At 37.8% G+C, this 144,179-nt stretch overlaps 4 protein-coding genes and 1 long non-coding RNA gene across 8 annotated transcripts in view; 2 read left to right on the top strand and 3 right to left on the bottom strand.

The window, feature by feature from the left end:
- LOC143860753 (E3 ubiquitin-protein ligase AIRP2-like) overlaps positions 1-8,160 on the top strand; it is an 8,693-nt gene extending 533 nt beyond the window's left edge. Inside the window, exons 2-5 of one of the 2 annotated variants that reach the window (XM_077371568.1) lie at positions 135-297; positions 454-520; positions 641-875; positions 7,779-8,160. In XM_077371568.1, coding sequence (XP_077227683.1) covers positions 135-297; positions 454-520; positions 641-875; positions 7,779-7,956 — 643 coding nt within the window. In that variant the 3' untranslated portion in view covers positions 7,957-8,160. Of the gene's footprint in view, positions 1-134; positions 298-453; positions 521-640; positions 876-7,745 lie in introns of both variants that reach the window. The other variant, XM_077371567.1, reaches the window with a different exon arrangement.
- A 9,287-nt stretch (positions 8,161-17,447) lies between these two features.
- LOC143862287 (GDSL-like Lipase/Acylhydrolase superfamily protein) lies at positions 17,448-20,334 on the bottom strand. Its single transcript, XM_077373307.1, has 2 exons — positions 19,647-20,334; positions 17,448-18,121 (listed from the first exon to the last, which is right to left on the bottom strand). Exons 1-2 carry the CDS (start codon positions 20,286-20,288, stop codon positions 17,612-17,614), a joined length of 1,152 nt encoding a protein of 383 aa, XP_077229422.1. The 5' UTR covers positions 20,289-20,334; the 3' UTR covers positions 17,448-17,611.
- Positions 20,335-22,415: 2,081 nt separating this feature from the next.
- LOC143860813 (uncharacterized) lies at positions 22,416-45,403 on the bottom strand. 2 transcript variants are annotated; one of them, XM_077371633.1, is made up of 6 exons: positions 45,185-45,401; positions 43,450-43,515; positions 35,636-35,788; positions 23,958-24,043; positions 23,775-23,883; positions 22,416-22,723 (listed from the first exon to the last, which is right to left on the bottom strand). In XM_077371633.1, exons 1-6 carry the CDS (start codon positions 45,338-45,340, stop codon positions 22,556-22,558), a joined length of 738 nt encoding a protein of 245 aa, XP_077227748.1. In that variant the 5' UTR covers positions 45,341-45,401; the 3' UTR covers positions 22,416-22,555. The 2 variants fall into 2 exon arrangements, with proteins under 2 accessions (XP_077227748.1, XP_077227749.1); XM_077371634.1 differs by having other exon boundaries at positions 22,562-22,723; positions 23,765-23,883; positions 45,185-45,403.
- A 30,531-nt stretch (positions 45,404-75,934) lies between these two features.
- Positions 75,935-104,279, bottom strand: LOC143860065 (uncharacterized). Of its 2 annotated transcripts, XR_013239570.1 has the most exons (3): positions 103,980-104,279; positions 76,347-76,451; positions 75,935-76,186 (listed from the first exon to the last, which is right to left on the bottom strand). It is a non-coding gene; the product is annotated as an uncharacterized LOC143860065 (long non-coding RNA). The 2 variants fall into 2 exon arrangements; XR_013239569.1 differs by lacking the exon at positions 103,980-104,279 and having other exon boundaries at positions 76,347-76,489.
- Positions 104,280-122,070: 17,791 nt separating this feature from the next.
- LOC143861543 (putative disease resistance protein At1g15890) lies at positions 122,071-122,946 on the top strand. Its single transcript, XM_077372456.1, has one exon. The coding sequence runs from the start codon at positions 122,071-122,073 to the stop codon at positions 122,944-122,946; it is 876 nt and encodes a 291-aa protein (XP_077228571.1).
- Positions 122,947-144,179: the final 21,233 nt, after the last annotated feature.

Genomic DNA, 144,179 nt, shown 5'->3' with positions numbered 1-144,179 from the left:
GATTCGTTTGTTCTTGTCTTTTTTGTTTCAATTGTTATCAAATTTTGATGGTTAGATGGGGCTGTGTTTTTTTTTTAACTGAATTGGGTGTTATGTGAGTTTAAATTTGGAATTTTGGGGAGTTGGGTTTGCAGGGCAGCTGCCATTCCAAGAGCTTATGGTGGAGCATGTCTTCAAATGAGATTATCCTACAGCCCTTTGGCACCTTTATTCCACTTCCTTATCCAATGGATGGATTGTAGCTGTACTTACACCCTTCCAAGTGATTTAGGCTTTCTCCAAATACTTATAAACAAGGTGGGTACTTTCCCCTTTTTTTGGTTGATTTTTGACATCTCTAATGCAAATTTTCAGAATAGATTGTTCCAAATGTGTGTGTATCCCAAATAATTTAATCAAAGTTCAAAATATGTTATGAAATGATAACCTGATGGCTTCTCTTGAATGATACAGGTGTATGTTGATGGGGAGACAACGATATCTTCCTACGAAAGGAAAGCCAGTCTTAGGGAATTCTATGGTCTATACTTCTGTTTCTCTCTCTTTTCCTTTTTCTAAATTTATGTATCAAAATCCTGGTTAGCCATTCATAATGGTGCTTATCTTAATTTTCTTCTTTGTACTTCCAAAATTTTTGCAGCTGTTATATATCCTTCTCTTCAACAACTCGAAGATGAGTTCACCAAGCTGGAAGATACTAAGCAGAGAGGTCGATATGTGGAGATATTTAGCAGGAAGAGGTTGGATGAGAGAAGAAAGCTCTCTGACAAGGATTTGGAGAGAGAAGATGAGTGTGGGATTTGTCTGGAAGCTTGCACCAAGATGGTCTTGCCTAATTGCACCCATGCTATGTGCATAAACTGCTACCATGACTGGTAATTACACCACTTCCCCCTTCCCTGTTATATATATGCTTATAATATATATATATATATATATATATATATATATATATATATATATATATATGAGAAAACTGTTGGTGCGCTTAAGCTCACCATTTTTTTGATGTGCTTAAGTTGTTATAACGCCTCCCATTCGTTTAAATGTTTGGGTCCCGTTGGGTCCCGCTTAAGAGCACCACTGGGAGGCATTATAACCAGTGTTTAAAAATGCGGATTTGACGCGGAACGCGGCTAAGAAAAATCCTTGTCGACTCGGCACGGATGCGGTAAAGAATGCGGTTGACACGGTTTACATGGTCATAACTCGGGAGAGTCAAAGGAGTTTATTGACTCTGTAGGGCAAAACGCGGAATGCGGATGTGGTGCAACGCGGAATGCGGCTGAGGTAAAAAGGAGTCGACTCGGGTGAGTTCCTTGCCGAGTCAAGGAGTTTTTAAACACTGATTATAACAACTTAAGCGCACCATTACGCTCACCAACAGTTTTCTCATATATATGCATGTAATCCTATAGCCCTTGGGATAAAGTGATAGTAGAAGGAGATTCACTTAATGTAATCCGATGGCTCAATGGCTTGCAAAAACACCCTTGGAGATTTGACCATCTTTTCGACGAAATGAAAGATTGGGTGGGATCATCTTCTATTGTTTTCCATCACATCTGCCGGTCCACCAATGGGGTGGCTGATAGACTAGCTAGGGAAGGGGCATCTAAGCGTGAGTTGGAGTTGTTTGATTCCCTTCCTCCTTTAGTTTTCTCTTCTGTATCTTATCCCGTCTTTTTTCCTTTTCTTTATTTTTAGATCATATGTATTGACCATCTCGGCCCTCTTTTTCCTGCAGTAAAATTGGCTACCATTCAAAAAATATATGCATGTATGAATGTATGTATGTATGCATGTATGCATGTATGCATGTATGTATCTCTATGTGTGGACGTATGGGGCAGACCATGATTGATCTATTAAATGGATCAATGCCCAAATACTATTAAAATAGGATGATTCTGACTATCCAATAAAAGATTCATAAAATAAAGAGTTGAATATACAAAAATGCAACAATCCAGATTCAGTGGCTAAAACAGCCGTGCGTGAGGATGTGGCATTGTATTACCGTGATTTTCTATATTGTAAACCCCAACTCGTGCATAAGAGTCTTCAACCACATCAACTCACATGCAGTATGTGTAGTTCTCCATATGCAGCTCCTGCTCTAGATCTATCCTCGCAGCCTTGGCTGCTTCTTACTCTTCCAAGTAACACGGTTATTATCAATAAATATACAATAACATGTAGTCGACCGCCTATCAGATTTATATTGTTCCCAATCTGCATCTGAATAGCCAACAATGTCAAGATTTTTCCATGGATGATACACAAATCTGTTGCCATCAGCATTCTTTAGGCACCTTAAAATTCAGTATCGTTAAGTCCCTATGATTTTGTTTGGGATGCGCAATCAACTGACTCACAAGTCCCCTCGAGCAACAAGCCTTGGTTATTGCTCCATGAACACACCCTCGCTAAAATCCCGATACACAAACGCATTTTTAATGTCGAGCTAATATGATAGACAATGCTCATTGAATGCAAATGATATAATTATTTGGACCTAGTTCAAGCAAGCAACTGAGGAGAATGTCTCAAGGAAATCCACACCATAGGTTTGGGTATATCGCTTTGCAATCAACCGTGCCTTCAACCTCTCTATAGTGCCATCAGGTTGATATTTGATTGCTAACACCCACCGGTAGCCGACAACTTATGTCCTCTTAGGTGGTGAAGTCAACTCCGAAGTATGAGGAGAGTACATCGGATCCATCTCTTTTTCCAAAGTGTTCTCCATGCTCGATGTGACAGAGCTTATCGATTGGTTTTAAGAACAAACAAAGAGAAAAGAGACTAGGCAAATTGGTGATACAATGAACAAAGGTAATCAAATGAATTAAACTGTGTGATTAGATGTTGGGTACATGAACGTTTACCTCTCGAAATAAGAATAAACAAATATAACTCTAAAATAATATAATGAGAAGTAGAATCTCCTTCAGAAGTCAGGAATAGGACAGAGGATTGAACTGCTAGATTTTGTGCCTCACCAGTTGAATTCCTGTGTTTATACAGTTTAAAAGGCTTGTCGGTACTGGTAGGAGGAATGTGTGGTACAGGATATGAGGATGCGGATGAGGAAGAAAACAACTCAACATCAAGAATATCACCTTCACCAGAAAAATAGCATGTATTTTCAAAGAAGTGACATCAACACTAATTTACAAGTTATGAAAAATTGGATCAATGCACTTTTAACCTTTCAGTGTACATGAATACCCAAGAAAAACACATTTGATAACACAATGAGACAATTTATCTAGACCTGAACTCGACACTTGAGCAAAACAACTCATCCAAAGATATGATGAGGATCATGAAACAATGATGAGGTAGAAATATGGCAGTGATAAGGAATTTGACCATCCGAGACAGTTGAAGGAATGCAATTAGCATAATACCCCCACCCCACCCCTCGACACACTTTTGGAACACCCGTATGAAACATTATGGAACGAGCAATTTCTTGGAAATGTCTATTTTTTGTTCAACTAACCTACTTTGTTGAGTATGAATACACAAAGTTAGATGAATAATACCATTCCCAATACAAAAAGTAGAAAGATCATTTTTTACATATTCTAATGCATTGTCAGAATGAAAGACAGAAATTTCTTGGCCACATTGAACTTTTATTTCTTTCAACAAGTATAACAATGTCATTCTAGAATAATCATCCACAAAGGCAAACAAATACTTAAAGCCAAAAAATGCTAGACACAAGATAAGGATCTCAAATATCGAAGTGGACTAAAACTCCTCTTATTGGCTTGAGACCTAAATACTAACTTGTGATTTTACCAAATTCACAGGCTTCATTTTCAAAACTAGACACTGACTGAATAGATGATACCACTTGATCTTCTAAGGAGAGGGATGACCAAGTCAAAAATGCTACTGAATTGTAAAAATGCTAAAATGAGGGACAACACCAGTCTTGGTCGGCTGTTAAGGTAGTATAGGCTAGTAGATTCACGGCCTCCACCAATCATCTTCTTCGTTTGGAAATCTGGAAGGATGCATGGAATAGGATAAAAGGTTATGGAACAATGTAAGGCTTTTGTTTCTTGATCAATTGAAAGTAGCTAATTAGAAATTTAGGAACACGTCGGACAGACGGTAGGGACATAAAAGAGGTGGCAGGAACAATTCTCTCTCTCAGTAGTAGTATAAGCGATTCAATGGAAAATGAGTTACAAACTTATGCAGGCAAGAAAAGATTGAGCAATGAAGACCAGTAACTCGCTAAAGTTGGGATTAGACATTGAGCAATGAAGATATAGTATCACTGGTGATAATCTTCCCCCGTACTGCATGATTATTATATATATATATATTTTAAATTGACGTATTTCATTAATATTAAGCTGGCATTTGGGACTAGGAGTCCCATCCTGCGATACAATATGTTAAATAGAGAGTGCTGGCATGGGCATACCCGAGACCAACTAGTAAGCACAAAGTAGCAATACAAAAAGCAATTACCCATAACCTCCTCCTTTCTTCCTTTCATCAGCTAACAATGATTATTAGAAATTTAACCACTTAAAGTTCTTCTTTGTATTTCTGTGGGACCTCAAGTCAGCTGTGAGGGGCCGCTAGACATTGAGTTCTTCTCATATCCCTTTAAGAGTGCTATAATAATCACCGAGACCTTTATTTCCTAACTGAAAATTTAAAATTCCCATACAACTGATAACTGCTGGAAATGTTTTTCTCATGAGAATACATCTAATGCACAGCGTCCCAAATACCATTCACACTTTCGCAGTATTCTAGAACATAACACTAGCACTTATGAGGGGTTCCATGTTGTTTAACAGCCACGGCATTACTACCATCCTCACTTTCGCAGTACTCTAGAACATAACATTAGCATTATGAGCCATTCCATGTTGTTTAACAGCCATGCCATTACTAAATAATTTTCTCTCATCCAATTATCGCGGCTAGAATCTTTTTAAGTACTTTAGTTTACCTTGTGCACCAATAAATACTGTGAAAGTCTGGGCCTAAAGGAGATAATTCATACCATTTCAGATGTGATCTACATCCTAATGCCATCATGTGGTCCTTGAAGGGTTGGATTCATTTTATTAGACTTTTGTGAGGCACTTGAGTGAGTCATGATTAGTGACAATCGACTGGAATCTTAGTTCTTTGTCCCCTGGCCGAAAAAAGGATTCTATGGAGAGTGATGCTACTGGCTACTATATGGGTGATACGGTAGAAAAGGACTGTAATGATCTTTGGAAGTTTGATAGAAGGTTTGCTTTTCATTTGTATAAAAGTGATCGCGCTAACCATCACTCGGATGAAGACCCCTGCTTTTTAAATTTATCTCTAGTTATGACATGTGGCAAGGATGGAGAGAGATTTGTGCTCGCAGAGAGCAGATAGAGAGACCCTTATTGCTAATTGTGCCCATCCTGGTACATGGATAGTAAGATCAAGCTTGGGTAATCCAATGCTAGCAGGAGTTGGGGGAGTTCTTAGGGATGAGAGAGGAGTGACCACGTGAGCTTTCTTGTGCCCTATTGGGATTACTGACTCCAATGAATCTGAAGCTAGGGCGGTTTTACAAGGCATAAGGATGGTAGAGCGTGGAGACCTTAGCAGCCTTATGGTGGAGAGTGACTTGCTCAAGGTTATCTGTTGGTTGGATGGGAGACATCCTTATCCGTGGCAATTTGCGAAGACATTTGACGAGATTTTTGTTCGAGTAGCAGATTTCCTGATTATACTCTCAGCATGTGCGGAGAACGGTAAATAGCGATGCCGATCGGTTGGCTAGTGATAGCTTGACTATTTCTGATTTCCTTCCCCCTAAATGGATGGTATTTTGATGTGTCTTTGTTCACTTTCTTTTCCTTTCGCGTTTTTTTGGCTATCACTATATTGATCATCTCAGTCACTTCTTTCTTTTGCTTACTGAAATGATATATCATTCAAAACAAAGGACAATCAACTTACAGATGTAGCACAGAGAACTTTTGCTCCTTACTAAACATTGCATATAATCACCACAAACACCGATCAGTGGTGCTATTTTCTCACTAGCAATCCTCCTTTTTAATTTTACGTAACGATCGTGGGATTCAGGCCTTTTTTCCCACCATTCTCTTACGCTTCAATGAGCAAACTTTCCTCTTGTGAACCAAATTACAAGTTTACGAATTGTTCGTGAACGCACTTAATCAGGGTTGTACGCTGATACAACAAGGGGCCATCACAAAATGTTATACACTATCATGTGGATGCAACACAAAGAATATGATCCAACACTTGGGAATTTATGTAAGAAATGATTGAAAAGAGGATTCTGAATAGGTTTTGGGTTGCTGAACCAAGGAAAAAATGGGTTTAAGGGTTGAGCATGAGAGATGGTTAGGATTTTGAATAAGAAAAATAATTATTTGGGCTAATTTAGGATTTGCACAAGAGTGAATGATAAAAGAGGGCTTAGGGAGATTTTGTGGTTTTAGGGTTTCAAGCAAGGAAAAAAGGGTTTTGGATTTGCGAATGAGAAAAGAAATATGGTTTAGGCATCACCAGTGGGAGAGGGAGATAATTGAGAGAACATTGAGTGAGGAGAGGGTGAGAAGTGGCTGAAAGATGGGGAAAAGAAAAACTCTACTCAAAAGAGGGTTTTTTAGTAGGTTAAGACAATTGTGTTAATGGAAGGTGGCTTTAATCTTAATCGAGAGGCTCTGATACTATATTGAAACAATGGTAATGTAGACAAGGAGGAGAAAGAAAAGAACGGGTTAATGAAGAATCCATGGAGTTTAGAGTACCCCATGAAAATCTAAAATATATTATATATGTCCTTATGCCCCAATATCACAAGCATTCCACTGATAAGTAACAGCATAAGGATATGGCCCATCATTGCATAATAAATCTGAGAGCAGTGTGAGCCATACGATGGGGCCTACTACACATGTCCACTTCAATAATATATATACTTTTCTCATATATATATATATATATATATATATATATATATATATATATATATATATATGAGGGCCAATCAAATGAATGGTTTGGATCACCCAAACAATGTGGGCCTCCACTGTATTTTAAGCTAGTGTGTAGATAACTTATCTACACTCGTGTGTAGAAACCGTTTTCTCATATATATAGATAGGGTGCCCACAAAAAATCAGCTCCATAGGATCATCCTAACCCTTCAAACCGTGGGGGTAAAAAATGGACAGATTTGTGAAGGTTTGTACACGTCCATTTTACCTCCACAAATCGTAGGGTTGGGATGATCCTATGGAGCTGATTTTTTGTGGACACCCTATATATGTGAGGGCCAATCAAATGAATGGTTTGGATCACCCAAACGATATGCCTGTCACTGTATTTTAAGCTAGTGTGTAGATAACTTATCTACACTTGTGTGTAGATTACCTCCACAAATCGTAGGGTTGGGATGATCCTATGGAGCTGATTTTTTGTGGACACCCTATATATGTGAGGGCCAATCAAATGAATGGTTTGGATCACCCAAACGATATGCCTGTCACTGTATTTTAAGCTAGTGTGTAGATAACTTATCTACACTTGTGTGTAGAAACCGTTCTCTCTCTCTCTCTCTCTCTCTATATATATATATATATATATATATATATATATATATATATATATATATATATATATATATTTTAACTGAAAACTCAAAGGTCTTTATTTATTTGCATTCTCTTTTTAAATGACAGGAATATGCGATCACAGTCCTGCCCCTTTTGCAGGGGTAGCCTAAAGAGAGTAAAATCCAGAGACCTGTGGGTTTTAACCAGTAATGGCGACGTGGTTGACACGGCAACTGTGGCTAAGGAGAACCTGAGGCGCTTCTATGTGTATGTAGATAACCTGCCTCTCATAATTCCAGACACCATTTTCTTCGTATACTATGATTACATAATCTGACCTGCGGAGATGAGAAGAATGGTGTACAGAACTAGCCAAAACCGACCATCCCTTGTAAATAAGAGTCTGGTAAAGAGAAATCTCATTGGTTTTACGTCAAATATTTTCATCTTAGTTGGGCAGTGATGTAAGTGTTTATAATTACTGTACATTGAAATTCTCATTCCAAAAATTTAAAATCTCAGCATGTTTTTACTTTTTATCTATTAAGATCCAAGAGAAAGCAGCAAAAAATTTCTTGAGCTGCCAACAGTCCTTGGTTTGAGTTACCTGTGAAGGATATATTATTTTTCGTTTTGACCCTCAAAATGGTAATAGAATATTAAAACATGTGAATGTAGTGTTCATTCTTTTACTACCAAATCTGGCAAGTTTGGAGATGAAGGTACCATGTAGTCTAAGTACAATCAACACTGCAAATCAACTCACTATAGTTCTTTTCCACCATTCATGTTAATCATTCCAATGAAGGTTGGGAAACCTATGTGTTTGAATTATAAATTTTCATTATGCATTTCAGGACTTATCTAAAGGTCATCTCAATCCATACTTTCTTTCTCATCGTCGTCTGATCCCAAACAGAGTGGCCGTCAAGCAACGTTAGGGCCTAATTGTCTACCCAGTGGTTTCCTGTACTGTCCTTTTAGATCGACTGTTTCATCTAAGAGTTGCTTGACATGAATTTCATGTTTTTTTTCCTTCTAGTCTCTTATAATTGGGATATTGGATGGATATATATCATTAATGATGCCACTCTTGTATCTCTTTCCAAATTCAATCCCAGGTGTAGTCAGCAGGTGGAGAATGAATAAATTGTGGACAATTTTTTTTTTCAAAAATTGTAGGAGTTAGGGACATGCAGAAAAATCTTTCTCTGCATTAATATAAATAACCTGAAGATTATGCAGAGGGATGTTGCATAGAAAGCAAACATATAGCATTTGATCACTTATGAAGAACCACATTATTCACTGCTCTTAAATGAGTGGATGAATGGCTTTCTCTTGGCTTTTTGGGGGGATTATTTGTCTCTTTTCATCTTGTAACTCATAATATTGAAGCGTTTCGAACAATATAACTACTTTTACTCTTCTCAGTTATCACACAAAACATAGCATCTTAAAGTACTTAGAACAAATCCTGTCGCAATCCTTTCCTGTACCAACTCAACTGTGGGAAGATTTTAACATATGTGACTTGGGGGAGAAGAGGAAATAAGGTTTTTCAGTGAGTGGAATTTGTGAGCTCTTGGTGATGGTGGAGGATATAACATGGTGATAGGGATGATGAGGTGGATGGATAAGTGAGCCAAACTGCATGTGCATATAACTGTGCAAGCAAGAACCAGTAACAGTCAGGAACAAGGCAGAGAATGTGGTTGGCGAGCAAGAGGCGTTAATCGGTATGGAGACAATGGATGTTGTGGATGGGTCATTGTTCAATTGTCCACTCTTGGAAGTTGGGACGCCAAATACCGTGGACTATTGACTTTAGCAATGTTTGTTTGCCACAATTGAATGTCCTTTAGGCAGCACAAAAGCAAGCACTGAGAAGGTTTGTGTTATTATGGAACCACTAGGACTCTGGGTTATCTGAACTGAATAAGAGATGTAAGAGGAAATCATCAATGCAGAATATCAATCAAAGAAGGCTGAACAAAGAGCAATACAAATACAGGTCCAAGCCAAGCGAATCTCTGCCGTATTGGAATATTGATTACTACAGTCAAAGAAACTGAATTCTGAATTGTTTTGGAATGAAAATTACACAAAATGAGCCTTGAAAGTCCATTTTTATCCCTAGCAACTTTGCTTGGGAATGGTTTTCTTAATTTTAAGTTCAACCACTGTGAAGTATTAATAGAATTGTGACTGATGGTCCCTTGTTCGATGCACCCAAAAGCCTTTTTTTCCCTATGCGCATCTTGTATATTTTCAGCTATCTTTGCATTGGCTCTGTGATTTTTTTCCCTATGCGCATCTTGGAATTCTTGTATGCTTTCATTAATCGGTAACTTTGTGCTTAAATAAGCACTTACAGATAAACATAGAAAGAGAAAAGATAAACATGGAAGGAGATAAACCTAATCTAAGATGTAAGCATAATCCAACTGATTGGCCTAATCTACCACAATCCAATCATATACAATCAGATCTGATATTCTTTAACTTGCCCCCTCAAATGTATGTGGATTGAAAATCAACATACGTTTGATTATAATGAAATTCTCCAATACAATTGAATTCCCCAAATGACAAATGTAATGAATATCTACCAAATTCAATGCACACTATCAGATGAAGATCCTTTGTTGATGGTGACTGAAGTTATTGCTGATGATGACTAATGTTGATTGCCAAAGAGAGGTGCCGCTTTGTTAATGTGTCGCGAAGAGCCTCGGGATTGGACAAATAACGGCTTTTGATGGCAAACTATCAGCGCTACTGAGACCACCCTCAAAACAAACAATTTTCGGGTGGTGTAAATATCAAATTTGGGGTGTTATATTTTGCATAAGAGAGGGATTAAAATAGTAGGGGTGTCAATAACAATTTTTGAGGTAGAATAATGAGGATGCACATAACAAAGAGGAGGAGTAAAAATGAAAAGGGATCACGTACCATTGACTATCGCAAGTTCGCAACCCACTGAGAAACAACCCCGTTTATAAATTACAATAAGACGAGGAAAGAGGGGTTGTGTGAAGTCAAATTAGTGGGTGTACTAATAAGAACATATGGGTTTTATTTTCCCCTTCTTCCTTTTTTACGCATGTTGTTGGGGCAGGTAAGAAACAGACACTGAATCTACGGCTTCCACAAGTGACAAAGATGGCGTGATGAAAAATTTTACAGAGAACTTTGCTGGTAGATGCAGAGCAACACCGAAAGAGGAAGAATAGGAAGATGCAGAGACTGTGCGCATCGAAAAATCTGAGAGTTGAGACATGGTGTAGATGGATTGGGCAACAAAACTAAGAAAAGGAAAAAAAAAAAAAACGACAAAGCATTCTTGAGAAAGATGATTGCCGGGCGAACGGCTGCTGAATCGCCGTCCGCCGGATGACGAGCTCCCTAAGGTTTTGCTCAAAGGCTAGGTCCGATCGACCTGCTTTGATACCATGATAAAATTTGGAATTCTTGTATGCTTTCATTAATCGGTAACTTTGTGCTTAAATAAGTACTTACAGATAAACATAGAAAGAGAAAAGATAAACATGGAAAGAGATAAACCTAATCTAAGATGTAATCCTAATCCAACTGATTGGCCTAATCTATCACAATCCAATCATATACAATCAGATCTGATATTCTTTAACAGTGATGTTTTCAGTAGTTGCAACTTAACCCCCTCCTTGAGGAAAATAAACCCAAGGGTAGTATTGTAACACCATAGTTTGCAATTCACTTGACACCATTTTTTCACCACTTTGTGAAATGAATGAACTGGTTGGTGCTCATTCTTTCTTGGCTAAGGTAGAGAGGTTCTATTACATTTGATATACGTTGTGTTCAGGCCCCAGTGGATTCTCAGGACACCTTAACATAGACTAAAGCATGTAAATTGACTTCTGGCATATAAGGTACTAGTACTGTGATACTTGCATACATGACAGACATGTCCATGTCCATATGGTTATGCAATAATATTAGGGATGCAACTTGGTCGGGCTCAACCTGAACCCGACGGGTTCTACCCGATTTTGGTTCGGGTTGGGTTGGGTTAGGGTTGGGGTTGGGAAAGGCCAACCCGATTTAAATTCGGGTTGGGGCAGGGTTGAGGCCTTGGCAACCCGACCCGACCCGAACCGAACCCGACCTCCGTCCTCTAATTTTATCATTATTTTCTCAGGATTATGTTTTTCTTTTATGTATTTTTTGGCCGTAGATGAACCTGATCCCAACCCGACTCAACCCGAACCCAACCTGACTCAACTCGACCCGATTTGGAGGCGGGTTGGGTTAGGGTTGACCATCCTCAATCTGAGGCTCGGGTTAGGGTTGAAGGAATACTATCTCGGGTTGGGTTAGGGTTACCCTCAACCCGACCTAACCCGACCTGAGTTGCACCCCTAAATAATATACGAAGTTGTGTTATTATTATTTTTGAATGGCATCAATTTTATTAAGATAGAAAAAAGGATGTAGATTGTCTGATACAAGCCAACAAAAAAGACCACCGGATGTTACAAAGGGAGAGCACCTAATGGTTCTAATCCCGGGCTGTTCACTCCTGGACTGGCCGATGATACTCTCTTATTCAGTTACATGGAGAACAGGAAGAAGAACCTTAAGGCTGTCATCTGGTGTTATTAGTTGATATCTGGGCAAAGGAAGTAATGTTATTATTTAAGTTCATATCTATATATTTATAGGATAATTTTTCTTTGATCCCACCCTGTGCACGTACATTATTTGTATTGAGAGTCGTAATGGATCAGTACAGATATACATTATTTCCAAGCACAACGCATGTTATGATGAATGGTGGTTGTTTATGGACGATCCTGTAATGAATACTGTGTTTTAGGCTTTTAGCTTCTCATAGTATGGGCACAACCCTAGTTGTGTACTTCGTTTCGTCGGATTACTAATTGTGAAAGGTTTAATTACTCGAATGCATCAACAGAATTCATTTGATTCTTTCGGTTAAAGATTCTAACCAAAAGCTATTTGTTGGGAACAACAAATATTTTGATTCTCAAATGACGTCGGATAAAACAATATGTCTCGTACAAGTAGTACAACTGCTCCCTAAAGCATAAACGAAACATACCGGTCAGAAATTTGTTCTATACCGCCGGTCCCTTTTGTCCATTTCTGACGAAAGATGGTGAAATGTCCTCTTATTATTATTATTATTATTATATATTTTTTTTAGATGAGTGCTGAATTCAAGGGCGCCCTTGCAAAAATCAGATGAAAGGGGCCCCACATTTGTTGCTATCACCGATATGCATTTATTGCTCGACTTTTATAACAGAACCAAAAAATGTAAAAGTCAGAGAGCAATGAATGCATATTGGTAGTGGCAACCAAAGGGGAGCCCTTTCATCTTATTTTTGGAAGCATTCCAATTTTTTAAATTAAGGTTTTTCAGTTTTTTTTTTTCTATTTTAGCATTTTTTTGGGGGAAAAGTTCTCAAACAAATGTGATTTTTAACTGAAAATCTCAAAAAAGGGTTGAGTTGGCTAAATTCTCAAAAAGGGGTGAAACGCATCCCAAGGCATGTTTTAAGACAAAAATGCCTTTGAGTTGCTTTTCCCTCGAAGAAGTGAAGAAACGGATTCCAATGCATTTCACCTACCTTTTCTACCTGTTTACCTTCTTCTTCCCTACGCCAACTGATGAAACTCCATTGCCTGTTGTAAAACTCCATTGAAATTCCATTGCAGACTGGTGAAACTCCCCTTGAGAACATCTAGATTTTATTGGATCTCTTTATTTTCTTTGGCTATGAAACCTAAGGTTCTCTGGTAGATCCATTGTCATACATTTGCTTAGGTTTAACATGTTCCTTACAATGTTATGGTGTATTGTCATCATCTTGTTTATTTGTTAGGGATTTGTTATGGTTTTGTTAGGCATTTGTTATTGTCATCATCCTCTTTACAATGCTATAATGTATTGTCATCATCTCTCTATCTCTCTATTGCCCTCTATGTTTCTAGTAAACCCAGATGAAACTCATGTCTATGCAATTAGAACCACTATTTAAATGTGTAGAAGCAATATTTTATTCTCAGAACCACTGTTGATATGTGGGAACCAGTATTTAATCCTCTCAACCACTAAGTAGTGGTTCCAATGGTTTGAATAGTGGTTCTGAATGTGGAAATACAATGAGGACCCTATGTAGAAGATCAGAACCACTATTTACACACTTAAGTAATTTATTTATACCGTCCTAACCACTATGTAGACCACCGAACCACTATATAGTTGTTCCTAGAGTATAAATAGTGAGAATAAAAGGTTATGCATCCAAAACCACTATAAAAAGTGAGAATCAGTATACAAATAGGGGATTAAACACTCAGAACCACTAATTATACCTAGGAACCACTATTTACATCTATGTAGTGGTTCTAAGGTATAAATAGTAGTTCTGAGGTATAAATAAAGGTTCACACATTCTACTCGTATTTCATTGGGTGTCAAAATTGTAATGAATTTATGAACAATGGGTCAAATATTTGTCTAAACACTCAGATCTTATAGTGATTGATACTTTAGATGGCCTAATACTTGTTCCGAGAATTTAAATTGTGAGATTGAAAAATTTATGCACTCAAAACCACTATAAAAAGTGAGAATAAGTGTATTTATAGGGTTTTAAACACTCAGAACCATTAATTATACCTAGGAACCACTATTTACCATTATGTAGTGGTTCCGAGGTATAAATAGTGGTTCCGGGGTATAAATATTGGTTCATACATTCTAATAGTATTTCATTGGGTCTCAAAGTTGTCATGAATTTATAAACAGTGGCTTAAACACTCAGAACCACATTTAGATGAAAGGAACAACAATTAAACCCTTACAACCACTAATTGTGGTTTTAAGATTCCTGAAACCACAATTACAGTCAAAACCACTATAAAAAGTGAGAATGAGTGTATACATAGTGGTTTAAACACTCAGAACCACTAATTATAAAGTGAGAATCACTATTTATACCTCGGAACCACTATTTACCACTATGTAGTGGTTCCGAGGTATAAATAGTGGTTCCAAGGTATTATTAGCGGTTCATACATTCTAATAGTATTTCATTAGATCCATTATCCTTTTTGGAGTGCTTTCCGGATCTTAGTTTCTGAGTCCGGGTCACAAGCTATTTTGAGTTGAGTGGGACCATCCATCAAAGTGTTGTAAGTACTACTTATATTGTACATAGTTAGCGCTTAGAGTTAAGGATCAAGAGAAAATGGAAAGAAACTCAAGAGGATAGAAAATTTTTATCCAAACAAAAATACAGAACATGAAATGTTGTTTGAAGTTTTGAGTATGTTTTTCATAGGCTGGTCCTCGCCCTTCAATCTACAAAGGTTTCCATAATCCGAATTTCCTCTATGGACTGGAGGGCTAGGATCACCCTACGGAAATGATTTTTTAGGAACAACCTATTTGCATTGTGGCCCATCTAATGGACGATTTGGATCATCCTATGGTGTGACCCGTACAATACTTTTTCTATATGGGTTTACACCATATAAAAACTCTTTCTCATGAAGAAACAATAGGTCTTCCCTACAACCAAGTCAAAAGCCAAGCGTATTTGTGTAATTGAACACAGTTTCTTGAAGGCTAGTGATAAATTCACCTCGTATTTGTCAAAATGGACTGTACACCCCACACCATAGGATGATCCAAATCGTCCAATCTATAGAAGTTTCCATAATATGAGTCCCTCTTTATATCAGATGGTTAGAATCATCCTATGGAATTGATTTATCAGGCAACATCTATTTACGTTGTGGCCCATCAATTGGGTGGTTTGGATCATCCTATGGTATAGGCTGTGCCATTTTGAAATATATGGGCTGAATTCATCCTAGAAGGGGGCTGTACAATGGAGTTTTACCAAAGGCAATGGACTTTCAACACTTGGCGTGGGAAGAAGAAGTTAAAAAAGGTGAATATGGTTTGTGAAAAGCATTGGGATTCGTTTCTCAAAAAGGTAGAGGGAAAAGCAACTCTAGGGCATTCTTGTCTTAAAACATGCCCTGGGATGTGTTTCACCCCTTTCTGAGAATTTAGCCAACTCAACCCTTTTTACTCAACCCTTTTTGAGATTTTCAGTTAAAAATCCCAATTTGTTTAGAATTTTCCCTTTTTTTTCAACCTGAATTATAGCTTTTCGAAGGGCATTTATGTCTTTTGACCCCCCTCACACTTATGGAAGAGTTAAAAATACTATATTTGAAAGAGGTACCATAGTTTAGATTTTAGTTGTCTTCTTAAGTTTTCTTTTGTTGTATTTTCATTTTTATTTGTAATATTTATAGTTAGCATTTGTTATGATAAATGATTAGTTTCATTATTTTTACACTAAATTTGATATTAATTAGGCCTAGAGCCTATATAATACAGGTAGATGTTTTAACTGGTAGGATGTGTCTTTTTGTTATTTGGTTAATATAATGATTTTTTATATTTTCTAACAATTTCCCATTTTTTGGAATTTTTTCCAAATTTTAACTATTAAAAATTTCTCTAGATTGCGTCTTGGCCAAAATGAAACACACAGATGAAACACTGAAATTTCTCCATCCTAATGACCAAAATGAAACGGTGAACAATACTAAATTGACAACTATGATTACAACATAACTGATCTTTTTATTGATCCTTCCCCTTTCATAAGTCAGGGAAAAATAAGAAAGGAAAAAGTTCAGTCTTCTGCCCTTCTCATTGATCATGTGATCAAATAAGAAACTACCACTAGTAGGTCATTAGCATGTTGAAGTGGGTGTTTCTATCTTTTTGTTGGAAGCAGAACAACCCAGCTTTTCTGAACTTTGAATTCCTGGGCCTCGCGTTTTACTGTTTTTGGTGCCTTGGAAATTCAGAAGACTCACAGTATGAACTCCTTGGAGTTTATTTTGAACTTACTAAAGTTGAATGAAAAGGGGAGTCCCAATGGTTCTGTGCTTCAGATTTGGATTTCTAGGATTTGATAAATCTGTTTATAAATAAAGCTTCCTGGGAAGCCATATTTGATGTTTTATATGGTGCATTACACCTTAGCAGTTGGTCGAGGGGAACTTTGGAAGGATATCTTGTGGAGAAAAGTCTCTTTGTTTCTAGTCTTCTAATTTGCAGCAAGCGGATTGGAAGATATTCAGTTTCAGACACAATCCCTTAGAATGAACTTGAAGGTTGGTGAAAGTTTCTCTATATTTGGGATTACTTTAATCAACATGTCCTACAAATTACTATGTACTCTGGTCCTTGATTAAGAACTGAGTACCGCATGAGTGGATATATAGGAATCCAAATCTGCGGAATCACTGATGTTATGATCTTATATATTCTAGGTCTCTTCATTCCGTCATCTGGCTATTTAGTTCATTTTTTAGGTTTATTGTTGTAGATTTCGAATGAACAAGCATGGATTTATTGATTTGAATAGACACACTATCGATAAATTGGCAAATGAGGAGGGATTTTAAATCCTTAAGCTGTAGCTGTTCCTGTTGAATGAAGCTTCTTAGCAACTGGGAGGAGTATATTATCTGAAACATAGCTATATGAGGAAAGACTGACCTGCTTGTTTTCTTTCCTTCTTTCAGCATAATTCTCTCCACTTGTTAGAACATATCAGATTTGTGAGATTAGATTTGATGAGATCATTAGGATGCTTGATTAGGCAACTAAGCTAAATGGGGTAGTTGGGTTAGAATTGTATTCCTGCCCTTAATCACCTCCTATGGTTAAGCTAATCTCTTTCTATGTTTATCCCATTCAGTGTTGGAAAAGAGTTCAAAACAAAGAGCATATTCGGCATAAAACAGATCAAAGAACTACAGAACTATATTCCTCATTCTAATGTTATTTATAGTACAATCCCCAAACAAGTGCAGGAATGGATCAAACAAGTGAAGACTAAGACTTCTATCTCTTCTTATGTTTTGAAGCTCTTAACTCATCCTCCATGGATTTTACTCCGTAGCAGGACATCAAATGAAGGTCGACTGTAGCCACGGTGGAGAAGCAAGTCAGCAACTGCCCGATACATCGCTTCGGTGAGGTGGACCCCATCCCAGTTCACGAATTTGCTGGGGTCCGCGCAAGGTGTTGACGCGGTTGGTGAGCCACACGTGGCAAATATGTCAAAATTATAAGGCCCGCCACCGGACCCACAACACGTCTTGAATGTCTCAGTGAGCCCATACTTGGCAGGGTTCTGCATAATAGTGCGATGGGCGTTCCAGTAATCGGCGTAAGAGATTATGGCATTGGGGTACTGAGTCCTTAGTTGTTGAATCTTGGCTTGGAGGAGCCTATTGTGGGTATTGCTCTGCTTGTTCGCGCTCGCCACACACCCAAGTGCATCTCGGTCATCGGGGGAAGCAAGGTATAGTGCTAATGGCAGACACCCTGTTAATGGCAATCCTTGGACCACCACATACTTTGCACCCTTCTCTAACAATGCCTGAAAGAGAACACAACAAAAGCCTCATTTCCATTGCTCAAAACGCGGGCGAAGAAAATCCTAGTCAACTCAGTGCGGTGCGGTCTGAGTACTCAGTTGACACAGTCATTACTGGGAGAGTTCGAGGAGAGTTAGAGGAGTTTTTATTGATTATGTAGGGCAAAATGCGGAATGTGGCCAAGAGAAAAGGGAATCATCTCCGGGGAGTCCATGGGGAGTTTTAAAACTATGCTCATTTCACTCACTATTTGAAAATTCCCCAAGTCAATTATCGACTCGGACAACCGACTCGGTTTTACCTTAGCTGAGTTCTCATCCCAGTCAAGTTTTGCCTTATCAAGTCAATTAAAAATTCTTTTGACTAACTCGTTTTTACCTTGGCTGAGTTCTCATCCCAGTCGAGGTTTGCCTTATCTCGTCAGTCAAAAACTTTTGACTCACTCGATTCAACTCGGTTTTACCTTGAATGAGTTCTCATACGAGTCGATCGAGTTTTGCCCTACCAAAGCAATAAAAACTCCTCTGACTCGCTCAAGTTAATTCTTTTTCCATAAAAAGAGGAATGCTAAACTCAGGAGCGCACATGCATAAATAAGATGAAAGGGCACCCTCATTGGTTGAACGTCACCGAATTGCATTTATAATAATAGCACCTAAAAAATGTAAAAGTCATAGACATTAAATGCACATTAGTGACATTCAACCAATGGGGGCGCCCTTGAGTTTAGCATTCCTCACTTAAAAAAATACCCAAAAAAAAAGTCTGTTTAGGTTGTGTATTTTTAACCAGAAACCAGCCTGAATTAAAATCGAACTGGGTCATGCAGATTCTGATTTCAGATCTTTATTTAAGAGTTGTTCACTTCATTTATGTGTCTTACCCACTTCCAAATTCGACTTACCAAGTCATTATTAGATGTTACAATTCCCACCCAACTTCTAATCTATTCATTAAGGGCCTGTTCTAATTGCAAGAATTTTCAAAAGAAGTTTGGAAAAAGAAAAACTTTTCCAGAATTGCTTGATTTTCAATTGTCTGACCACACAATAAAATTCCTTATATGAAAAGGCTCCATTGCTTTAGAAATATTTTTCCCAAAGGGCCTAAATGTCTTGCACTTTGTTTGCCCAAAATTTTCTTTAATCTCGTTTATGGAAAACCACCATCCTATACATGACTCCACATTAGGAAGATCTAAACCGTCCATCTTGGTGATCATTCAATGGATTGGCTAGAGATCAGAGGATCTGATTGTCTGATAGGTGGGCTTTCAAATAGAGACATCTGTAAGGTATGCAAAAAGATACATAGAAAATTACTTGTAAAAGATAGACCTTTTGAAAAATATGATATACAATTTGAAGACTAATTGGGATTTGTTTTAAAGATTATGGATTAATTGGGAAAAAAATCCCACTATATTTTTTTCTTTTAAACCATATATTATATCAGAATCAAATGACTATATTTCATTGATTTTTATATTTTTCATATTTTCAATTCAATTTAAACTCATGGACATACCTGTAAAAACGCGTTTACGTTCTTGATGGCTAGTTCTTGAACAGTGCTACTCGGTACATTGGACGCAAAACTATAAGCATAGTCATTAGCTCCAATCTCGCCGACCCAAAAGAGTGCATCATTCACATCTAAATTGCATTTGGGCGATCTCTTCGCCCCACACCCCTTACTCTCCAAATAGTTATTGAACCATTTGAGCTGAGTTTGTAAGGATTGGGGGGTGATATCGACTGTAATATTGTTCTTAACAAAAAATTCATGATCAAGGGCAGTTGATCCAGCTACTGCAAAATCAACTCCATGGGAGAAATCGGAGGCGCGTTTGAGGTATGGTGGTAAGAATGGTAGTGAGAGAGTGGTGGTGAGAAAGTCTATCACAAGTCGACCATCGGAGTATCGATTGGTAGGGTGGTGGAAGTATGTGTTTCCATAGGGAGGATTTGATACATGAATAAAAGCATTAGGCCCCGAATTGGAACCTGTATTGCCCGTATCTGTAAATGAGTCTCCAAAGGCATAAATCTTCGAAAAATGATTGGTATACTTAGAGTGAGTAGTAGAAGCAGCAGCAGCAGCAGCAGCAACAACTAAGGAGATAGTGAGGATACTAAGTAGGGGAGAAAAAGAAGTGTAACATTCCATTTTCAGCTACTTTAGTGGAGACTCTTGTAGGTGTTGTTCATATGCTGGGGAGGGCTATATATTTCTATCTTTTCTGGAAATGACAGATGTGTCCTTACTGTTTTGTGTAAAGGATGACTTTGTTTTAGGATCCTAGGTAAAACCAACCATATGTATGGGCAGTTTTAAATGGTGTTAGTTCATTATTCCTCATTGGTAAAACCAACCATGCATGGGCTGTTTTAAATATTAGTCGGCTCAACCTTTCTCCTCTCTTCTTTGTACTACAGAAAAAAATAGAAGGGGCTACTAATGGGTAATTTTGTCATTTGGGGTTTGAGTTCTAATGGGTGGGTTTGAATTACACATGAGATTTTTACTTACATGCTTTGCTGAATTATGAAAATGCCCCTACTTAGTCTTGGAATTACAATTATTATCATGGTATATCATTTGGTTCAAGTATGTCAAGTAGTTTTGGAAAGAACAGTTCATTTTGGGGATTGGAAGTCAAGGATTTACACCGAACTTGGTGTATAGCCACCTCAACAATCCAAACTTAAGGCCGTGTCTATGCTCCAATCAGACGATATAGGTTGTTTATACACCCAACTTTGATGCATTGTTTATTTGCTATTAAGAAATTAAGTTTAAGGTTTTGCCTTCATTGCTTAAAATTCTTCAAAATTAATCAATTATGTGTAATTTTTCATGTTGGGCTTCGCCAGCATTTGAGATTCTGGTATGAGTGCAATAGTGAAAGGCCAACCCAAAACATTGACGTAAAATGGGCGTAAAACAAATTTTGCACTCATTTAGAGTGTAAAATTTGTGAAATAGAAATATTTACACCCCTTTTTCTAGTATTTTGACCCTCTTTTGCTTCTCTTTTCATAGTCATTTTAGTAGTAAGACAAATAAAAGGAGATGAAAGTAGCCTCATTTTCAGGAAAAGAGAAAATAAATGGGTTGACAAGATCCACCAAAAGTGAATGGAGGAGAGGCGGTGGTGGCTGTAAATGCAGTTAGTTGGCTTGCTGAGGCTTTTAAGACTTCATTGAACCACCAAACTATTCGGTTTATTAATGAAAGGGAGACATGACGTGCACTTCACTCTAGCATAAAATAAATGGAAAATTCCATGTTCTCCATGTTTGGTGTAAAGTGTTTTTCATTCTGTATACATTTTTCTTTTTAACACTACAATCAATATGGTCAGAACAACTTCGTAGTTGATCCATGGCCCAAGAAATTCTCAAATCGAGCAATCTAGCCGTTGCAATCCTAACCGTTAGATATGAAAATTTTTAAATGGTCAATAAAGAACAACAATTAGATTATGGTTTACATTCAATGAGTAAAAGCCCTTTGAACAACCTTAAAAGCCAACAAGTGGATGATCCTGTCCATCCAATTGGCACACTTTTTCTAGTTAAATATGGACCATTGATCTTAATCCTTTTGTTTAAAATTAAGCAACATCTGTTTGTAGCATTTATCAAATAGATCTGTATAACAGAGTGCCTTGTTCATTTTGGTTGTTGTTGATGGGGAATTCATAACAGAGATATGAGATAGTTTCAGGTTCCTATTGTTGCTCTGTTTCCATATACCATTCATTTTAACCTCCACAAATTGAAGGACTCTAGGATCAGGATGATCCTATGGAGCTGCTTTTTTCAGCACACCCTATCTATGTGAGGGCCGATCAAATGAATGGTTTGCATCACCCAAACAATATGGGACCCACTATATTTTAAGCCGACGGAGTAGATAAGTCATACTCGATTGAGTAGATACACTTTTCCCACACTTTTTTCTCCGTTGACAAAGAAACATAATGATTATGTATGTACAGGAATGATAAGGCAAAGCTAATCTGGAAGGGCCATGAAAAGTTAGCACCCTGTAGGATCACATTAAAAAGCCTTAATGCCTGCCACATATCCTCCTTTAAAGGGGTGCGAATTTATCATTGCCCAAGAAAAACAGATGGCAATTGACTGGCTTCTTACAGCAAGTGTCCACAGTCCACATGGCATCAACTATTTGGGTAGGCCCACTGTGTATGAACTAATAGATGGGATCCTAATTTTTTTCAATCAGTCGTATTATATCATGTCCCAAGATGAAAGGTTCTCTAGCATCTCTTCAAATTCATGCCATTATCTTCTCTTTGTTTCCACCAATATATGCTCAGTTGTTACAGTAGTGTTTGATGATTCTTCAGAAAATATTTTAGATAACTTATCATAAAATGTTAGTTCCTAAAGAGGATAGAATTAATTTCAGCTTTGTATACCCAACAAGCTCATGAAAATCTTACCATCAGCAAGATCTGGAAGAATAACTGCATTTCCACAACTTGCTTGTTCCAACTCCTCTTTAGTAAAGATACCAGTGCAAACTCCCACTGCTAAAGCTCCCCCAAACTCAGCAGCTCGGATATCGTTTGGCTGCAATGGATTGGACGAAACAAAAGTTAAATAGCGGGACGGAAATGACTCACATTTTGTACCAAACAGACAGAAAGAAACATCGTATGGGTCTTGGACAGAGACGTGTCAGATGCCGATATGATGTGTTGCCTACAAAAACTCTGGAAAACCTGATACCCAACACCAGTGAGCGTAATTATGAGATGAGATATATCCAAGGTTTTAAATGTTTCGGCCACCGCTGAAACTGAAATATTTCGGTTTCGGTGGAAAATTCGGCGGAAATCATGTAAAACTTTGAAAAAAAATTTGGTTTTTTTTTTTTTTAAATTTCACCGAAATGTATAAAATTACGGTTGAAATTCCTACCATTTCCAAGGAAATTTCAGTAATTTTGGAGGAAATCTTTAAATTTCGGTGGAAATCTTTAACAATTCAGTAGAAATTTTGTAAGGGAGATGATATTTTCACTCCCCTTGCATTACGCATGTGCTCCCCTTATAACGTGATTTGACGTGAAAAGAGGCAACTTCAACGCTTTTTGGCGTCAAATCACAGCATAAGGGGGGCGCATGCGTAATGCGGGGAGGGGTGAAAATATCATCGCCCTTCTATAAATAATGGTGAAAAACAAAATTTCGTATTTCAGCGAAATTTGGGGGAAATCATGTAAAAATCCGATTCAATGTATTTCCAGTTTTGGTCAAACCGAAAATGAAATATTTCGGCCGAAATTTAAAACTGTGTAATATCAAAATGAAAAAAGTGATCCAGTGTAAGCACTTCCCCCCAGATGTTTGAATGAAAGTGATTTTCATTAAACAGAAAAATTTCCCATTAAAAGAGAGATACAAGGACAAGCATTTGAGGAATGATATATAATGTATATGGATGTGCAGTAATTTATTTGAATTGGGTAGTTGAATGCTTAACACTATAAATATGAAAATTGGGGTTTCCTGATTGCGTTCTCGACATGCGAATCTCACATGGATGTTTCCTTTTAAGAGATGAAGTTTCCTGGTTACATATAAACATATGATGGGACAACAAGCGGACCTTCACATACCGTATCTCCAACATGTACTCGGAGGTCAAATCCTCCAGGAAATAGCTTCTCAGCTCTATCGGCTGCGATCTTAACCAGTTGCCCTCGATCGCTGTGATCACTTCCAAATCTGATGAAAGTAACATTAGTAGCTATTCCTGAAACAAGATAGATGAGTTCTGAACTAGCATGTTATTAACTCACCCTCCTAAATTGGGAACTGTGAAATATTTCCTAATACCCAGGCCCTCCATCTTCAACCATGCAATCTCTTCTAAATTACCTGTAACCTAGAAACATAACAGAGTGGGGCCAAATAAGTCTTGCAGCTGCTAGTGATAAATAGATGACATAAGTTTGTAAAGGCATGCCATGAAGCTTGAGTAGTATCCACAAACAGAAATAAGGGAGTGGCAGAAGAGAGAAATATAGTGGCCAGTCAAGTTAACAGCATAATAAGCAAATAATAGATTTTGTAAAGAACGAAAATATATCTTCATGACCTAGCTAGACAAGTCAACTTACCAACTTCTCCAAAAGCTTAACCTGTTGGAGAAAGGCGTTATTTATCTTTTATACTTTAACACTCCCCTGCACGTGTGGCCCACTTGGCAAACACGTGGCACATGTTGTCCTAGGCCGACCATCGCATGTGGATTTTTGCTATCCAGGAGGTTTGAACTCAAGACCTTTGGCTCTGATACCATGTCAACTTACCAACTTCTCCAAAAGCTTAAGCCGTTGGAGAAAGGCGTTATTTATCTTTTATACTTTAACACATGTAAAATGATGAACATGATGCCTCAACTCAACTCAACTCAACAAAGCCTTTGTCCCAAACTAGTTGGGGTCGGCTAAATGAATCCTTTAGAAAAAAATTCATGAAGGACAAAGGAATCTACCCGGCTCTAATCCTGGTTCTAGTTGGGTTCTTCTACGTGGATCATTTTCTTCCATTCTATCCTATCCAAGGTCAAGTTCTCTATTATGTTCCTAGCTATTAAGTCTTTCCTCAATGTTTCTACCCAAGTTGTTTTCGGTCTGCCCCTACCTCTTTTTACTCCATCAATTTGGCACGAGTCGCCTCTTATCACCGGAGCATCCAAAGGCCTACGTTGGATATGTCCAAACAATCTTAAGCAGTGCTCTCTCATCTTCTCCTCAATTGGAGCCACCGCCACCCTTTTACGAACGTCTTCATTTTTAATTCTATCTAGCCTTGTGTGGCCGCACATTCATCTAAGCATTCGCATCTCCGCTACACTCATCTTATGCACATGTTGTTTCTTGGTGGCCCAACATTCTGAGCCGTACAGCATGCTGGCCTCACAGCTGTCTTATAAAACTTTCCCTTCAACTTGGTAGGGATTTTACGGTTGCACAGAACTCCTGAAGCAAGCTTCCACTTCAACCAACCTGCTCTTATTCTATGGTTAACATCCTCTTCAATCTCTCCTTCCTTATGTAGAATTGAACCAAGATAGCGAAAGATATCCCTCTTAGGTACCTCCTGTCCAGTCATATTTACTACATTCTCGTCCCTCCTCCTTACATTACTAAAGTTGCATTCCATATATTCTGTCTTAGTCCTACTCAGTCTAAAACCTTTAGATTCCAAAGTAGTTCTCCATAACTCTAATTTAGCATTTACTCCTGCTTTGGTTTCATCGATTAATACTATGTCATCTGCAAATAACATACACCACGGCACCTCATCCTGGATACCCTCCGTAAGCTCATCCATAACTAGCGTAAAAAGATAAGGGCTTAGAGCTGATCCTTGGTGCAGTCCTATTGTAATTGGAAACTCACTAGACGTGCCATCCGTGGTTCTGACAGTAGTTACTACTCCATCATACATATCCTTAATCACATCAACATATTTAGTAGGCACTTTTTTCCTTCCAAGGACCCACCACATAACACTCCTGGGAACTCTATCATACGCTTTCTCCAAATCAATGAAAACCATATGAAGGTCCTTTTTATTTTCTCTAAATCTCTCCATTAACCGCCTAATCAAGAAGATAGCTTCCTTAGTCAATCGTTCGGGCATAAAGCCAAACTGATTCTCTGACACCTTAGTCTCTTTTCTTAGTCTATGCTCAATTACCCTCTCCCAAAGCTTCATGGTGTGACTCATTAGCTTAATTCCCGGTAATTGGTGCAACTCTGAATATCCCCTTTATTCTTATAAATTGGTACTAATGTACTCTTCCTCCACTCATCAGGCATCTTCTTAGTCTTCAAAATATTGTTAAATAATCTAGCTAACCAAACCAAACCCACATCACCCAAGCATCTCCAAGTCTCAATAAGAATATCGTCAGGCCCCCTAGCCTTACCTAATTTCATATTTTTCATAGCTACTCTTACATCTGATGTTCGGATTCTACGAACAAACCTCCGATTTGTATCATCAAAAGCGTTATCAAGTTCTCCCAAATTCGCTACAGGTTCTCCATTAAACAACTTATCAAAGTAACTTCTCCACATCTCTTTAACCTCATTTTCTTTTACTAACAATTTATTTTTTTTTTTGAAAATTGACAATTTTATTGAATGAAGGGTGGGACAAGTTGTCCCTGCCAACATACAAAAGTGGACTGAGTCCAAGTACATTATAGATAAGGGTTATATATGAGATCCTCTTACAACTCCTAACTAACAATGCTATCTACGTAGATCTGTAGATTGTGGTCTCCTCCTTTAGCACTCCCGCTTTAGCAAGGACATCTGCCTCTTCATTGGCAGATCTTCTCCTGTGTTCAATTCTTGGTTGCAGAATCCTCATTAAATCAAGAACTTTCGCTATTATATTATGTAGATGCCAAGGTCCTGGTGAACTTCCAGAAGCCCATCCTACCGCATTTGTTGAATCTTCTTCCACTATCAACGGTCCCAAGTTCTTTTCAGAAACCCACCGCAGACCAAAGAGCAAAGCCTTGATTTCTGCCTCATTTGCATCACACTGTCCTGCTAGACCTGAGAAGGACATAATGACTGATTGATTGTTGTCTCTGATTAGACCTCCAATTCCTCCCTTGGCCGGGTTCCCCACCGAGCTTCCATCAAAGTTGAATTTAAACCATCCTTCCGGCAGAGCCATCCATTTAGGTTTGGGCTTAGTTCGGATAGTTCTTTCCCAAATGATTGCCCACCAATTCCTTATCAAGTCACTCAGGCCATATGACAGCTTTCTTTTATTCTTTGCCCATGAAATTAGCTCCATCTTGGTATCTGTGGTCACTCGCCCCAAAGATCTTTGCTGGTCTTTAAATATTCACCTATTACGCTCCTTCCAAATGTTCCAAACAATTGCATAAGGAATAGTGTCCCAGAGAATTTTGCCAATCTCTCCAAAGGGGCCTCCCCTCCAATTAATGAGCAGTACACTGATGGAATTCAGACAGACCCAGCAGACTCCAAAAGCTCCAATAGCCTGAGCCCAAATTTGATAAGTAAAAGGACAATGCATCATTAAATGGTCCAAAGTTTCCTCATGCTGATGGCAGAGGACACAAACACTGGCAAGACTAAAATGTCGCTTTTTCAGACGGTCGCAAGTATTAATCTTCCTGTGAACAAGTGTCCACCCAAAAGCTACAACCCGCGGAGGGGCCAAGGATTTCCATACACGCCTCTTGTCAGAACAGTGCCCTGAGTTCAATTCCGCAAAGAAAGATCTGGCCGTAAACATCCCCCTTGATTCCGGAGCCCATACTAAATCATCCTCAATCAAAGTAGAGCAGTACATTGATTGTAGTTGCAACAACAATCTTTCGAATTCACGAACAATGTTACCTGGAACGCGGTTCGTTCCGGTACGTGGTACGGGAACGGGTATGGGGTACGATGAGGGTATGCTATGTTGGTTCGCTATTCGGGGTCGCGAGTCAGTTTGAGTGCTAATTCGGGCTCTCTCCTCTCTCTTTCTCTCTCTCTCACACACACACACACATATATATATATACTATATAGCAGAAGAGAAAAGGAGAAAATTATTTGAATTTCTCCCAAAAGGAGAGAATTATTTGAATTTCTCCCAAAATTCTAATAGAATTACACATCACTTTTTTTGACTTTTTTTTTAACAAACGCACCCATTAAAGCCACATAATTTCAATCCTACCCCCCTGCTTTATGCTTTTTTAATAAAAAAAGTGGACAAAATCAACATAGTGACGTTTTTTCTTTGCAAAATTACAGATTGGGTGCATATGTTACATAATACTACGGATTTTTGTGAACATATTACATAATACTACGGATTCATGACACCTTTCAAAAATATTGACGAATTCCTAGCACCTTAAGAGGAACAACAATTATGGAAACCTCTATAGATTGGAGGGCTAGGATCAGCCTACGGAAATGATTTTACGGGCACAACCTATTTATGTTGTGTTCCATCACATGGACGATTTGGATCAACCGATGATGTGGGCCGTACAGTTCTTTGTCGGCCCGTGCATCGCACGGGGTTTTTTACTATATATATATATATATATAATTACATATAGTTTGACAAGAATATTATTCCATGGTACACACTATATACATTTAATACACAAAATATAAAAACCTCATGTTTGTCATACATATTTTTTCATATAAAAAGATCCCGTAGGAATATATGAATATCATTCCATAGTCCATACTATATCCATCTAATAAACAAAATAAAAAGAAAACCTCATGTATGCCATACATATTTTTTCAAAAAGAAGGCTCTAGTTCTAATCCAACCCAAAATATATAAAATTTGTAGCACTCTCTCCATCTCTCCCTTAGTCTATATGCATCTATCTCTCTTTCTCTCCCGCGGGTCGCTGCGGGTCGTCATTTTTGGGGATCCAGGTCGCTAGCGAACCACGTTTGGGATCGTGCGGACCCCGGATCGCGGGTCAGAGGGCGGATGACGAATCCGGTTATGTTCATGAATTTCCTCATCCTTAAGGTTTCTTCGAAGGCGAATATCCCAAAAGCCTCTGCCTGTGTCTCCTTCTCGAATAAGATATTCCGCCACCAAATTTTCTTGATTTATCGCCACCTGATATAAGCCTGGATAATCTTGCTTAAGAGGCATGTTTCCGCACCATAAGTCTTTTCAGAACCTGACCTTTTTGCCTCTACCTTCTTGTATCTTATCCGCTAGTAAAATTCAACACTAGCCGAAGAGATCAACCGCCATGAGCCCGATCCCTTCCCAGGATATAGACTCTTGGTAGTCCAGCCTACTTCCGTCATGCCATATTTGGAGTCAACCACAGATCGCCATATAGCCTTTTTCTCTTTGCCATATCTCCAGAGCCTTTTTCCTAGCAGAGATTTGTTGCGCAATCGAAGCTTCCCGATACGCAGGCCACCATCTCTTTTGGATTTGGTTACCGTGTCCCAATTAATCAGGTGGCGGGCCTTTTTAGATTCCCCGCTGCCATCCCAAAGGGAGTCTCTTTGAAGCTTTTCAATTCTTAAGGCCACCTTTACTGGGATCTTAAAAAGTGACATGAAATATACATGCATGTTGCTTAAGGCCACCTTGATTAATGTTATTATTCCTCCTAAAGACATATTTTCGCTTCCAGGTTGCCAACTTCCTTTCTACTCTTTCAATAACCGGGTCCCATTGTGAAGCCGACGGAATTCCAAACCCCAAGGGTAGCCCTAAATATGATGTTGGAAAGGTCCTTGCATTGCAGCTTACAGATTCCGCCAAGCTTTGTACCTGCCTCTAATCCATATTGATACCCAGTAGCAGGCTTTTTGCCAGATTAATTTTGAGGCCCGATATAGCTTCAAACCATTTAAAGACTCTTACAACATTGGGGATGGCCTGAGGTGTGAATTGGAAAAAAATCAGAGTATCATCGGCAAATTGCAGATGGGATATCGAATTACCTCGTGGTCCAAGTGTTTAGCCATGGAAAAGTCCAAACGGCTCCGCCTTGGTTAGCATTAGACTGAGAGCCTCTACCACCATGATAAAGAGATAGCATTGGTCTGAGACACCTCCGCCTTGAAAATGGGAGATTATATTACCCATGCAGGTTTTAACCCTACAAGCAAGTAATTTGAGAATCTTCAGGATACTATGGATCAGGCTAATAGGTCTGAAGTCCTTAGTCCCTAAAACCCCTTCTTTCTTAGGAATTAAGACTATAAATGTTGCACGAGCTGCTTCACTAATAATTCCTTTCTCCTGAAATTCGAAAAATAACACCATGATGTCTTCCTTCAGAATGTCCCAAAACCTTTGAAAAATGGCCATTGGGAAGCCATCTGGCCGCTGTGCCTTGTTGCCTGCCATTGAGAATATTGCCTTTTCCACCTCAGCCTCTGAGAAATCCCCATCCAAGGAAATCTTTGTCGGAGATTTATTGTTTTGAATTGGATTCCACAGATTTCTAGGCGCCACTGTGTAGGTTTCGAGTATAAAGACTGGTAGAATTCAACTATCGCCTTCTTAATTAGCCCCATGTCCTCAATCAGCGAGGTCCCCTCCTTCAAACTCGATATTGTATTAATACGCCGTCTTGAAATCGCCATCTTGTGAAAAAATTTAGTCTTCCGATCCCCTTCCTTGAGCCAACTGATCCATGATTTCTGGCGCCATCTAATCTCCTCTTTGCAGAATTTCCTCGTATTTTTCCAAAAGTATTAGTCTTTCTATTTTTTCCTCAGACGATAAGAAACTACTGTCTTAAGTTTCCACCTTTGTTCGCTCAGTCTCCTCATCATTCGATTTTTACCATTCTTTGATCCTGAATTTCAGTGCCTTGATTTTCTTACAAAGAATATACCCCTTCCAGCCCTGTATCAAGATCTCCCCCCACCAATTTTACGCCGTCTTGAAATTGCCATCTTGTGAAAAAATTTAGTCTTCCGATCCCCTTCCTTGAGCCAACTGATCCATGATTTCTGGCGCCATCTAATCTCCTCTTTGCAGAATTTCCTCATATTTTTCCAAAAGTATTAGTCTTTCTATTTTTTCCTCAGACGATAAGGAACTACTGTCTTCCTTACCATCCAGAATTTCCAAAGCAGTCAAAGTTTCCACCTTGGCTCGCTCAGTCTCCTCATCATTCGATTTTTACCATTCTTTGATCCTGAATTTCAGTGCCTTGATTTTCTTACAAAGAATATACCCCTTCCAGCCCTGTATCAAGATCTCCCCCCACCAATTTCAGATTAGATCATCTATTCCAGGAATCTCAAGAATGTCTAAGCTAAAACGGAACGGACGGGGACCTCCTGAATATTCCGAAATTTCCAAGACGATTGAATTATGATCAGAGAGCAGTTTTGGATAGGATTTCTGAGTGATCATAGGGAACCGGTCCTCCCAGGTTGAGGTTAAGAGCACTCGATCTAATTGACACATAACCAATCATTCCTGGTTATTCATCGGTGTGAAAAGTGACCCCTCCAAGGGTAGATCAACCAGTTCCATATCATGTATAAACTGTGAGAACTTCCTCATACTAGTTGAAATTCTAGATGGGGGACTCTTTTCCTATGGAAATCGAGCTGTGTTGAAGTCCCCTCCAATAATCCATTCACCCTGGTAATCATTCCGGACCGAGCACAATTCCTCCCATAAATTGCTCCTTTCACGGGGTCGAACTGGGCCATATACGGCTGTAAATTGCCATTGTTCATCCCATTCTATTGAAACAAAAACCAACGTAATTGAATACCTACCAATCCTGGTTCCCCTGTTCACAAATCTTCCTTCCTTCCAAATCACAATAATTCCCCCAGCGGTTCCTACTGACAACAATGTAACCCATTCTCTGTGATTCCGTCCCCATAACTTATTGATTAATTGATCTGTAACCCCCATTATCTTCGATTCCGTGACTGCCACCAAATCTAACTTTCGCTGGTAAACAAAATCTTTGACAAGTCGACTCTTTTTATCTTCCCCCAATCCCCTTATATTCCAAAAACCCATCGTCATTGGGAGCGAGGATTAAACTCCTAATAGGAAATGGGATTGATTATTTAGATGAGGCAGTCGGTTGCAGCGAGAGGTTCAAAGGATGAACCCTTACTGCGTTCCGGGATGAGAGTTTAACAAGGGGGTCTTGAATTTTTTGATAATTTGAATTGTGCTCCTTTAATGGGACAGACGAGGGTGACTCACTTTTCTGTATCCATGCCTGTTTAGGTGGAGACTTTTCCTTAGAAGTCTTTTTCTTGAAAACGGACCCACCAGCACTACTTCTAAGGATTCCAAGCGCCCGCTTAACTTTTTCAGCAAACTCGTTCGAATATTTTCCTTGTCTTCGCTTCTCTCCAACTATCATCTCATTGGAATACCCGGTTGGTGGGGGCTTTTGAATTTAAAATTTGAATTTGGAGAGGTCCACCCTTCTGTCATTATTGGGGACTGTGTCCTTGTCAGTGGGCCAGACTCTACATTCCCCATCCCAATGCTTGGGCCCACTTTGACACCTGTCGGTGAGAAATTAACCGTTGAGACGGGAAGTTGAGACCCCTAACAATCTTTGATTCTCGTCTTTGATGCATTTTATATGATTCAAGTCCCTACTCTTCCTTTCTCTCATCTTAGCAAGCTTGTAGACATCTTTTTCACCCTCTTTCATCCCTAACCTGTGGTACAAATCCTCATATGCCTTGCCTCTAGCTTCCCTTACTGCTTTCTTAGCTTCTTTTCTACCCAATTTATACTTCTCAATGTTCTCCTCATTTCTACACTTATGCAAACATTTATAACACTCTCTTTTAGACCTAATCGCCTTTTGGACCTCCTCATTCCACCACCATGTGTCTTTAGACGGCGGCCCACTTCCTCTAGATTCTCCAAGTACCTCCCTAGCCACTTTCCTGATATAACTAGGCATCCTGTTCCACATAATATTAGTCCCCTCATCAAGACTCCAAGGTCCTTCTTTAAGCAGCCTATCCTTAAACATCTTTAGTTATTCCACTTTGAGATCCCACCACCTAGTCCTCGGATGTCTAACATCTCTATCTTTTCTCCTCCAATGTTTGATGCATATATCCAACACCACTAGCCTATGTTGTGTGACTAAACACTCCCCGGGTATGACTTTACAACCTTTACACGCAGCTATGTCCTCTCTCCTGGTGACGATAAAATCTATCTGGCTACAGTTTTTGCCACTGCTAAAGGTTATCAAGTGTGAATCTCTTTTCTTAAAAGAAAGTATTTGTTAACATCAAATCATATGCGACTGCAAACCCTAAAATATCTTCTCTTGCCTCATTCCTATTGCCAAAACCCAATCCTCCATGAACCCTCTCAAAACCTCCACTAGTTCTTCCCACATGACCATTTAAATCTCCTCCTATAAATAACTTATCTCCATGTGGTATTCCTTGGACTACTTCATCCATAACGTCCCAAAATTGCCTCTTGACAGAATCATTTAATCCTATTTGAGGGGCATACGCACTAATAACGTTAATCCCCTCTTCACCTAATACTAATTTAATTAGAATAATTCTATCACCCTTCCTTTTAACATCTACAACCTCATCTCTTAGGCTCTTATCTATTATGATCCCTACACCATTTTAATTCCTCTCCTTCCCTGTATACCATAACTTGAAACTTTCTCCTACGTATTTAGTCTCCTAAAGACAAGCTATATTAACTCTCCTTCTACTCAGTGTATCAACTAATTCCCTCAGCTTACCTGTTAGTGAACCTATGTTCCAACTGGCTAAACGAATCCTACTCTCTTGGACTAGCTTACCTGTTAGTGAACCTATGAACATGATGCCTAATAAGGTAAAAATTGAAAGATACAAAACAAAAAGCAGGGAGAATCTTTTTTGTAATGGATAACTGCTCTTCCAGAAACAGGCCAATAAGAGGATTAACAGGGAGTTGGCGACTTGGCAACATAAATGATACAACATCCTGAAATAATAGAACAATTTCACTCACAATTCACAACGGATGTAACATATACAATCTCATCATTAAATGCAGCACATTGATGCTACTTCTAGGTCTGGTTTTAAATTTCCACAGAAACCAACATCAAACGATTGAAATGTTTCTGTTTTCATCTCATATCCATTGTTCAATAAAGGTATTTTATGTTGCTTTGTTGCAGGTAAGTTTAATCCTGTTTGGGTTTGAAGGCTATATCATATTTGATATCAGAACATACTTCAACATGCTAAAATGGATGACGAAACCGTCAATTAAGTAGTAAAGAACTTCAGTGAAGGTTTGCCTACCAAGAAAAGAGATAGAGGCAATTATATATAGTCATAAAGGGAGCTGTTTTTAGATCAGTATAAGAATTGTATATATTTTACGGTTGATAGGTCACTATAAGAATTGTAAATTTTTTATCGTTGAAGCTAGGAAAAACTGGATAATGTATTAAGCTTGTAGATCAACCTTGAGACCAAGGAGGACAAGGAAAGAGGCAATTCTTATTGGGCTTCATGCCTTTCATAACAAGTTAGGTGCGAAGTTTGGACGCAGGCTGATTCTTCTAATTTCATTGCACGGCAATTTCACTTACTAATTCTTGTAGAAAATTTATCATGTCATTGATGAGATGTGTACCATCTTTCATATATTGAAAGCATCCTACCCCAACAACCCCTTGACTTGGCTCTAGAAATTGAGGCTTTTATGTACCGATATTTCAAATATTGAAAGTGCCCGGGTGTCCAGGGTACCTTTCACCTCTAAGTAAGTACAATGGAAGATCAAGATCCCACACAACAGGAGTCCCATTCTTGCCCAGGGGGGCGTAAAAGGAAACTGATCATGGAAATCATGACATTGGAAAAGGTTCTTCATGGGATAAGAAGGATGGTCTATGACGAAGAGAGAGCTTCTATCAATGACCCTACTCATCAAGAGATTTCTGGAAAACAACTAGAAAATCAGTGGAAATCCTTTAAACAGGAAGCTAGGGATTGTCCTCTTACGTTCTTCAATCTCTGTGGGGATGCCGATGTGAAAGATACCCATTCACCCCTGCACAAGCACTCCTTTTTTAACTTAATCTTGACCGAGGAAAGGGGTAGGCGGAAGAGACTATGGGAAATCTCGAGGGAGATTAGAATCTCTTATCTGGAGGAAGCAATTGAAATCCAAAAAAGCCCTGGCTTCTTGGAAAGGAATCCGAACGCTGCCTCCATGGGTTTGCCGACCAACCACCTTCAAAGCCTCCTGGACGAGCTTGGAAAATATTCCTTCTAGTCGAGTCCTGCGGGGTGATGATGGTAATGAGCTTCGGAGAAATCAAGGCTTCATATGATCTGATGAAGGGAAGGGATTGTAAGGTTACTGTTTCTGTTGTTTCTTAATTCGGACCTAGGATCTCCCGGGTCATAAGGAATGGTTTTTTTGTAAGCAAGACGGGACTACTGGTCCCTAATGCTAATTTACCATTAATGGAATTTGTCGCTTTTCAAAAAAAAAATATTGAAAGTGCCCCTGCCCCTACAACCACTTAAACTGGCTCTATTTCTAGAGGTGTTATAAGGCCAGCTATTGGGCGAGCTTTGCCCTTGCTGTATATCTTGCATCCATTACACACACACATGCACACACATATACATGCATAAATATATGCATACATACATGCATACATGCATGCAAGAATACATATGTACATACAATACAAATCTTAATTCATTGAATGCTATGGACAAGGATATCCATATAACGTTCATTGAGCCAAGACAATCGGAGGTATGGATTCATACAACTAGATAAGGAATGTTGAGGATCAATCCTTGCTAATACAAAATACAAAAGAATACGCACGCCATTTTAAATGCATTAATCCTACATGAATAAAATGTTTAAATGAATCCAATTTTCCAATAAAAATAAAAAGGATTGCTAAACATACCAACCCGATGACCACATTTTCCTTTGAACACAAATCATGTAGGAGAGAATCAACTCCAGGAAGCACCTCCAGGCCCTCACCTATATCTTTAGCATGTTCCCTTACATATTCAATCATTCTTGACTTCAGCTCTGGCAATTTTTCTGTAGCCATCTAGAAAACAAAAGGAGATAGAAAGTCAGACTTTCAAAATCTAATCAATTTTAAACACTAAATATGTTTATGGCACATTGAAACAATTGGAACCAGTAAGAAGATTCACAATGCATGAAACAGAAAGCTAACAGCGGTTTCTCTACTGTAAGAAGATTGCCAATACATGGACCCAAGACCAAGGCTTCTGTTTTTTTTTTCAATCAGATTGAACAGGCATTGAATTTCTCCATCTAATCATACTGCTGATGCAAACAGCTGTATGGTCAGAACCCAACCTAGGTGTTTGTTATATAAAGTGAAAGAAATGATTTGAGGGATCTAGTGGTAATTTAAAAAGATTTTTTTTTTAATTTTTAAGGGAAGGTATGATTAAATATTCATTTTATTCCTGAAAAAAAAAGATCTGTGAAATCTGATCATATGATTGGTGATAGTTTGTACTTAGTATATCGTGATGTTGGCTCGTACCACTTTAATTGGTTCAATTTTCTGAAGAGGATAAAAGTAAATTCATAACGTTTGAAGAAGTATTACAATTCAAAAAAAAAAAACGGTTGGAGAAGTATTGAGTGGTTGGCATCAACTTTTCCTGTGTTTAGGTCCCAAGATATATTTTACACCTTCAAAATATTAGTATTGGGGAGCATTCTCCTTGGTGTAGCGTCTCAAGGGTCTCTATGGGACTTGTCGTTGCCTTAAAATGTCAATAACCAACCAAAGCACGAATACATGTTCTGTAGAAGTAATCCGGGTATCCATAGTGATATCCCAAGTTTACAGATTACTACTGTTAAGCTTGATGAGATTAATTACCTAGAGTGGGCTCAATCCACCAAGCATTATATTGTTGGTCGGAATAAGATATGATATCTAAAAGGAAAAGTTAAGCAACTTAACTGTTGTAAGAAGACCTATGATCAATGGGAGTCTGAGAACACCAAAATAGCTTGGCCATTGCACAGCATCAGATCATTAGGGGATATTTGTTCTTGAAGATGGCCAAATAAATTTCGGATTCTGGTGCCCAAACTTATTCACACCAGAAAAATGGTGCAATCCAGCTTCCGTAAGACTATCTCTCATTTAACTCAGGAGAAGACTTGGTCAACTACTTCGCTGTCCTGACTCCTGAGAAGTATGTGGTAGGAATTAGTCCACTATAAGTCGTTCGAGTGGGGAAGTGCTAAAAATGGAGTGTAGTCGATGGTGTATATTGAACACCAGTGTATTTTTCACTACTTGGCGGGTTGAATCCTAAGTTTGAGTTAGGATGAGCAGTGTTTCAAAATGTGGATGAGGATTAAAATGCTGCAAAAGCAAATCCTAGTCAATTCGGCATGACGTGGTCGTACTCGGTTGATGCGGCTTTGTAGGGCAAAATGCGGGCTCGAACGCAGCCAAGGTAAAAGGGAGTTGACTCACGGGAGTTTTGAAAATATGAGGACTAATCGAGATGAGCTTCCTACTCTCAATACTACTGTTCGTATTTTGAGATACCTCAAGGTAAGCGCTAGTCGAGGGATTTTGTACAAGTCTGATGAACATATGGATGTTGACGGCTATACAGACACAGATTGGGATGGTTCACTTTAAAAAGAAGGTCGATTACATGGTATTGAACATTTGCTGCAGGAAACCTAGTCATATGAAAAAAGTAAAAAATAACATGTAATAGCCCAATCGAGCACAAAAGCAAAGTATAGAGGAATGGCACAAGCCACATGCAAGTCAGTATGGTTACATTCCTGTTTAGAAGAACTAAGTTTCCACTGAAGTTATATTGAAATAACTAAGCAGTTATTCGTAATGCGAATAATCTTGTGTTTCATGAGATGATTTTTTTTCAACTCAACTCAACTCAACTAAGCCTTTGTTTCAAACTAGTTGGGGTCGGCTAATTAATCCCTTAGAAAATTTTCATGAAGAAGGTGAGAGGATCTACCCAGCTTAAATTGACTAAGTCTAATCCTAACACTAGTTGGGTTCGTCTACATGGATCATTTTCTTCCATTCTCTCCTATCCAAAGTCATGTTCTCTGTCATGTTCTCTTTCCTCGCAGTTTCTACCCAAGTTGTTTTCGGTCTGCCCCTACCTCTTTTTACTCCATCAACTTGGCACGAGTCAATTCTCACTAGAGTATCCAAAGGCCTATGTTGGATATGCCCAAACCATCTTAAGCGGTGCTCTCTCATCTTCTCCTCAATTGGTGCCACCCCCACCTTTCTACGGATGTCTTCATTTTTTATTCGATCTAACCTTGTGTGGCCGCATATCCATCTAAGCATTTGCATCTCCGCTACACTCATATTATGCACATGCTGCTTCTTGGTGGCCCAACATTCTGAGCAGTACAGCATGGATGGCCTCACAGTTATCTTATAAAACTTTCCCTTCAACTAAGTAGGTATTTTACGGTCGCACGGAATTCCTGAAGCATGCTTCCACTTCAACCAACCTGCTCTTATTATGTGGTTAACATCCTCTTCAATCTCTCCTTCCGTGTGTAGGATTCAACCCAGATAGCGAAAGATATCCCTCTTAGGTACCTCTTGTCCAGTCATTTTTTTTTTTTAAAATTGACAAATATATTCATACCGGTAAATTTTAAAATGGGGACCAGTAGTCCCACCAGATTTACACAGTATGAATTGCCTAGGAGCATTCTCCTTGGCCCAAAAGAAAACCCATTACCCCTTACAATACCCAATAGCCTTAATTGAACCAAATCCAACAGAAATGCCATATTGTGGGCCCCCCCAAATCAAGATCATGACCTGCCACGTCACACCGACTTCTCCACCACATCCCGAATTCGATTTTCAAAAATCCCGCTGAAAAACCCAGAGTAGTTCACCACATCCCGAATCCGTCACACCGACTTCTCCGCATGTCTAGTCATATTTTACTACATCCTCGCCCTGCCTCCTTACATTACTAAAGTTGCACTTCATATAGTCTGTTTTAGTCCTACTCAGTCTAAAGCCTTTGGATTCCAAAGTAGTTCTCCATAACTCTAACTTAGCATTAACTCCTACTTTGGTTTCGTCAATTAATACTATGTTATCTGCAAATAACATACACCACGGCACCTCGTCCTGGATACCCTCCGTAAGTTCATCCATAACTAGAGTAAAAAGATAAAGGCTTAGAGCTGATCCTTGGTGCATTCCTATTGTAATTGGAAACTCACTAGACGTGTCATCCGTAGTTCTGACACTAACTACTGCTCCATCGTAAATATCCTTAATCATATCAACATATTTATTAGACACTTTTATTCTTTCGAGGACCCACCACATAACACTCCTGAGAACCCTATCATACGCTCGCTCCAAATCAATGAAAACCATATGAAGGTCCTTTTTATTTTCTCTAAATCTCTCCATTAACCGCCTAATCAAGAAGATAGCTTCCATAGTCGATCGTCCGGGCATGAAGTCAAACTGATTCTCTGACACCTTAGTCTCTTTTCTTAGTCTATGCTCAATTACCCTCTCCCAAAGCTTCATGATGTGACTTCGCCTGTGTTTTTCACAGCGTGTCCCAAAGCCAGGATAAAGGAGGAGGGTTGGCGTCAAGTTGGCAGCCGACCGTAAACTTTGCCACTATTCTATGAAATGAATCCATCTTTTTTCAATGGCTGGAAAATTCATTAGAGAGAGAGAGAGAGAGAGAGACCGAGATCGTTAGATCCAAGCTACGAGAAAGGAAAACAAGAAGAATACCCAACCAAGCTCAGTATAAAGAAGAGCAAAGGGTTGGAAAAGTCACAAGACGGTAGAAAATCAAACTACTCAAATGCTTCCAGGCTAACCCCTACTCTCGCGAGCCTATCCGCCTCCCCATTTGCGGATCTTCAGATATGGTGAAAAGATATTCCGGAATTGCCCACAATGTCTCTAATCCCATTAAAAAGCTCTGCAAACCTCCAAGGGAAAATGTGGAATCCATTCAACCACTTGATCACATTGAGAGAATCCCCGTTCTACCATCACTTTGTCTAAATCTTCCCCCACTAGAAGCTTAAGGCCTTGGTGAACAGCAGATCTATAGGCACCTCCGCCTAGCTAGAATTGGCCACTCAAATGGGACTTGTAAATGCCCACTTCACCGATCCCCCATCATCTCCCTATACCTACCGGCCCGGGATTCCCAAGACTAGACCCATCAAAATTAAGCTTCAAGAAGCCTTGAGCTGGAGGCTCACATGACTGCACAATCGTAGGTCTCAACTTCGAGCTATAGCAAACAACCCTTCACCCATTCCATAGGTCGAAAGCAGATACCAACTTAAAACTTGGGAGAAACTTTACCCAAGAAATTGATGGCGATGATCTTGGAGGAAAGATACAAAATGCTCTTAGCATGCCCCTCGAATATTCTAGCATTCCTTTCTTTCCAAATAACCCAAATTACTGCAAGGAAGGATATGTTCGACAAGATCTTACCTTTTTTTCCTCCAAGGAACCAATTGCCAACTATCCAGTAGATCAATGAGATGCTTTGGGAACACCCGTGATATACCAAATCTATGCAAGATGCCACTCCAAATTTTCGGAGCAAGCTTCCAGTGAATGAATAAATGATCCACCTATTCTCCATCTTCAATACATAGAGTGCAATGATCTATGATCAACATCATCCACTTGCACAAAAAACCCACTGTCTAAATCCACTCGCGAAGAGCAGCCCATCCAAACACGCATACCCTAGGAGGGGCTTGGATAGACCAAACCCTTGCTACTTTGGAAGCAACAAGCAAGACACAAGGTGGTGATAGAATGATTTGATGGAGAACTTCCCCTAAGTGTTCCATACTCGTACCCATACCCTTATATTTGATCCATCCCACTTTATGTAGAACCTCTCTAGTAATTTGGAAAGCTTGGTCACTGACTGTGATCCACTGTCAAAGAAGTTTCTCCTAAAAGAAGGCATCCACACAACCCTTTCCTCTCTCCTCTCAAACAAGTCCTTAACTAAAGCTTCCTTTGATGCAAATACCACAAAAAATCCGAAAAAATAACAGCTCGAAAAAGGCGTATATATCTCATGATATCTCTCCACACAGTAATACCAATCTGTCTAAAGCAATCCTCGGGCTCCCAGTGCCCCACAAGAGATCCATACTTGCTATCTATCACTTTGACCCAAAGTTGTGTCTCCTCCTACCCATACCTCCTCCACAACTGTTTGCCCAGTAGCGATTGATTAACTTCTCTTATCCTTCTGATTCCTAGCCTTCCAGATGCACGGAGTTTGCACACCCCTCTCAGCTGAGTAAAGAAATGCCCAACTTCTCTTCTGACACCCCCCCAAAGGGAAATCTTCTTTGAATTTATATGTTTCATGAGATGATGAAGCATATAAAAATTTACTGTCTTTTTTATGGCGAAAAAGTGATCAACAAGAAAGTTTCTACCCCCATTATTCGATCTCATAACCAGTTAGCCAATGTTTTTACCATGGGTATAGCCTTTAGTAGGTTGAATTTTGTTTGCACCAAGCTAGGCATTCATGGCATCTATGCTCCCGCTTGAGGGGGAGTGTCGACAGCCTGGTATTATTTTGTATGGTACATAGTGCATACACATGATAGGCCCTGTCTTTTATATCACTAGTGGCATACTTGTAATTTTGCAAGTTTATATTATATATAATTGTTAGAAGTGTGTGTATTGTGCCTCAAGGGCATAGTGGTCATTTTGTATGTTATCTTTTATATAAATACATTAGTGAGGGGGAGGATCCCTAACTCACTTTCTTCCTCTTCACTCCTCTCTAACATGGTATCATAGCCCTAGGGTGTTGATCCCCTAGGGACCACCATCGACACTTCTATCACCTCTCGGCCCTCCACCTCCCCTCACCTCACTCTCTCCCATCCCACTCTTCCTCTCAGCCATAACCATTAGGCCCAACCCTCAGCCCCCAACCCTCGGCCCCCGGTCCCCGGCCCCCAACCCTCGGCCCAATCCCTCTCTTCCTCTTGGCCATAACCCTCGGCCCTCGACTCCCAACCCTCTTCCTCTCGGTCACAACCCTCACCCCCAACCCTCGGCCCTCGGCCCTCAGCTCCCAAAGCGTTTTCAACCAAAAACCTGGGCCATCTTGGGTACTTTCTTGGCATTGAGGTTGCCTATTCCACTAGAGGCATCTCTCTTTTACAGAGAAATTATGTGCTGGACCTTCTTGAGAAGAAAGGTCATCTCGGAGTGAAACCTGCTTCTATTCCTATGGACGCAAATGTGAAACTTCTTCCAGAAGGAGATTTATTAGACGATCCTGGCAAATACAGGGGGCTGGTGGGTAAGCTCATATATCTTACAGTCACTCGTCCGGATATATCATTTGATATTGGTGTTGTCAGCCAACATATGAGCTCACCCCGTACTCCACACTGGGCAGCAGTGATTCAGATTCTTTGCTACTTGAAAGGGGTCCAGGTAAAGGCCTCATATTCAAGAAGCATGAGCATATCAGGTTGGAAGGCTTCTGTGATGCAGATTGAGCAGGATCTCCAGCAGATAGGAGATCCACTACTGGATATTATACCTTTGTTGGTGGAAATTTAGTGTCGCGGAAGAGTAAGAAACAGTTTCCAAGTCCATTGCCGAAGCAGAGTACCGAGCCATGTCCCATACCAGTGGAGAGCTTATTTGGCTACGTTCTCTCCTATCAGAGATTGGTTTTCTTTCATCGCCTCCAGCTCAGCTTTATTGTGACAATAAAGTTGTGATTCATATAGCCACCAATTCTATCTTCCATGAGAGAACCGAGCACATAGAGGTTAACTGTCACTTCATTCGCCGGAGAATACATAGAGGCGAGATTCATGTTTCCTTCACTCGATCAGTGGACCAGCTTGCAGATGTTTTAACTACGCCCTTGAGTAATGCAAAATTAAATGACATTTGTAGCAAGCTTGATATTTATAATATATACATTCCAGCTTGAGGGGGAGCGTTAGAAGTGTGCGTACTGTAGCATTAAGGGCATAGTGATCATTTTGTATATTCTCTTTTATATAAATACATTAGTGAGGGGGAGGATCCCTAACTCACTTTCTTCCTCTTCATCCCTTCTCTCTAACAATAATAAAGTGAGTGAAGTCAGGGAGTTTGTTCACTTAACCATACGAACTTGTCTTTAGTAGCCAAAAAAGAAATTAGCTTCTTGTAGTGAATTTTAAAAAAATATGGTGCAAATTTGTAGTGAGTTATTTTTCTTGCAAAAAGTACGGTGGGCTTGCAATAATCTGTTCACAGGGATGCACACCATGATACCATCCAACTCCTCCAAAAAATATTGAAAATGATCATACTTTTTCTTTATAAGCACAGCCAATTGCATGGTTTTCCTAAGAGCCCCAAATAAAGAATATAAATAAACAATTTATAGTAGAAAAGCAAAAATTCCGAAGTACCAAATAAAGAATATACTTTTTCTTTATTTGGTACGGTAGGCTTGCAGTAATCTGTTCACAGGGATGCACACCATGATACCATCCAACTCCTCCAAAAAATATTGAAAATGATCATACTTTTTCTTTATAAACACAGCCAATTGCAGGGTTTTCCTAAGAGCCCCAAATAAGAATATAAATAAACAATTTATAGTAGAAACGCAAAAATTCCGAAGTACCGAAGATACCAACTTCTGAAGTTATGCCGTAGTGCACAAGTGTATTCACAATCACTAATGGATCTGTTTGCCCATGATGCTGCAAAAAATAAATTAAAGAACATGTCAATGAAACCATAATCGATTATGGTGCTTGGATTTACTGAAAATATATATATATATATATATATATATATATATATATATATATATATATATACTTGTAGCATTAGCTTGTTTATTATTTAAAAGTAAGCAAAAAAAAAGTATATTTATTATTTAAAAGTAAGCAAGGCCTTAGTTAGATTCATCTAGCCATGTGAAGCAGTGCCAAAATGGCAGCCATGTCATGCTTAGGTGATTTTGGTGGAGTTCCAAGTTGCACTCCCGTAATAATGTTGCTGCCCATTTTTTAACCTGATGTGTGGACTTCTAAATGGTAGAATCATGGAAAGTGGTAAACTACAAAGTTGTAGGTATTTTTGAGTTGTTTCCAACAAGTATTTGTGCTTGAAAATTGGTCAAGTGGTTAGAAAGTTATGGCAGTTTTAGTAGACTGTTTCTGTGGGTTCCCAAACCAGTCAAAGTTAGTGAGTTCCAATGCAATTAATGTTATGTTAGTCCCTAAGTTGGCATGTGGAGAAAGTTGAACGAATTTCTTGTCTTTGATTGTCTTTTATTTAAGGGGTTAGAAACCATGTTTAGGGGCGATTTTGGATTTCGATAAACTTATTTAATTGATAGAATATCAATTGGGTTGAGCATTGCTCCCATTTTGGTTCTTCTTCTCTTGTTATGTTCTTAAGTTCTATTTTTCTTCTTCTTCCCTCTTAAGCACCCGCATCACCATGTCAAAACATCGAAACTAGGCTACTGGTGACATTACAAGGGAACATAGGGGCCTACATATATAAAACATTAATTGGGTCTTTTCCTCTTTGTTTAAAATCTCCAAGAGTGAATCATGGATTCACCTGAGTCGACTCAGTTTTACCTTGGCCAAGTTCTCATCTGAGTCCAAGTTTTTACCTACCGTAATCAAAACTTCTTTGGCTTGTTCGAATTAATGAAAAATTGGATGTGCCGGTCGTCCGAGATTTTAAACATTACTTTCGCTTATTGCAATAAACACTAATTCAATGCAGAATAGCAAATCTACAACAAAATAAATCCATAGTATTTAAAAACACATGTGATCAATTCAACATGATCAACTGAAAGGATTCCAAGGCAACCGGCAGTTGTAGAACCAGAAGGGGCTTTGGTTTTGAAAGAGTAAGCTACAATTCTTATGCCTTATCTCTTTCAGATTATGATAACCGATTGTAAGTCAAAAACCTATTATTATTGGACTCAAAATTACATATTTTGAGTCCAATAATAGGTTTAGGGCTGACAGTTGGTTGGCATAATATGTGTTGGGGAAGGTTGCCTTATTCCCACCACCATGGGATGTCAGTGGAGACAAAACAGAAACTTCTATTTTAGGTTTTTTAGGAAAACCTAGTGTATAAAGCTCTTGAGAGCCACAAACAGAAAGTGTGTGTGACGGCAAGAGTGGCGTGGGTTTCTCCTCGGTGAGTCGGCTGCCAAAGGAAGAGAGAGAAGAAGAAGAAGAATGGAGGGTTTTCTCTTTGGGTTTTCTTCTTGGGTTATTCTCTTGGGTTTCTCAGTTTTGTAAACAAGACCTTTTGTAAAACAATGCAAGCATCCAAAAATAGAAATGCAAAGTGATATACAGAGAGAGAGAGAGAGAGAGAGAGAGAGACCTGAATGGCATCAATGGTGCCTTCAATGCCGAAAACTTGGAGGAATGCGTGGGAGAAAGCTCGGCGGTGGAGTTTGTTGGATGATGGGCCGCTGCTATGAATTAGGGTTCCGTCCACATCAAATGTCACCACTATTTTCTTATGAATCTCTTCCATCTCTCTCTCTCTCTCTCTCTCTCTCTCAATTGAATGGAGTTTTGCTGTCTTTCCCAAGATGATAGCTAATAAGATGGGCTGAATGCGTATTAAGCACGCAGTGATTGATCTAAACCGTTCATTGGATAACTCTTGCTTTGGATCTCTTATCACACTCAAAATTCACACTTAACAAGCAATCACAGCATCTAATAATGTGGGATGTTTTACCATCTATATTCAACCAAAAAATTAGGGATTTGCTAGGGACAAGGGATTTTGCGGACTGGTTGCATCATAGAGCAGCCACATGGGATGAATTAAATGAATAAGACAAAAGCGAGCCTATGTGGCTGCTCTATGATGCAACAGCCAGTCCGTGAAATGCCTTCTACGATGGTCCCTAACAAATGTCAAAAAAAAATATTGGCTAGATACTGGCGCTTTCATGTTTTGATAATTGCACTAACTCGTCTTATCTTTTTTTTTTTTCTTTTGAAAGGGAAAATGATATGGTGACCGAGAGTACCACCTAGCTGGGATGGTGGTACCTGCAATGAGAACATGCCATGTGTTAAAAAAAAAATTACTTTTCCAAGTTTTCCCTTAAATTAAGTGATGCTCACTGTCACTTTGTGATGTTGTGGCGTGAAATTATTTGTTTGGCCCCTTTTAGGTCCTGCTCTTGGTTTCCCTGACATTACTCTTAAAAAAGTTGCTGGGTTATTACAATTCCCGAAAGATAAACTCTAGAGAGATCGAAAGTAAGTCCATGTAGGAGACTATAGTAGTGGCAGTATCAGTAGCCAAAATATTACATATTGTTGGGGTTTGAGATTTCATTATGCTACTGATATTCGCATTACAATGTTTCATTAATTGCAAAAATCAGCTTGTCTTTTATTTTTAATTGGCTTGTGAGAGTTTTTTGGGAACTGTAATAACCTTTGACAGCTATATAAATAATAAATGAAGAGATTAGAGAGTGTAATTACCAAAAAATGGGAGTTGCCCATTTTGATATGATGAGAGACTGAAATAATCCAACAGCCTAATTTTGATCTGATGATCTAAAATTGTTCGTGGGATCCGGTATTGATGGAGATCTAAGATCATTACGCAGTGATGCTTCAAGGTGCTTAATCGCTTTCCTTAAGACAAATTTCGCCCCCACCAGTAGTGTGCAAAGAGGATCCGCAAATTGCCTCCAAGATACAATGAAGCCTTGTAAGAATGTCTTACAAATGTTTGACGACGCTTTGCACAAGCGGAATCAAACCCAAAATGCCCTTTAAGAATTACAAGCCTTAGAGAAATTCACTAAAACTGTTTCTGCAGAAAAACAGTATTTAGTGCACTGTTTTATATAAAACTTAACCTTTAATAACAAGAAAGTAAGAGATTTCATGAGAGAAAAGATCCGGGGGGGTAAATAGAATGTTTATAAAACCTTTAACTTTTTAAAAACTTTTCCTAAGATTTCACCCAAGACTTATCCCTTGTTTAATTAAGTTTGAAATAGTTAAACTTAAACAATATTACAAATTAATATAAGTTCAAAACACTTGTTGATTAGCAAACTTAATTAGGTAATTTTAATAGCCTAGTTACCAGGGTTAAGATATTTAGATTGATTATCAATGCTAACTACTCATTCAATTCTATGCACAAATAATCAAATAAGAGAGTGAGAGGGAGTAAGAGAAATACCAATCACACAAGTGACACAGAGATTTATAGTGGTTCGGCAAACGGCCTACTCCACTCTTCTCAAGGTCGCACTTGAGGATTTCCACTATTGAGACCTCCACGACGCCCGGCTCCAAGGCTTTTACAATCCAAGGTAATTAGATAAGGATGCCCTTCCACCTTTACAATGACCCTCCTTCTCCGCCGAGTTCTAAGCGCTTCACCCAAGGGAATTAAAAACAACGGATGCCCTTGCCACCGATCGAATAAAGAAGAAGATAAAAGCTTTGCCTCTATGTAGGCTATAATGCAAGTTGAAGCTCCAAAGATGCTCTCAAGAATAAATAAGTTTAAACCTGACCAATCTCAATTGAATTTTCCCAAAGGCAAGGCACAATGAAGGATTTGTGAGAGATTAACCCAAAAATGATTCACAAATGGATTTCTAGGGTTTATTAGAGTTGGACAATGTTCCTCTAGTGTTTTGGACCCTTTGAATGGGTATATATGAAGTCTCAACTCCATGTGACCGTTTGGGGGCAAAACAGTTAAAACTGGGTCAAATAGTCAACTAGCCGTTGGACCACAACGACTATATTTTTTTGAACAAAAACATTTCTCGGAGTTCCGAGCAAATTCTCGGAGTTCCGAGAATTCAAACAGAGCTTTTAATTTTAGAACCTGGATCATTTCTCGGAGCTCCGAGAATGTTCTCGAAGTTCCGAGCTCGGAGCTCCGAGAATAATTCTCAGAGTTCCGAGACTAGATTTCCAGCAAACAGTGTCCCATTTGAAAAATTCATATCTCCTTCGTTTCTCATCGGATTTGGATGTTCTTATACTCTACGGATATGAGAAAATGAGAGCTATCTATTAAAAATATTTTTAAAAATATTTGAAAATGTTTTAAACAAGTTTTGATATGATTTAGTTGCTGGTCCAGGTTGTTGCTTCGGAACTCTGTTTTGTTAATTCTTGTGTTGAATGTCATATGGGTCCCAACATGTTGGTAAACCACCATGGCCATTCACTTATCCATTTAAGTCTTTAAAGGGTGTGTTAGTCTCTTTGAAAAATATATTTTTAGGGGTTTAAACAATGTGCCTTGACAAGAGAAAATGCAAGAGAGATAGGAATACATTCTACCCTTTCTATCACTCTCTTGAACTCTTCTCTTGAGCTGTGATCTTCTATTGTTGAGCTTCTATGCTTGACATCTTCAAGTTGTGGTACAAGCTCCTTGGTCCTCCAGCTTTGGCCTTCATGATCTTCTCTGTCTGTTCAATGCTTGATATGGATGATGTTGAGCTTCTCCTTGGTAGATCCTCTAAGGTGTGGTTTGTCCAAGAATGCTCTAGCTCCTTTATCCATTGGTTGGTTTATCTTCAAGCATAGGCCAACAAGGTGTGTGCTAGTATGATTTGACTTGTGTAGGACCTGTCTAAAGCACAACATTCAAGGCAAATGATCAGTCCATAAACGACTAATCAATTTGCGTTTGTTAATCGTCAAAACAAGATGATTGAATGAACTCATGGGGAACCCTTGGGCTTACACAATCAAAAGACAGATTTTCTACTCTTTTTATAGAGTCATAGATGTCTTTTCAATGTAAAAAGCACCTCTTCAAAGTACCATTTAGATTGGTTGTATAATGGCCGTTAGATCGCACCTCTTCGCGATATAACTAATTTGGATCATCCATAGAGTGTTCCTTGAGTTTGAAATCATCAATGACTGTTGGAAAGCTAAAGGACACGAAGATATTCAAATTTGGAAGTGAAAAGATGTGTCCATTTTTCTCCTAATGGATAGATTTTCGCGCAGCCGCGGTAGACCGGGCTACCCACGGTCGTCCGCCGATATGCTTTAGGACTTCTTTTTTTTCGATCCAAAGAACCGCGGTCGACCGGGCTACCTTTCTGGAAATCAATCAAAAGAATCAAAAGATGCATCTAGGAACCACATTGAAATTAGATCATCTAGGATATATGTCCCGTAGTTTGCACATTGAAATTCAGGTGTGACAATCCAAGAGGGGGGTGAATTGGTCAATTAGAAATTTTAGGCTTAATTAAGGGAGATTAAAAATTAATCCATTTAATTGAGCATTAATTAGTTTAACCCTTGTTCAAATAGGTATATCAATAAAATTTAGGGATTAAACTTTCTAATCATGCACATTTAGCTACCCTTATTCAAATAGATATTATAATACAATTTAGGGTTTAGACATTTAACTTAAGTGCATTCACTAACCCTTGTTCAATTTAAGAATAAACATAAGTAAGGTTAGAGATTACCAATCACCACACGTGCGAGAGAGAGAGAGAGAGAAAAGAGCAGCATCGACAAGGCACACGATTTATAGTGGTTCGGTCACAACTTGACCTTCTCCACTCTTCCAAGTTTACCTCCTTGGGATCTCCACTAAAATGATGAACCTGCATACTCGACCCCTTCATCTCCAAAGGGAACAAACCCTTGCTTCTCCATTCTCAAAGGCCAAAGCGAAGCCCTTCACACGAAGCCTTCTTCACCTTTCTTGGGCCGAAGAGGAGACCCTCGTCTTCACTTTTCTTTACGGGCCGAAGAGAAGACCGTCTTCTTCACAATTCTTTCCGGGCCGAAGAGAAGACCCTCAACGAAGAACTAAGAAAAATAAAAACTCTCAATGCCTCTTAATAGGTGGATTACAACATTGTAAGCACACAATCACTCCAAGATAATACAAATGTAAAGCTATATGGAGTGCCTCTTGATAAGATGTAGAAATGAAAGATCAAAGAGGTTTTTCGCTTTTGAAAAAATATATTTAAGCTCAAAGAGAAATGGGATTTGATCTTTCTCAAATGTTCAAAAAGCTTGTAGAGATAGGTTTTAATCATGTATATATAGTGTATTTGAAAATATGACAGTTTAGGGTAAAACTGTAAATTATTGGCTTAAAAAAGTCAAGCAGAAAACGTCTCAACGGCTAGTTTGCTCGACCGCGGCGGTCGACCAGGCTACGGCGGTCGACCAGGCTACGGCAGTCGCCCGCCCCTATCGGGCGCCCTATTCTATTTTGAAATTTCTTATTGTCACGCTCGACCAACCACATGGCGGTTGCCCGGAGAGGGCTAACTGTTTGCTCAAACAATTTGGCTTAAAAACCTATCTCGGTCGGCCGACCCACGGCAGTCGTCCACCCAATCCCATGTAGGATTGTTTTGTTTTGAAACAGACACATATTCGCGATCGCCTGGCTTGACCTGGTCGACCGACCCGATAAAATTCGAGATGGCCTGGATTTCCAGGTTTCATCCCGCGGTCGCTCGGCATAGCCCGGTTGACGGGCCCTGAGTGAAATTTCATTTTTAACTTTAAAATCCAGGGGCTTTTGGCCTATGGTCTTTGGGCTTAAGTCCAGGGTTTTCAAAACACATTTTAGGGTGTGTGTATGGTTTTCAGAGATGTAAAAAGTTAAGTATGAAAACCATTTGAAAACCTTTTGAAAGTGCATTTTTCATAAAATCAAGAGGACTCCAAATACATTCTAAAAATAAGAACATTGAGTCTTCTTGGAATGTCTTGGCTCATTTGCACTTTCTTGGACTTCTTCAGCTTGAGTGAACATCTTGAACTTTGTCTTGGCTCTTGTGACATGTCCACCAATCTTCAATGCATGTTGAGGTACATGAGGTGTCACCATGGCATGTTCAACTCCAAGCTCCTTCTTGACACTTGCTTAGGAACTTGTAAGATCTTCATGTTGAGCTTCTTTATTCGAAAATCTTCAAATGAGGATGTCTTCAATGTAGGTACAAGCTCTTGGTTCCTTTGCTCCTTGATTCACAAGCCATGTGTTGTGAAGAGTTGTGTAGTGGCGATTATGACATGAAAATCCTGTATGTAACACAACATCTCAAAGCAACACATCAGTCCATAAATGCTAATCAATTTGGTTTGCTAGCATCAAAATAAGAAGTTAAGATGAATGATTAACCCATGGGAACCCTTGGGTGGGCTTACATTCTCCCCCTTTTTTTTATGATGGCAAATAAATTGATTAGGGAGGCAGGAGATATTAAACAAATATATGAATGGGCATTTAAATACTATAAACAATGAAGCAATGCTCCCCCTCATGATATGCACAGGTATAATAAATGAAAGTAAAGCATATAGTGTATATAAGATATGGACTACCTAATCAATTCCCAAAATTCTCCCCCTTTTGGCAACAACAAAAAGGTAGGGATATGCAAGTATGAGTGCAAGTGGGGTGTCAAGATGAAGAATAACTCATAAGAGTTATTCAAAGTGTATATGATGTGTCAATGAAGCTCATAGAATGCTTATCAAAAGATAAAGACAAAGTAAAGAGCATGATAAGCAGATTTTTTCTCTCCAAAAGATATAATTGTTAAGCACAAATATTGGGGAAGTAGACAATGTGAGCATATTACAATGGTCTATATAAATATGAAAAAGCAACCATTTGGCTCTCCTCCTATTTATTTGTCATTGGCCCTAGGTGAAACCTATGTGAAAGGGCATGACAAGACAGAATGATTGAAAATGTGGGTAATTTAAACACTTGGGCTTCATTTGTAACTTGTAAGAAGATGAGTTTCTACCTGAGCAAGAATATGCACAGATTGATGACATAACCACTTAGGTTCACAAGTTGCTTCGAATTTGGGTTTTCTTGTCATAGAGCAGACAAGTCTCTTCCTAAGCATGAACATGCTCAGAACTATTAAATAACTTTTGAGTTCAGTGGCTTGCCCTTAGAGAATTGTATATTTGCAAGTAAAAGCTCCCCCTGACTATGTGCATCTAATTTAAATGTAATAGTTCAAGGCACATAGAACCCATGATTTAATTAATCACTTTTAACCATTCGGATTGCTCCATTTATAAACCAATCACACTTTGAATATGAATGGATGATTATTAGACATAGAATATGAGTTTAAGGCAGATGGTCTAATAAACACATGGATAAGAGAATGAAATCAATGAGGTACATATCCATGGCAACTAAAAGATCATGTATAAATAGATGAGAACCATAAAGCTCAATATACATGATCAAAATGGAAGATTAATACCACATTTCTTTTATCACTTCGAGAAATGATAAAAGTGGTATTTGAAAATATCTCGAAAGAAGTAAAACTAAACTTCTTTTCTTCTATCCGAAACTCTTCTACAAAAGAATGTTTAGAAGAGCTTAGATCAATGCTTGACCCTTTCTTCCATGCAAGGGTAGCATCTTTGAAAGTTTTTCCCAGATTGAGAGATTAGGTACTTGCTTTAAATCTTCTCCTTCAACAAAGGGTCATCCTTGAGAGGATGAGCATGACGTGAACATGCTAGCCTTTAAATAGAATCTTCAATTTTCTTAGTCTCTGTTCATCCTTCACAGTAGAAGAATGTAGAGATGGACAGAGAAAAATTGAGTACATCTACCATCTTATTACATCTGGCACGACGGAAGGAGACAAGTACCATAGACAAGCTACGAAGGACATATGATTTGAGTGGGGTCCTCCGAAGCTAAAATCTTGGAAGAGACGATGGGACATGACAAACTCAAAAATATTTAAATCATCCCTCTTCCAAGAAATTGTCATTGGCCTTTGATAGTTCTTATAATGCAAGGCCTGACAATACACAATGGCTATAGATAAGAATATAAAAGCACAGCCAATGAAACTTATCATGAAAAAAGATATTCTTAGGATTAAGAGCACATGATAAGAGATTACTTCATAGACAATGAGATGATCATCTCAGGCATTGTCCAATAAAGAAGGGTTTTAAAGATTTTTCAAACTCTAGAACAAGATACTTATCATTGGCAGAGATAGAAACATATAAGTCTATTTAAGATAAGTATAAGGCCAAAAAAGATATGGCACTAAGGCTTTAGGCCAAGGGAACTTGTCAGAAGATGAGAGATGATATCAAATTTAAATAATAGGACAAGACCCAACTACAACACACATTGAGCAATGTGGCTCCACATGAGTGTATTTATCATATGTGATGCACATCACACATCATATGATAAGGTGGATGGACAGACATTGGGCATGTATATCTCTCCCTTTGTAAGTGACTATACAATGTATGAATCCAAATGGATGTCCAATCACATAGACACCAAGGGATTTAAAGGTGAATGATTTTTAAACCACCCTTGGGCCACTAAAGCATGATTGCTATAGGTAGTCATATAATACCAAATGAGGTGACAACCTAGCAAACCATGCTCTCCCTAAATATGTGCAAATAATATATATGTATATATAACTCACAAGGCACATATGGCTTATTATGGTTAAGATGCTTGCTAAAAGCCAAATAAATTAGTGTTTTAATTAAAAGTGAGTGTATACTCTCCATCTTACTAGGTAAGAGGACTAAGAGTACCAATTTAGTGATTTTTAAATTTAAGTTTACCATCTTTACCATGTACCCAGTAGCATACAAGGGAAAAACTATAGAATATATATAATATCAATTAAGCACATTTCTATAGGACTTAGACATTATAAGAGGGATCAATAGAATCCCATGTCTAAGAGAGATATCTATGGCTCATTTAATGAGAGCATTCATGGATAGTCTACCATATTTGGACACACGAATCATGGTCCAAACATCTATGCCTATATCCACAAACCACCATATAAAAATATGGCATTTAAGCACAAAGTACAAAAGGTCCATGTAAAACCAAGATGTGTGGGAAACAAGTGTTTCCATCACAATGTGTTACATGATAACCATAACAATGAGAAACTGCCCAACAATGGTACTAGATTCCTATGACATTTTCAATTTTACTCAATTGAGTTTCATACATTGAATCTAGACTTATTTTCACTACACAAACAAAGATATTCATGCAGGACTGTAGAGAATAATCTAAGGACTTCTAGAGAATGTCAAGTGATGAACACCTTGGAGACATGCATTCCAAAAAGAACTACTATAACTAGATAATTTTATCTTAGTCATGAGAGGATATTCAATTTAAGCATTTTTGGAATACATCAATTTAACCCATCAAGATTTCTTATGCATTTAATGATAATCATTAAGCATATAAGAATGGGTTTAAATGACAACTAGGTGCATAGTAATAAACATACTTACTCACTTAGGGCAAAAGAGATGTCTAAGAAAGGATTTGAGTGGATTTTCTTAGACATGGCTTTTAACATTTAATTTTCCTAGAAATGATATTCTTCCAAAGTTGAATATAGAAAGATCTAGCAAATGCCAAAATTGTCCTACAAAGAGTTCAAGAATGAAGGGAATTGTAGACACCCCCATTTTGCTACGCTTTAAAAAGCGAAAGATTCGGTAGTATCATCGAGTCTTGAGTCCGTATTCAACATTAGATTAAGCATCCATGCATTTTAGGGTAGATTTCACCTCATTATGGGAGTTTTAGAGTTGATTCGCGATCTGAAGGTCTCTAAGAGGTTCCTTTGGCCTCTGGAAGATGTAAAATTAAGTTTCCAAGCAAGTGAAAAAACTTGCTATTTTAGAATTTTCAGGGTTTCCCTCATTTTTGCCCATTTTGCACTACAGGGGTATTTTGGTCATTCCTGATGTGTCCCGTTTGAACCTCAAGCTGTGTCCGAGAGATCTTGAGCGATTACATGAATTTTAAAAAAGCTGCTATTTTTAGAAACTCATGGGGCTTCCACATTTTCTTCATCTTATGGATATTTCAATCATTTCTCATATATCCAAAACCATCTCGAGGGTACGGCTGATGGATTAGGAGTAATTTCGTAAGATTTGGGAAATCCGCTAAATTTAGATCTCTCAAGATTTTCTCTTAGTCTTGCACTTCGAGGGTATTTTAGACATTTCCAATATATCATATTTGGTCCCTAAGTTGTGTCTAAGAAATCTTGAGTCCGTTCATAAATTTTTAAAAATCTGCTATTTTTGAAATTTCTCAGGGTTTTCTCTAGTCTCGCCAAATTCTAGCACCTCGGGGTAATTTGGTCTTTTCCTGTGTAATTCTTTTGATCCCCGAAATATGTCTGAGAGATTATGAATGATTTTCTGAATTTTGGAAAACCTGCTAAATTTAGAATTTCTCAGGGGTTTCGTTTAATTTGGAAATTCTAAGTGTTGAGGGCATTTTGGGTATTTTCAGGGGATACCAAATGATCCTGTTTAATATTGCTCACCGAAATGACCCAATTTTGAAAGTTTCTATTTTTGAAGTTTGACCACAAAGACTTTTCATTTTTAATTTTTCCCTTTAGGGGTGAACCAATCTGAGGATATTTTGGTCGCATTTGGATGTCTAACAGTCAAATAGGGGCATTTTGGTCCGAAAAGTTGTTTTCCAAAAAAGATGGTCCGATCATATGTGAGGGATGCACCATAAATGTCAAATGGGTTGGGTCCATATATATAATGTTGAATTTAGAAAGATTTTATTGAATTTTTACGGAAAAACCCGAAACCTGTGTGAAATGGCCCATTGGGCTAAAGCCCGCAAAGATAGAGCTCATGTGGGTTCACCCATATGGGTCGACCACCATGGTGGGCACCCCACATGGCTGACCCACATGAGTTGAGCACCCAACCTTGATGATGTCACAATGGTGACATCATATTTGTTAAAAGAAAAATAAAAAGAATAAAAAAAAAAGAAGGAAAAAGGAAAAGATGAATGATTGCTTAAAAAAGTTTTCTTCCAAAGAATCAATGTGGAATGAGAATAGCATGTCTTGATTGACAAGAAATTAAGATTGGAATCAAATCAAATTTGGAAACAAGAAAGAAAGAAAGCAAGAGAGGAAAATTGGAAACAAGCCAAAAAGGGAGCTCTCACATTGGAAACTACTATTTCTCTCTTAACCCTAGCTTTTTTGTATAAAAATCAAAGCAAACAATCCCAGGAAGGATCCAAAAAAAAATCCAAATTCATCCTTTTTCTCTCTCCTCCCAAGAAAAAAAAAGAGAAAAAAACCTCCTCTCTCTTGAAGTGTGTTCATCTCTCTCTCTCAAGTGTTCTTCACAAAAGGATTTCTTGAATTCATTCTTCTTCTCAAAGGCATCACACAATCAAGGATTATTGGAGTGTTCTTTGGATTTTTTTACCGTATAAAAGGGTTGGACAAAGCGTATATCTTGGATCACCAACCCTAGATACAAGGATCGCGATCAACGGTAAAGATTCCTCATCTTTGTGAAGTAGAAAAAACATGCTAGGGTTTTAATTTTGATGGATCAAATCAATGAGTTTTTCTTTGAAATTCCAGTATGTTATAATATATATTATGAGTTTTCAAAATCCAAAATTTGATCCAAAAATTAATTTTCCTCCATTTAAAAATGGGTTTCTTTTGTTTTTACTCAATATGGATTTAAATTAGATTATCAAAGCAAGTGTTTGAAAACATGGTTCTTTTTAAAAACTGATATTTTCTGAGTTTTATATAAAATACAAAACTACTGGAAACTTAATTTCCAATCGCGGTTCGGCCGTTTTATTTTTCATTCTATTTTTCAAAGAATAACCCCGAAAAGGGTTATTTCTTGATGAATAGAGCCAAAAGTATATCAAATAATGTCCAAATTTAGTGAAAGTTTGTTTCCAGTAGTTTTACAAGGTTTTTAGATCACCCAAAAAGTTTCATATTTTTTAGAGTTCATTCAATCGGATTATTAATTATTTTAAATTTTGGCCATTTTTAATAAATACCAAATGATTTTAAAAATTGATGAAACTTTTCAGAATTAAAGCTTAATCATAAATGGAAGTTTCCATTGAAAAATATTTAAAAAAATAGTTTTTACTATTTTCTAATCGCTTCCCCGTTTTACGTGCCATAATTCTTTTTCTTATTAAATTAATAAATTTTCAAAATTTTTCTTTACAAACCAGTAACGTACGTTACTGGAATATTAGAGAAATATTTTCAATTGATTTTTCAAAGATTTGATAAGGTTTTACAATTTATTTTAATAAACGGGTTTTAACGCCTAGGAAACAAATTGATCTCTTATATTTAAAAACCAATTTTATGGAGGAGTTTTAATTTTTAAGTTTTAAAATTTTGATAAAAATTTTATAATCTATTATATATCTACTGGAAGTTTTTATTTGATTTTAGGATACCATTATGTTTGCTTTTTAAGTAATTCTTTAGTTTCATCTGATTTTTGTGTGAATTTAAATGGGCATCAAATCATACTAAAAATCCGTGAAAGTCATACAGTAGTCGAATATTATGATTATCTTTATATAGTAAGAGTTTGAGTTGAGTTAAAATTGATATGCTATAGGTTGCTGTGTTAATTTATAATCTGATTTGAATTTTACAAAATCCGAAATTGATATCAAACCTTAATGATAATTCATGAAAATTTTCTAGTAAGTTGTAATCATCTATATCTTTATTCTGTGAAAGTTTGGATTAATTTAAAATTGACATACTATAGGTTGCTGTTTTAGTCTATAATCTGATTTGAATTTTAAAAAATCAAAAATTGATATCACATCTTAATGATAATTCATGAAATTTTTCGAGTAAGCCACAATCATCCATATCTTGTTACTGAAAACGTTTCAACTGATTTAGAGTTCGATTGCTTAGGGTTACTGTGTAATCCTAGCAATCTGATCTTAATGTTAATAAATCACAATTTAATAGCAAATCAATACAAAAGTTAGTTAAAATCTACAAAAAACCTTAACTTTTTATCATAAATTCAATCCCTAACTTTTTTGAAACAGAAACCTTATGGTTCATAGATTTCCTTTGTAAATTGGCTATGCTATGACAATTTAACTGTCGAGATCGTAACCATAATTGTATACTAATTGCGATCGATCAAGCATAATTGGAGTGCGTAAATTATAGTATGTTATTGGCTCCGAGGTCCACTGTCCACGAAAATCCTGAGAAACATGCCAGGCAATAAGATACTATAACTTACGTGCTAAATTATACAAGGGTTGAGAGCACGATTCCCTTCCATGGTTGCGATTCGAGGCCGAAACTTGCGAACCATAGAGCCTTTGGTATTCCTTAGATGTTTAGGAATCGAAAATCCTCAAAAATCGAAAATCATTAAGTTCAACAAATCGAATTAACTCAATCCGCGTCTTAGGAGCCGTTGGATTACGGTCTCCTATCGTATGAACCCTTAGGACCCCTTAGGAACACTTACGTCACGTCGTGTCCTAAGTTTTAGGGAGTCTTAGTGTTAGTAGTCTAGCCTCATCACGGCCGTTTGTTATGGATAGCAACCGTGCCATAGATCTAGTTACACTAGTCACCCATTTTTTTTCTAGGACAAACCTAGTTACCTAGGATGTAGGTTAACTTGCATTAGTCTAAGGGATAACTTGCACTTAGCTAGGACCATATAGCATCTTAGATGAAGTCCTAGGATAATAAAATCTTCAACTTGAATTAAATAATTTCTCTTAAACTGTTAAAACAGTCAATCCAGTCTAGATCGGTGTCCTAGACGAGTTAGGCATAAGTAGCTTAGTTCAGGTGCACCAAACTACAATCGACTCTTATTCTAGTGAGGCTGTGATACGTAGGCAACTTGGATACTTGAGTGGCATACCAAGCCCGAGTCGGCTCCACACATAAGTGGTGGGGTTTTGTATATTAATCCTTAAATTAAAAGTAATTAAATCACTTAGGAGTTTCCATGAAATTAGAATTTTAGAAGAACTTTCATTTAGATTGAGTTCAAACAAATTAAGAAAATCAAGATACACATTTAAGAATTACATTGAAATTAGATCTTAGGATGCATGTCACGTAGTTCGCACATTAATATAGAGTTAAATGAGCCATTTTAAAAAAATTCAAAAGAGTTAACTTTTGGAATTGAAGACCAATTATCGGGCAGGAATGATGCATGAAAAGAGTTAACTTTTGGAATTGAAGACCGATTATCGGGCAGGAATGATCATGTGGTGGTAACTCCCTATACCTTCCATTCTCGTAACCAGGTAACGAGTCTAGATTTCTGGTCAATTATGGGTCCTAGATCCATCATCTAGGTGGCGACTCTGTCACTCTCTTTTATGTGGAATTCGGATTAACTTAGTGATCTCAAGTTCACGGAAAAGATGAATTAAATCACACCTTGCTAGGCTCGGCGGCTTACCCCTGCCCTTATGGGTACTGGGTTGCACGTTTGTTTGCACCCTATGGCTTGGTTGCTGCCTGCTTGGTTGGGTAATTAAAATCAATAATAAAAAGCACATGCCATTCGCGTGGGTACGAGAGACCAAGAGAGAGGGAGGCGGGTCGCGCCATCACCCCTCTCGCGGGATCGGGTCCCACAGGAATGAACTTGAAAGATCATTTTGAACTCAAGGATAAAGAGGGAGGTTAATTTTCATGAAAGCAGATATATGGTTCTCATATTTGAATTTTCTATTGTGGATTTTCTTGTGAATGCTAAGTGCACAAGTGATGTGATTTGCACTTAGATAGGCTTAATCAAGAAAGATATTCAATAGAGCACATAAATATAGTCTAAGATAAAATATATCAATGAATTTACATTTAGACTATAGCAAGAACAAAATGTGATCATTTAAGCACAAGAAAATTAGATACAAAATATATTCAATGAATTTAAAGTATCTAGCATGAATGTGAATGATAAAATAATTTAGCATAGCCCCTAAACTAGCTCATTCACTAATTAGTTTAGAGGGATTCTTTTGGAACCTAAATCCCATTGGTTCCATCCAAGTTTGTTTGTGGGAGTGTACCTTTTCTTATCCAAACAAACTTGTTAGATTTCACAATTCCAAGCTTACACTCAGAATTGTGATGCTCAACTCTACCACGATAATTTTGATTGGTAGATGAGGAGAATTAAAATCATAAGACTTTGAAGTATGTTTATCTTTTTCTTCAAGAAGTCTTTGATTCTTAATGGAGAGTTCTTCATTCATTTTTTCTTCATTTTCACAAACATGTTTATATTTTTTAACAAGTTCAATGTTTGTGATTTCAAGGCTTGTAATTTCTTTCTCAAAAGCATTGCATTTTTTAAATAAGTCAACATTTTTATGTATTAGAAATATGCTCAATTGACTTAATTTCTCAATTCTTTTCAAACTTTCATTTATTTTCAATTTCAGACTTTCAATTTGAATTTTCAAATCGGAAATAGAATGTTTAAAATTTTTTTCATAAGCAAAAGATTTTGTAAAGTCTCCTTTTACCAGAAATTTTATCATTTGAAAAGAGACAAATATTTTTCTCAAAAATATTTTCTAATGAGGTCCAAATATCTTTTGCATTGATGCAATTTGAAATATTATTAAAAATATTTGGAGTTAAACCACAACACAATAAAATCATAGCCTTTGAGTTCAAAGAAAACAATTTCATATCACCTTCAGTGCATTTCCTTGAAAAAGAAATTTTCTCTTTAATGACATCCAAAATGTCATGATCTATGAATTTGAGATAGGCTAGCATTTGTGCTTTCCAAGCTTCATAATTCTTTCCATCAAATAATGAAGGAATTAGGGTGGATCGGCCTTTCTCAAAATCCATAGGGATTGTCACAGATCTTTTTTCTTGTAGATTTTTAAGATTTAAAAATCTCTTTAAGACCATAGGCTCTGATACCAAATGAAATACAGGTGTGATAATCCAAGAGAGGGGTGAATTGGTCAATTATAAATTTTAGGCTTAATTAAGGGAGATTAAAAATTAATCTATATAATTAAGCACTAATTAGTTTAACCCTTGTTGAAATATGTATATCAATAAAATTTAGGGATTAAACTTTCTAATCATGCACATTTAGCTAACCCTTGTTCAAATAGATATTATAATGCAATTTAGGGTTTAGACATTTAACTTAAGTGCATTCACTAATGCTTATTCAATTTAAGCATAAACATAAGTAATGTTAGAGATTAGCAATCACCACACGTGCCAGAGAGAGAGAGAGAGAGAGAGAGAGAGAGAGAGAGAGAGAAGAGCAACATTCCACAAGGCACACGATTTATAGTGGTTCGGTCACAACTTAACCTACTCCACTTTTTCAAGTTTACCTCATTGGGATCTCCACTAAAATGATGAAGCCGTATACCCGACTCCTTCATCTCTAAAGGGAACAAACCCTTGCTTTTCTATTCTCAAGGGCCAAAGCGAAGCCCCTTGCACGAAGCCTTCTTCACCTTTCTTTGGCCGAAGAGGAGACTCTCGTCTTCACCTTTCTTCTCGGGCCGAAGAGAAGACCCTCTTCTTCACAATTCTTTCCGGGCCGAAGAGAAGACCCTCAACGAAGAACAAAAGAAAATAAAAACTCTCAATGCCTCTTAATAGGCGAATTACAACATTGTAAGCTCACAATCACTTCAAGATAATACAAATATAAAGCCCTATGGAGTGCCTCTTGATAAGATGTAGAAATGGAAGATCAAAGAGGTTTTTGCTTTTGAAATAAAATGTTTAAGCTCAAAGAGAAATGGGATTTGATCTTTCTCAAATGTTCAAAAAGCTTATAGAGATAGGTTTTAATCATGTATATATAGTGTATTTGAAAATATGACCGTTTGGGGTAAAACTGTAAATTATTGGCTTGAAAAAGTCAATCAGAAAACGCTCCAACAGCTAGTTTGCTTGACCGCGGCGGTTGACCAGGCTACGACGGTCGCCCGTCCCTATCGGGCGCCCTATTCTATTTTGAAATTTCTTACCGTCGCGGTCGACCGGCCACATGACGGTCGCCCGGAGAGGGCTAACTGTTTGCTCAAAAAATTTGGCTCAAAAACCTATCTAGGTCGACCGACCCACGGCGGTCGCCCGCCTAAACCCATGTAGGATTGTTCTATTTTGAAACAGACACATATTCGCGGTCGGCCGGCTTGACCTGGTCGGTCGGCCCGATAAAATTCGAGATGGCCTGGATTTTCAGGTTCAATCCAGCGGTCGCTCGGCATAGCCTGGTTGACCGGCCCTGAGTGAAATTCAATTTTTAACTTTAAAATCCAGGGGCTTTTGGGCTATGGTCTTTGGGCTTAAGTCCAAGGTTTTCAAAACACATTTTAGGATACATGAGGTGTCACCATGGCATGTTCAACTCCAAGCTCCTTCTTGACACTTGCTTAGGAACTTGTGGGATCTTCATGTTGAGCTTCTTGATTCGAACATCTTCAAATGAGGATGTCTTCAATGTAGGTTCAAGCTCTTGGTTCCTTTGCTCCTTGATCCACAAGCCATGTGTTGTGAAGAGTTGTGTAATGACGATTATGACATGAAAATCCTGTATATAACCTAATACCTCAAAGCAACACATCAGTCCATAAATGCTAATCAATTTGGTTTGCTAGCATCAAACAAGAAGGTAAGATGAATGATTAACCCATGGGAACCCTTGGGCTTACACACATCAAGAGAGTTTAAAAGAGGCTTTTAAAAGAAATTTAAATGAGTTAATCTTTAGAATTGAAGATCGAGTTACCGGGCAAGAATGGTGCATATGGTGGTAATCCGCCATACCTCCATTCTCGTAATTAGGTAACGAATCTAGACTTTTGGGATCGCAGATCATTGCAGTGTCACTTATGGGTCTTAGGTCCCTTAGCTAGGTGGCGACTCTGGTCATTTTCTTTTGCGTGAAATTCAAATTTCTTTTGTGATATCAAGTTCACGGAAAAGATGACTTATATTAATAATAAAAAGCACACGTCATTCGTGTGGGTACGAGAGACCAAGAGGGAGAGGCAGTTCGCGCCCCCCTCGCGGGATCGGGTCCTACAGACTGGCGACTCTGCCGGGGACCACCTAACTTCATTAAAATTTCAAAGGATAATTCATTTAGATTCATTTTAATTGGCTCATGAAAACTCTATCTTATATCTTGTGTTGCTCTTTGCTAGATTAGCTTGTATGCAATATTTTCTTATCACACTATACTGCAAACTAAATCTAACAAAACCTAAAGGCATCATAGATTGCGAAAATTTATTTCACACACTTACATCACTTGCATTCAACCCCCTGCATCTAACTTACACACACGTCCTATTTAGGAACCTGGAGTGTTACCTAGCATGGTTGACTAGGATTTCATCACCTGGTGCCTCTGTGTTAGAGAAGCATTTTACTCTTAGCCTAGTACCTTTATGGTGCGTAAACAGATCCACTGGTTCACGTACTGATACTCCGGATACTGGTACAGTATATCGAACATGGATTAGTGCTAAGAGAGCTCTTGGCCTTACCCCTAGATTACCCTACACATGCATATAGTACGAACACGCTTGCATCACGTGTGTGAGCCTAGATTAGGATATCCTACCCATTTGTGTCTAGATTAGGCCGTAGTCCATTTTCAAATGACTGCGATCGGTCCTTAGGTACACAAACAAAGTCATGAGTCGAGACCCTCTCTCCACTCTGCTAGATTAGGATTAGGATTGATGCCTTCATATAACACCAGATAAGATGTAAGAAGATTAAAAGCTTTTCCTTTGGGATTAGGATATAAATTCCATCTTTTTCAAGATCTCATAGGTTAGTCTCTTCTTGATCTATCCTTCAACATCGATCATGCGTGATCTCGCCAAATCATTCGATCATAAATTATGATTTCTCTCCTAATGGTCTAGCCATACCCGTGTCCTCCCTCATCTCTTCCTGTTCAATTCCATCATTTTAAAATTCCCTCTCATTCAATTCCATAATTCTCAAATTCTATAAATTCCTTCTTTCATTAAGACATGTCATTCCCTATCAATGTGCTCCACCATTCTTAGTCTTAGGCAATCCCAATTTGTCTAATATCATTAGCCTAGGCTAGGAAAATTCATTTCTTGGGATATCTAGTCTTCCTCGTAGATCGTTACCTTAACGTCATCCATCCAGTCTTTATCTTCTAGACCCTATTCTATGTGTGATTTAAGTCTCATTTCCCTATCATTATAAGTCATGCATCCTGTGTCTTAGGGTTTCCCTAAACTATTTCAGTCACTTAGGATAGGGTTTCCCTTCTCAGTTGTTCAACTTAGGTTATCATTCTCTTGGATTCATTGCATCCCTAGTTTAAGGACAATTCCTTCTTATCCTAGTGACAACCCTGTTTAAGATCATCTGTTAGGCCCTTCAGAGTTCATTCTGATAGTCCTTAAACTATGGGCATTCCCCTGCACGATTCTGTCATCATTGTTAGGTCTTGGTCTTTTAGAATTCATCCTATCATCTCCATTACATGTTTACTCCATAATCGCTTTCTGTCATTGAGAAGAAACACTCCATGAATGTCAAGCTCATATACCTCGTGTTCATTGTTTCCATGACAGGAAGTTGGCACTATAGATAAGACCACTACTCCTTGGGTTCGGATTTCTTCAAGGCTGTAGAGAAGACCTGTTTCTCCACCATCCTCTGTGATAACCCTAGCATCTTCTCTTTCTTCTCCGTCTTCACCAATGGCAGAAAACTCAGATATTCCTTCACCTATCACCGTCGCTGATACTCTCACATTAGTTCTCAACCAATTGCAAGAAATCAAAGAAGAGAACCGAGTCTTCAAGGCCTAACTTTCTGAGAGGTTTGGACCATCATCTTCTAACTCCAAAGGTAAGGGGCCTATGCACCATGCTGCTACTTCAGAGACGCCCATCCAGCCTGTGTATGTTTCTATTCCTCATAAGACCGAGGAAGACTTTGAAAAAGAACAGTATAGCGAGGATAACAGCAAACCTGCTTAGGCAATGGTTGATAAAATGGTCATGGAAAAACTAGACAGTCTTATAAAGAAAGTTCACGATATTTAGCTTCAAGAACAGGGAGGTTTCAATCCAACCGATCTCACGTTGTTTCCTAAAATACGTCTCCCAGCTAGCTTTCAAATGCCAGATTTTGATAAATATAATGGCGTTGGTTGTCCAATCACACATTTGCAAATATTTACCATCATGTGTCAGCCTCAAGGTTTATCTCCCAAACAAATGGCTCAGTTGTTCCCAGTTTCCCTCACCAAAGTCGTTAGAAGATGGTTTATGGTCCTAGACAAAACTCGTTATAGGACATGGAAAGATATCGGCAAACAATTTATAAAATAATTCAAGTATGATGATGGGACGGAGATCACCCGAAAAGATTTGGAAAGAACCAAGCAAGAAACCAAGGAATCTTTCTTGACATTTGTAAAAAGATAGAGAAGATTAGAAGCGCAGATGATGGAACGCCCTTCTGAAGAAGCACAAGTCCAGTTGCAATGAAGAAGAAGCGGAATTTAAAAGTACCAGTTATGGTGATATTCCAGATATGAACTAGCTTTTGCCGGGCCTCCAAAGCTAGACAGTTGCAGCAGTTAAAGTAAAAGTTTTAGTCATTTACCATTTGCTATTAGGTCTAGTTATTATGTTTAGTCCAGTTATCTAATACTGTCTTATAAAGTTTGAATAAATGTCTTGTCTAAGTGAGTTTTTTCCTACATTTAGTTTTGAGTCCTGAGCCTGTTTAGGATAAGTCATGATGATGTAGTTTCCTTCCATTCAGTAAAATTTGCTCTCTCCATATGTTCCAGAGTTTGCTTCTGATCTTAATAAAAATAGGAATAACACTCCCTCCTCAAATGAGGAAGAATGATTGACGAAACTCCAATTGAATTACAGTAAATGCTCAAACAAGAGGAGGAGCGTCGAGACTAGCCTTTCAAGGAAAAAAAATGAAATGATAAACATTGGCACTAAAATTTTAATCTAGTAAATGCCAAAAGAGCGCGAAGAATCAATAAACCCATTTCAAGGACAGAATGATTGACTAGAAGCTCTACAACCGATACCAGGGGCAAGGCCTGGATGAAAAGCTCAAAACAATAAAGGAAGTGAGCGACATATGCTATACTAGGAGCATGGATTGGAAATCACCTCTTTTATTTCTAATCATTGGCCTTGGTTTTCAAGTTCGTCAGTGTTAACATACGGACATTCAATATGAGAAAGGTTCAAGAGCAAATATCATAAAATAATTGTCAATATCAATGTGTCAAGCATAATATTTAGAACGAAGTTCAAGTCCAAATATCACATTCAAGGATATTAAAGACCAGTTTATACTCTCAATAACAAAGCACATATCAGAATCTTGAAGGAAGATGACCCATTATCTCTTACCTGGAAATACTGTCAAACTCTATGGAAAAAATAAAAAAGTAAAGAATAAAGAGAATTCATTAACCTAGGTCAATTCCAAACCTGAACATTGGAGGGCCTCCTTTGGCCGAACAAATTCCAAATTCATAACCCAGTGTAAAAAAGAATACCCGTTTGCAAACCCTTTGAGCCTGAATAAAATTTCTTTGAAAACCCATCAAACTAGGGGCATCCGCCCCGAACTACACGAGACCTGATTCCTACACTGGGGTACGTAGGCAACTCGGTCAAACCGAGTTCGGTCGTTTCAAGAAAAAGAGAAGTCAATCGAAAAAAGAAAAAAAGAAGTTAATCGAAAAAGAGAAAAAAAAGAAGTCAATCGAAAAGAAAAAAAGAAAAAAGAGAGTCAATCGAAGAAAGAACAAAAAGAAGAATCAATTTACCTTCAAACTAGGGGCATCCGCCCTGAACTACGCGAGACCTGATTCCTACACTGAGATACGTAGGCAACCTGTTCACAGGTTCGGTCGAAATCTTTGTGAAATACAAGTGTGACAACCATAGAGGGGGAGTGAATTGGTCAATTAGAAATTTTAGGCTTAATTAGGGGAAGATTAAAAATTAATCCACTCAATTAAGAACTAATTAGTCTAACCCTTGTTCAAAAAGGTATATCAATAAAAGCTAAGGTTTAGACATTCTAATCATGCACATTTGCTAACCCTTGTTCAAATATACATTATAATACAATTAGGGTTTAAACATTTCAATCAAGTGCATTTACTAACCCTTATTCAATTAAAATCACAAATACAAGTTAGGGTTAGAGTTTACCAATCACCACAAGTGCAAGAGAAGGAGAGGAAGATAGGAGACAATGAACACAAGATTTATAGTGGTTCGGTCTATCACAAGACCTACTCCACTCTTCACGTCCACGCGCGAGTTCCACTATCTCGATCCTCTTTCAAGGCCGGATCAATGAGCCATTACAATGACCAAGCTTTTCCTTCTCAAGGGCCAAAACGTAAGCCCATCTGCACAAAGCCTTCGGCGAGGGGACACACCCTCATGCCTGATTCACTATTCTTAACGGGCCTAATCGGAGACCATCGTCTTCACTTTCTTAACAGGCCGAAGAGAAGACCATCACATGAAGAACAAATAAAAATGAAAAACACTTAATGCCTTGTAATAGGTGGATTACAACATTGTATAGCTCACATTCACTCCCAAGAAATAAGCAAAGAAAAGCCCTATGGAGTACCTCTTGAAAGAATGTAGAAATACAAGTTCAAGGAGGTTTTAACTTTTGATTTGAAAACTTGAAGCTTAAAGAGAAATGGGATTTGATCTTTCTCAAATGTTCAAAAGCTTGTTAAGATAGGTTTTAATAATGTATATATAGTGTATTTGAAAATATGACCGTTTGAGGGTAAACCTGTAAATAACTGGGTTGGAAAAGCAACCTGCGAAAGCTCCAACGGCTAGTTTGCTCGACTGCGGCAGTCGACCGAGCCACAGCGGTCGCCCGCCCCTATCGGGCGTCCTTTTTTATTTTCAAATTTCTTACCATCGCGGTCGACTGGCCCATGGCGTTCGACTAGCCCATGGCAGTCGCTCGGTGAAGGCTACCTGTTCGCTCAAAATTTAAGCTCAAAAACCTATCTCGGTCGACCGACCCACGCGATCGCCTGCCCAAATCATGCTGGATTGTTTCTGTTTAAAACAGAACCATATCCAGGTACCATCCCGCAGTCGCCCGGCATAGCCTGGACGACTTGCCCTGTATAAAATTCCATTTGTACTTTAAAAGTTCAGGGGCATTTGGGCCTTGGTCTTTGGGCTTAAGTCCTAGGTTTTCAAACACATTTTGGGGTGTGTGTATGGTTTTCAAAGATGTAAAAAGTTAAGTATGAAAACCATTTGAAAACCTATTGAAAGTGAATTTAAACATAAAATCAAGAGGACTCCAAACACAATCTAAAAATGAATACCATGAGTCTTCTTGGAATGTATCGGCTCCTTTGCACTTTCTTGGACTTTCTCAGCTTGTGAGTGAACTTCTTGACCTTGTCTTGGCTCTTGTGACTTGTCCTCCAATCTTCAATGCATGTTGAGGTACATGAGGTGTCACCAATGGCTAGTTCATCTCCAAACTCCTTCTTGGCACTTGATATGCAACTTGTGGAATCTTCATGTTGAGCTTCTTGACATGAACATCTCTAAATGTTGATGTATCCAATGTAGGTGCAAGCTCTTGGTTCCTTTGCTCCTTGATCCACAAGCCATGTATTGTGAAGAGTTGTGTAATGACGATTTTGACATGAAATCCCTATATACAACATAACACCTCAAAGCAACACATTAGTTCATAAATGCTAATCAATTTGGTTTGCTAGCATCAAAATAAGAAGGTAAGGTGAATGATTAACCCATGGGAACCCTTGGGCTTACATTCTCCCCCTTTTTTTATGATGGCAAACAAATTGATTATGGAGATAGGAGATATAAAACAAATATATGAATAAGCATTTAAATACTACAAACAGTGAAGCAATGCTCCCTCTCACTATGGGCTTTAAACATGTATTTTCAAATATTTTTTGTGAGTTGTAAAGATAGGTCTAAATGAGTTTTGAAAACTCTAAGTTATGCAACCACTAAATGCCAAGAGGACTCTAATGCATTCTAACAACTAAAGAACCTTGAGTCTTCTCTTGCTTCGATCTTCTTGATTGCTTGCATGGCTTTTTCCTTGTCTTGAGATAGTCTTCAAACTTGATCTTGCACTTGTGGTTCCCTTGAATTTTCCATAGACAATACGGCAAGAAGGATGACCACCAAGACTTGACTGTCTCTAAGACTAGCCCTTGGTCTTCTTGCTCCAAGTGTTGATATGAATGTAACCTGTCTAAATCACAACACTAGCAAGAACATTAGCAACATATAATTAATTTGAGTTTGTAGATCATCAAAACATAGGTAGGGTTGAACCCTTGGGCTTACAGGATATGATTGCCTTAGAAGAGCAACCCGAAAATCCAACAGAGAGATATAAGAAAGTTGAGTAAGTACCCACTAAACCTATTCCAACACTCCGACGAAGTAGTAGGGAGGTCAGACAACCCGATAGACTTGTCTACTTTGGTGAAGTAAATACAGAAATACAGATCCCCTTAACTACACAGAGGAGATGTTAGACAGGGATGAGCAAAAATAGATGGACGCTATGAAATCCGAAATGGACTCTATGTATTCTAACAAAGTCTGGACTCTCATTGATCCACATGAGGGTATTAAACCCATTGGATGCAAATGGATCTACAAGAGGAAGAAGGGCCCTGATGGAAAGGTGGAGACATATAAGGCTAGGCTAGTGGCGAAGGGATATAGTAAAAAGGCTGGTTTTGACTATGAGGAAACCTTCTCACCAGTAGCCATCCTAAAGTCCATTATGATTTTACTAGCTATTTCTGCACATTATGATTACAAAATCTGGCAGATGGGAGTCAAAACTGCCTTCTTGAATGAAAACATTCAAGAAGATATTTTCATGGTCCAGCCGGAGGGTTTTGAGGCTGCTAAGGAGGGTAATCAAAAGGTGTGCAAGTTGCAGAGATAAATTTATGGATTGAAGCAAGATTCTCGTAGTTGGAACCTTCGTTTTGATCAAGCAGTCAAAGAGTTTGGCTTCTGTCAAAACGTAGACTAGGCTTGTGTTTACAAGAAGGTGAGTGGGATCGCGGCTATATTCTTGGGTTCTTTATGTAGATGATATCCTACTCATTGGGAATGATATAGGAATGCTATCAAGTACAAAGTTGTGGCTTTCAAGCTTCGTACATTCTAGGACTTCAATTGTTTAGGGCCCGTAAGAATGGAAACTTGGGCTATCACAAGAAACTTACATAGATAAGATATTGGCAAGGTATAACATGGCAGATTACAAGGAGGGATTAGTTCCTTTCAGGCATGGAATCAGGTTATCCAAGAAGATATCTCCCAAGACACCTGAGGATAAGCAGGTTATGAACAACATTTCCTACGCTTCGGCTGTGGGAAGTCTTATGTATGCTATGTTATGTACAAGGCAGATATCTGTCACTTTGTAAGTCTGATTTGCAAAAATTAACCGGACCAAGGTCTAGAGCATTGATCAGCAGTTAAACATATTTTCAAATATCTTAGGAGAACTAAACATTATTGTTTAGTTTACGGTGTAGACGAGTTGGTCGTTTCTTGTTTTACCGACGCAGACTTTCAGTCTGATGTTGATGACATGAAATCATCATTTGGTTTTGTGTCCACCATAGCAAATGGGGCAGTGTGATGGAGAAGTTGCAAGCAAGACACTACGGCAGATTCCACAACTGAGGGTGAGTACATCGCTGCAAGTGAAGCAGTGAAAGAGGAGGTATGACTGCGAAAGTTTCTGGACGACCTTGGAGTCGTGCCCTCTGTTGAGAGACCCATTACACTGTATTGTGATAACAGTGGAGCGATTGCTCAAGCAAAGGAACCGAGGTCTCATCAGAAGTCAAAGCATGTACTTCGAAAGTATCATGTGATGCGGGAGATCATTGACAGAGGGGATGTGGCTATTGCAAAGGTTGTCTCAGCAAATAACGTGACAGACCCTTTTACCAAACCTCTTAGTCAAAATGTGTTTGACAGGCATGTCGAGGGGATGGTCTAAGATATATGCATAACTGGCTTTGAGGGCAAATGGGAGGCTGTTAGAGTTGGTGCCCTAAAACCCAGTATATTTCGCATGTTAATCAATAAAAGTTTCATTTCATGACAATTAATGGGTAACTAAAAGATTAAATATGTGTGACATGCTACTTCTTATTGACACGTATTTGTCCTTAGGTAGCTAAGTAGGAAACCCATGCTCATGGATTCACAGATCCTAGGGAACAAGGAGATTTGAGATTTAGTTGAGGTTGAGGTTGGACACATCCTCCTGTATACAACTAGCATCTATATTGCCAACATGCATGAGATGCGGCGTGACTTATCTCAATCACTCGGGTAGTGGACCCTAAGCAAGATAGAATGGGTACAACAATGAGATTGCGTACTGAACATGATCATATTAGAATAGCTTGTGGACAGGAGACAGTTGAGCTATTCTACTAGACAGGACCCTTTACATGTCCTTTGACCTGAGGGGTCAAATACTGGTTTGTTGACGAGTCTATCATTCTTAGTCTATCTATCCCTGATTCTCTTGGAGTCAATAGAGGGTAGTACTAGAGTGTTGGACAAACCTTTGAGGTCAATAGTAATACCCGACATGAAATTCTTCACCTATTTTATAGGATAACATCTACTGTTTTGGTTAGAGCAGTAGGCATAGAAAAATACCTAGCCAAATTGATTTGAAAAAGTTTATATCAAAAGGATTTCACAAAATAAGTTTTGAAATGGTTTTAGCAACTGCATTTGCGGGCCAACACTGCTTGACTGAAAGCTATACCGTAAGTGAATCCAGGGGGTAGTTGATGTCCACCCCCCGTAGGACTCAACTCAGTAGATGTGGACTTGGAGAGAGGACTTGCACATTTGATGTGATTAGGGGTATGATGATTTAACGGTTATCTTCAGGGTTACGTCTTGATGGAAGCCACTGACTCAAAGCGATTGTAGCATTGGCTACAGAGCAATAATCGCAGTGGGGCCCACTTGTGGGTTCTGCAGGATCTATCGTTGAATCCCTGCTACGATCGCACTCACTACTTGATTGACCTATTATTATAAATTAGATAGAGGTCCCGCATTTATTTAGTTGCTTACACGAAGTAGTTTCGTGGCATTGGATGCATTGAAAGGATATACACAGTGTATTTACACTATGGGATACATTGAGAATACCTAAATGGTTAAGTATCAACCATAAGGGTATTTTGAAAATATCATAAAATATATTGGAGCTTTAAATCCTATTGGATAGGATTGGATTGCATAATTTAATTGGGAATTAAATGTGAAATGCAATGGGAATTTGAATTGGATAACTGGACCCACATGGGACGAATTTGGGTGGGACCCATTGCCACACGTCCCATGTGGTGTGCCATTATCAATTTGGAATTCAAATTATATTTAGAATATAATTGCTTGATTTGTTTTCTCAAATTAAAGCAACACATGTGAAATTGGAAAGAGAGAAAGGAAATAAACCAAAATTGGAAACTTGAAACCGCATGTGGCAACCAAGGGTTGCTTGGGCAGCAAGCCAAGCTCCCTTGGATGCCCCATATGGGTTTCCATAGTGGGGAGTGGCTTGCTTGCCCAATTGGAGCTTGGTCTGCCCAATTGAGCTTCCAATTGTGGCTAGTTTCCATATTTTTTGAGATTTCTCTAGAAACTTTGGATTGTGCATATGGAAATTGAGAACTTTATAAATATAAGACATATGGATAGAGTTTTCAAGAGATCTCCCATAATTCTAAGTGTTGGAAATTGGTAGAGACACCCCAAAGTCTTTCTCTTCTTCTTCTCCTTCAATTCCATCAACTAGTTTTGTCTTTTCTAGATCAAAGGCAAACATTCAACCAAGCTCCATTGATCTAAATACATATTCCCTCAATATAATCTGATTTAGATCAGGTTATGGAGTGAACAAAGAGTTGTACACAAGATCCTTTACGCAATAAAAGGAATCCATCATTCAACTTGTGGTTTCCAGTCGATTAGATCGCCGGCGAATTTTCGAGGAGTAGATCAAGTGGATGAGTTCTTTTCTTCATAAAGGTATTTATATTTATGTTTATTGAATCACAATAAAATCAATTAGTCCCTAAGAATCGTGGGTTAGAGCAAAAATTTTGTTCTACACAGTTTATTCTTCCGCAACGTGTAGCGATTTTGCTCGGGGTTTTACAACCAATCTAACAAAATTGTCATGAAAAGAAACTTTTGTTGATTAATAAGTGAAATATACTGGGTTTTAGGGCACCAACTCTAACACATACACTATATTTCACCCAATTCTTATCAGGCATGTCTTTTATTCACTCGACTTGCATAACAAAATATGCATATAGAAAGGTATTAAGTCACTTACCAAAAAAAACTTGGCCTTTTCCTTTTCTTTTTCTTTATTCTCTGTCACTTTCTTCTTTTTCTTCTTGAAACTCTACAATGTTGGGGTTTTCCCAATCATTGCCTTTCTTAAGTCTTACACATTTAGTATAAGTCATATGAGCTGATGAAACCACGATTCAAAACTCAAAACACACTTTTAAGTGTAAACCACACTTATACTGGGTGGCGGTATATCGGCCTTCCCGGTCTACAGGGCCCACAACAACACCATGTAAACTTTAGGGGGGTCGTAGTATAATGGTAACGCCATTATACTGCCTAGAAGCAGAAATTCATATTACTTTATTTTTACACCCTCTAAAACTCAAATCAAATGCACGAATTATCAAAACTTGTAAACATATAACTTGTAGATTATAAACGAAAGAAAATTTGTTTAGTTGACAATTTCATCCAAATTCCATCGGAAACGGCCAGAAAAGTTAAGACTTCAAAATACACAAAACCTGTCTTTTCTATCAAAACTGAAATTTTGCAATAATCATAACTCTTAAAATATTTTGAACTGGGCTTAGATCAAAACATAAAAGTTGTTGGGTATAATATTTCCAAAAACTTTCATACTGACATCTCCGGCCAAATCTTGCCAGAAAAGTAGCTTTTCCGATCTGATATTTGAAATAGGGTTTCAAATAAAACAGGAATCTTAAACTCAGTGTATCTTTTTATTAACTCAAAACTGAGATAAGTCATAAAAATAAAAGTTATTCTTAATATTGTTTTCAAGAAATTTTATGTTCATCACTCTTGCCAAATCTCTCCAGAAAAGTAGCTTTTCCGGTCTGATATTTGAAATAGGGTTTCAAGTAAAATCAAAATCTTAAAATCAGTGTATCTTTTTTTAAACTAAAAAATGAGATAAGTCTTAACCAGTAAACATATTCTACATATTATTTACACGAACGTTTATGTTCAATACTCCGGCCAAAGCTCGCCGGAAGTGACTCGAAAATATCAAAATCACCATTTTATGTCTTTAAAAACTGCAGTTTAGTAAAACTGCTATAACTTTCTCAATTCAAAGCCAAATTAGGAAAGCTTTATATGTAATCATGGTAAAACAAACATATTTACAACTTCGTAGTTAGCCAAAATTGCTAAAAATGAGTGTAAATCGCACAAGAATCAAAATATTCGAGAAAGACAAGATTAAACTTACAATTTTAAGAAATTTCCTCTCTTTTTCCACTTTTTTGCAATTAAAATTTGGTTTCAAACACTTCAAGACCACAAATCAAATAACATATATTTTTCCAAATTGTTTCATGAAATTCTCTTCAATTTCTCTATTTTTCTCTTCATTTTATCATAATTAAAATGAATTAATATGGATTTAAAAGCTTATATGTGAGAGAGAGAGAGAGAGAGAGAGAGAGAGAAATGGCACTTGGATTTCCAAGTGTCACTCTCCTCTCTCTCCCAGACATGCTAATGTCTAATACCTAGAATGCCCTGGACTATTACACTTTGTCATTTATTAATTACACTTGTGTCCCCTGTGAAATTGCCAAAATATCATCTAGCTTAGTAATTAAATAAATCAATTAATAAACACTAATCTCACTTAATCATTCTTATTCTTCTTCTTAAACTCTAATCATAATTAACCTTCCTAATCATGATTAAAGTAAATAATTGCCATATTAGGTTTAAAATACAAGTTCAGGGTATTTCAGTTTTACTTCTACAACCCAAGAGAGAGATAATCTATTCTAAAGAAATTTCTTTGTTTCTTAGGTCATACAAGCCTCTCCTTATTCACCCAAATCATCCAATTAGGAAGATGTTGTGTTATTTACTAAGAAATATGTATAATTAAAAATCATGTATAATTTGCAATCAAAAGGAGACTAAAACAAAACTGGCACTTGGACGTCTTCACCATAGATTAGAAATCCTTCCCTTATATGAATTAAGAATAGATTCTTATCCCTTTGGCGGACTTATTTACAAATTAAAATAAATTAAATTTCACAAGATCCCTTCCTCTCTCTCTCTCTAAAATGAAATGAGAGGCTCCCTAAAAACTAGCTGCCCAACCATCCCACTTCCTAAAATCGTATGGAAGGAAATCTCCTATAATCTCTCCTATGCTAACTTCATGCCCAAACTAGCTTAGCTGTTTCTTTTATTTATTTATTTATTTTTATTTGTACTTTTAGAAAAAGAAGCAAAATAGGAAATTTAGAGTTATTCATAAGGAAACTCTTGAAAATCTTTCTCTCACTGTAGATTAGATAGCTCTCCCAATATCCATACTTATTTGCAAGTTGTGTGGATCGTCCATCCATTCCCATGAGAGTTTCATTCTAATGGGGAGCTCTTTCCCATGTGAAATCATTTTCAAGAAAAAAGAAACAAAAAAGGGGTGGAAATGGAGGCATTTTGTTTTTGAAAAGATAGGCAAGTGGGGGTTGAAAAGATAAAAAGAGGGCGAAAAAATCATTTCCCTTTGCTCTCTACGATTTAATTTGTTGCATCTTATTTTTAATATAGTTGTGTAACATTAAGGGAAGTGATATATCTACCTTTTTCTTTACTTGGGATTGCCCTCTCTAGTGTAAAAGAAATGAATTCCTACCTTGATCCTTCTCTCTCTCTCTCTCTCTCTCTCTCTCTAACACACACAAAACACAAATGAAAAAGTAAAAGAAAAGACAAACAGCAAAAAAATAAAGAAAATAACAAATATAAGCGGAAACGGTCATTTCTTATTACATTTTATTATATCATAATCCCTTTCAATGGTAAGCAAGGAAATGTTAATGGACAAAAACAATGCTCCTGCTTGTCCACAACCATAGTTTACTTGTCCTAAAAATACTTAGGGATATTGGAGTTCTTCGCCGGGCCTGCAGCAGTAAGAGCATCTAAATCCAAGGTAACATGAGCCGCAACAGCCATTATCGCATCCTGTGTCGCATGCTGAAAACAACAAATCCAATCATAAGTCCTCCATATCCTTTCACAAAATATACAAAATAAGTACAAAAATCAATACCTAAAAGTTCTTTTTAAGGTTATTTTTTCTCTTGTAGTAAGGTAAAGATGACAATAGAAAACAAAATTGGAATATGATATTTACGTTTTTTTATAGGGATAGGCACGATCCCGCTGAGCTCGTCGACTAATGGATGACGATTAGTTGCTTCAGCAACCTCTTTTGCTGCAATGGATGCCACCAGGAGTGCTACAAAGAAGAATTTCAAAAAACCCATTTCTCCAAAGCTTGTGCCTGGTAATGTCTCTACATGCCCTATATATAAGCCTATGAAAATATTCTTCATGAAGAAATTGGATATTGGAAAGTTTATTCATTTTGTCTGTGATGGTTGTACTTTGTTCAAAAATCTGCAAGCTTATCTTCCTGCTTCTAAATTAGGGATGGTAATTAACATTGTCATGATTAGATAAATTTGGAGACATGCATACAATCTTTCATTTTTGGAAAAGTTTTAATTTGAGAAAATCTATGGAAATTTTAAAAATCACTAAAATCTTGACCCATAAAATTGGCAAGCTGGCAAGGGACAAGTGGACGTGGCACCCCTTGCTATTTGACTTAGGTGGTTTTTGCCTATGCAAGGGCTATGACCATATTAGGAACATTCTAATGGATAGTAGCAATTCTCAGCCAAACAATCAATTCAATGAACCATGTTTTGATTGTAAATAGAAGGTGGCTCCTTTGTATTGCTTATTAATTTGATTACATTTTCTCTTAATCTCTCTCAACACACAAATAGATATACGTGTGTCTATATCTATCTCCCTCTCTATAAATATATAAGTATATAAATTATATATATATATATATATATATATATATATATATATATATATATATACGTGTATGTACATGTATTTAATGAAACTGATATCAGCACTACCATATCTTATGTTTACACCCGTTTTTGGGCACGATCGGTCTAGAGAAACCGGATAACCAAATGTTGACCCGTTTCGACTTGGTCAAGGATGTTATATGGCCAACTGGAATTTAGTGGGAGCAAAGGGAACATGCAAACTAGACTGTTATCATAAGTTCCCTCTTACATACAAATTCGATCGGTCAAGTGACTGAGTTACTTAAACTAATAAGTTGGACTGGGTCAAATACGTGGTGCACTAGTTGAAAAGTGAATGACAACCACCTGAGAAAAGGTGGAGGTTCAAATAATGGAGCTTGAGATAGGACGATAGCATATGAGTTCCCTCCATAAGAACGCGAGTTAATGAGGAGCGGTTACCCCAATAAATCTATATAAGGAGATGATAAAATCCTTTAAAAGTCAATTTTAATTCCAAAAATCAGGAAAATTTTCAGAACATCTTAACTTTTTAGTGAGCATGTAATCCTTAAATCATTTTAACAGAAACCATAGATGTTAGTAATTTCCTTTGTAATTTAGAGTACTAGGATAGTTTAGATGCCAATGTTGCATTCATAATCGTATCCTAATTGCGATCAATCATTGAGAATTTGAGCGTTTAAATTATTGTATGTTGTTGAGTCCGAGGTTGTAGTCCACGGAAATCCTGAGAAACATGCCAGGCAATAAAATACTATAACTTTATATGCTAAATTATGCAAGAATGGAAAGCACGATTCCCTTCCATAAAGGCAACGTATGCACAAGAATGTGTTAGCCCTTAGAGCCTTAGGTTTCCCTAAAATTTTAGACATTAGAAACCCTTAAAGAATCAAATATCAGCAATTAAACAAATTGAATTAATTTAACTCATGTTTTTGGAACCGTTGGATAACGGTATCACTTCGTAGGGACCTTTCGAGCCGATTAGGAACACTTACGTTATGTTGTGGTCTAGGTTTTAGGGTGTCTTAGAGTTAGAGAGTTCAGCCTCATCGCGACTGATTACTATTATTAGTAATTGAGTAATAGATCTAGTTACACTAGTTACCTCTTTTTTTCCTATAGGACAACCCTAGTTGCCTATGATATAGGTTCACCTGCATTAGTCTAAGGGATGTCTTGTAGTTAGATAGGACCATATAGCATCTTAGATGGAGTCTTAGGATAATAAAATCTACTCAACTTGAATTAAATAATCTCTTGAAAACTGTTGAAACAGTCAATCCAGTCTAGATTGGTGTCCTAGATGTCTTAGGCATATAGCTTAGTTTAGGTACCGAACTACGTCGACTCTGATCCCAGTGAGGCTTGGGTACGTAGGCAGCTTGAATGTTTAGATGGCATTCCTCGCACGAGTCAGCCCCACATACAATCAGTGGGGTTTTTAGGGTAGTTTTTTTATTTCTTCTCAAATTTAAAATCCTAAATTAAATTGATTAAACCACTTAGGATTTTTTTCCAAATTAGAATTTTAGGAGAACTTTCACATAGATTGAATCTCAATTAATCAAGAAAATCAAGATACACATTTAGGAATTACATTGAAATTAGATTTTAGGAGGCATGTCACATAGTTCGCACATCAAAAGAGTTTAAATGAGCAATTTAAAAAAAATCAAGAGAGTTAACTTTTGGAATTGAAGACCGGATTACCGGGCAAGAATGATGCATGTGCTGGTAATTTTTCATACCTTCCATTCTCGTAATCAGGTAACGAATCTAGACTTCTGAGACCGCAGATCATTGCAGTGTCACTTATGGGTCCTAGGTCCCTTACCTAGCTGACGACTCTGGTCATTCTCTTTTGCGAGAAATTCGGATTGCTTTAGTGACCCTAGTTAATAGAAAATATGATTTATATCAATAAGTAAAAAGCGCACGCCATTCGTGTGGGTACGAGAGACCAAGATAGAGGGAGGCGGGTCGCGCCCCCCTCGCGGGATCGGGTCCCACAGACTGACGGCTTTGCTGGGGACCACCTAACTTCATTAAAATTTCAAAGGATAATAACACTTTTGAATTTATTTTAATTGGCTTATGAAAACTCTATCTTATATCTTATATGTTTGATATATTAGTTTGTCTGTTTTCTTTTATTTTCTCATCACATTATACTGCAAACTTAATCTAACAAAACCTGAAGGCATCATAGAATTACGAGAACTTATTGTATACACTTACATCACTTGCATCCAAACCCTTGCATCTCACATGCACACACGTCCTGTTTAGGAACACGGAGTGTTATCTAGCATGGTTTACTGAAATTTCATCACCTGGTGTCTGTGTGCTAGAGAAGCATTCAACTCTTAGCCTAGTACCTTTATGGTGCGTAAACGGATCCGTTGGCTCATGTACTACTACATTGGACACTAGTACAGTATATTGAGCACGGATTTGTGCTAAGGGAGCCCTTGGCCTTACCCCTAGATTACCACATACATGCATATAGTACGAAACATGCGTGCATCACGTGTGTGAGCCTAGATTAGGATATCCTACCAATTTGTGTCTAAATTAGGCCGTAGTCCATTTTTCAATGGCTAAGATCGGTTTTAGGAACACAAACAAAGTCATAAGTCTAGATCATTTTTCCACTCCCCTAGATTAGGATTAGAATTTGATGCCTTCAGATAACATCAGATAAGATGTAAGAAGATTAAAAGCTTTCCCTTTCGGATTAGAATATAAATCCCATCTTGCCCAAAAGCTCATAGGATTAGTCTATTCTTGATCTATCCTTCAAACCAACCTTGTGCGATCTCATCTAATCTTTTGATCATGTGTCTAGCATTCTCCTCTTGTGTGATTCGATCATGTCTTCATACCTTCCCTTAACCGGCAGGAACAGAGTCTCAATCCTTTTGATTATGCAATCCTGATGATTTGATCATTACTTGATCCTGATAATCTAATCATACTTTCATCCCTAGTCTCTTCTTACTCTAAGGGCAACCTTTTTCGATATTATTTTGCTAAACCCTTGAGAGTTTATTCTCATGATCCTTAAACTAGGGGCATTCTCTGCGCGGTTCTGTCATCATTGTCATGTCTTGGTCTTTTAGGATTCATCCTATCATCCCTATATCATGCTTAGCCCACAATCATTTTTCAGTCATTGATTAGAAAACATTCATTGAATTCAAGCTTACACCTCATGTTCATTGTTTTCATTTCAGGAAGTTGTCACCATAGATAGCTTACCACTCCTTGGGTTCGAGTTTCTTCGCGGTTGGAGAGGAGATCTGTTTCTCTGCCACCTTCTGTGATAATCCTAGCATCTTCACCTTCCTTCCCGTCCTCACCAATGGCAGAAACTCAGATAATCCTCCACCTATTTCCCTTGCTGATACCTTAGCTTTGGTTCTCAAGCAACTTCAAGAGATCAAAGAAGAGAATCGAGTCATCAAGGCCCAACTTTCTGAGAAGTTTGGGCCATCATATTCTAATTCCAAAGATAAGGGGCCTATACACCATGTTACTACTTCAGGAGCGCCTGTCCATCCTGTGTTTGTTCTTATTCCTGACAAGACCGAGGAAGATTTTGAGAAAGAACAGTATAGGGAGGACAACAACAAACCTTCTCAGACAATGGAGTATAGCAAGGACAACAGCAAACCTTCTCAGACAATGGTTGATAAAATGGTCATGGAGAAACTACACAGTCTTACGAAGAAAGTTCAAGATATTCAGCTTCAAGAGCAGGGAGGTTTCAATCCAAGTAATCTCACTCTTCCCTGAAATACGTCTCCCAGCAAGCTTTCAGATGCCAGATTTTGACAAATATGACGGTGTCGGTTATCCGATCACACACTTGCAAATGTTCACCATCATGTGCCACCCTCAAGGTCTATCTTCTGAGCAAATGGCTCAATTGTTCCCGGTTTCTCTGACAAATGTCGCTAGAAGATGGTTCATGGTCCTAGATAAGACTCGTTATAGGACATGGAAGGACATAGATGAGCAATTCATAAAACAGTTCAAATATGATGATGGCACGAAGATCACCAGGAAGGATCTTGAGAGAACTAAACAGGACTCGAAGGAGTCTTTCTTAACCTTTGTGAAAAGATGGAGAAGGTTAGCAGCACAAATGATGGAGCGCCCTTCTGAAGAAGAACTGGTCCAAATAATTATGAAGAACATTTCCCCTCAACTCCAATATCACATGTCTCTCCAATATTATCAGGACTTTAAACACTTCATTGTAGCGGGCACACAGATTGAGGAAGCTATGGCCCAAGGAGTATTTAACTGCAGTAACCCGAATACCAGAGAATTCAAAAAGTCACCATCAGCCGAAGTCAGTAACCTTTCCCGTGCCAATGCTCAATCATCAAGATCCCAAAATCCCTTGGTGATGGATTATACCCAACCCACTGCCACACCTCGACCACAGGCCCAGACAGAATTTTCCCCTCTCCCTCTTCCACCATCTGAGATACTCAAGGAGTGTCTAGCCTCAGGTTGCATAACCCTACTCGACATTAGGGCTCCTCCCAATCCTTTGCCAGCAAATTGGCGAGTAGATCAACACTGCGAATACTATAGAAATCCCGGCCATCTCACTGATAATTGCATTACCCTAAAATTCAGAATTCAAAGGTTGCTCGACAATAAAGGCCTTGTATTCGAGCCAAGACCCAATGCTACCAATAACCCATTACCTGGTTATGCAAACCCTGCTGCTGCTGTCAATGCTATAACCATAGGAGACCCAGATTTTGACCCTCTCACTCTTATCTATGCCTTAGAACCTACGTCTGAACCTCTAGGAGTTATCTGGGTAAGATTCTTTGGAAGAAGAAGAAGATACAGACAGTGAAGATGTTATAATAGCTGCTATCCTGATGTGAACCGGCCTTCGCCGAGCCTCCAAAGCCAGACAGTTGTAGCGGTTAAAGTTTTAGTCATTTACTATTTTATGTTGAGTCAGTCATTATGGTAAGTACAGTTGTTGAGTCCGGTCTTACAGTTCAAGGTCAATACCTAGTCCAGGCAAGTTATCTTTTACTTTTCTTTTTATTTTGAGAGTTGTGAATCATGAGCATGTTCAGGATAGGTCATCAGATATAATAGCTTTTTCTTTAAATAAAATTTCAGTCCCAATAGTTCATTTGTGTCTGTTTCTTAAGTATGCTTCTGATCTTAATAAAAAAAGTAAGACTCCCTCCTCAAATGAGGACGAAATTGACGAAACTCCACTTGAGTCACACCAATTGCTTGAACAAGTGGAGGAGCGCCGATCCCAACCTTTCAAAGAAGAAATCGAAATAATAAACATTGGCACTAATAACTTTAATTCAGTAAATGCCAATTGGAAATACATTATTCTCCTAAAGAGCGTGAAGAATTAATAAACCCATTTCGAGGACAAGAAGATTGTCTAGAAACATTACAACCAATATCAGGGGCAAGGCCTAGATGAAAATCTCAAAACAATAAAGGAGTGAGTGACACGTGCTATACAAGGGGGCATGGATTGGAAACACCTTTCATATCTCCAGTCGATGACTTTGGTTCCCAAAATTCATCATGTGGCAATGTGAAGCTGACAAAATTCAAGATAAGAAAGTTTAGAAGCAAGCATCAAAGAGCGATCATCAAGTATCAAGAGTTACTGATTCATAATTGGAGGATGTCAAAGAATTAGTTTCGCTCCATCAAAGTCAAAAGCACATAACAGAATCTTGAAAGAAGGTGACCCGTTATCTCTTACCTGGAAATGCCGTCAAACTCCGTAAAAAAAAGAACAAATAAATAACTAGATCAATTCAAAACCTGAACATTGGAATGCCTCCTTGGGCCGAACCAATCCCAAATTCATGACCCAATGTAAAGAAGAATATTCGTTTGCAAACCTTTTGAGCCTGAATAAAATTCCTTCGAAAACCCATTAAACTAGGGGCATCTGCCCTGACCTACGTCCGACCTGATCCCTACACTGGTGTACGTAGGCAGCTCTGTCAAACTGAGTTCGGTCGTTTCAGAAGAAAACGTTCAATCGTTTCGAAAAGAAGAAAAAAGAAAGTTAATCAATCAAAAAAAAAAACTCATTCGTTCAAAAAAAAGAAGTCAATCAATCAAAGAAAAAGTTCAATTGTTCCAAGAAGAAAAAAAGAGAGTTAATAAAAGAAAGAACAAAAAGAAGAATCAATTTACCTTCAAACTAGGGGTATCCGCCCTGAACTACGCGAGACCTGATTCCTACGCTGGGATACGTAGGCAACATGTTCACAAGTTCGGTCAAAATCTTTGCAAAGCCGTAAGCCATTCTTTGAAAAGCCCTACCCCACCTATAAAGTCCTTCCGGTGTTCAGAATCAAGGATCTAGATCCAAACTGAAGAAGAAATAAAGAAAAGAACGGAGTTTGAAGATCTGCTAAACTGAAAATCTGAAAGGGCGGTCTAGGCAAAATTTAAGATCATTTTCCTGCTAAGTTGAAAATCTGAAAGGGCGGTTTAGGCAAAAGTTAAGGGGATAGCCTGCCGAGTTGAAAACCTAAAAGGCCGACTCAGGCAAAAGTTAAGGCTAGCACGGACCGCCAAGTTAAAAACTCCTGAAGAGGTGACTTGGTCATGGTAAGAGAATCATTATAAGAAAGCTATAGCCGGTATCAAGACTAAAGATCAAGAAGAAGTTCAAGCAAGCTCAAGTGTCATCCTAGAAACTGAGGGTATTAAAACTAAGCAATCTTAGGAGTAGTAATTAAATCCTTGAGGCATTACTGTTTTAAGGAAGAAGTCCAGTGTTTACCAATTGAGAAACTATTTCTTGAAAGGATAGACTTACCAAACAAAGTATTAACTAAGTCAGAAGCATCACTATGTTTGTCAGTATAGTCAGTTAATCTTTGTTATTCTAAGTTCACTCCTTCAGAGCTCCTCAATCCTTTGAGTAGTGTCTTTTATCCAAATTTTCTTTTTAGGAAGAGTCAATCGTCGTCCTTGTGTCCAAATAATGCAATTGTCTCAGTGAAAGAGGCACAGTGTCGTCAGCTCCCTGCGATGATACCTAAGCCAAGTTAATCCTGAAGGACATACTTTGAGAATCTAGTCAAGGAGCTTCATTTCAAAGAAGATCAGCTCAGAAGCATTCGGAAGTAGAGATGTCAGAAAGTGCAGTTTCCATAAGAAGACCATGCCCCAGAAAAGTACCTAAATACTTGCAAGAGCCCTGGAGGTAATGGTGCTTGAGCCAGTTTCTCAGAAAGATGAATCATTAAAATTCTGAATTCCCTTCCAAATAATTGAAAACTATCCTGGTCAAGAAATGTTTGTCTAAATACCTGTCAAAGAAAAAATCTCACTAGAGAGCTGTCATTCTAGATTACCAATTTCAGGTATTTAGATCAATGTTTCAGTTATCAAAAGCCCTAGCCAGACCAATAGTCTCTTTTGTTGAAGCTTCTTGAAAGCGTTCCTAAACCGTTTTGTTAGTCTTGCTTCATCATTCTTAATGCTTGATTGCTTGTCATTTGTCAAAGTCTTAGTATCAATGTTATCCCTGATTTCATTGATTTCAAAAAATCTAAAATTCATCAAATCCAACATTATGTCAAATTCAAATTCATAAAAAATCTCCCAATTCTTCGTTGTTGAATTCATCAATCAAAGCTATCTTATCTTCTTCGAGCCCGTTTGGGAACTGTGTCTCATTTTTTGAGTCAATTTGGGAATGGTCTCCTATCTTCTTCGAGCCCGTTTGGGAACGGTGTCTCATTTTTCGAGTCCATTTGGGAATGATCTCTTACCTTCTTTGAGCCTGTTTGGGAACAATGTCTCATTTTCTGAGTCCATTATTGAATGGCCTCGTATCCCCTTTGAGACCGTTTGTGAATGATGTCTCATTTTCTGAGTCCATTTGTGAATGGTCTCATATCCTCCTTGAGCCCGTTTGAGAATGATGTCTCATTTTTTTAGTCCATTTGTAAATGGTCTCATATCCTCCTTGAGCCCGTTTGTGAACGGTGTCTCATTTTCCCAGTCCATTTGTGAATGGTCTCATATCCTCTTTGAGCCCGTTTGTGAACGGTGTCTCATTTTTTGAGTCCATTTGTGAATGGTCTCATATCATTTTTGAGCCCGTTTGTGAATAGTGTCTCATTTTTCGAGTCCATTTGTGAATGGCCTCGTATCCCCTTTGAGCCTGTTTGTGAACGGTGTCTCATTTTTCGAGTCCATTTGCGAATGACCTCGTATCCCCTTTGAGCCCATTTGTGAACGGTGTCTCATTTTTCGAGTCCATTTGCGAATGGCCTCGTATCCTCCTTGAGCCCGTTTGTGAACGGCGTCTCATTTTCCAAGTCCGTTTGTGAATGGTCTCTTATCCTCCTTGAGCCCATTTATGAACGGTGTCTCATTTTTTGAGTCCATTTGTGAATGGTCTCATATCCTCTTTGAGACCGTTTGTTAACGGTGTCTCATTTTTCAAGTCCATTTGTGAATGGTCTTATATCCTCTTTGAGCTCGTTTGTGAACGGTGTCTCATTTTTCGTGTTCATTTGTGAATGACCTTATATCCTGTTTGAACCCGTTTGTGAACGGTGTCTCATTTTCGAGTCCATTTGTGAATGGCCTCATATCCTCTTTGAGCCCGTTTGTGAACGGTGTCTCATTTTCAGAGTCCATTTGTGAATGATGTTTATCCTCCTTAAGCCCGTTTGTGAACGGTGTCTCATTTTCTTCTAAAATCAGTTTGAGAACGATCTTTGTTCCTTCTCTTCAGAATCTATTCGAAAATGATATCTCATTCTCTCATTGCCCGTTTGTGAATGGCGCTACATCATGATTTTCTTTCATTCTAAGTTGCGTGATTTTCGCTCTTAGATTGAATTCATTTCTCTATTATTCTGAACTACCAGCTCATGGTGGCAAGAATAAATGATTTTTGATTACATTCAAATTCTAAGACTTCGTTTAGGGTCTTGCATTAGGTAGTATATGTTTGCGTCTATGTTGCATTTTGTCTAAAGAGTCCTTTGTTGATTAAAGCTGCGTAAAATGGCTCTATCACTTTTGCTTTCATATTCGATGACTATGTCATCTCAACCAAAGATGGGCATCTGTAAATACTCCCATTTTGCTACGCTTTGAAAAGCAAGAGATTCGGAAGTTTCATCGAGTCTTGAGTCGGTCTTCCACATTAGATTAGGTATTCATGCATTTCTATGGAGTTTTAAAGTTGATTCGAAATCCTTAAAGTCTCTAGGGGGTTCCATTGGACTCCGAAAGATGAAAAATCAAGTTTTCAATCAAGTAGGAAAAACTGCTATTTTGGGGTTTCTCAGGGATTTCCTTATTTTTGCGTATTTTTGCACCTCAGGGGTATTTTGGTCATTTGTAATGTGTCCCATTTGACCCCCAAGTCGTGTCTGAGAAATCTTGAGTGAATCCATGAACTTTGAGAAAAGTTGCTAAATTTAGAAACTTACTTGAATTAGAAATTTTGTGAAACGAGGGCATTTTGGGCATTTTCAGGGAATCCCAAGTAATCATGTTTGATATCACCCATCAAAATGAGCCATCTTAAAAAGTTTCTATTTTTGAAGTTTGACCACGAAGACTTTTCATTTTTAACTCCTCCTAGAAGGGCAACTTGATTTGAATGCACTTTGGTCCATTTTCGGGTGCGTATTGGTCAAATGAGAGCGTTTCGGTCCAAAAATTTATTTTTCCTAAGAGAGATTGCTTAACAATATGTTAGGGGTGCACCATAAAGGTCACATAGGTTAGGTCCATCCATAAAATATTGAATTTAAAAGAATTTTATTAAATGTTTATGAAAAAAAACCAAAACCCATGTGAGAAGGCCCATTGGGCAAAGCACACATAGGAAGAGGCGCAAGTGGACCCACCCATGTGGGTCGGCCACATAAGTGGGCGCCCCACATAGGTGGCCCACTTAGTTGGGCGCCTAACATGGATGAAGTGGGATGGTGATGTCATATTTGATGTGTTTTGAAAAAAAAAAGTATGAAAAGAAGGAAGAGTTATAATTAGAAATGACCAGTATGGACAGGTTAGTAAAATAGCCATAACGTTTTACCTTCTCGTTCAAAAAAATTATATTTATACTTGTCTCGAATATCTCAAAAAGATCTACAACTTTCTAGTTTACGACTTTTCTTGATTCTGCCCTTAAGTAGGTCGAAAATGATTGGCCTATTTTTAAATAAATCGAATTCATCAACTTTCTAGTTTACGACTTTTTCGAATTATTTTGGTCTTATTTTGAATTATTTCAATATTGGCCTATTTTTAATAAATATCAAACTGATTTATAAACTAATGAAACATTCCAAATCTTAAGTTTAGACATAAATATAATTTTTCATGAAATAAATTTTTGAAAATATGTTTTCTTTATAGTTTTCTAATCAAAGCCTCGTTTTGCGTACTGTAATTCTTTTTTATACTAAACTTGATAATTTTAGGAATTTTTTTACAAACCAGTAACATTTGTTACTGGTATGCTAGAGAAAAATTTTCATGAGGTTTTAATATGGTTTTTGAATTCTTTATGATTAAAACGGGTTTGGATTTCAAGAAAATAATTAATTGTTTCCTTAAAAATTGAGTTTTTGGAGGAATATTAATTTTCAAGTTCTAAAATTTTGATAGAAAACATTATGATTCATATGAGATCATATAAGATTTTTTTCATGAGTTTAGGATGTCAGGAATCATGTGATTTTGGTTTTTCTTTCAAAATAACCTGATTTTGTGAGATCATTAATTGATAGAAAATCGTGATGAAAATCCATGAAATTTTTACAGTATTCTTTATCCATGATCCGTGTGTTACTGTAGAATGTTGGATTAATTTGGAATTTATTTGCTATGGGTTGTTTTGTAATTCATACAATCTGGACTAAATCTAATAAAATTGGATTCTGATTGTAAATCAATTTATAAATTCATGAAATTTTAATAGTAACCTTCTCGGGTTATGAGGAAGTTTCTGTAAAAATATGAACTTGATTAGAATCTGATTGGTATAGGTTTCTTTGTAAATCAACAACGTGGACTCAAACTATTAAAATTGGACAATTAATAGTAAATCATAATAACAATAAATGAACATTTTACACTAAGCTCATTTCATAATTAGCATATTATTGTAATAATATGAACTTAATTGGAATATATTTGCTATGTGTTGCTATGTAAATCAACAATCTGGTCTGAAATTGATAAAATCCTTTAAAAATCAATTTTAATTCAAAAAATCATGAAAATTTTCAGAACATCTTAACTTTTTAGTGAGCATGTAATCCTTAAATCATTTTAACAGAAACCATAGATGTTAGTAGTTTTGTTTGTAATTTAGAGTACTGGAATAGTTTAGATGCCAAGGTTGCATTCATAATCGTATTCTAATTGCGATCAATCCTTGACAATTTGAGTATTCAAATTATAGTATGTTGTTGGCTCCGAGGTTGTAGTCCACAAAAATCCTGAGAAACATGCCAGGCAATAATGTACTATAACTTAAATTTTAAATTGTGCAAGAATGGAAAGCACGATTCCCTTCCATGAAGGCAACCTATGCACAAGAATGTGTCAGCCCTTAGAGCCTTAGTTTTTTCTTAAATTTTAGACATTAGGAAGCCTTAAAGAATTAAAAATCTGTAATTAAACAAATTGAATTAATCTAACCCATATTTTTAGAACCGTTGGATAACGGTTTCACTTCGTAGGGACCTTTCGAGCCGATTAGAAACACTTACGTTACGTTGTGTTCTAGGTTTTAGGATGTCCTAGAGTTAGAGAGTTCAGCCTCATCACGACCGATTGCTATTATTAGCAATTGAGTCATAGTTCTAGTTACACTATTTACCTCTTTTTTCTCATAAGACAAGCCTAGTTACCTATGATGTAGGTTCACCTGCATTAGTCTAAGGGATGTCTTGTACTTAGATATGACCATATAACATCTTAGATGGAGTCCTAGGATAATAAAATCTACTCAACTTGAATTAAATAATCTCTTAAAAATTGTTGAAACAGTCAATCCAGTCTAGATTGGTGTCCTAGATGTCTTAGGCATACAGCTTAGTTTAGGCTCCGAACTACGTCGACTCTTATCCCAGTGAGGCTTGGGTACGTAGGCAGCTTAGATGTTTGGATGACATTCCTCGCATGAGTCGGCCCCACACACAATCAGTGGGGTTTTTAGGGTAGTTTTTTATTTCTTCTCTCTTTTAAAATCCTAAATTAAATTGATTTAATCACTTAGGATTTGTTCCCAAATTAGAATTTTAGGAGAACTTTCACATAGATTGAATCTCAATAAAGTAAGAAAATCAAGATACACATTTAGGAATTACATTGAAATTAGAGTTTAGGATACATGTCACATAGTTCGCACATCAAAAGAGTTTAAATAAGCAATTTAAAAGAAATTCAAAAGAGTTAACTTTTAGAATTGAAGACCGGATTACCGAGCAATAATGGTGCATGTGTTGGTAATTCCCCATACCTTCTATTCTCGTAATCAGGTAAGGAATCTAGACTTCTGGAACCGCAGATCATTGTAGTGTCACTTATGGGTCGTAGGTCCCTTACCTAGGTAGCGACTCTGGTCATTCTCTTTTGCGTGAATTTCGAATTGCTTTAGTGATCACATGTTCAAAGAAAAGATGATTTATATCAATAAATAGAAAGCACACGCCATTCGCGTGGGTACGAGAGACCAAGAGATGGGGAGGCGGGTCGCGCCCCCCTCGCGGGATTGGGTCCCACAGAAAGTCTGTCAACCTAAATCAATTCTAAGCTTGAACACTAGAAGGCCTCATTTGGCCGAACAAATCCCTGAAGTCATAACCCAATGTCAAAAAGAAAAGAAAAGAAAAGAAAACCCTTTTGCAAACCCCTTTGAGCCTAAATAAAATTTTCTTTGAAAACCCATTACACTAGGGGCATCTGCCCTAAACTACGCTCGACCTGATCCCTACACTAGGGTACGTAGGCAGCTTGGTCAATATAAGTTCGGTCGCTGTCAAAATCAATCCATTAAAGAGAAATTTTTTTTTACCTTTATACGTGGTCAATCCAAATTTACTCCTTCGAAAAAAAGAAAAAAAAAGAAAGAGACAAGAAAAGTTTATCACAAGAAAAAAAAGGAGAAAAAGAAGAAGAAAAAAAGAACTATTTTACCATTATACTAGGGGCATCTGCCCTGAACTATGCGTGACCTGATTCCTATGCTGGATTACGTAGGCAACCTGTTTACAAATTCGGCCAAAATTTGCAAGCCTTTAGCTTTTTCTTGTCTAACCATATCCAACCTACAAAGTCGTTCAGGTGTTCAAAGTTAAGGTTCTAGGCCCAAAAACAAAAACAAAAAAAAATAGAGAAAAGAGAATAACACGGAGTTTGAAGATCTACTAAGCTGAAAACCCAAAAGGGCGGTCTAGGCAAAATTTAGGATCATCCACCTACTGAGTTGAAAACCCAAAATGGCGACTCAGGCAAAAGTTAAGATCAAGCGGTCCGCTAAGTTGAAAACCTGAAAAGGGCGACTTGGTCATGGTAAGAGAAAATATCCAAGAAGGCTATATACAGTATCAAGATCAAGGATCCAAGGGGTTCAAGCAGGCACACTCTAAATCCTTGAAACTAGGGGCATGAAACTAAGCGTTCCAAGGAGTGATAATCAAATCCTTGGAGTATTATTGTTTTAAAAAAGAAGCCCATTGTTTATTAATTAAAAAATTACTCTTTGAAAGGCCAGACCAATCAAACAAAACACTAACTAAGTCAGAAGCATCACAGTGTGTCCGTTTAGTTAGTCAATTCGTGTTATTTTTTGTTCATTCGTTTAGAAATCCTCGATTATTCGAATAGTGTCTTTTACCAGATTTCTCCTTTGAGTAGAGTTGGTCATTGCTTTGAGTCCAAAGGTTGCAACTGTCTTGGTGAAAGAGGTAAGGCATCAGCATATTTGCAATGTACTTGAGCCATACAAATCTTAAGGGGAGAACTTCAGGAGTCATGTCAATGATCCGGTTTAAGCAAAGCCACTTCCGAAAAAATTCAGAAGCATAAACACCAAAAAGTACAGTTTTCATAAGAAGACCAAGTCCTAGAAAGGCACCATAAGCTTGGGAGAGTCTCGTACGTGACGATGGTTTGACCGATTTCTCAGCAAGATGAATTATTAAAATTCTGAATTTCCTTCTAGTTTATTGAATACCCTTACCATCAAGAAATGTTTGTCCAAATTCCTGCTAGGAGAAAAATCCCACTTTCCAATTTCATTATCTAAGAGAGCTATTGTTCTAGATTACCATATACCCTACTTTCGTAAAGAAGTAAAGTGCAGAAAGTAAAAAGCAAGTCGGAGGGATTTTTGTCTCGAACGCTCGGGCGTAGTGGAACAAGTCTCTTTGACATCTCAACCTCGTACCTTACTTTGAAATGTAAAAATACAGAAAGCCGTAAAGTGCTAGAATTAGTAAAAGGCAGGTAGACGGGCTTGGCATCTGGACAATGAAACCCACCCTAACAGTTTCGTAAACGAAAGCTGTAAAGTGCTAGAATTAGTAAAAGGCAGCTAGAGGGACTTGGCATCTGGACGATAAAACCCACCCTAACAGTTTCGTAAATGAAAGCTGTAAATAGCAGAAAGTAGTAAAGGGGCAGGTAGAGGGGCTTGACATCACGGATGATGAAACCCACCCTACCTGTTTTGTAAATACTCAACTGAAAAGTAAAGGAATTACATTTTTTAAGGTTTTAACTTACCGCTGGAAAGAGTTGGGCAGCGTAACTGCGCTTGTGTTGAAAAGGGAGGCCTCAAAGGCTGTGGCAAAATCGGCGGCGTAACGGCGCTATATAGCCGAAAATGCCTCCAAGTTTGTCGAGATTTCGACAGAACAAAGTCGCTACTATGGAAAAGTAACTTGTAGTTCTGCGAAATTTGACATAACAACAGCGTAAAAAAGAAAAAATACGCTATGAACCTTCGGTAATTCGACGGAGTACCGACTTCCGAAAGGAGCTACCTAGTGTTTCTCTACTTTCTCTCTTCTAAAGCAATCTAACTAGGGTTTCTGTCTGATTTTCTGCAGGGGTTCAGGGTTTGGATTTTAACAAAAAAAGGGAAATACACCAGGAGAAGGTGTACCAAGAGGGAGAGAGAGAGAGAGAGAGAGAGGTAAGGTCCAAAAACCCTTTACCTCCAAAAATAGGGGAGGGGTAAAAAATATCTGGTTCGAATGGGAATTCATCCCAGACGGATTCACAATTCGTCTGGGACGAATTTGGGGGTGACATCACCCCCAAAAAGGTGGGTGATGTCACACTCCCCTATCCTATTTCGTCTCTTCTCTTTTTTGTTCCGTAGTGGTTTCATCTTTTATCGGTACGTTCGGTCGTCCATTTCTCTTCGGATTGGACTTCGATTTGCACGTGGTCAGATCCGTTGGATTCCTTGTTTTCAGGGCTTTCCATTGAACCAAAAATCGAGTGCTGTCGGAAAACCGGGTACCCTTTGGGTGCGAAAAAGAGAGTTTCGGACCCAAAGTTAACCTACCGATTGGAAATGTCATGTTCAGACGGGCTTACCGACGAATGCCATAAATAGTGGATACTGAGTGGATAGGCTTCTGGTTCGACGAAAAAGACGTTTCCTGTGTGAAAACAGGCTTCCTGGTGATGGTGGTTTTCATCTCTTATCGATACGTTCGATCGTCCATATCTCTTCCGATTTGACTCCGATTCGCACGCGGTTAGGTCTGTTGGATTCCTTGTGTTCGGGGCTTTCAATGAACCAAACATCGGGTGTTTTCGGGAGACAAGATGTCTTTTGGGTGCGAATAGAGAGTTTCAGACCCAAAGTTAACCTACCGATTGGGAATGCTGTGTGCAGACGGGCTTACCGGTTTAGGTCGTAAATTGCGGGTGCTATGTAGACAGGCTTTTAGTTTGCCGAAAAAAGGCAGGTGTTGTGTTAGAACAGGCTTTTGGCAGCTTAAAACGGCCTTCATAAATCATTTGGTACCCTAAAGAGAGATTGAGAGAAACACAACTGGTGCTTTGAAACTCGTCATAATGTTCTTCCTCACGACACCTATCACTAATACTTCCTTGACAAAGTTGGGTGTCTACAGATGCCCCTCTTTGGTAGAGGGTGCAAAGCATCGAATAGTTATGCTGAAAGTACTATAAGTTCTTTTTTTATTTGAAAAAATGGAATGTTTGGGGATATATATATATATATATATATATATATATATATGTCAATTTTATCATTAGCTTTGATGGAGCAATGATTTCATCTTAAATGTATTCTGATTTTATAGTTCTATCTCCCTTATTGATTGAATGATATTAGTTGCAATTGCTAATTAATTAAGGAATTTTCTCAGAAATTTCACAAAGTGATGTCTACTTTTTCGTATATCTATACAGATAACTATTTGTTTTTTAGTCTTATATGAGCTTAAAGTACAATTCTATCAATTTAAATATGAAGTTCTTGCAGTGCAAAAGAGTTTGTTGGTCAATTTGCTTTAGCTTTGGTCAATTCAATCTTCCAATTCATAGTTTTGAAAACTAGCTAACATGCCTGAAATTGATACATTTTAGATTCTATGTATTTATCTAGTCACTTTGATAAACAATGTATTTTCAATTTTCTGTTCATTTAATTTCTTGATGCCAATCTTTTTAGTTATTATTATCTTATCCCATGTTTGTTTAGTAAAACAATTAGTCTGCTTGTTTGAAGATAGTGTATATGACCTTTACACAGAAACTGATTGTATGCTGTAGAATCAGGTTATCCAAGAAGATGTCTCCCAAGACACCTAAGGATAAGCAGGTTATGAACAACATTCCCTACGCTTCCGCTGTGGGAAGTCTTATGTATGCTATGTTATGTACAAGGCCAGATATCTGTCACTCTGTAAGTGTGGTTAGCAAATATCAGTCGGACCATCACATAGATAGGGTATGCGCAAAATACCAGCTCCATAGGATCATCCTAACCCTTCGAACTGTGGAGGTAAAAAATGGAGAGATTTGTGATAGTTTATACCCGTCCATTTTAACCTCCACAAATCGAAGGGTTCGGCTGATCTTATGAAGCTTATTTTTTGGGCACATCCTATATATGTGAGGTCCCATCAAATGAATTGTTTACATGACCCAAACAATGTGAGGTCCCATCAAATGAAGCTTATTCTCTCTCTCTCTCTCTCTCTCTCTCTCTCTCCATATATATATATATATATATATATATATATATATATAATGAGGAAAAGGATTGTACGCTCGAGCGCACCAAGCTTATGGTGCGCTAGAGTGCCCAATCACATGTGGGCCCACTTTGTTAGGATGATCCAAAGCATTCATTTGAAAGGCCCTTATATAGATGGGGTGCAAAAAGCAGCTCCATAGGATCATCCTAACCCATCCATTTGTGGCGGTCAAAATGGACAGACACTGTTTGTCCACAAATCTGCCCATTTTTGCCCTCCATTTTTGGAGTGGTTAGGATGATTCAATGGAGCTGATTTTTGGTACACACCCTATCTATGATAGGGCCTTGCAAATGAATGGTTTGGATCACCACAAAAAAAATGTGGGACCCATGTGATTGGGGCACTCGAGCGCACCGTAAGCTTGGTGCACACAATCCTTTTCCTCTCTCTCTCTCTCTCTATCTATATATATATATATATATAAATATATATATGAGTTTTTATATAGTGACCAACTGTCAAGTACCATCAAAAGGGTCCCACCCTTGATATTTGATCCAATAGCAGTCCACTTTTTAAAAGCCTGCGGTTGGATAAAATATCATGGCGGTACATCTGACGTACACATTTACGGGACTTCACGGTCGGTCACCATATAATTTCTCTCTCTATATATATGTATGTATGTATATATGAATATAGTTTAGACTTTTATGATAGGATGTTGATAGTATGTTGAGTACTGTAACAAGCATGAAAAACTAATTAGTAAGTTTTAGAACATAGTAGTGTATTTATTAAGGTGCTTGGTCTAAAATGCTCCAGCGCATTTGGTCAGTGCATCGATTTTGAACTGTGTGTGTGAGATGCGCAGGCATGCCACTCTCTTGGGAGACAAGAAATCATAATCTCAATTCAGAGGTCCACGTCTGAAACGTTTTCGTCCCATGGGATAGGATTGCAGGCATTTTAGAAGAAGAGGGTAAACTCACTTCTTCCTTGGGCTCCTCTACCTTTACATAAATGGATCTGACTTTTTATAGTACAGATGTGATGCCAAATGTTTGGATGTCGACATATGCAAAATGTGAGCGACACATCGACACGCGCAGAACATAAATGACTCTTTGTTAGAACGTCGATGCTCGCAAAACGCATACGCCCCTCCCCCCCGATGCATGCAGAATGTAAGCGACTTTCATTATCAACAGACCGTTCAATCTAGATAACCAAGAGAAAAATGAAACTAAAACGCCAATATGAGGGAAAGTTCAATTAAGGAGAAAGACTCGGGTGGGAAGTTGAATTCATTGCTCCCTTAATCGTAAAAGCTCCAGCTACGAAAAGCAAAAAATACAGTACTAGAAAGAAAAAAGATAAAATAATAAAGCATGTTGTTTGGTCCTTAGGCATCTTCCTTACTTTTCTAAATCTAATATTACAAAGATGAAGAAAACCTACCGTTGATCGCGCTCCTTATCTCTAGGGTGCGTAGATCTGAGGTATACGCTTTGACGCACCCTTATAATTGCTAGAAAATCACGTTGATTGATCCAAAGATCTCTAATATCACAAATATAGAAGAAGAATGGAAGATGTTTAACGAATTTTTGGAGAAGAACACCATATGAGAAGAAGATGAACAAGAGCTCTCCAAAAGGGGATGAATTTTTATAGTAGAAAGACCAAGTTGGACGTTTTTCCAGCCCTTTCCAAAGAACAAATTGGTTTGCTTTATAGAAAAAGCTAAGGTTTGCAAAGAATGGGTAGTTTCCGTGGGGAGTCTCACATTAGCTAGTTTCTTATTTCTCTTCCTTATCTTTCCTTCCTTTTAGTTTTCAAATCAACTTGAATTCTAATTGTAATTACTTGCAAACCAAGGCATACTATTTTGCATAAGGAAGATCTTTCAAGACTCTTCTAGAAGCTCTCACACGATGGAAATAACATATATATGAAAGATTTCCGTCCAAAAAAGACGGCCTAACGTTAGAGCTCGTTTTCAACCTATTTAGGGGCAGAATCAAGAAAAGTCATAAACTAGAAAGTTGTAGATCTTTTCGAGACGTTCATAAAAAGTATAATTATAATTTTTTTGGATGAGAAGGTAAAAAGTTATGTCTATTTTACTAACATGACTATACTATCCCTTTCTAATTATAACTCTTCATTCTTTTCTTTTTTTCAAAACACATCAAATATGACATGACTATCCCACCTCATCCATGTTGGGCGCTCAACTAAGTGGGCCACCCATGTGGGGCGCCCATTTATGTGGCCGACCCACATGGATGGGTCCACTTGGGCCCCTTCCTATGTGGGCTTTGCCCAATGGGGCTTTCTCACATGGGTTTTGATTTTTTTTTCATAAAAATTTAAGAAAATTCTTTTAAATTCAATATTTTATTGATGGACCTAACCCGTGTGACCTTTATGGTGCACCCTTAACATATGGATGAGCCATCTCTCTTCGGAAAAATAAATTTTTGGACCAAAACGCTCTCATTTGACCAATACGCACCCAAAAAGGGACCAAAGTGCATTCAAATCAAGTTGCCCTTAAAGGAGGAGTTAAAAATGAGAAGTTTTCATGGTCAACCTTCAAAAATAGAAACTTTTTAAGATGGCTCATTTTGATGGGTGATATCAAACATGATTACTTGGGATTCCCTGAAAATGCCCAAAATACCCTTGTTTCACAAATTTTCCAATTCAAGTTTCTAGATTTAACAACTTTTTTCAATGTTTATGGATTCACTCAAGATTTCTCAGACACAACTTGGGGGTCAAATGGGACACAATAGAAATGACCAAAATAATCCTAAGGTGCAAAAATAGGCAAAAATGAGGGAAACCCTGAGAAACCCAAAAATAACAGTTTTTCCTACTTGATTAGAAACTTGATTTTTCATCTTCCGGAATCCAATGGAACCCCCTAGAGACTTTAAGGATTGCGAATCAACTTTAAAACTCCTTAAAAAATGCAAGAATACCTAATCTAATGAGGAAGACCGACTCAAGACTCGATGAAACTTCTAAATCTCTTGCTTTTCAAAGCGTAGCAAAATGAGGGTGTATACACTTTCATCTTTGATCATTTTTCTCGGAGTTCGACTGCTTTTTCAGATAAGAATTAATGAGTTTTCTTCCTTCTGAATCTTAGTGTGTAGTTTGTTATTGAGGATGCGAACCAATCTTTAATATCCTTGAATGTGACATTTGAACTTGAAAAAAATCTGAGAATCTTGCTTGACAACTCTTGATATTGACAATCACTTTGCTATGTTTGCTCTTGAACCTTTTCATATTGAGTGTCTGGAACAAATTTGAAAACTAAGGCCAATGATTGGATATAGAAGAGGGATTTCCAATCCATACCCCTAGAATAATAAGTGTGCTTCACGTCTTTATTCTTTTGAACTTTTCTTTGGGCCATGCCCCTGGTATCTATGGTAATGCTCACTGAACGATCTCTTCCTCCTCTTGCTAGGTTTATTAATTCCTCACGCTCCTTAGAGGGTAGTTCATTTCCCATTCATATTTTCTGAGTTAAAGGTTTAGTGCCAACGTTTATCATTTCAAATTGCTCTTAGGAAGGCTGGGCTCGGCACTCCTCCTCTTTTTTAAGCATTTGCTGTAACTCAAGTGGAGTTTCGTCGACCTTTTCATCATCTTCCATGGAGGGAGTCTCATTTTTATTTATTAAGATTAGAAGCAATCACTGAAATATTATTGGGAAGCAAATTTCATTGAATAGAAAGCAACTACATATGATGACACATCCTGAATATGCTCAGGATTCACAATTTTTCATTGACTCGAGAAAATAAGCATAAGAAACGACTTGCCCGGGCTATACATTGACTCTGACTTTGTAGAACTAGACTAACATAATCACTGACCCAACACAAAATAGTAAATAACTAAAACTTTGACTTTAACTGCTGCAACGGTCTGGCTTTGGAGGCTCGGCAAAGGCTGACTCATAATTGGTATTTTCAACCCCCTTCTTCACTACAACTGGACCTGTGCTTTTTTGAACCCTGGGTTGTCTTAAGCATTGGCCGGTGGCGGTACTGCATGAGTTGGCATATGATTATTGACGACGTTCGTCCTCTGTTGAAATGCTAATTTTTTCTCATCAATCAAATTCTGGATAACATACTTCAAGGCTATGCATCGATCAGTGACGTGGCCCGGCCCTGGTGGTAATCACAGTGCTCATGTGCCTTCCAACTTCGGAGTAAAGGATTGGGAGGTGGTCTAAAGGGAGGAAAAATGATGCGACCTGAGGCTAAAGATTCTTGTAGGATTTTAGAAGGTGGAAGTGGTAGAGGATCAAAATTCTTCATTGGTTCCTGCTGGGGTGCGACCATGGGTTGATCATAATCCATGACTATAGGGTTCTGAGGTCTTGGCGGTTGAGGATTGGCACGAGAGACACTGCCAACCTCTTTGACGATGCAGGCTTCTTAAAATCACGAATATTAGGATTGCTTCGGTTATACACCCCCTGAGACATTGCTTCTTCAATTTGTGTGCCTGCATTAATGAGGTGCTCGAAGTCAGGATAATACTGGAGAGACATGTGATAATATAGCTGAGGGGACAAGTTTTTTAGTATCATCTGAACTTGTTTTTTCTCAGTGGGACGATCAATCATCTGTGCTGCCAACCCCCTCCATCTTTTCACAAATGTCAAGAAAGACTCATTTGAATCTTGTTTAGTCTTTTCCAAGTCTTTCTTAGTGATCTCTGCCCTGTTATCATACTTGAATTGCTTCACATACTGTTCAGCAATGTCTTTCCATGTCCTATAGCGAGTCTTGTCCAATCCCAAAAATCACCTTCTGGCAACCTTGGTTAAAGAGACTGGGAAAAACTGAGTCATTTGTTCAGAAGATAAGCTCTGAGGTTAGCACATGATAGTGAACATCTGGAGATGGGAAGTAGGACATCCCGTGCTATCATACTTGTCAAAGTCTGGCATCTGAAAATTCTTTGGAAGACAGACTTCTAGGAAGAGTGTGAGGTCATTTAAACTAAATGCCCCTTGTTCTTGAATCTGCATATTATCAACCTTCTTACTTAGTTGTTCCAACTTCTTCATGACTGACTTATCGACTGGCATTAAGACCAGATTGCAGTTCTCACCACCATATTGTTCTTCATCAGTAATATCAAATGGGCCTTGAGGAATGGGAATTACCATAGGCTTAGGAGGAGGCAATGACATGGTAGGGTTCATGGGTTCTTTGCCCTTTGAAGGTGAAGGAAATGATGAACCAAACTTCTCGGCGAATTGGGTTTTAAGAAATTGATTATCTTCTTTGATTTCTCTCATTTGATCAAGGAGTGCAGCCATTATAACTTCAAGGTTATTGGTCTGAGTGTTCTCAACGTGTTCTGCCATGGGTGTAGATGGAGATGATGGAGAAGTTTCCGAAAGAGATGGGGGAGGTAACTTCCTGACCAGACGAGAGTCTACTCGAACCCAAGTCGCTTGAGGGTGATCAATGGTGAATGCTCCTGACATGGAAATAATAAGCACAAGGTATAAGATTGAGATTCAGCCTTCATTTCTTCTCAATGATTATAGATGACTGTGGCCTTTGCAAGCAATGAGATGACATAATGAATCCTGAAATGAGCAATGTATGACAATGACGACATGATGAGCAAAGGGGAATGCCCCTAGTCTAAGGACTACGGAAATGAACACTTGGTTATTAAGAGAGAAGATTTGAATAATGCCCCTAGTACAAAGTAACATAATCCTAGACTAGGAATGTAATGAGCTCAAACTCAGGTGTTATGGAATGAACTCTTTTTATTAGAATATGACTAATGAGTTCTTCAAATACAACCTTAGGTATGAGAGACGAATAGACAGACAATTGAGAGGTAATGACAACCATCACAATGATCTGGACAAAGACTAACCCGAATGAGGCTAGATAATGACGATCCTAAGAAATGGACTTTCTAAACCTCAAGATGATGAACATTGAGTAAGAAAAATTTAGAAGAAGAAACCAATGAAAGCTATGAGATCATATTTAATGGGACTAGGAATATGAAGATAAAATCACCGTTCTTAAATGATGGATCATAAATGAAGAAGGATTACGGTGGAGATGAGATCGTACATGAGGGATAATCTAAGAAGATAACCTATGACATCTTGGGAAAAGATGAGATTTACATCATAATCTCAAAGGGAATGTTTTTTAATTTTCTTACACTTTCTCTGGTGTTACCTGAAGGCATCAGGTCCTAATCTTGGTCTAGCGGAGTGGAGAGAGGATCTCGACTCATGACTTTATTTGTGTACCTAAAACTGATCGTAGCCATTGGAAGATGGACTACGGTCTAATCTAGACACAAATGAGTAGAATATCCTAATCTAGGCTCACACACGTGATGCACGCTTGTTTGTACTAGATGCATGTGTGGGGTAATCTATGGGTAAGGCCAATGGTTCTCTTAGCGTGAATCCGTACTTAATATACTGTACCAGTGTCCAGTGTAGCAGTACGTGAACCAACGGATCTGTTTATACACCATAAAGGTACTAGGCTAATAGTGAAATGCTTCTCTAACATAGAGGCACCAGGTGATAAAATCACAGTCAACCATGCTAGATAACACTCCGGGTTCCTAAATAGGATGTGTGTGTATGTGAGATGCATGGTTTTGTATGCAAGTGATGTAAGTGTGAAATAAGTTTGCACAATCTATGATGCCTTCAGGTTTTGTTAGATTAAGTTTATAGTATAATGTGATAAGAAAATAAAGCATAACATACAAACTAATCTAGCAAAGAGCAACAGAAAGAGAGTTTTTATGAGCCAATTTAACTAAATTCAAATGAGTTATCATTTGAAATTTTAATGAAGTTAGGTGGTCCCCAGTAGCGTCGCCAAACTGTGGGACCCGATCCCGCGAAAGGGGCACGGACTGCCTCCCTCTTGGTCTCTCGTACACACGCGAATGGAGTGTGCTTTTTATTATTAATATAAGTCATCTTTTCATGAACTTGGGATCATTACAGCAATCTGAATTTCACACAAAAGAGAATAATCAGAGTCGCCACCTAGGTAAATGACCTAGGAACCCATAAGTGACACTGCAATGATCTGCGGTCCCAGAAGTCTAGATTCGTTACCTGATTACGAGAATGGAAGGTATGGCGGATTGCCACCATATGCACCATTTTTGCCCGTTAATCCGGTCTTCAATTTCAAAGATTAACTCATTTAAATCTCTTTTAAAATGCTCATTTAAACTCTCTTGATGTGATCTATGTGACATGCATCATAAAAATCTAGTTTCGATGTGGTTCCTAAATGCGTCTTTTGATTCTCATGATTTGTTTGGTTCAATCTATGTGAAAGTTCTCCTAAAATCTAATTTTATGAAAAATCGTAAGTGTTTTAATCAATTTAATTTATGGTTTTAAAAATGAGAAAGAAATAAGCAAAATAAAACCCTACAAACCTTACAGAAGTGTGTAGGACCGACTCGTGTAAGGAATGCCATCCAAACATTCAAGCTGCCTAGGTACCCAAGCCTCACTGGGATCAGAGTCGACGTAGTTCGGTGCCTAAACTAAGCTATATGCCTAGCTAATCTAAGACACTAATCAGGACTAGACTATTTGGTTCAATAGTTTAAAAGAGATTATTTAATTCAAGTTGAGTAGCTTTTATTATCCTAGGACTTCATCTAAGATGTTATATGGTCCTATCTAAGTGCAAGACATCCCCTTAGACTAATGCAGGTGAACCTAGATCCTAGGTTAACTAGGCTTGTCCTATGGGAAAAGGGTTAACGAGTGTAACTAAATCTATGACCCAACTGCTATCAATAACAATCGGCCGTGATGAGGCTGGACTCCTAATTTTAGGACACTCTAAAACCTAGATCGTGACGTAAGGATTCCTAAAGATGGCTCTAAAGGTTCCTATGAGATGATACCGTAATCCAACGTTCCAAAATGACTTAAGCATTGATTAATCCAACTCAATTTATTAAGTTACTAATTTTCGGTTCTCTTAAGGGTTCCTAATGTCTAAATTTTAAGAAAAACCTAAGGCTCTAAGGGTTAACAAGTTTCTTGCTTAGGTTGCACTCATGAAAGAAAATCGTGCTTTCTACACTCATACAATTTGGCATATAAGTTATAAGATCTTATTGCCTGGCATGTTCTCAGGATTTTCTTGGATAACGACCTTGGAACCAACAACATATTATAACTTAGATGCTTAAACCGTACAAGATAGATCTCAATTGGTAAACGATTATGAGTACAACCCATGCACCCAAAAGACCTCGAAAAGAAAATTTTCAAAGGAAGTTGTAGACTTTTAAGGTTTATGTTTAAGTGCCTTAAGGATTAGATCCATATGAAGGGATTAAGATGGTCTGAAAATTTTTGTCACTTTTGGATTTAAATTGGATTTTTAATGGATTTATCAATTTCAGACCAGATTGTGATTTTACAAAGTAACACATACCAATTCTATTCCAATTCGACTCAAACTTTCATCGAAATTCAATAATGATAAAATATGACATTATGAAAATTTCCATGATTTTTGAAATTAAAATAAATTTTTTATAAGGTTTTTTCTAAATCCGACTAGTTAGTAAATTTTCAAAGCAACATATATAAATCCTATTCAATTCAATCGAAAATGTTACAGTAACAAGATATTAATATTATAAGCATACTGTAAAAATTTCATCAATTTTTATTATGATTTACTACCAATTAAAAATCAGACAAAATCTGAAATTTTTGAAAGAAAAACCAAAAACACGTATCAATTCTAATCCTAAAATCATAAAAAATTCACAAAAGATCAAATATAAATCCTATTTTTTTCTCCAAATTTCATCTTCAGAATATCAGAATTTAATCTAAAAAAATCAAATTTTATTGGAAAAATAGCACTTTATGCGCAAAACGAAGTTGTGATTTTAAAACAACGAAAGAAATTGATTTTTCAAAATTTTCTTCCACAAGATATTATTATGGAAAGTTTCGTGATTTTTCAAATTCATTTAATATTTATTCGAATTAAAACATACCTTAAATCAATTAAAACTTATATTAAATAAATTCAAAAAATCGTGAAAATTTTTGAGTGATCTGAAAATTGGAAAAAACTACTGGGACCAAAATTTCAGTCAATGCCGATATGTTTTGCAATAGATTTGATTTTTTTATCGAAAAATCACTCTTTTCTGGGCAATTGCTCGAAGAGCGATATAGGCGTCAAAACGAGCCAATCTTGGCTGGAAATTTAGGTTTTCAGAAGTTTTTAATTATGTTTTAATCTCAGAAAAAATCAAATTTGAAGAAAACTATTGATTCAAACCACTTGCTTTGAAAATCAGATTTAAACCCATATAGAAAGAGCTTTGAAAGAAAATTGATTTTTAAATCATAGAAAATTAATTTTCTAACAAAATCTAGATTTAAAAAGAATATGATTCATATTAGATCATGTCAAAATTTCATTTAAAAATACATCCATATGCATCATCTATGAAAGAAAACCTAAAAACGTTACCTAGCATGCTTTTTCTAGTTCCTAGTTTTCAAGGGAGACGAATACTAACCGTTGATCGCTTTTCCTTGCCTATAGGGCTGGTAATCCAAGATATATGCTTTGACCATCCCTTAATATACTTTAGGAAACCCGAAGATCGAAGAATTATATCCCCAAATTGAAGTATGTTGAAGAGGAGAAGAAGATATCCAAGTATGCTTCAATGGAGCCCACTTGAAAGTGATGAATTATGGCCCAAATAGAGTGGGATGAATTTTTTTTAAAGGGGGGAAGTGTTGCACTAATTTCAAGAGAGATTTTGGATTTGGGTGATCTTGTTTATATAGAAAAGGATTAGGGTTTGCAAATGATAGGTTGTTTCCATTGTGTAGAGTCATTCTTTTAATTAGTTTCCTTATTTACACACTAAGCTTCCGTTTCTCTTACTTTTCAAATTAATTTAAATTCTAATTGTGATTCCTTGCAAGCCAAGGCATGCTATTTTGCATAAGGTAGATCCTTCAAGACTCTTCTAGAAGCTCTCACACAATGGAAATAATATATATATGAAAGGTTCCTGTCCAAAAAAGACTGTCCAACGTTGGAGCTCGTTTTTGAACTATTTAGGGGCATAATCAAGAAAAGTCATAAACTAGAAAGTTGTAGATCTTTTCGAGCCATTCAAAACAAGTATAATAGTAATTTTTTTGGAGAAGTAGGTAAAAAGTTATGATCATTTTAGTAACCTGACCACACTAGCCATTTTTAATTACAACTCTTCCTTTATTTTTCTCTTTATTATTTTTTTTTCAAAATAAATATGATGTCAACACCCACCTCACCCCATGTTGGATGTCCAACTAAGTGGGCTACCGATATGGGAGCCCAACCATGTGGGCCAACCCACATGGGTGAGTTCACATGTGCCTCCCACATGGGCTTTTGTCCAATGGGCCTTTTTAAAGTGTTTTTTGGATTTTTTAAATAAAAATCTAATAAAATCTCATTAAATCCAAACTTTTTATGAATGAACCCAACCCAGATGACATTCATGGTGCACCCCAAAGCACATGGTCGAGCCACCCTCTGTAGGAAAAGCAATTTTCCGGACCAAAATGCCCCTATTTGACCCATACACCTAAAATCGACTAAAAATGACCTCAAATTAGATTGCCCTCAAAGGGAAAAGTTAAAAATGGGAAGTCTTCATAGTCAAACTTCAAACATAGCAAGTTTTTAAGTTTTTTTCTTTTGGTGGATGATATCAAACAAGATCGTTTGGCATTCCCTGAAAATGCCCAAAATGCCCTCGACACACAAAATTTCCAAATCAAGTGAAACCCCTGAGAAATTCTAAATTTAGCAGGTTTTTCAAAATTCATGTAATTACTCAAGATTTCTCAAACACAACTCGGGGATCAAATAAGACACTGAAAATGACCAAATTACCCCTGTGGTGCAAAAATTGAAGAAAATGGGGAAAACCCTGAGAAATTTCAAAAATAACAGGTTTTCTCATTTGATTGGAAACTTGAATTCTCATCTTCCGGAGATCAATGGAACCCCCTAGAGACATTTAGGATTGCTGATCAACTTCAAAACATAAAAAATGAGGTGGAATTCACCCTAAAATGCAAGAATGCCTAACCTAATGCAGATGACTGTCATAGACCAAACAAACCTTTCGCTTTTTAAAGCGTAGTAAAATGGGGATGTCTACAATAAAACATTTATCCAATCCATCTTTAGAAAAACCTTTTTAAATCATCATGATTTTCCCCCATAATATAGACTTTATTTTTACTTCTATAAAAACACAGACTTTCCCCCATAATATTTTGTCATCTACCATAAACCTGAAGAATATTTTTTTTGCTCTTTAATCTCTCTTTAAAATCTGATGAATTAATGAAGTATGAGATACAACTATAGACTTAATACAAATAAGTGTAAGTGATATTTATGGAGTAAACAAAATGAAATAAGACATGAATATCTTAAATGAAAACATTTAATGCTACTTTGGGATAAACTAATGGAAAGAAGATTAAAGTATTACACGCCATAGGTCTTAGCTACCTTGTCAACGTTATTTCTTACATAGCATATCAAGAAATATGTATCCATCAAAACAAGACTCCGAGATTTTCATTACTAAACCTAACTGAAACTATTTTCATGTGACTTTTCATTGATTTTTATCACAAAAAAATCATAAGGTATAGTACTAAACAAGGCTAACACATACTAAAGGCTCACAAATATTCATTCTTATATCCTCCTAGGCATTAGTAATATAGAAAAAAATAATGTGCAGTGTAAAAACATAATGAACTTGTGGTATATGTAAAACCATACTCTCATATTGACATATTCCCCTTACTACAGAATAAATATCTTTGAGCAAACAATTCTCTTTGCAAAGTATAAACAATTAACTATTTAATATGCAAAAGTTAATGAATACTTCTTTCTTCAGGAAACAAAATGAAGTAACACTATAAAACAGTTCAGATAACTGCAGAGTGCATATATTCATAATAAAGACATTTTGTCATGATAATTAAACCAATTTTCAACCAATTAAATTCTTGAAAACCTTAATCAATTATCACTCAACAGTGAGGTAGTAAAGTCACCGAAATATAATCAATAGAAATGGATCCCATGTTATTTTTACAACCAGCTGATGCTAAGCATTGTAAGTAAAACTCATGTAATCTTTCAAAATAGTCTATTCATTTTTAGCAAGATCAAATAGTACTCAAGAGCTAATACAACCCATGTAATTCTACTTTTACTTTCAATTGACCGACATTCATCAGGTGAGAGCAAAAAATAAATAAAAAAGATAAAAAAAATAAAAAATAGGGATCACTGAAGCTTTCAAATTCTTTTCATAACTGTTGTCATTAATCACCTGTAGTACCACTATATCATGCTTCAAGCTGACAAAGTTTCCATATAAATGACCTCCACATTCAAAACTAACCAATCCTCCTTCAATAGAATATATATATTTTTCTTTTGCTAATAACCCAAAACTAAGTTTATTATCTTACTTATAACCCTATTAATTTAGGCCAGCTAGATGAAATCAAACCTGAATAATATTAACATCTCAAAACATGAATAAATGATACCTCTCATGAGACTTACACTATACAATAACTACATTGGGCTCAAATCATTTAAAGATGTATCCAAAGAACGTTATTACAGCTCCTAAAAGACACTTACATAGCAACCAAAAATGACTTTTTGTTGTCATTAAAGCAAACTAAACTGATATAAACCTGATGTATGAATAAAAATGACTTGTGAAAAGGTCTTCAACAAAGTACATTTGAAATAATATCTTTTCATATGAAAACTAACTTAAAATGTGTAAGTAGTACAATACAAACTCTAATATAATTTTCAAAATGAATAACACAAAAAAATTTATTTGTTGCCAAAATGTGACTCCAAGACAAAATTCCAATTCTTTGATTTATAATCATTTCATTTCCATTTACATTTGGAGACAAAAAAAGAAGAGGATTTTGTTTGGGTAATTGTCATAATTTAATTGATTGCAAATTTGCTTGTATTAGATTGTAGCATGTGTCGTGTTGTTTTTCTTTAATTTGCTCTCCAATTTTTCTATGCCAATATTGCTTGTGATATTGATTTTCTTTGAGTATTTACAAAGACATTTTTCTTTACAGTTCTAGTTATTTTCCTTTATATCTCTATTTTTACTTAATGTTGTTTGATATTTATTTCTTTTCATAAGGTTCCATTATTGTTTGTTATGCGAGTTTTTTGTGAGTTTTTAATTGTTTTACAAATAAAACTTAGGGAAAATTCTCAAAAAAATGTGATTTTTATCTGAAAATCTCAGAAAAGGGTTAAGTTGGCTAATTTCTCAAAAAGGGGTGAAACACATCCCAATGAGTGTTTTAGGACAAAAATGCCCTTGTGTTGGTTTTCCCTCCAACAAAGTAAGCAACGGATCCCATTTGCATTTCACCTAACATTTTGACCTTTTCCCACTTCTCTCTCTCTCTCCCCCCCCACAACAGGAACAATTGAGGGGCTCCCAAAATTCTTCTTATTGGTGAGTTGGTGCCCAAATCCAACCCACTATGACGGTGTATCGTCTAGACTATAGGATGATCCAAGCAGTCCATTTGATAGGCCACATCGTAAATAGGTTGTGTCCCAAAAAACCATTTCCATATGATGATCCTAACCCTAAGATATAAAGAGAAATTGCTTATTATGGAAACCTCTATACATTGGAGGGTTGTGATCATCCTATGCAAATGATTTTTGGGGCACAAGCCATTAATGTTATGGCCCATCAAATGGATGGCTCGGATCATCCTATGGTCTGGACTGTACACTTCATTTTAAAAATATGGGTGGGGCCTAAATTGGGTTAAAGTTACTGTATGAACCACACCATAGGATGATCCAAACCATGGACAGCTTGGATCATCCTATGTTGTGGACGCTACGCTTCAATTTGAAAAATGTAGGTGGGGCCAACGATTGGGCCTTAATGTTACTGTACGACCAACTCTATAGGATTCTCCAAACCATGGACGGCTTGGATCATCCTATATTGTGGACGGGCCTTAATGTTACTGTACGACCAAAACCATTCATTTGATGGGCCACAATGTAAATAGGTTGTGCCCCAAATATCATTTCCATAGGATGATCACAACCCTACAATCTATAGAGGTTGCATAAGATGTAGTCTTAATAGGTCGACCTTTATAGCATATGTACAAACATGTGGGAATTTGCCTTGATAGGTCGACCTACAGGTCGACATTTTCACCATTTGACCAAACAGGTAAGAAGACCAATTACAGGTCGACCTTTCCACCATTCCATCAGACAGGTGTAAAGCATGTGAAAAGGTATAATTAGTGGTTCCGAGTGGTTAAAATCCAATAAATACAGTCATTCTCACTTTTTATAGTGGTTTTGACTATATAACTATTTCAATCTCACAATTTAAACTCTCGGAACGGAACAAGTATTAGGTCATCTAAACTATGAACCACTATAAGATCTAACTGTTTAGACAACTATTTAACCCATTGTTCATACATTCATTGCAACTTTGACATCCACTGAAGTAATATTAGATTGTGTGAAGCAATATTTCTACCTTGGAACCACTATTTATACCTTGAAACCACTAATACAAGTAAATAGTGGTTCCTAGATAAAATTAGTTGTTCCGAGTGTTTAAAATCCAATAAATACAGTCATTCTCAATTTTTATAGTGGTTTTGACTACATATCTATTTCAATCTCACAATTTAGACTCTCGGAACGGAACAAGTACTAGGCCATCTAAACTATGAACCACTATAAGATCTGACTGTTTAGACAACTATTTAACCCATTGTTCATACATTCATTGCAACTTTGACATTCACTGAAGTAATATTAGATTGTGTGAAGCAATATTTCTACCTTGTAACCACTATTTCTACCTTGGAGCCACTATTTATACCTTGGAACCACTAAATACTGGTAAATAGTGGTTCCTAGGTAAAATTAGTGGTTCCTAGGTATAATTAGTGTTCCGAGTGTTTAAAATCCAATAAATACAGTCATTCTCACTTTTTATAGTGGTTTTGACTGCCTAACTATTTCAATCTCACAATTTAAACTCTCAAAACGGAACAAGTATTAGGCCATTTAAACTATGAACCACGATAAGATCTGACTATTTAGACAACTAATTAACCCATTGTTCATACATTCATTGCAACTTTGACATCCACTGAAGTAATATTAGATTGTGTGAAGTAATATTTCTACCTTGGAACTACTATTTATACCTTGGAACCACTAAATACTGGTAAATAGTGGTTCCTAGGTATAATTAGTGGTTCCTAGGTCTAATTAGTGGTTCCGAGTGTTTAAAATCAAATAAATACAGTCATTCTCACTTTTTATAGTGGTTTGGACTGCATAACTATTTCAATCTCACAATTTAAACTCTCGGAATGGAACAAGTATTAGGCCATCTAAACTATGAACCACGATAAGATCTGACTGTTTAGACAACTATTTAACCCATTGTTCATAAATTCATTGCAACTTTGGCATCCACTGAAGTAATATTAGATTGTCTGAAGAAATATTTCTACTCTGGAACCACTATTTATAACTTGGAACCACTATTTATACCTTGTGTGAAGCAATATTTCTACTCTTGAACCACTTCTATACCTTGGAACACCTATTTATACCTCGGAAACCACTATTTATACCTCGGAACCACTACATAGTGGTAAATAGTGGTTCCTAGGTATAATTGTTGCTTCTGAGTGTTTAAATACTGGTTCCCAGATAACAACAGTGGTTCCGAGAATAAAATATTGCTTCTACACATTTAAATAGTGGTTGTAATTGTATAGACATGAGTTTCATCCTGGTTTACTCTAAATAGAAACATAGAGAGCAATAGAGAGATAGAGAGATTATGACAATACACCATAGCATTGGAAAGATGATGATGACAATAACAAATGCCTAACACAACCATAACAAATCCCTAACAAGTAAACAAGATGATGACAATACACCATAGCAATGTAAGAAACATGTTAAATGTATGCAAATGTATCACAATGGACCTACTTGAGAAGCTTATGTTTGAAAGCCATAGAAAAATAAAAGATGCAATAAAATCTACAGTTTAGGAGAGGGGAGTTTCACCTCTCTGCAATGGAATTCCATTTGGGATTTTTACAACAGCCAATGGAGTTTGATTTTGGCTTGGGAAGAAGAAGGTAACAAGGTCAAATTGGTAGGTGAAATTGTAGACACCCCATTTTGACCGTGCCCTGCACCTCCTTGTTTTGTGCATAACCTTTCCAAATCAGTGTGTGTGGACCCCAAATTACGCCCTAGGCTAGCTTAGGGTCCCACCAGGGCCCCTGTAAAGTTTCGTCGAGATCTGTGCACGTTTGCCTAGCAAACGAGCTAAGGCAGTGTCGTGGGACAAGTTCAGAAGGGTGGTGATTTAGCCAGAAAAGGGGTGCGCAGAAGCCTAGAAAACCAGTTCAAATATTTCGTAATGGGCTGTCCGGGGAGATATAGGGGTATGCAGATTAGTGTACAACTTAATTGAGGGGTGCATTATCCAGAAGCTGGGCGTTTCTGTAAATAAGAAAAAGATTCCTTTCTTCTTTTGCAAGTAATCATTAGACCCTAATCTAGCTTAAGGGAGGTTAATGGTTATGATTAGTTGGGAGAGCATCTTAGGAAGCTTCCTTGGAAGCTTCCTAGTTGGTTATGCCTCCTTTGATCCCAACCCTTGAACAAAAAGGCAATTTGGAGGGTTGGGATCAAAAGAGAGAAGATATTTTGCAAAAATTCCGCTCCCCTGTTTCCTACCTGGACCACTAACCCTATATAGAAGAATACCAAAATATATGGATGGGGGCTGCCCATGGAACAGCAGGGCTTTGAAAAATATCATTTCTATTTTTCTCACCCTGGCCCCCCCCCCCCTTGCTGTGTAAAAAAGGGGTCATTGAATGCATTAGAGGGGTGTCCATGAAGGAGGGGGGGTATAATTTTTATGGTCTTATAAGAGACCATCGAATTAGGGCAAAACGAGGGATTTTTCTTTTTCTGGTTTTTTCTTTCTCTCGTTCAAAGCCGAGAAGAGAGAAAGAGAAAGTGAGAGAGGAAGAAGAAGGAGAGGGAGGAATCCGGCCACCCTTGCCGGAATCCCACCACCTCAATACCCATTTCCCCTAATATCCAAACCCATTTCAACCCTCCCTATTCCAGCCATCTCCTCCGATCTCTCTGGCCGGAATCCGGCAAGACACCGGCCCCATCACCTCCTCCACTAGCCACCGGTCAACACCACCATCCCAAACCCACACCCACCACTTCTCAATCTCCACCTCCATTCTTTTCCTTCTTTTTTTTCTTTTTCTCCAGCCACCATCGCATCCTCTCCGGCAAAACCCCTCTTCTCCGGCAAGCCACCCACCGGCCATTGCTGCCTCTTTCACCCACCACAATCTTCCCCTAAACCCTCCCCCATTAATTCCGGCAACCTCCATCATCCACCTCTCATCTCCATCCTTGCCTCTCATATCCAAAACCAACCCCCATTTTCTCCTCTGCAACTCCGGTCAACCCTCCCGCCGGCCATAATCCACCACAACCTCCTACCTTCCCCGATCGGATTCTCGCCGGAATCCGGCATCCACAATCTCTGCAAACCCCCTTTAGAAAAATTCCCAAACCCATTTCTGTTCACCCCAAACCCACTCTCTACCCATTATAACTCCATCCTCTCTTACCCAAAATCCTCACCTCTGCAATATCCACCATTTTTTTCCGACCAACCCCTTTGCCGGAATCCAACCATTACCACCCCTTGCAACCATCATCACCATCATTTCTCCACCCCAACCCTTTCTTCCATCATCTTCTTCATTTGATTAAATCCACTCCAACCCTTGTCAATCAAACTCTCGACCCCTTTCCAACTTTAGAAATGAATCTGGCAAGGGCTGAGGCATCGGTATTTTCATTTGTCTTTTGAGCTCTGAGTGTGTCTATAACTGAAAGCCTTGGTAGTAGCTCAGGCAAGCAGCTATTTATCTTCTTATCTATGCAGTTTTCTATGTCTTAAATTCTTTAAACATTTCATCCTACTAATGCAATGTGTTTGTGATATGTATGTTTGAGGTATGGTGATTCTGATCCACTGTTCCTCTTTTCACCTCAATTTTTCTAGGAGAATGCTTCGTTAAAGTTTACTGAGCTTTAATTAATTTTTTCTTCATCCTAATGCATAATGGTATTTGATTTAATTGCTCTTGTTCAAATTTTCCAATCATGTTTTGATTTCTCTGTATAGACTACCCTGCAGCCATTTTCGTTTATTCCTTTCTTGAAAATTTGTCAAATTTTTTTATTGTTAAGTGACTGAAAGCTCGGGGTATTTGGAAGGTTGAAGATATTCTATCTTATTCCTTTAATCTCAAATGTAAATTTAAGCTCATTTTGTGTGATTATTGGTTGGTAAAAGTGACAGCATGTTGATGATTCTTTTTAGTATCTTTGCTTATGGTTATGTTAATATTGAAAGACAAAGGGGAGTTGGTACAAATGTTTGGCATGGGTATTAGCTTCATCTCCCTGGTACATTTTCTTTTGGAGGCAGATTGACTGAAATGTTTGCCTCGGCATTTCCTTAATTGGTTTGTAAGCATTCCCCAAAGACCATAAAGGAGAAGTAGTTGATCTTGACTGTATTGCGACTTGATAATCCCACAAACCCATCTTGTCTCTTCTATTTTTATTTATTTTTAAATATCTGCCCAAGGTAGTGATAATTTTCAAAGCCTCTTTAATCAAAAGAAGGAAAGACAAGATGAGTTTGTACAATTATCAAAGCATGATAGTGTTAATGCCATCTGCCCGATAGTCATTTTAAACCCTTGGCCTGACCTTATATGCTTATGTCCGAACTATACATATATGATCTGGCTTTGTCACGTGCATGCTTTGAATTTTCATGACAGAAAAGAAATAGAATTCGGCTGCATATTCTTGCACATTTTCTCATTCTTGAAATTCAGATTCTCATGAGAGATTTAATCTCAAAGGGGATCTTTAGGTACCCCCCCCCCCCACTCATAGAAAAATTGGCACTGCACAAGTGTTGCTCTCATGACTTGACAAAGGGGTGTTGGCTATCATATGTATTTAGCTTTGGGAATTACTCATATCATTGCTGTGAAGCCAAAGGTCACTTGCCCTCAGAGTGTTCATGGCCCGTTTATGTCTTTCTAGTTCTCCTTTGTAGATATTTGCTCCAATATCATGATTTCAATATTTTGGTTTCTAATGCCAACTTGCATTTTATTCCTCGATGCCGCATTTTGCTCTTGTTCGCAGCATATTAGTCTCCTTGTTTGGTGGACCTCGTTCAGGTTGCTTACTTTGTCACCTTTTAGGTTTGCGCCGCAAGGGTCTCTCCTTCATAAAATATATACTTTGAAAGGAGAAAGACCGTCTTGGGGGCAATGAAGGCGCTAGCCCAAGCCCATCTTTTTAGGGGACTTGCTAAGTCCCGTTAGTTTTTTCCCTTTTTTTCTTTTAGGAAGACTTTCCCAGTCTTTTAGATGCTTTTAAATATTAGTTCCCTTATTCATTGCAAGGGCGATGAAGGCGATAGTCCCGTCTTTATGTTTTGTGACTCACCGCTTCGCACTTGGATCTGCACAAGTTGATGTCCTCTGTATGCACTGAAATTCTTAATAAATTGGAATTATCATAATCTTTTTGATATTTTTTTTATATTCTTCTCTTGTACTAATCTTCGAGTTAGGTTTTGAAGATGATAATAAATGGACTGCTCAGGTGAGACTCTCTTGAGGATCATAAACTTGTCTTTTATTTAAATAAATTGTTTTAGGAAAGAAGGAGATCAGATGACTACTCTATTCGATATTATCGACATGAGTACTGCCTGATCTCAAGGCGGGCTTAGAAATATTATCCTGTGCATTTGTGATATCAGATGACTACTTTAGCATCATCTGATTTCACCCCCATATTGGGGCAGTGGTACTTGTGGTTGGGCATAGAAGTGTTTAATGTTGTTTCTTGCTTTATTAGGCTATCCAGCGGCTGGTCTGGACTAATTAATGTTGTTTATCATTTTATGATTGCTGCATGTTGTGCACTCTTTAGTTGTAGATCTTACTTTGCGGATATTTGATTTGTTTTTATAATAATTGAATGGAAATTTGAGTTTACTTGGTAACCTTTTTCTTCTCTCTTTGGATAGACTAGCGTAGTCTTCTAGACTTCTTTAGATAATAGAACCTGTACTGGAAGACATACTCTGTCTTGTTAGGCAATCCTCCTTTGGAGGCAAGCCTCATTTGTAGAGTCCTCTCTGAGAGTGCACCTCAGTTTGTTCCTTTGTTAATTAGAGACCAATTTGGTCAATTAGTTATCTTAGCCCTGCTTACCCCTTTGAGGGCAATGATAAGGTTACTTGGAGCCCATCTTTGTGTGTGTTTGGGAGACCCGCCCGGTCTCATTCTCTCGTTAGTCCTCCTCTCTGTGCGTCGTTTGGTTTTGGGAGAACACCCTACTCGGCTTGGCTTCATACCCCTACCCTTATGGGTATTGGGTTGCACATTTGTTGCACCCTGGGCCTAGGTAGTTGTCCGGCCCGGCTGGGTGTTTTTACCTTTGCCAAATATGCACAAGGTCTCTTATTCCTTTTAGACCCGCCCGGTCTCATTCTCTCGTTAGTCCTCCTCTCTGTGCGTCGTTTGATTTTGGGAGAACACCCTACTCGGCTTGGCAGCATACCCCTACCCTTATGGGTATTGGGTTGCACATTTGTTGCACCCTAGGGCTAGGTAGCTGTCCGGCCCGGCTGGGTGTTTCACCTTTGCCAACTATGCACAGGGTCTTTTATTCCTTTTTACTTGTGAGCTTCTCCTTATTCGATAGTCCATTCGCATAGGAGTCAGCCCTGATTAGAGAGTCTTTGACTCATTCATCCTTTGTAGTGTTATTAGAGTCTCTGACTCATTTGTACTTCCTCCCTAGTGTTATTAGTTAGGAGTTTTTCCATTAGAGACTAACTCAGTCATATAAGAGCCTTCCCTGCTTAGGATCTTAGATTGTTTTCTCTGTTCTTGGGGCACTATCTTTCTTGTTGTGGGTTGTCTCTTTGAGACGCCAGTTTCTTGTTGTGATTCGTCTCTTTGAGACCTTTGTTGCTTGTTTGGGGTTTCCCCTTTTTGCTTTAAGGCTTTGCCTTAGTTTATGGTATTACTTGCGTGTTCCCTTTAAGATTGAAAACATTTAAAGGTCTTGAGCATTGGAAAAGCTTTAAAATCCAAAAACATTAGAAATTTAAATCTCAAAAACATTTGAAAACTTTAAAAATACCAAAAACATTTGAAAACCTAAAAAAAAAAACTTAAAAAAAAATCTAAAGTGTTGAGTGTTTCTTTTAGAAGCGTAGTTTGAGAGTTCATTTCGAACTACGTTGGCTTGATCCTCTTCCACGAGGTACGTAGTGCAGCTTGGGATCTTCATCCCAAGTCCAGCCAAACTTTGTAAATAAAAAATGCTTTAACCCTTCAACTTTAAAACCTTATTTTTAACAAAAATCTTCCTCTAGAGTTAGGAGTTTGTCCTAGATAGAGAGTTTTAGAGTTAGGAATTCGTCTTTGATTTGTTGTGTGCTTGTTTGTGTTTGTTTTAGAGTTAGGGGTTTGTCCTAGCTAGGAGTGCCTCCGTCCGGTTAGTTGGCGATTCACATCGCCGACTGATGACTAGGTCTTGGATTCGTTAGCAATCCTATTGTTTTCCTTAGGGCATACAGCCTAGTTACACGTAGGTTGTAGGAACCACTTGCATTAGCTTAAGGCTAACTTGCATTTAGTTAGGGCATATAGGGTGTCCTAAAATCTACAATTCACTGGAATTTAAATAATCGTTCAAGAAGCTTTAATAACTAGTCCGGTCTTTTAGATCGAGTCTAAGATAGAGGTCTAGGTGTCTTAGGCATCCTAGCTTAGAATAGACGCGAAGAACTATGTTGCCTTGATTCTCATGGAGGCGGGGATACGTAGGCTTCTTTGGATGAATATCAGACCATCCGAGGACTCGGGCTAAATCGTTTTAGAGTCTTAGGATTTGTGGTGTTGTTATATTGTATATTTTGTTGTGTTTTCTTACTTTCTTGTACTGATCTTATACCTTTAGTTATAGCTTGCATGTGTTTGTACATCAGAACTTAGACACCAGTTAGGTATGTAACTCAGAACCTAGTTATCATTAGGTGCCATTTATTTTGATTCTTTTGTGTGTGCTCATTTTCATCTCCGAGACATGCATGATTAGATAGACGTTTTCTCGGAGATGCGTGTTCCCATTTCATATGATTTTCTCTTGAAACTCTTCAAGGTTAATAGTAAATGGCATAAGAGACCAAGTGTTCGCACTCGGGCGAATTGGGGGCGCTCTTCGGACCTTCTCCATTCGTCATCAGGCACGGACCTTCTGTATCTCTGGTTATCCATTGCAAACAGAGCATTTGTTTTGGTTCCATGGCGTGTCCATGGATGGCGACTCTGAGTTATTTTCGGATATATCTTGGTTTCGAGCCCTGGCTCCGGATCGGGATGTATCTCTTTCCTTTTATATTGCCACTCATGCTATGCTGTGAGGGTGGCATCCGTTTCGAGAGTTCCTTGGCAGAGCTCTCATCAATTGTGGAGATCTTTGAGGATTGCAGGAGGGATCTCGCGTCCCTCGGCACCGTCCTCAGGATCGGGGTCCACAGAAATGCATTGGGATTTGTTGCTTACTTTCTTAGAGGGAAAGGCAACATAAGGGCATTTTTGTCCTAAAACACTCCTTGGGATGCGTTTCACCTCTTTTTGAGAAATTAGCCAACTCTACCCTTTTTTGAGATTTTCAGATAAAAATCACATTTTTTTGAGAATTTTCCCTAAAACTTAAGGTTGTCCAAATAAACTAAATCACAAAGAATAGTTATGGCAGCAACTTTTGGCTTCAATGTCGAAATGGTTAGTAGTAACAGATACTTACCGACGTTATTTCCATTTTACCATGATGGTTCTTAATTGTCGTGGCCGTAAATAAAAATATAGCGGCGAGTGTTGCAGAAAAGAAGATGCAATCGATGTGGGAAATTATTAACGACGGTGTTGTGAAACGTCGCCAATAAGTGTGATTGATATGTGTGTGTGTGTGTGTGATTGAAAAATATTAAATATATTTTTTTATTTGATACGACGGTAAAGAATTAACCCCCCCCCCCTGTAAAAATTATATTAGGGTTGATTTGAAATGTACAATCACGGATTCATATTCGTTGGTGACAGTGAATTTTGTTGTCGCCAATGTTATGTTGTAGCAACGGTTAATGGGGGATGGAAAAAAAAATAGTCGCTATAGGCCCTTTTTCTTATAGTGATCACTAGAATCTTTCTTCATGGATGATGCAGACGCATCCTTTTCTATGATTCCATGCCAAAAATTTTAGTGAGAGATACTTTAGGGAACTAACTGATCTTAAGAGATTTTGTTTCCTAATAAGCCTCTTATCTCTAGCTAGCATGTTTAGAAATCATAGATTTTATCTTTTGAGTTACTTTTATTAGGAGCTAAATAAGGAAGTTTATCTTTTATTAATTTTAATTATAATAGTAACAAGAAGTCTTTTGTAGCAAGGTGCTTTAACTTGTAAAAGATATATATTGGACGATTGGAATATGAAAAAGGGGAGCTTTTGGATTTTTTTTTCAATATTACGTTTTATCTTCCTGGTGTTACAGTTTCGTGTGAAAATCGTACATCAAAAGTGGTGAAATTCTATTTGGCTTTTGGCTTTTGCAACACTGATTTGGTAATCAGAGCTCTCGTTGATCCTTGTCGTTTGTCGTGAAGAGGCGACTACCATGGTTCGTGGGAGTGATCGAGGTGTTCATATGGAGGCTCCTCGTCAAGATCACCAAATTGATGAAGTCGCGATGACAATAGTGTCGCCTTGGAGGATTTTAACCTTTTTTTTTTATCATTGTGCTCAACAGGGAGAGCATGGAAGTTCATGATCGGACGGGTCCTAATCAGCCCTACCATGATATTAATATGCACTACAAGTGTTTGTGTTTCGGTCATGTAATGGTAGAGTGCCGAAACCAAAGGCATGTAAATTTGGTCAAAGAATTTGAGGAGTTGGTCGAATCGAAAGTTCTAGTTGAACAACCATATTTAAATTTGGGCGAAGAGTTTGACAAGTTGGTTGAATCTAAGGTTCTAAATGAACAACCATGTTTTGAAGACTACAATGATGATGAGGGTGACAAGATCACTTGGAATGATCATGGCGAGGCGTTGGTTACTCGGTGTACTATGAATAATCTTATCATTGATAGTGGAAGTTGTGAGGATGTGGTGACATAAGAGATGGTGGTTGTGTGCTATGAAACCACGAATGAAAGAAAAAGAAATTCGATTTGACGGCATGCAGATCGAAGTGGAGGGTAAATGGCGAAATACTAATTTGATTTCTTTATAAATTTTTATCACTTCATTTTTATTAGATCATAAATTGAAGATGTTTATGAATTCAAGCCGATTCAGAATCAAGAAAGATTATCTTTCGTCCTAGACATTATGTAGAAGATTTTATGCTTTAGTGTTTCAGATGATTAGCATTCTTCGACACTTCAAAACTCGAGGACGAATTTTTTGAATCATGGGAAAATGATGCTGACAAAAATTAGTAAGAACATACACTCTTCGAAGATTCATATCTGACAACATATTTTCTCCAACTTGGGAGACTAATGCAGACGCATCCTTTTCTAAGATTCCATGCCAAAATTTCAATGAGATATTTTAGGAAACTAAATAATCTTAAGAGATCGAATAACACTTGATCATAATCTATCTGCAAGAATCACGCTCGCAGCAACTGCTTCATTCTTTGCCAAATTTGAATTGGTGCCTTCATATGTTGTGTCTGTGAAAGTTGGAATTGTTTACACTAAGCCGAAGCCCCATCTTTATGATTATATGCCACTAACTTCATCCCTTTGCCTTCACGAACCTCCATATAATAAAAAAACTATAACTACCTCAATAAGCCAATCGAGGAAGTCCTTTATTGAAGTTGACAATTGAAGTCTAGAAGATCATTTTTGATCATTTTTTATTGGGTTTTTTTTATCATGCCTCGCTTTTCATTTCCCCAATGTTGGAGGATAATCTCTTCAACCTCTTCATCTTTGGATTCATCTTCACTGGGTGGAGGTCGATGATTTACTATGTATAGTGAATCACAAACATGTTGACCGCAAGCCCCGTCACAAATCATATGTGGTTCGTTGTCACAAATCTGATTGCACTCGAAGGTGTCTATCAATCAAGAAATCACTACTTGCATCTCGTACATCGAACGCTAATTGTTCCACTGAAAATCCTTGAATGCTACCATTATCATACCATCATTCCTCATAGCACCGTCCGATGAATTTCTTTAGCCCAATTATTTGTTAGCAACCATAAAAAAGAGGGTAATCTCTGATCACATCCTGACACATTAATGAAACTATAAAAAGGAGTAGAAGATGTAGCTTTGATCAAAACCTTGAACCCACAAGGAGATCTAGCGAATAAACTTCTCTAAAAATAAAATTCTATAGATAATAATCAAAAGTCTCACACAATATGATTATCAAGTCTTAAATGGTCCTAAGACTCCAAACCAAACTCGCTTTCCTATAAGCCGTACTTATTAAAAATAATAAATTTTATAAAATAGTAAAAAATATAAAACTTATTAAAACTCAGTACCCTTAATTAGGAGAATTATAATCTAGTAGAACTCTCAATACCCTAGATGGCCAAAAATGAGCAAGATACAAACTAATTACATATAGTAGATTTTGACATCATACTGAAATTTGACCCTCTAAATGGCCTGTTCTTGAGATGCTTCAAAACAACCAATGAACTTTAATTGATTGGCTTTCATGTAGGTATCGTCATCCTTTTTTCAACAATGTATATTAATAACGACTCCTATAACTGTAGCCAACGGTAGCAAAATATTAGTTGCCCTTTTGGCCTGATTTTTTCTTATCCAGGTGTCCAAGGTAATCATCTATGATATGTTTTACATTAGTAATCCGGTTAAATCATCTATTTTGCTTTTTGCCTTATAAAATTGTCCGCATAACTTTTCTCCCCAATCGAGAAATAGAATATTTTGTATAAAGTTTCTGCTTCCAATTCAATCACAGTAAATTATGACCTGATTTGGATGGAAATCATCATTAACCCTTAACATACATTCTCTAATAGAAATATTCATGTCTTCCCAATTCTCTTGTCTTTTAGGAGCAGGGATTTTTATTGTATACCTTTTATCTTTTATCACGAGCATATGAGTGTTGTTTTTGCCCATATATGAAGATTGAATTGGTCATTCGTAATGAATAAAATATTATAAATTAAAAGAAGGGAAATGATTTTAGCAGTCCAATGTTTTGATATGTCGAGCAAGATTCTTGTCTTTTAGTGTTCAAAGTGCTGTCAAAAAGTTATTTACAGCTCCCAAAAAGCTCTGACAATGCCAATTAAAAATAAAAAGACAAGGTACTCTTGCGACATATCAAAACAGCGGAGTGCTAAAATCATTTCCCTAAAAGAATTGATCTTTTTATTTGGATTCCTTTGAGGTGGATTATATATGATATGTCTATTCATAAGATTGAATGCACACTTTTATTTGCCTCTCATTCTTTTCTTATTTTGCAGTCAGTATGGAGTCCCTTGTGGCACCGGTATTTGAAATTGCGAAGTGGTTAGGTTATCCTATTATTCGACGCATTAGCTACATCAAAAATCTAGAAAAGAATTTAAAAAATCTCAATGAAAAAGCAAGCGTTCTGTATAGTAGAAGGGAAGACATCAAAGGCAAGATAAGTAAGCATGGAAGCAGAGGGACTGCGTCGTCGAATGAATGTGAAAATTGGCTTGAAAAGGTGGAAAGGCTACAAAGTGAGGTGAATGAGATAGAGAAAGAGTACAAAGAGGAGAAAAATTGTTTGATGGGATGGTGTCCGGATGTTTCATTGCGGTTGAAGCTTGGTAAACGTGTTGATGAGTCCAGCGATTTGATCAAAGATTTCCTACAGAAACCAGCGTCTTGGGTCGGTGGGGTGGTCGTTGACGCACCGACAAATATAGTTGAACCCATACCTGCACCAATAATAGAAAAGAACACATCAACTGATTGCACTCTACAAAAAATATTGGGATGCATCAAAGACATTAAAAAACAAAAGATTGGAATTTGGGGAATGGGTGGAGTTGGAAAGACGACGGTGATGAAAAGTATGAACAACTCACCAGAAATAACCCAGTTGTTTGAAATTGTCATATGGGTAACCGTCTCAAAAGATTGGAGCTTGCGAAATGTGCAGAATGAAATTGCAAAACGATTGTCATTGAATTTAGGAAGTGATGAATCAAATGACATTATGGCAAGAAGAATATATTAGGAATTGGAAAGAAAGAAATTCGTTCTTCTTTTGGATGACATGTGGGAGAAAATAGAGTTGGACAATGTTGGAATCCCTAGCATAAACCTAGAGAACGATTCCAAAGTACTGTTGACGACTAGACGCCTGCAAGTTTGTAAGTCGATGGATACTGATGTGGAGATAAGGGTAGATATCTTATCTGCAGAGGAAGCATGGAAACTTTTCCAAAACAAAGTGGGGGATGTTGTTGAAAATCCAAGCATACAATCCTTAGCAAAGGATGCGGTTAAGGAGTGCCATGGTCTGCCACTTTCAATCATCGTGGTGGGAGGGAGCTTGAGGAAGGAGGCTAATGTCCATGTCTGGAAAAATGCATTGAATGAGTTACGCTCGCCAACTACATCTGAGATCGAAGATATTGAAGAACAAGTGTTTAAGCGCTTGAAATTCAGTTTCGACGAGTTAAACAATGACAATACAAAGAATTGCTTTTTGTTCGGGGCACTGTATTCGGAAGACTATGAGATAGAAATAGATGAATTAATTGAGTATTGGAGGGGGGAAGGTTTTATCGATGGTGCAGGCGCATATGCTAAGGGCCATGCTATAGTAAATAATCTCATAGGTGCATCTCTTTTTGAAAGCGTCGAGGCATACTCTGTCAAGATGCATGATGTTATAAGGGATCTAGCATTACGAATCACTTCTCCAACTGGAGAAGGGTGTAGATTCTTAGTGAGAGCTGGTGTTGGGATAAGCAAACCCCCAAGGGAAAAGGAATGGGAAAACGTGGAGAGGATCTCCTTGATGTGTAATGAATTAAAAAGTCTTCCCCCGTCACCAAAATGCCCCAAGCTCTTAACACTGTTGCTTCAAACGAACCAACCATTAAAAATTCCTGCATCATTCTTTGATCACATGGGGAGCCTTTGAGTTTTGGACCTAAGTGACACCCGCATAGAGTCACTACCAGAATCCATTTGCAATTTGGTCAGCCTCCGAGCACTATTTCTAAATAATTGTAAGAAATTGAAGACGCTCACTTCTAAAGTTGGGGCACTAAATGAACTTGATGTGCTTGATTGTTTACCTATTGAGATTGGGGAGCTAACTAAACTTAGGCTTCTGCATGTGTCTTGTCATGTCAGGAACTCAAAGTAAGAATATCGAGGCTCTCTCTATTGGAAAACTTGCATATCAAGGTAGATCCATATGATGGGAGGTGGGATGAGAGCTTTGCAAATTGTGTGACAGAGGAGATATGCAGCTTGAGGGAACTAACTGGAGTGCCTTGAACAATTTGTCCAAGGCAGCCTATCGTGGAAAGAGAAACGTATTAAAACATTTCGAATTGTGGTTGGTTCCTATGATCCAGACTTCTGGCTCTATCCTAAAGCAGGTCGAGCTTTGGTACTTGGTGGTGAGGTCGCAACCCAAGCAGATGCGATCATTGAAGTACTAAGTCGTGCCGATGCTTTAAAGTTAATCGGTCATGGTGGAGTTAGAGACCTCTTGGAAATCGGCTTGGAAAACTTGAATGAGTTGAGAGAGTGTAGAATCGAAAGATTCGAAGAAATGTAATGGATTGGAACGGGCTAGAAAAACAGACTACTGCTTTACCAAACTTAGAGCGTCTACATTTTGAAGATCTACCTAATTTGCGGAGCCTTTGGGAGGGGTCGATGCCATCTGGAACCCTCTCTAGCCTTAAGACATTGCATTTGGAGGGTTGTCACAAGTTGAGGAAGCTTTATTAATCTTCCACAATTCCCTAACTTACAAGTGCTGTGGGTTTGGGATTGTTGGGTATATAATATAACCCATGTATGTTCTAATATAAGCCCAATAATATAATGGACCAGTGTAGTGGGCCTATTTGGGCTAGAGCCCACTAACCTGTTAAAATCCTAGTGTATCTAATATATATAGGGGCTGGAGGCAACAAACTTGGTATTCCAAATTAGATACCTTGGGTGTAATGCTTCAAGCAACCTCTTGCTTGACCTAATTACTCTAACAATCTTGAAGCATCATTCTATAAACCCTAAAATGTTTTTTGACTTCGTTTTAATTTTGGGATGGGATTCCTCGATTGAAGTTTCACTGGGAACGACGATTTGGGCATGATTGTTTGATCTTCTTGGCATCGTTTTCAACTACCAAAAGAAGAAGACGGCTGATCTTTCTTGATCGTGGGTTTTATTTCCGTTGGAAACAAGAAGAGGATACTTGGCTCATCTCACGTTAGAATTGTGGCCTGTTGGGCGTGGGTTTTATTCCTTATTAGAATCAAAATTTGGCCGTGGTTGTTTGAATCCCTAAAATTCGTTTTGAATCACACAGAAGCCTCAAAATTCGTGGATTTCTTGAACGTCTTAACGAATTGACGTATTTTCTTCAGACCAGTTACTATTTTTTTTTGTGGACACCAAAAGAGCAATTGAACGACTGGGTCTGGGTTTCTTCCTATAAAGCCCAAATCTGTACATGGGTTTAATTTCTGGTGTTCAACCTCCCTTCTTTCTCTATTTGGGTTGCGAGACTAATCACGGACGGAATTTTTCTGGGTTCCTTTTTCACGATTTGAAAAAGACAACTCTCTCAACACAGATCTAGTTCTTTATTCTGAAGCTTCTGCTACAAGAGATACTTCCACCGTTTGAAATCGGAGCTTCCTTGGGAGGTGCGACCAACCGCCGGTTGCAACCCATATCCGGCCGCTGGTAGCCCATAATCGAGAGTCGAATCTCTCTCTACACAACCAGGCTATTTCTGGCGAGAAATCTAGACAAGAATTGCAAGAAAACAGCTTTGTAAATCGCGAGTTATATAGAAGACCAGTCTGTTTTGGTATTTGCAATTGGTTTTAGACCAGTTCTTGCCAACTAGTTTTGCCGACAGTTGGATAGTCTGAACAACCCTCGTCTCAGGTTTCGCCTTGGCTGGTTCTTTGTTCTTGGTTCACCCCCTGTAAACCCCAATATGTTGGGTTTGGGTTTTTTCCCTTAGTGGTAATCTCTTGTTGTTGGGATTCATCTTGGATATCTCGGATTCGAGTTTGGATTTGGTTCGCGACTTAGTTATTCTTATTTGGTTACCACGCTTCACAAATCAGGTGCACTCTTTCCATATTTTTTTTTGATAAATTGGACTAAAATGGACAAGACTGCAATTCCCTTTGAGATGGTCAAACGGTAATCGTTTGGACACACCATATAAGGAAGCTACTATGTTGGTAGATAAGGCTGAGCATAAAAGGAAGAGCTGCCATGTTGGGAAAAGATAAGGCCAGTACTTCCTCAGATTGGTGGTCGGATACAGAAGCCATTTGTCAGGCTTACAACTCAAGGAAATTTTTCACTGGTGTTATCGTAGTAAAGGAGACTGGTACAGTTGCTAGTGGAGCAGACATGGAGGTCACTCACACTGGTACTGCGAACTTGTCCCTTTCTTCGGGTAAACAACTAACTTTATAAGATGTTAAAGTAGTTACTATTATTTTGGTATATGCACTTCATTTATATGTGGTAGAGTACCCAAGAATTTTGGTGAGAACTTTGTGACCTACCCTTTGGAGAATGATCCATCATCCTATCAGGAAGTGATGAGATCTAGGGACTCTTTGTTATGGCCAGAAGCCATTCATGATGAAATGAGCTCTCTGTTAGAAAATCTAACTTGACAACTAGTCAACTATGGGCTGTAAGTAGATATTTGTATGTGCTTATACAAAATTTTGCTATGGTCTTAATCAAACACCTAAATTGTGACATCAAAAATTTGACAAAGTAGTAAAGAGCTTTGGATTTTCTGATCAATTACTCTGATAATGCTTTTACTATCATTTTGTGCAAATAAGGTCATGCTTATTTGCTTGTATGTAGATGTTGATTCTTGTTTCCAATCTCTCTCTGTGGTGAGTAATGTGAAACTAACCTTGGGTAAAGAATTCGACATGAAAAGACCTGGGTGTTGTTAACACCATTCTTGGTATGAAAGTACATTTTTGAAAGGCAAGGAATCACCCTTGGCCTAGCCCATTATATGAAAAACTACTTTCCTTTTGAGGATGCAGTGAGTGCCAACCGATTGAGATACCATTTTGATTATACCAAGAAGCTGATCTCTAAGGAAGAGACAGTGTGAGTCAGTTAGATTATTCTAAACTGATTGGTAGTCTCATGTATGTTTTGTGTTGCACTAGGCCAGACATAGCTTTTATAGTTGGCATGCTGAGTCATTTTACTAGCACTTCTGGCCATGAGCATAGAAATGTCCTTATGAGGCTGATGAGATACCTTTCGTGTACTCAAGAGTATGCTCTGAACTATGGTGGCCATCCACTTATTGTGTAAGTTTATTCTGATATATCATGGGGCTCAGAATCAGAGGACAACAAATTTATTGCTGTTGTGTGGAAGTCGAATTGGAACTTTATGCCCTAACTTCAGCTATAGATGAAAGCTACGGGATAAAGAATCTGATTATGGTTATGGCATTCCACTGACCCGATTAAAGATTAGTTCTTTAGTGGGTTAAGGATTAGTTCCTTATGTGTGTTCTGTGATAATCAAGCTACAACAATGGTTGTGAAGAACTCACTCTTTAATGGTAAGAGGAGACATCTTAGGCTGCAACAGGCCAAATGCTGAATTATCTCAAGAACACGGGATTATCACTTTGATTGATATGAAATCGAATGATAACAGGCCGAAGCTCTCACAACAGGGCCTGATCAAAGACCGAATATTCAAAATTGTGGGGGAGATAGGGCTAAAGACCGTGTAGACATGTCTTAACCTACATCCATGTTATTTTAAATTTTTCGAATCTCCCTCTGTTTTGGCCAAGATAGGCACTTGATATGTTTCGATGATGTTTACAGTTGTTGTATGTCATTCCACATTTGATGACATGTCCTTTTTTGGGAAAGGTTGTACATTCCAAACTTGATGATATAGCTTAACTCAAATATGGATAAGATGACTGTAACATTCCAAATGGAAACATAAAATGGTTCTTTGCAAAAGAAACTATTAGGTCTTGTTCTTTATTGAAACTTGACAATGATGAATGGTTCTTTGCAAAAGAAGCTGTTTAGGTCTTGTTCTTTAATGAAACTTGACAATGATTCTTATGGTGAGAGTGATATTGATACTTTTTCAGCCATTTTGGAATTGTACTAAGTTCTTCAGGTAGAACTAGATACTTTCGTGAGTTATGGAATTGTATTAAGTTCTTCTTCAGGTAGAACTAGATATGTTAGTGTTTTACACAAATGATTGGATTCATTTTCATAAAATCTATATTTGGTAATTTACAGGGATTGGGGAAAAAGGAGGAGCTTGTCTTGATTTGGACTTTGATGAAGATGACTTACTTGATGAGCAAATATTCTAAAGTCAAAAAGACTATGCTTTCATTTCAGTATGCATAGAGTTCATTTTTTTTTGTGGAACTTTATTTTGGATCTCGATGAGAATCATACCCCATGAATGAATTCATCTAAGATCAGTGGGGTTCACTTATATGTGAAACTACTTTTTTGTTGAGTTTAACTTGTTATATATCTAAAACTCTTGGTTTTCATAAAAGGATTCATATTTCCAGTTGGATTACAGATCTTTTATGATATAGACCATATGGTGATGTGGATGATTCAATACTTTGTTTTGAACATTACACTATCTATCTATTGGATTGTGCTATATGTAGAACATAGGAGGAGATTGTTGGGTATATAATATAACCCACGTATGTTCTAATATAAGCTCAATAAGATAATAGACCAGTGTAGTGGGCCTATTTGGGCTAGAGCCCACTAACCTGTTAAAATCCTAGTGTATCTAATATATATAGGGGCTGGAGGCAACAAACTTGGTATTCCAAATTAGATACCTTGGGTGTATTGCTTCAAGCAACCTCTTGCTTGACCTAATTACTATAACAGGGATTGCGATGAATTGGAGGAGATAATTGTAAATGAAGAGGAGAAGGTCGACCAACTCCAACATGATGATGCTCTACCATCACTGCTCCCTAAGTTGAGAGAGTTAATTCTTTGGGACCTGCCTCAATTGGGTAGTATTTGCAAAGGGGTCTCCTTGGCTTTTCCTGCATTTGAAGAGATATGTGTTGATAGGTGTCCAAATCTAAAGACGGGCTTCCCGTGGGGATAAAAAAGGCACCCAATCTAAGGAAGATTCGTGAGGAGAGAGAATGGTGGGAAGTATTGGAGTGGGAAAACGATCCCATCAAACAACAACTCCAACCTTTCTTGACCACACGCTATTTGTGATTAGCTAAAGCCCAACCCAATTTCGGTATTTCGTCCCCGTGTGTTTTTATTTTCGGTTCAAGAGACGTATGTTATTTATAAGGGATTTGCTAGGGACAATCGCAGAAGGCATTTCATGGACCAGCTGTTGCATGAGAGAGCAGCCACATAGGCTCCGCTTTTCAACAGATTTTGTCTTATTCTATGAGGTGGACGCTCTCTCATGCAACAGCCTGTCCGCAAAATGCCTTCTACGATCGTCCCTACTACTATGCCTTCTACTAATTTTTTTTTTATTATAAAGGATGGACGGTCTAAATCATTAATTTATGGGCCCCACTTTATTGGGTGATCCTAACCCTCTATTTGTGGATGTGTGCCTTCTATTTTATACTATCACACAAATGGAGGGTCATGATCATCTTATTTATGGAGAAGATTTCTGTGCCACAAATACGCTGGGTCCAACAGACTAATCACTTAGACCACCCAATAATGTGGGCCCCACTTGATTATCACATTAGGCCTCGCTTCACCCTATTCCAAAGTCTCTCTCTCTCTCTCTCTCTCTCACCCTACCACCATTTCTATTGTTTGTAGGAAGCTCTTATGAGTGGTGTTGATGCTAATGTGCTGAAATGATTCGGAAATCCAACCGTTCTATTACTGAAAGGGGTTTTACGAACTGGGTTTGTAGCTGTGGATACTGGGCTCTTTGTTTTTCGCTTGATCAAAATTCCAGCCGCCCTCCATAAACTTTACTTCCGTAAAGAATGCTTAAGCATCCAAACAGAGCCCGAAATTGGACCATTGTATTAATCTTCAACAACTCCTTAACTTAACAAGAGTTAAATGTTTCAAGATGTGGAGAATTGGAGGAGATAATTGTAAATGAAGTTGAGAAAGTTGAGATTTTTAGAACGTGTACACTTACCTAAATTGGGGAGTACTTGCAAAGAGAATTCCTTGGCTTTTCGTGCACTTGAAATGATTGACGTTTATAGGTGCCCGAATCTCAAGAGACATCATTATTAGCTTTTTGCTTAGGTGGCGCCTATGTGGCGGGATTGTCCCCTCCCCTACTTTTCCAATGCCAAACCTTGTTTTTGGTAAATTTTAGAGGGGAGGAGTAGAATATGATATGCCATGTGTAATCATTACTTTTTTCTCTCTTTCTCTCTCCTCTTTCTCTCTCTTCTACTATTTATTTTGTTAATGACACCCCTCCATTCTCCCACATGCTTTGACATCTAACCAAACACACTACCAAAATTCCCTCTAATCTTCTCTAGACAAGTCTACACATATCCCACCCTTGTCACCTCCTTGTTGACTACTACTTCCACTAAAATCTCATCTAACCAAACAGAGCCAAGAGGCTTTCCTTGGGGGAAGCATTGGAGTGGGGAAATGATGCCATCAAACAACCATTCTTTGCAGCACAGCATGAATACTGAAGTACATCCAAATTCCGGTATATCTCTCACAATGTTAACTTTTTCAGTTGAAGAGATGTATATTATTTGAGGATGCACTTTGGTGATGAGTAACCAATCGGGGTTCCCTTTCATTTGATTTTTGGAAGGGACCCTATAGACTTCCTCATACTATTTATTAATGGAAAACACTTCCACGATGGGATTTCGTTTGAAAAATAGAGATGAAAACACTTCCACTTCCTCATATTATTTATTAATCATTCATTTATTGGCCAACCTCTCAGATGAGTTTTGCCTGAAAAAAAAAAAAAACATGGCCCGCATTATTGGGTGATAAAAATATTCATTTCTTGGCCCTGGAATATATAGGCAATTTCTTAAAAATCTCCTCATGGGATGATCCTAACCGTTCGATTTGTCGATGTTTTCAGGCTGTGGCTTCTATTTACAACCTACCTGCTCAAGGCCAAACAGACTAGTCACTTAGATCACCCAATATTGTGTGCTCAACTTGACTACCACATTAGGCCTCGCTGCACTTACATGCAAGGTTTCGGGTTCCCATATCATTTTCCTAAAAAGCATTAAGATGGACAACTAAGGTTAAAACCTAGGAAGTATTTATTAAAAAACCTATAGTAAAGTTAGGGGCAACTGATATTAAAAGAAAAAGGGAATGTTTCAGTAGGATGCCAACTTAATTCTAATACAATGAGGGGTGCTCACTAGAGCATAGTAGGTCCTACATTTGAATGATCTAAACCACTCATTCAACAAGTTTAGCTTTGGATCTCCTAGCCAAACACGCCTGCCCCCGCCAACAATATATACTTAGGGTCAGTTTGGTTGGCTTTGCTTGGTGGAAGGAAAGCTGAAAACCGCAAGATTGAATTGATGGATGGTAGGCAATCAAATGGAGCCTGTATGGATTGTCATAAGCTACATCGAGGCAGCGATTCACATTCAACAAAAACAAATGTTACATTGAGGGTTGGCTTACGCCCAACATGAGCATCCTTCCAAAAAACCATCCACACGGGCGCCCACAAAAAAAAAATGCTAACATCAAATAGCATAATTAACATGTTTAATGTATCGGTGTTTGCCAAACCTTAGCTTGCCTAGCAAAAAAAAAGCTTTATTTAACTTTCGTAGAAAGCAAACTCCCTAAAAATCGTGATATACACGACCAAAACTAGTCTTTTTGCTTTCCTAATCACTATTTTTTATTTCGAATGATTGATCTAGTAGGTGCCTAGCTGAGTTTTGTGCAATATCTGCACAAACAATAAGCAAGAATACTGATTTGAATTTTTTGCATTATTGCCCATTGCACTTTCCATCTTTCTAGGTGATCTAAATTTTTGGTGGAATTACTCAATGATTTTACTTCATTCTTACTATATCAAGTTCAACACCATTTTCTAGGATAGGTTTGTGCTTTTGTCATTTGTGCTACTGTGGGACCCGATCCCGTGAGAGGGGTGGGGCGCGAGCTGCCACGCTCTCTCTTGGTCTCTCGTACCCACGCGAATGACGTGGGCTTTTTATTATTGATTTTAATTACCCAACCAAGCAGGCAGCAACCAAGCCATAGGGTGCAAACAAACATACAACCCAGTACCTATAAGGGCAGGGGTAAGCCGCCGAGCCAAGCAAGGTGTGATTTAATTCATCTTTTCCATGAATTTGGGATCACTAAGGCAATTTGAATTCCACGCAAAAGAGAGTGACAGAGTCACCACCTAGATGAGGGATCTAGGACCCATAATTGACCAGAAATCTAGACTCGTTACCTCGTGACGAGAATGGAAGGTGTGGGGAGTTACCACCACATGCACCATTCCTGCCCGATAATCGGTCTTCAATTTCAAAAATTAACTCTTTTGAATTTCTTTTAAATGGCTCATTTAACTCTATATTAATGTGCAAACTACTTGACATGCATCCTAAGATCTAATTTCAATGTATTCTCTAATGTGTATCTTGGTTTTCTTAATTTGTTTGAATTAAATCTAAGTGAATATTCTCTTAAAATGCTAATTTAAGGGAAATCCTACATATTTTAATTAAGAATTTATAAAAAAAAAAACTAATATACAAAACCCCACAATTTGTGTGTGGGGTCGACTCGTGATTAGTATGCCATCAAGCATCCAAGCTGCCTACGTACTCAAGCCTCACTGGGATCAGAGTCGACGTAGTTCGGTGTACCTGAACTAAGCTACTTATGCCTAACTCATCTAAGACACCGATCTAGACTGGATTGACTGTTTTAACAGTTTAAGAGAAATTATTTAGTTCAAGTTGAGTAGCTTTTTTATCCTATGACTCCATCTAAGATGCTATATGGTCATATCTAAGTGCAAGACATCCCTTAGACTAATGAAGGTGAACCTACATCCTAAGTAACTAGGCTTGTCTTATAGGAAAATGGGTAATTAGTATAACTAGATCTATGACTCAATTGCTAATACTAGCAATCAGTTGTGATGAGGCTGAACTCCCTAACTCTAGGACACCCTAAAATCTAGGACACAGCGCGAGATAAGTGTTACTAATTGGTTCTAAAGGTCCTTACGAAGAGATACCGTTATCCAACGGTTCCAAAAGCATTGATCAAATGATCTTAATTTATTAAGTAAATAATTTTTAATTTTTAAAAAATTTTCGATTCCTAACATCTAAGGAATACCAAAGGCTCTATGGTTGGCAAATTTTAGCCTTGAGTTGTATCCATGGAAGGGCATTCGTGCTCTCAATCCTTGTATAATTTAACACATAAATTATAGTATATTATTGCCTGGCATGATTCTCAGGATTTTCGTGGACAGTAGACCTCGGAACCAACAACATACTATAATTTGCATGCTCAAATTATGCAGGAACGATCACAATTAGTATACGATTATGAATGCGATCTCGGCAGTTAAACCGTCACAGCATAGTCAATTTACAAAGGAAATCTATAACCTCTAGGGTTTCTGTTTCAAACAATTTAAGGTAAATATATGATGAAAAATTAGGATTTTCTGGAAGTTTTCACTGACTTTTGTGTTGATTTGCTATTAAGTTGTTATTTATTAACATTAAGACCATATTGCTATGATTACACAGTAACCCTAAGCAATCGAACTCCAAATTCATTGCAGCTTTTTCAGTAACAAGATATTAATGATTTTATACTACTGGAAGAGTTTCATGAATTTAGAATAAGTTTTACTATCAATTTCTGAATTTCCAAAATTTAGGTCAGATTAAAAATTAAGAAATCAACTCATAGCATACGAATCGTAAATCAAGTAAAACTATTACAGTATAGATAGAATCATAGTATTAGACTACTGTAAAAATTTCAAAGGTGTTTATCAAGATTTGATGCCAATTAAAATTCAAACAAAATTCTGATAAATTCAATGAATCAATTAAAAAGTAGATTAAATGGTATCCTAAAATCATGTACAAATTCCAGTAGATATAAAATAGGTAATATGATTTACTGCCGAAATTTTAAGACCTGATAATTAATGATCCTCAATAAAATTGATTTTTTAATAAAAAGGGGATTTCGTTTCCAAAGAATTAAAACCCGTTTTTTAAAAAAAGAAAATTGTGAAATCATATTAAACCTCCGTAAAATCTTTTGAAAATTTTTCACTAACCTTCTAATAGCCTAAACTACTGGTTTGTAGGAAAAAGATTCAAAATTTCATTAATTTAATATAAAAAAAGAATTACGACACGTAAAACGAAGAAGCGATTAGAAAACAAATAAAAAAATCTTTTCTCGAAAAAACAATTTCATGAGAAATTCAATTTTTTATTGAACATTAATTCTGGAGAGTTTCATCAATTTTTTAAACTTTTTGATATTTATTAAAAATGGCTAAAATTTAAAATCGGATTAAAAAAATTCAAAAAAATCTGAACATTTTTGGGTGGTCTAGAAATCAAAAAATTGGTTTGGAAACAAGATTTCACAAATTTTGGACATGGTTTGATAGTAGTTTCCAATGTGAGAGCTCCCTTTTTTTGCTTGTTTCCAATTTTTCCCTCTTGCTTTGTTTCTTGTTTCCAAATTGGATTTGATTCCAATCTTAATTTCTTGTCAATCAAGACATGCTATTCTTCATTCCACATTGCTTCTTTGAAAGAAAACCTTTTTGAAGCAATCATTCATCTTTTCCTTCTTTCCTTCTTTTCTTTTTTTATTCTTTTTATTTTCTTTTAACAAATATGATGTCACCATTGTAACATCATCAAGGTTGGGTGCTCAACTCATGTGGGTCAACCATGTGGGGCGCCCACCATGGTGGTCGACCCATATGGGGGAACCTACATGAGTTCCATCTTTGCGGGCTTTAGCCCAATTGGCCATTTCACACGGATTTCGAGTTTTTCCGTAAAAAATCAATAAAATCTTTCTAAATTCAACATTCTATTTATGGACCCAACCCATTTGACATTTATAGTGCATCTCTCACACATGATCGGACCATCTTTTTTGAAAAAGAACTTTTCGGACCAAAATGCCCATATTTGACTGTTAGACATCCAAATGCTACCAAAATACCCTCAGATTAGTTCACCCCTAAAGGGAAAATTAAAAATGGAAAGTCTTCGTGGTCAAACTTCAAAAGTAGAAACTTTTAAAATTTGGTCCTTTCGGTGAGCAATATTAAACAGGATCATTTGGTATCCCCTGAAAGTACCCAAAATGCCATCAGCACTCAGAATTTCCAAATTAAGCGAAACCCATGAGAAATTCTAAATTTAGCAAGTTTTCCAAAATTCAGGAAATCATTCATAATCTTTCAGACATATTTCGGGGATCAAAAGAATTACACAGGAAAAGACCAAATTACCCCGAGGTGCTAGAATTTGGCGAGACTTGGATATATGAGAAATGATTAAAATATCCATAAGATGATGAAAATGTGGAAGCCCCATGAGTTTCTAAAAATAGCAGCTTTTTCAAAATTTGTAAAATCACTCAAGATTTCTCAAATATAATTCGGGGGTGGGTCAGACAAGACACATCGAGAATGACCAAAATACCCCTGTAGTGCAAAATGGGCAAAAATGAGGGAAACCCTGAAAATTCTAAAAATAACAGGTTTTTTCAGTTTGTTGGAAACTTGAATTTTCATCTTCTAGATACCATTGGAACACCCTAGAAACCTTTAGGATCGTGAATTAACTTCATAATTTCTTCAATGAGGCGAAATCTACCATAAAATGCACAGATGCCTAATCCTAGGTGGAATACGGACTCGAAACTTGACAAACTACAAAATCTTTTACTTTTTAAAGTATAGAAAAATGGGGTGTCTACAGCTACTTTCCTATGTAACAAGTTTATAAGTCATTTGATGTCATTTCACTCATCAGGGGTAATTTGGATATTTTGTTGCTACTCATGCACTTTTTAGTCATTATCCTTTACTTAGGGGTAGTTAGGTTATTTTACTTGTAAGTGGTCTATAAAAGGGACTTTTCCCTCCATTTCTAAAAAAATACTTGTTTTGATTTGGAATAAAATCTCAGATCTAGATCTGAAAAAGGAAAAACTGTCAATTGGTGACACAAAAATGCCAAAATAGTGGATGGGTGACACCCTTTTGAAAGCTTGTGAACGGAGGTCAAAACATCTTTTTCTGACATGGCCTTTTACCCAAATACCCCTCATGGCAAAAAGAACACGTTAGAGTAGATTTTTCTCTCTCTTACTTTTCACCTACCAAAATTTACCGCCAACCTCTTGCAGATTTCTCCATTAACACCTGAAACCCATGAAGTGTAAGTGAAGGTTAGTAGCTTATCTACTCTCTTAGGATTTGTGCTTCCATTAATGCGTTTGAACCCTGTCTTTAGTGTGTGATAATAACCCTGTCTGTATTGTGTGTGATAACCCTGTCTTTATTGTGATTGATAACCCTATCATATAACCCTTTTAAAATGGTGACTTAGGGTTTGTGCTTCTATCATCTCTGAAACCGTTCTTATAGAGTTGCTACAAGTGAGTTGAATCACTTCTAGAGTTTGTACCCTGCTAATAAAGTTGGTACTAGTGTTTGATGACCCGAATATAGATGGTTTATGTAAACCTTTTTGTACATGAATCACAATTTTTTTGCACTTGATAATCCCTTATTTGTTGTTGGTAAGTCCCATATATTTACCTGATAAACCTATTTTGACACTTGATAGTTGATAAACCTCGGAGAGGGTTGGTAACCCCATTGGAGGGGGTTGAAAAGCCCTTGTACATTCTTGGTAATTCCCCTTTTACTTACTTGGTAATCCCTTTAGGTACTTGAAAACCCCCTTGCATAGAGAGTTGAAAACCCCTAATTGACTACTTGAAACCCCCCTTAGGGACTCGATAATCCCCTTAGAAAACCTTCTGTATTGACTTGCAAACCCCCATTGAGGTAGTGAAACCCCCCTTTAGAGTCCATAACCCCATTTATGAACTTGGTAACCCATTGTGTACACTTGAATAGCCCTCAAGGAGAGATGAGAAGGCCCTTTAGCAACAACTTGATAACCCCTTTCAGAGGCTTGATAAACTTTGTTTAGAACTCTTGTTTACAATTTTAGAAAAATGTCTGAAACAATGGTTTCTCTTCTTTTACACTTTGATGGGGATTCGAAGGATGATGTTTCTTGAAAATATGTCGGGGGGAAGACGACATTGTTATCGGTCAACCGCGGAATCAATTTCGATGAATTTGATGTTGCAATCCAAAGAAGAATTGGTGTTACAGAAAGGCAGGTTTCACTATCAATAAAATGTCGATATGTTATCGATCCATATATAGTCGCTTTAATTGACGTCGATGACGATGATGTCCTCCAAACAATGTTGAGGATGTTTGACAGATACATGCTCAATTTTATGATGATATACATAATGAAGAGCATAATTGACAATGGTATTAATTCTTTCAATTCGTCAATGCTTCCCTCAAATAATATTTGTACTAGTAGACCCTCTCTTAATCGTAGCATTCCTTCTACTTCGATTCTGTCTAAAAAATGTCCGCATTTTGAAGTGGACTTGCAAAAAGACTACGAAAGTGAATTTGATGGGAGATATGTAAGTGAAGATATGGGAGGTGCTCCAGCAGAACCCGGCGTAAGGTATTGTAGTTATTTAACAATCTTTCAAGACTGACATATTTCAATTTATGAATTAATCATATGAATTGAAACTGATTATATATTGTCGAACTATGCAGGTCTCAAATTGACTTAAATGAAACATGGCAAGTGGTTTGCATGCCAACCATCTTACTGGATGTATCGATGACTTCCAAAATGTGGGAGATGTTGAAGTTGACTTCAGTAATATTTTTGAAGATGGTTTCTGTGTGAGGGGTTTAGATTTAGAAGAAGAAAGAAATGATGATGATAATGACGATGGTAGTGATGATGATTACAATAATGATGGGGAGGAGGAGGAGGAGGATAACGATCATGGAAAGATCGGTGTTAGTCCATGCACTCAGCCTGTCAGTGTGGATTCTCCTATCAGAGGGGGTTCTCAACCGATTCCGACTCACAGTAGTCGGCCAATGGAAACAAATGGGATGTTTATTGGGGCCCATGATGTAGATGCTAATAATCTTCAGTTTGAGCAATTAACGGTTGGGGCAATGTTTTCTAATATGCAACACTTCAAGAAGGTTGTGAAAGAGTATGCTATTCGACAGAGGTTTATGTTCGTTAGGTCAAAGTCAACACCGAAGAAGTATGACGTTCGATGCAGGGTAGAAGGTTGCAAATGGCGTATAACTGGTACCAATCATATGACTTGTGTGTTAGTGAAGTCGTTTGTCCCCGACCATACGTGTACAACTCAATTGAAGGGCAATGATCACCCTCTTGTCACAGCAGCTTGGGTTGCTCAGACATGTTTACGCTTATTCGCTCGCCTAGATGATGTGAGGACGAGGATCATACGAGAATATATCAAGATGCATTGGGTATAAGTATAAGCTATTGGAAAGCGTACAACGCGATGAACATCATACTTGAGATTAAGTGTGGGAATGTGGATGACTCATATCGAATATTGCCTGCACTTGCAGTTCAGATGATCAGAAGAAATCCCGACACCTATATGCGTGTTTTCAGAGCGAGAGATTTACGACCTAGGGGAGATGATAGATTTGCTCGCTTATTTTGGACATTTGGTCCCAGCATACGGTCTATTCATCGAACACTCAGGCTTATAATTTTGGTTGATGGGACACATCTGTGAGGGAAGTATCTAGGAATCTTATTGATTGCAATCAGGGTCGATGGTAACAACGGTTTATATCCATTATCATTTGGGGTTGTTGAGACGGAGAACGAAGATGGGGTGGTTTTTTATGTTGCTGAGGCAGTACGTATTGGCAGCAGAGATGAACGTATTCACCATTGGCAGCCATTGGCATAACAGAATTCGATGCATATGATTATTGTGAGAAATGGTTTCATGTAGAGAGATATTGGGACCCAATGGGAATTAAATCTAGAATCCTTGATGACAATATTACCGTCGATTGCAAAGCGACCACCGGGATGGCCGCATACGAGAAGAACAGATCGCGAATTGAAAGGTGGATTACATTAAAACTGCACCCGATGTCGACAACTTGGCCACAATAGAAGAAGTTGCAAAGAACCTCCCGTGGTAAGACAACAAGTTGACCAAACTACTATTGGGCCTTCTGCACCCATACTCACTAGGTCGGGCGTACCTTGCCAAGCTCCCTTCTTCGTGTAAGGGTGTAATTGAATTTTTTAAATGTACTCAGATATTATGATGACTTCTTCTTTTTATTTTGTAAAGAATGGTTGTCATTGGAACATAAATACATAAACAAATTTTTTTATATAGACATGCTCTTTGTTTGTACTCTATTTAGTTGTTGCTCTCCTGCATGTACACCCTGAAAAAAGAACTTCTCAATAGTAGGAATTGGATTACCAGCACACACAATTGGATTATCAACTCATTCCCTAGGTTGATAAAGCTACTGGATGTTGGAATTCAGGTTATCAACTCTTTCAAAATAGGTCATCAACCAATCAGAAGTGAGGTTACCAACACACAGAATGGGATCATCAACCAATTCCCTTGGTTGATAAAGCTACTGGAATGTTGGAATTCAGGTTATCAACTCCCCCAAAATAGGTCATCAACCAATCGGAAGTGAGGTTACCAACTTACATAATGGGATCATCAACCCATTCCCATGGTTGATAAAGCTACTGCAATTCAAAATCCAGGTTATCAACTCCCTCTAAGCGGGGTTACCAAGATTCAGAAGTGGGTTACCGACATAAAAATTGGGTTATCAACCAGATCCCTATGTTGATAAAACTACTGGAATTGACAAACCGGGTTATCAACTCCCACTTTTTTGAGTTACCAACATTCGAAAGTGGGTCACCGACAGAGAGAATGGGTTATCAACCCATTCACTGGGTATTAAAGCTAATGAGTGATTTAGGATTATCGACTACCTTAAAATGAGGTTACCAACATTTGGAAGTGAGTGATCGACCCAAAAAATAGGTTACCAACTATTAACCAGGTAGATAAAGCTTCTGAAAATGAAATTTAGGCTTACCAACCTCCCATTTTTTTGGGTGATTGACCTTGTAAAGGAGTTATCAACCCAAAAATGGGTCACCAACCATTTACCAGGTTAGGGAAAGCTATTGGAATTGAAATTTAGGCTTACCAACCTCCCATTTTTTGGGGTGATTGACCTTCTAAAGTGGGTTATCAACCCAAAAATAGGTCACTAACCATTTACCAGGGTAGATAAAGCTACTGGAATTCAAATTTAGGCTTACTAACCTCCCTTTTTTTGGGGTGATTGACCTTCTAAAGTGGGTTATCAACCCAAAAAAAGGGTCACCAACCATTAACCAAGGTAGATAAAGTTACTGGAAATGGGGGATTATGAACCACCTAGAGGGGGTTCTAAACACAGGAAAAGGGAGATTATCAATCTCAAGACAGGGTTGTCAACAATGAAAAGGGGTAGGGGGTTCTCAACACTGAAAATTGGAGATTATCAAAAGGGGGTTCTCCACAGCGAAAATGAAACAATACATGTTAACGGTTTCTCATCAAAGCCAACTTAACAGGGGGAAAAATAAAAAATGAAACCCTAGATTTGTAAAGGCTTCCAAATATTGAAAATGAAATAATACACCACAAAAGTAACTTAAAAGAAGGAAAATAAAAGTAAAAAAAATGAAACATGACACCCTACCACACTTGAGACGATGGGGATGGGGAACACATCGGAAAAAATGAAGCCCTCCCCGGAATATGGTTGAGAACAGAGAAGAGAGGTTCATAGTAGCGCAGTAAATCGTCCCACGTCAGAGAAAATGAGTTAATTTTCACACCGGTCACCACCTCACGCCGAAGAAGATGAGTTGCGGGTGGTTAAAAATGAAAAATGAGAGAGTAAAAGTGAAAAATAAAAGCTTCTCGACAGTTAAAGATGAAGAAAAGTTAAAACGATGTGTTTTTTTGCCCTCAGGGGCATTTATGTAAAAGGCCATGTACATAAAGGGTGTTTTTTTGCCCTCAGGGGCATTTATGTAAAAGGCCATGTACGTAAAAGGTGTTTTGACCTCTGTTCACAAGCTTTCAAAAGGGTGTCACCCATCCACTATTTTGTCATTTTTGTATCACCAATTGACAATATTAGGTTTTGGTGGGAAATTTTTAGCTTAAGCTAAAATTTCTACTAGAATATCCTTAGTTTTCTCGTAAAATAGTGAATTGAGGGTTGGAATTCCAGTTTTTCCATATTCTTCTATTCCCTAACCTTGTAGTCTGCAAGGGTTATAGAAATCTTGCATCTCCTAGCAAGATTCTTGGAGTTTCTTGAAGAAATCATTAAGAAGATCACTGAATTGCAAGATCTACCCTGAAATTTTAGATTTCTAGAAATCCGAAACTTCCGTGTGTTTTCCCCGCTATCAATTTGGTATCAGAGCCTCGCTGCAAAACTCCTCAGATTTTGAGGATCCTGGAAGAAAAAAATAGCAAAATCTGAAGAGGAACAAAATCTTGCAAAAACAGTCCAAGAACAACCTCGTAACTGTTAGCAATTTGTGAGTTTCTGGTTAAATTCGCCTTGAAATTTCAATCGTTGTAACTTGTAAGTTCCTCTCACTCCGTCTGCTGTTAAACATCTCTATTGTTTGGAATTATTAGAATATATGAGCAAAAGTCCAGATCTTCAATTTCAAGTGGAGTGCCGAGCACCGAATTTGGGCTGGTTGCTGAAAACCTTGTGAATATTATTAGAATTCACCTTCATATTAGGTTTTGAAATGATCATTGAGGCTTTCTTCCGAAATTCAGTCACGGCACATTCTCCCTTATCTTCTTGTTTAACTCACTACGAAAGCTGTCTCACACTAGCAGAACAAATCTGGACGAATTCTTCTCCATCTTGGAATTAGATTTCAAGTCATTTCTGTTCTCTAAAATTTGTGAACACACAATTTCGGTCCAAAAGCCTTGATTCTTATGCTTGGACAAAAAATGATTGGTGCTTTTTTTCAAGCCAAGGACATCCATGGTTCAGAATTTCTGAATTGCCTTCGTTGGATAGTTACTAGGGACTTAACATTTTCTCTTTCGTCTCTTGAATTGGAAGGCTATGGATATAAATAAGTGAAGCATTGGAATTGATTCTTGAGAAGAAGGTGCTATAGTTTGTGATTTAATTGGAAAGCTACTATGCCTTACCATTTCAATAAGACAAAAATCTTGAGCCAGCTGTTAAGATGAGCAGAATTTTGCTTTTGCATGTTTGGGAATTCCAAGCCTGCTGGATGACATATGTATGAGCTGGTTGCTACAAGTGTTACAACGTTCTGGACATTTGTCACTACTTCCAAGTTTCTATGAAGACGAGTTAGTGGGAAAGCACAGTTTATGGATTCTTTCTTTTTTTTATGGGTGGTTTATAGATTCTTTGTGACTGCACGTTTGGCCTAGAATTAAAGTGCATTTAATATACAGTTAAGAGGTTGGCTGATTTACCAAATTTGGACAGAACTTGAGTCTCACTGATACTTCTCCAAGACAGTTTTGTTGGTTACAAAGCTCACTTAAAGCTTGTGGTTTAAGCTTTATCAAAGTGGCTTCGAGAGGGGTATTACATTGCATTACTTGTACAATATATGGAAGGAGAAAGGAAGTTCCAAGATGCATTGTTAGCTGTATTCCAACAAATGAATCAGAAATTTGACGAGATACTAGAGTTGCAAGAAGGGGAGTGGCACACGTACTAGCGAGACCAGTATGAGCCTAGTATGTATGAGTAACCTACGCATGTGCCTTCACTTCCACAGCCAGTTTAGATGTCCTCCGACCCTTCTACTTTTGTCAACCCAACTATCTGCGGCTACGGATGTGGTAAGCTTGACCACGACATGTGGAGGAGTTGCCCGACTCGATGTCCACCTCCACCTATTGCTACCTCCGTTGAAGACAATAATGCCAAACAATCAGAGTGTTAGGATACATTGGAGGAGATTATTGTTTTAGAGCCAGACACAGACGGGGTGAGCTTGGCACTACTGATCCTGTTGATGCTAGTAGTGAGCTAGTTGTCTTTGCAAATGATGGCGATGATGATCCCATTGCAGACCATGTTGAGCCCGGTGTTGTCATAGAGCTAATTGTAGAGCCCACATAGACCATTCACATAGAGTCGGATGAGTTAGCAGCAGATGATCTTATTGGTGCTAATCTTGGATTGGTGTTATCTTCAGTTATCATTCCAGTACAAGAGGAGTACGTGGCGATCTTTCCAGGTTTTGTGCTATCCATGAGGGGGTTGCATATTTGTGGTTCTTCTATGATTATATTTGCACCATTGTATCACCTGTATTTCATGCTACTTCCATGGGCATTATTGGCTTCTTTACAGATGGGCTCCTTTGACGGGTTATTGCTCCTACTGCTACAGTGGATCATTTATGTATTTGCCCCAGGTGGACTTGCACATTGGCGAGGCTGATGGGGAACTCGAGGACGAGTTCTTTCAAGAAGGGGAGTTTGATGCAGGAGCATCCCCTGGATTTACTACATCAGCCCATATTTTCTCCCTAGTGTAGTTTTCTTTTGTGTGCTTTTGTCATTTGCGCTACTTTCCTATGTAGTAGGGTAGTTTAGTCATTAAACTAGTTGATGAGTCATTTTATGTCATTTTACTTCACTAGGGGTAGTTTGGTTATTTTGTTTTTATTCATGCACTTTTTAGTCATTTTCCTTTACTTAGGGGTAGTTAGGCCATTTTACTTATCAGTGGTCCTTTTCCCTCCATTTGTAAAAAAAAATTGGTTTTGATTTGGAATAAAAATCTCAGATCTAGATCTAAAAAATAGGTTTTGGTAGAATTTTTTTAGCTTGAGCTGAAATTTCTAATATAATATCCTTTGTTCTCTTGTAGAATAGAGAATTGAGGGCTGGAATTCCAGTTTTTTCCCTATCTTCTCATCCTAACCTTGTAGTTTGTAAGGGTTATAGAAATCTTGCATCTCCTTGCAAGATTCTTGGAGTTTCTTGAAGAAATCATAAAGAAGATCACTAAATTGCAAGATCTACCGTGAAATTTCATATTGTTGGAAATCCGAAACTTCCGCGTGTTTTCCCCGCTATCACAATGCCAAAGCTCTCAAGATGGTATACAAGCATCAGAATATTCCTGTTACTACTTTCTTTTAGCTGTATCAACATTTGCATTCACTAGCTTGTTTTGAATTTCGTCTACGATTTTCTCTTTCCTACGATTTTCTTTCCTAGTTATTGATTAATTTTTCACCATCGTTTTTCCTGAAAGCCACTTGATTTGGTGGGGATAAACAAAGTGAACGTGAACCAAAAAGAAAAAGAATTCCAAAAAACTGATAAATGTCAACCAAAAAGTGAAAAAAAAATTTAGAAAAAGAAGCTTCCTAGAGATTATTACTTTTCATAATTTTCTTTTCCCTCGATCTAAACATGCCTTAAAGAACTCTTTGATCTAATGATCATATGATGAAATAATACTATTATGTATGTCCGTTGAATGCAAACAGTTGCTTACTATAACAAAACTAGGTTTTCCCTATGGATAAATCCGTGGGGAAAAGTACCAAAATCCGTAGGTAAAGGTTTTTCCCTATGGATTTCAGGGTGCACAACTTCTGCAAGCTAGGTGGGGGTAGGGAAAGCCCTTTCCCTACTGATTTGTAATTTCGTAGGGATAGATCACCTTTCCCTACGGAATAATCCGTAGGGACAGGATTGGTCTTTCCCTTCTGAAGTTAATAAATATCGTAGAGAAAATGTACTTTTCCCTACTAAAATTCAAACTGATCCGTAAGGAAAATGTGCTTTTCCGTACAGAGTTTCTAAAAATACATAC

The sequence above is a fragment of the Tasmannia lanceolata genome, unplaced genomic scaffold (genome assembly GCF_043159265.1).
Source record: "Tasmannia lanceolata isolate RefF3 unplaced genomic scaffold, GAP_Taslan_0.1 ptg000037l, whole genome shotgun sequence".
Taxonomy (NCBI): domain Eukaryota; kingdom Viridiplantae; phylum Streptophyta; class Magnoliopsida; order Canellales; family Winteraceae; genus Tasmannia; species Tasmannia lanceolata.
Note: the sequence above shows the minus strand (reverse complement) of the source record. Positions and strands in the feature narration are given on the sequence as shown.

Coding starts and splice junctions, on each gene's coding strand:
- LOC143862287 (XM_077373307.1), bottom strand. CDS start 20,288: ATGGAATGTTACACTTCTTTTTCTCCCCTACTTAGTATCCTCACTATC. Junction 18,122..19,646: donor ACGTAAACGCGTTTTTACAG/GTATGTCCATGA, acceptor GTTCTCTTTCAG/GCATTGTTAGAGAAGGGTGC.
- LOC143860813 (XM_077371633.1), bottom strand. CDS start 45,340: ATGGAAGAGATTCATAAGAAAATAGTGGTGACATTTGATGTGGACGGA. Junction 35,789..43,449: donor ACTACGGCATAACTTCAGAA/GTTGGTATCTTC, acceptor TTTGTTTTCTAG/ATGGCTACAGAAAAATTGCC. Junction 22,724..23,774: donor GAGTACATGTTGGAGATACG/GTATGTGAAGGT, acceptor AATCCATTGCAG/CCAAACGATATCCGAGCTGC.
- LOC143861543 (XM_077372456.1), top strand. CDS start 122,071: ATGTGGGAGAAAATAGAGTTGGACAATGTTGGAATCCCTAGCATAAAC.